Below are 140,586 nucleotides of genomic sequence, written 5' to 3'. Positions count from 1 at the left end.
GCAGAGCAGCACCTCGCTCAATGGTACCGGACCTCATGTGAATGCGACAAATGAAGAGAATGAAAAAGGACGCGGGTTAATCAGGCAACACCCTCAATTCAGACGTTGGAAATCTCAGAGCGGACCAGACACACTGAGGTAAAGAGCACACATGGGATCCCTGCACACAGGACCCAGATCCGCGTGCGTGCAGTGAGACCCACACAATCCCCAGACCCTGCACCTGGGGTCACACGTCCACAGTCTCCAGGGTGACACCCCTCCCAGATCCTGTACCTGGGGTGGCAAGACCCTTGCTTAGGACACCAGGTCTCTGCTGGTTGGGCCCCTACGTGGAGACGAGTGAGTTCCTGTAACCTCTTGGCTGGGTAGAGAGACATGTCAGGTCAGTCTCCTTCCCTCGCATGTGTCCCAGAGAAGCCCTCCTCTTTTCCCTGCAGTTCTGTGTGATGTCAACTGCTTCCACAGCTGTCATAATAACGCTGAACACACTGCCTTGGTGACGGCAGTCTCGGGCTTTTGCGGTCCTGCAGAGCTGCTGCAAAAACACACCCGCCGGACTCTGGGCTGGAAGACAAGCGCAGCTCTGGTCTCCGCTGAGTGTGGACGGTCTGCTGGAAGGAGAGCTCAGCGGCAGCCTCGCCTGCTGCCCATTGGCTTTTTGCCTGATCCACGTGCCCTGCAATCAATTGCCCAGGTAGCCACTGAACAACGGCAACAATGCACACAAGCATGCTCTGCGGCAGCATTTAAACAGCTGAGACCTGGAAGTAACCGAAATGTACATGGACAGGTGAATGAATTAAGACGTCATTTATGCATAGAATGGAACATGGGTCAGCCACGGAAAGAAATAATGCCATTTTCAGGGATAACCTAGAACAATCATAGATTAATCTAGAACAATCATAGTAAGTGAAGTACTTCAGAAGGAGAAACTGATACCAATGAGCTATTTCATAAAAGCAAAATACACACACAGTCTTAGGAAACAAGCATGGTTACCAAAGGGAAGTTGCGGGTGAAAGGGGTAAATTAGGAGGTTGGGACTCATTTATCCTCACAAATACATATAGAATATAGAGTCGACACAGACCTACTTTAGAAAGGGTGGTGTACTGCACACTCTATAATAACGCGTATGTGAAAAATACAAAGATGAATCAGTATGTGTATGGCGATAACTGATGAAGAATCTCTCCACCTACAAACACAGCACTGTAAGTCAGCTATCCTCCAAAAGAAGTAAAAATGAAGTTTAAAAAAAAAAAGAAGGATTAATAAGCCACAGGCTTGTGGCATGTGCCAGAAGAAACCACGGACTAGGAGTCACCCTAAGGCTCTGGTTACTGTGGTAACAGGAGTAGGACATGAAGAAATCCTATCTCCTTGTGGCCATTTCCCACAACAGAAACTTTAAAGCTATTGCTTATGCTGCAGTTAAATAAGAAAACATTTTTACTCCTTGGCCTATTGATTCCTTCTCTACTTTAGCTGTTCCTGATCTACAGTCTGCATTGATAACTAAGTTTCCTTCTTTTCAGAAGAAGGACCTATTGACTGTTTTGAAACAACACAAAAAGTAACAAAAATACAGGAACTTTATACCTTTGTGGAAAAAAATGTTTTCTGGGGGATATAGAAAGATGGCTTTAATCCCCAAGCTGGCAGAGGAGAGAATACACTAGGCTTGTGCCTCAAGAGCTGTGTCTCCCCCGATAGGGAATCAAGGGGATCACATAGCTGGGGCTCATAGTCGGAGGCTGGAGATAAAGAGCAAACATGTAAGGATCCTGTATTCTTTCTTTTTGCATTGTTTCAAAACAGCAGGCTGGCGTCAGGGACCCCAGTAGCTTGGGTCCAGCAGGCAGCCCCAGGGGTTGGGGCCGTTGCCTTTTGCAGATTGCACTGAGGCTTTCCTTACATCATGCAAAAAGAGGGACAAGCAGACAACAAGGGGAGGTCTGCAGAGAGAGTAACGTGAAGTTAAGCATCACTTAACTTAATGATGGGGCTAGCCTGAAATTAAAAGATGATAGATGCAAAGTATGGCTCATGCAGAGTTAGAAGGCGATAGGCGCAGGATATCCCTGGAGAAAGCATGGCAACCCACTCCGATATTCTTACCTGGAGAATGTCATGGACAGAGGAGCCTGGCGAGCTACAGTCCATAGGATCACAAAGAGTCAGACAGACTGAGCGACTAACACACAAACACACACACACAGACACACACACACACAGGTGCAGGATAGAGCTTACATAACAGGCTGGTCTTCTGAAAAGAAGGAAATTAGTTATCATTGCAGACTGTAGATCAGGAACAGTTAAAGGAGAGGAGGACTCAAATGGCAAAAGAGAAAAAGAAAACTTTCTCACTTCACTGCCACACTTATGAACACTTCATATTCACAAGGACTGCTGGACTCTAAATGATACCGGCACTTTAAAAAGGTCCATGGGTAATTAACTGAAAATGAATAAAAACTGGGCAGACTGTGAAGAAGAAAATTTCCCCAGTCAATTCCACACACACTAGTTAAAATCAAAGTCCATGAAAACGTGCTGCACACCAGGAATTGTAGAGACGTGCAAATGAAACCACAGCAAGGGAACACTGCAGCCGTGTGAAAGGCCACCCTCAGTCTACAGAGGAAAGTGGTGGGAAAGACGGGAAGGAAAGGGAACACTCACGGTGCTGAAAGGAAAGTGGTGGGAAAGACGGGAAGGAAAGGGAACACTCACGGTGCTGATGAGACGTAAACGCGGACAGTCACTGTGGAGAGGAGGATGGAACTGTCTTTTTTTAAAATTTTTAGTAAGACAAACATATTGATTCCAGCCCAGCTCACAGGAAGACTGGCCACATGTCCTGCTCAGCGCTCCCTCATCGTCAGCACCAACAAGGGCAGAAGTTGCCTGAACAGCAGCTCAGCCTGAAGCCGGCAGACAGCCTAGGTGAGGGACACATCAGTCAAGTCTGCCTCCTCACGCAGTTAACGAGGCTCCCCGCCCCTCACAGCAAAGGGCTCCTTAACTCCAAATTCATCTTGCCAGAGAAGAGAAAAGAATCAGACATAAACTGTAAACTAAATCAGGTATCTTTATTTTTAGATTTAAATATAAAAAATGAAGGTTAAAGCAGTAAAAAATACACTTTAAGTGAATAAATTACAAAGTAAATCAACGATATATTCTGACACTTATAAAACAGAGGAGGAGGAGGGAAGCCGCACAAACTACCTTGAGTGAGGGCCCTTCACTGGTGGGTACCACCCGGGGTCTCTAGTCGACTCCGCCGCCAGACCCGGCTGCTGACGCCGGCGGGAACCAGAGCTGCTCTGCCCGTCAACCCAGGAGGAGCCCTTGCGGCTGGGGAGCGAAGAGCATCCAAGTCTGTGCCTTCAGGCGCCTCTTCTGCCAGGCAACACGCAGAAGGCTCAGCCTGAGCCGTGCTCTTCATCCTCTCCTGCAGGTTAATGGTGTAAAATGAGGTGAAGAAAGTGCCGAGACGACGGGCACCTCCCCTTTCTGCAGTTGTTTTATTTTCTTCTCCTTCTGTAAGGGACTTTTTTGAATCAAAAGAGAAAGGGCGCATTTCCATGGTTCTCCTCACCGGGATTTTGGGCTTCAAAGGTGCTCCGGCATGGGGCCATTGTTGGGCTCTTATCACTACTGACTGCGCCTCTTCCTCATCTTATTGGGTGGGTGTTGGGTCCTTTTCTTCCCAACAAAGGCAGGAGTCCTGAGGTCAGTGAGTGGACTTTCTTTCTTTTCAGGAACACCTAACTAGATACAAGAAGGGTAAGGTTTCACATAAATTCAAAGTGTTTATCCTCCAATACCCTCTCTGCTTCTCACTGTTTGATTCTTTTCTCCATTTCAAAATCAAAGCAAATAGACCTGGTGGGTGGCTTCTCAGGCAGTTTCTTAGGGGAAATGTGCCCAATGTAAAGAATTCCGGGATCCAGTTTCCAGGCTTTAAACTTGTAGAGCCCTGCTTCTACAGGATTACATATCTTGGATTTTGCATTTGTTTGCACCACCTCTTGCTGCATTTTTGTTCTCCTCTGACTCTTGCTTCTCAGTACTTTTTAGGATCTTCTTTATATGGGAAGAAGAACCTGAAAAAGAATAGATATGTGTTTATGCATGACTGAATTAAGTTCCTGTACACCTTATACAAACACAACATTGAAAATCAACTCTATTCCAGTATAAAATAAAAATGAAATTGCACAGAAAGAAAAAGAAAGAAGAAATGGCATGAAAAATGCTGCTGCCTTGTGGCCATTTTCCATAACAACGAAGCTATGCTGATGGACACAATATTCAGACGGCCCATGGAGTTGTGAGTGAAGAACACCCGCCTTCAAGGAATGCTCTAGGAGTGTTTATCAAAACAAGGGCAGACGTTCAAGAGTCAGTTGCAAGATGTTTCACTCATACTCTTTAAAAAAAATCACAGGAAACGATGTCAACATTGCTAAATATTAGAGAAATCCAAATCAATACTACAATGAGGTATCACCTCACACCGGTCAGAATGGCCGTTGTCAAACACTCTACAAAGAACCAAGGATGGAGAGGGTGGGCAGAAATGAGGACCCTCCTGCACTGATGCTGGAACATCCATTGGACAGAGCCACTATGGAGACAGCGTGTGTGCATGCTAAGTCACTTCAGTTGTGTTCGACTCTTTTCAACCCTGTGGACTGTAACCTGCCAGGCTTCTCTGTCCATGGGATTCTCCAGACAAGTTTACTGGAGTGGGTTGCCATTCCCTCCTCCAGGGGATCTTCCCAACCCAGGGATCGAACCTGCATCTCTTACGTTTCCTACATTGGCAGGTGGGTTATTTACCATTAGCACCATCTGGGAAGCCCCATAGTTGCTATATAAGGGGGGGGGGGGGGAGCTCACAACATTGTAAATCACCTACATGTGGTAGTGGTTTACTCACAAAGCTATTTCTCACTCTTGCAATGGAATGTAGCCCAGCAGGTTCTTCTGTCCATGGGATTTCCCAGGAAAGAATACTGGAGTGGGTGGTCATTTCCTTCTCCAGGGAGTCTTCCTACCCTGGGTTCAAACCCACGTCTCCTGGCTTTGCAGATGGACTCTTTACTAATGAGCCACCAGGGATGCCCTCAAATTACATATATACTACAATTCAGATTATATTTTTTAACAATGCTGTGTACAGAAACTATAAGACAATGATACTAGAAATCAAAGACAACATAAACAGATGGAGAGATATTCCATGTTCCTGGGTTGGAAGAATCAATAGTGTAAAAATTAGTATATTATCAAATGCAATCTACAGATTCAATGTAATCCCTATCAAATTACCAATGGCATTTTTCACAGAACTAGAAAAAACATTTTCACAATTCATATGAAAACACAATAGACCCCAAATAGCCAAGCAATCTTGAGAAAGAAGAATGAAGCTGGAGGAATCAACCCTCCAGACTGGCACAAAAACAGAAATATAGACCGATGGAACAAGCTCAAAAGCCTAGAGATTAGCCCATGCAGCACCCATGGGCACCTTATTCTTGACAAAGGAGGCAAGAATAAACAATGGGGCAAAGATAGTCTCTTCAATAAGTGATGATGGGAAAACTGGAAAGCTACATGTAAAAGAATGAAATGAGAACACTTCTTAACACCATACACAAAGATAAACTCAGAATGGATTAAAGATCTAATTGTAAGACCAGAAACTATAAAACTCTTAGAGGAAAACATAGGCAGAACACTCTGACATAAATCACAGCAAGAGCCTCTATGACCCACCTCCTAGAATAATGAAAATTTTTAAAAAAATGAATAAACAAGTGGGACCTAATTAAACTTAAAAACTTTTGCACAGCAAAGGAAACTATAAACAAGGAGAAAAGACAACCCTCAGAATGGGAGAAAATAATAGCAAATGAAACGACTGACAAAGGACTACTTCCCAAGTATACAAACAGCTTATGCAACTCAATGTCAGAAAAATAACCCAATCAAAAAGTGGTACAAGGGGATACTATTTTGCCCCCTTCTGATGCCTATGTCAGAAGCTTTCTCTATCTCCTTTATACTTTAATAAAACTTTATTACACAAAAGCTCTGAGCGATCCAGCCTCGTCTCTGTCCCCGTATTGAATTCATCTCCTCTGGAGGCCAAGAATCCCGCGTCTCATCGTTCAGCAACAACCTTTCATCTTCGGGGCTCGTCCGGGATCCTTCAGGACAAGATGGGAGCTAACAATTCCAGTCTCACTCCTTTGAACTGTATCCTGAAAAACTGGGATAGATTTGATCTCCAGGGTTTAAAGAAGAAACACCTGGTCTTCCTATGTGATACTGCATGGCCGTGGTACCCACTGGAGGATGGCGAACGGTGGCCAGTTGGAGGGTCTCTTAAATGGGCCTGATAATCTATGTGAGCCTACTTCTGCTGACTCCAGAAATCCTGAGTCTACCATTTGATCCTCAAGACAATGCCTTCCTGTCCTGGGCTCACTCCTATGCTGCATTCCACAGTCTAACTGCTGGGTCTGTGGACCACTCCCTTCTTCATCCGTGAAAGGCATCCCATGGTGGACATCTCCACTTCAAGGAAAGGACTTTCTCCAAGTCTGCAAATACCTTCAACAATCACATGTGATGCCTCTTCTTAAACTGATGCTATCTAACAACCTTAAGATAGACTGATGTAACTATGGACATAATGTGACTTTTGATTTTAACTTGGTTTAATGACTATTTTGCCTTACATCTATAACTGTATAATGGGGTTTTCTAACCGTCTAAAAGCTTTGAATTTACAAATAGTTGTCCGAGCTCCTATGAGTGCCACAGCCTCCTCCAACTATTACTTGGGGCCCCTGGATCAGACATCCTCACTATGAGGATTAGGAGAATATGTTGCCTCACCAATTTAGGGACAACACCCCTTGTCAGCTCGGAAGCAGTTATGGAATGAGAATGATGCCTCTTTTCCCTAGGCAACATAATTCTCCTAAAAGAAAAGGGGGGAATGAGAGTCATTTCCTAGACAGGTTGATAAGAAGTCTAGGGGTCCCCAAGGACAGAGAGGTCTGGGATATTCAAGGAGGAAGAATGACAAACTTTTTTACTTTTTTTCCTCTACATTCCTTAGGATTATATAACAATAATGTATCCTGCCTGAGGACAGTCTTTGGATTAAACCCTCTGGCTAATTCTGTTATCTTAAAATGTAAATTATGGGAGTAGGTCTGGTCTTTACAAGGATGTATCCTGACTGAAGACAATCTTTGGATTAAACCTTCTGGCCAAGTCTGTTATCTTAAAATGTAAATTATGGGAGTAGGTCTGGTGAGGTCTTTACAACCTCCAGATATTCTTTGGATTCATTGGAGAGTATATAACTCCATTGCTAACACTTGCAAACGGGGTAATCTTTTGCCCCCTTCTGATGCCTATGTCAGAAGCTTTCTCTATCTCCTTTATACTTTAATAAAACTTTATTACACACACACACACACACACAAAAAAAAAAGTGGTAGAAGACCTAAAGAGACATTTCTCCAAAGAAGACATACAGATGGCTAAGAAACATATGAAAAGATGCTCAACACCACTCATTATTAGAGAAATGAAATCAAAACTACAATGAGATATCACCTCTCACCAGTCAGAATGGCCATCAACAAAAAATCTACAAACAATAAATGCTGGAGAGGGTATGGAGAAAAGGGAACACTCTTGCACTGTTGGTGGGAATGTAAATTGAGACAGCCACTATAGAAGACAGTATGGAGATTCCTTTAAAAACTAGGAATAAAACTACCACATGACCCAGCAATCCCGCTACTGGGCATATACCCTGAGAAAACCACAACTGAAAAAGACACACGTTTCCCAATGTTCACTGAAGCACTATTTGCAATAGCTAGGATGTGGAAGCAACCTAGATGTCCATTGACAGATGAATGGATAAAGAAGTTGTGGTACACATATACAATGGAATATTACTCAACCATAAAAGGAACACCTTTGAGTCAGTGCTAATGATGTGGATGGAAACAGAACCTGTTATGCAGAGTGAAGTACGTCAGAAAGAGAAACATAAATATCGTGTATTAATGCATGTATGTGGAATCTAGAAAGACGGTACTGATGAACCTATTTGCAGGGCAGCAATGGAGATGAAGGCATAGAGAATTATGGACACGGGGGGCAGGAAGGAGAGGGTGGGACTGAGGGAGACAGTAGCATGGAAACAGACACTAACGTCTGTAACAGAGACAGTGGGGATTCGCTGTATGACTCAGGGGACTGAAACCAGGGCTCCGTGACAATCTAGAGGGATGGGGTGGGCGCGAGGCGGGAGGGAGGCCCACGAGGGAAGGGGCAATGCACACCTTTGACTGGTCCATGTTGATGTGTGGCAGAAACCAGCTCAATATTGCAATTATCCTTCAATAAAAAATAAAATTTAAAAATTGTCTCTTAAAAAAGTGGAAAAGAAATGCTGACTCTATTTCCCTCGGGTGTGGTTCCCAGTGCTGAGGTAACACCCCTGGAGCCTGAGTAGGTTTGGGTCCCAAGGCTGCAGTGTCCTGTGTCTGAGCAAGTCCCCTGGGCGCCAAGTCCCTGGTGGCGAAGTCCTACCTCCAGCCTCCTTCCTGACAGGTTGCCCCACCCACGGATGACACCACCTTCCACAGAGTGTTGTTGCAGGAATTGGGCTATGTCCAGGGGATAAAAGGTAAGGAGGAAGATGTTATGAAACACAAGAAGCCTTAGGTGTTTCTTCTGGAACGTTCAGCTCCAAGCGACAATCCAAGAGAACGGCTTTCTCACAGGCTCTGGTTGCCTAAGTAACCGGAGTTGGGCAGGAAGAAATGCTGCCGCCTTGTGGCCACATCCCATAACAACAACTTTAAAACCTGTGCTGATGGCCTCTGAATATTCACAAGGCCTGCAGCTGGGAGAGAAAAAAAAAACACCTGACCACAAGTAATCTCAAGGGGTGAACCATAGAAACAGAATTCAAAACAGGACCGATGTTCAAGAAGTCAGTTTCAACAGGTAAACTGTACTCGCACTGTATAAGATCACAAAGCACATGGAAACATACTCCACATGACTAATTATCAAATCAATGCAAATCAAAATAACACTGAGGAATCATCTCACCATGGTCAGAATGACCATCATCAGAAAGATCTACAAGGAATAAACGCTGCGGAGGTCGGAGACAAAGGGGGTCTTCCCACACTCTCGGTGGGGGTGTAAATGGGTGCAGCCCCTGTGGAAAACAGCACGGAGGTTCCTTAAAAATCCAACACACAGGTACCGTGTGACCCCACAACCCCCACCCCTAGGTCAAAACTGAAGAAAGTAAAAATGTGAGATGACTTACGCATCCCCATTTTCAGAGCAGCACTATTTACTAGAGCCAAGACGACAATCAACCAGCATGTACAGAGACTGACAAAGGAAAATTAAGCGAGATCCAAGACCCTGGACTACCCAGCCATAAAGCAAAATAAAATAATGCCACTGGCAGAAGAACAGATGAACCAAGACATTGTCATATGCAGTGAAGTAAATCAGAGAGACAAATATATCATAAGATATCACTTAAAGGTGGAATCTATCAATCTATACAAATGAACTATACAAAATAGAAACAGACTCACAAACTTCAAAACCCAAAGATTTCTATGCTTATCAAAAAAAGTTAGGAAGAGTGATAAATTAAGACTCTTGCACTAACACATATACACTAACATATATCCAATAGATAATCAGAAAAGATATACTTAGTTGCACAGGGAATCCTATTCAACTCCCTGTAATAACCTATATGGGAAAAAGAACACAGAGCAAGAATAGATACACGTCTATGTATATCTGAAGTAGTTCCCAGATATCTAAAACAAAGACAACATTGGAAATCCATGCTACCACAATATATAATAAAAATGAAAATACAACAAAAAAAAGTAGGGCATGAAGAAAGCTGTAGGCTTGTAGCCATTGTCTATAACAACAACTTGAAAGCTGTGCTGATGGGCATTTAGGGCTTCCCCTGGTGGCTCAGCTGGTAAAGAATCCACCTGCAATGCAGGAGACCTGGGTTCCATCCCTGGGTTGGGAAGATCCCCTGGAGAAGGGAAAGGCTACCCACTCCAGTATTCTGGCCTGGAGAATTCCATGGACTGTTTAACATTCACAAGGCCTGTGGGGCTATCAGTAAAAAAAACTCTTGCCTTCAAGAAATGTCCTAGGCATGGTCATCAAAAAAGGATTCAAAACAGGGAGATGGTCAAGAAGCATGTTTTACTCAAATCCATTTAAAAAATGACATGAAAAATTGTATCAATAAATATAGAGAACTACAATCTAAACTACACCGAGGTATCACCACACACTGCTCAGAATGGCCATTGGTAAAATCTCTACAACTGATAAGTGGAGAACGTGTGGAGAAAAGGGAACCCTCCTACCCTGATGCTGGCAATGTAAACTGAGAACAGCCACTCTGGAGAACAGTGTGGAGCTTCCTTAAACAATGAAAAGGACAATGAAATTAGAATACTCCCTAACACCATACACAAAAATAAATTCCAAACAGATCTGAACAAAAGGACAGGTACTACATGACTCTTGAGGCAAACACAGGCAGAACATGCTTTGACAGAAATCTCAGCAAGTTGTTTTTCATCCACCACTTATGTTAATGAAAAATAAAACAAAAATAAACAAATGGGACCTAATTAACCTTAACAGCATTTGCACAGCAAAGGAAATCCTAATGGAAAGAAAAAGACAACCTTCCAAATGGGATTTCACTCCAAAATGTAGAAATAGCTCGTGCAGCTCAATATAAAAAACACACACATAAATAATTTTAAAAATTGAACCAAAGATCTCAATGGACATTTCTCTGAATAAGGCAGACACAGGGCCATAAAACACATGAAAAGATGCTCAGCTCAGTTCAGTCACTCAGTCGTGCATGACTCTTTGTGACCCCATGGACTGCAGCACACCTGGCTTCCCTGTTCATCAGCAACTCCCAGAGCATGCTCAGACTCATGTCCATTGAGTCGGTGATGCCATCCAACCATCTCATCCTCCGTCATCCCCTTCTCCTCCTGCCTTCAATCTTTCCCAGCATCAGGGTGTTTTCAAATGAGTCAGCTCTTTGCATCAGTTGGCCAAAGTATTGGAGGTTCAGCTTCAGCACCAGTCCTTCCAATGAATATTCAGGACTGATTTCCTTTAGGATGGACGTCTTTGATCTCCTTGCAAGATGCTTAGCATCACTAATTATAAGAGAAAGTCCAAAGTGATATCACCTCACACCAGTCAGAATGAGTTAGGAGACAGATGGGCTCTGGTTAGACATTTACAGCTGGCCTCTTGCTTACATTCCATGGGGTAGGAAGAAGTGGGCTGCAGGCTGAATACTCACAACTGTTAACATTTCCTAAGACAAGAGACAGGGAGGCTCCAGTTAAGGCATTAACAGCAGCCTCCTGTTTGCCCTCCGAAATGGAAGTAACAACAGAAACAGGGTGAACAGCCAGGGTTTGTCTTTTGTAAACACGTTAAGGTAATAGTCATGGCAGTAGTCAAGGCAAGGACAAAGAGGGGTCAAAACCCGGTATGAGTAAAGGATTAAGGGATCTCCCTTCCCCCACTTTTTGGACAAGGGAGACACTACACATGTGCAGAAAGTATCTTTGTGGCTCAAAGGTCAAGGAATAATGCCAGGCCATAAGGAGTGGCTTCTCCCAGAAGACTTCACTTCGAGACCCATCATGGCTGAGGGGTGCATGCACACCCGGGGGAGGGTCCCAGGTTAGGTCAGGTGTGGAAAAAGAAACAAGATAATTGACCTGAAGGAAGACAAAGACCTGGAAGAACTGCCCTACATAAATGTCTTGACCGCCTCTGTACTGAACTCCTCACAAGGGAGGATGCCCACACCCTTTCTTTCTGGGTGTGCAGCTCTGCCTTGCTTCTGTCTTGATGAAACAAACTGATTCTGTGTGTGCTCTCCCACTTGTTGTGCTAATGTCTAACGATAAACTCTGTACCTGCATTCACAGTTTCTGCCTCTGTGACAGATGCATTTTTCACTGAGGGCAAAGATCCAGGAAAATAGAGCTTCTAGCCTCTAGCCCTTGCTGGCCTGGTGGTTAGGATTCCTGGTTCTCATCCAGGCTTCCCAGGTTCAATTCCTGGGCAGGGAATTAAGATCTCACTTCACGCCACTAATCCCTGCTGCCTCGCTGAGATCAGAAGGGCCATCTCAAAAATCTCCAACAATAAATCCTAAAGTGGGTGTGGAGAGAGGGGAGCTCTCGCACAGTGTTGTTGAAAATGTAAATCAGAACATCCACTAGGGAGAATAGTGTGAAGGTTCTTTAAAGAACTAAACGTGTAAGTTCATGGACCCAGCCATCCTATGCCCGGTCCTGGGTCCTGAGGACACCAGAGTTTTAAGGACACCTGCACCCTGCAGTCACGGCTGCACTGGGCACAGTAGCCAAGGCACGGAGCAGCCCAAGAGTGAAAGGAGAGACGATCGGAAAAGAAACGAGGTACGCGGACTCAACGCAATACTGCTCAACCACCAGGATGGATCAGATAATGCCATTTTCAGTCACAAAGGAGAAAATAAAGGTGATCATGTTAAGTGAAGTAGAAAGACAGGAAAAGACCAGGATTATATGATATCCCTTCTAGGTGGAATCTAAAAATGGATAAAAATGACATCTTTTTCAAAGAGAAACAGCCTCACATAGAAAAGAAACATGGTTACCAAGAAGGAAAGGGGGTGAGAAGTTAGCTGGTTCATATACACACTCCTAATTATGAAATAATCCAGAAGGACCCACTGTATAGCATGTGGAACCCTAGTCAACACTCTGCAATAAACTATATGGGAAAAGCACACGAAAGGAACATATAGATGTCTATACATAAGTGAATAAGTGAAAGTCGCTCAGTCGTATCCAACTCTTTGTGATCCCATGGACTGCAGCCTGCCAGCCTCCTCTGTCCATGGAATTCTCCAGGCAAGAATACTGGAGTGGGTTGCCATTTCCTTCTCCAATAAGTGAATAAAGTTGCTGTCTGTTGGGGGAAAAAATCCACAACATTGTAAGTCACTTATATTCCCCAATTCAAATGATACAATAAAAAAAAAAGAAAGAAAGAAATGGAAATGCTGGCTCTAGGCCCCTCAGACATGGTGGCCTAGGCTGGTGTCACAACCCTGGAGACTGAGCAGACTTGGGTCCCAAGGCTGGAGTGTCTTGGATCTGAGTGGTCTAGGAGGAAATGCCTGGCAATGAGCCCTCTACCGAAGGAACTGGGGGATCTCCAGCTCTGGGAGTGGGGGGAGGTCCTCCTGCAGCCAAGCCAAGCCTACTGCACCCAAAGGCTACTGCAACTTCTGGGATGGGAGAGCTTTGAAAAGTCCCCTGGTCTCCAAGACTCCTGGTAGTGGGGATCCCAATTCCAGCCTCCTTCCTTGGGGTTAACCCCACTACAGACGACATCACCCTCGGCAGAGTGGAGATGCAGGAATTAGCATGTGTCAGGTAAATAAAAGTTAAGGGGGAAGAAATCAAGCGACACAACAGGCCCTGGCTCTTTGTTACTTCTGCCCCGTGCTGCTGAAATGGACAATCCAGGAGCAAGGCTTTCCCCCAGGCTCTGGTTGCCTGAGTAACCAGAGTTGGGCAGGAAGAAATGCTGCCGCTTTGTGGCCATTTCTCAGAACAACAACTTTAAAACAAAGGGCTTCCCTGGTGGCTCAGAGGTTAAAGCGTCTGCCTGCAATGCAGGAGACTCGGGTTCGATCCCTGAGTCGGGAAGATCCCCTGGCGAAGGAAATGGCAACCCACTCCAGTATTCTTGCCTGGAGAATCCCATGGAGGGAGGAGCCTGGTAGGCTACAGTCCATGCGGTCGCAAAGAGTCAGACACGACTGAGCAACTTCACTCACTCACTCAATGATCTCAATATTCACAAGGCATGCAGGGCTGGAAAGGACAAAGGCCCTCAAGTAAAGCCCTTAGGGTAAAGCACCAAAAAAAGAATTCAAAACCGGGTCAATGTTCAAGAGGCCAATTTCAACAGGTAAACTATACTCACACTGTATAAGATCAAAAAGCACGTGAAAACACACTCCACATGGCTAATTATCAAATCAACGCAAATCAAAACAACACTGAGCAATCACCTCACCATGGCCAGAACGCCCATCATCAGAAACAGCCACAAAGATTAAACGCTGCGGAGGTCGGAGACAAAGTGGGTCTTCCCACACTCTCGGTGGGGGCGTAAATGGGTGCAGCCCCTGTGGGAAACAGCACGGAGGTTCCTTAAAAATTCAACACACAGGTACCCTAGGACCCAGCAATCCCAGTCTTGGGCTCAAACATGGAGAAAAAAATCATAATTTGAAATGCCTCGTGCACCCGTATATTCAGAGTAGCATTTTTACTAGAGCTGAGATAAAGAATCAACCAACAGGGCCAGAGAGTGAAAAATGAAGACTAAGTGAGACAGCTAGATACTGGAATACTCCTCACATGTAAAGCAGGATTAACTAAATAAATAATGTCACGGAGCAGCAGAGACAGACCAAGACATGACCATGCGCAGTGAAGTCAATCAGAGACAGAGAGAGAGAAATATCATCAGGTATCACCTACATGTGGAATCTATCAATTTATACCAAAGAATTACTATACAAAACAGAAACAGACCTACAAACTTCAAAAACCAACTTACGATTACCAAAAAAAAAAAAAAAATAGGAAGAAGGATAAATTAAGACTTGCATTATCACATACACACTAATATGCATCCAATAGATCATCAGAAAGGACATACAGAGTTGCACAGAGAACCCTACTGAACACACTTTTCAGAGCAAAGAATAGATATACATCTATATATCTGAATCAAGTTCCTGTACACCTAAAAAAAACTACATCAGAAATCCGTGCTATTCCAATATATAATAAAGAAAGTCAATGCCAAAGAATGTTCAAACTGCTGTACAATTGCACTCATTTCACATGCTAGCAAGGTAATGCTCAAAATCCTTCAAGTTAGGCTTCAACAGGACATGAGCTGATATCTTCCAGATGTACATGCTGGGTTTAGAAAAGGCAGAGGAACCAGAGATCAAACTGCCAACATCCATTGGATCATAGAAAAAGAAAGGGAATTCCAGAAAAACATCTACTTCTTCACTGACTACACTAAAGCTTTTGACTATGTGGATCACAAAAAACTATGGAAAATTTTTAAAGAGATGGGAATACCAGACCACCTTACCTGCCTCCTGAGAAACCTGTATACATGTCAAGAAGCAACGGTTAGAACTCGACATGGAACAACAGACTGGTTCAAAATTGGGAAAGGAGTATGTCAAGGCTGTATACTGTCACCCTACTTATTTAACTTATATGCAGAGTACATCATGAGAAACGCTGGACTGGATGAAGCAGAAGTTGGAATCAAGATTGCTGGGAGAAATATCAGTCACCTCAGATATGCAGATGACACCACCTTTATGGCAGAAAGTGAAGAAGAACTAAAAAGCCTCTTGATGAAAGTGAAAGAGGAGAGTGAAAAAGTTGACTTAAAACTCAACATTCATAAAACAACAATCATGGCATCCAGTCCCATCACTTCATGGCAAATAGATGGGGAAACAGTGACAGACTTTATTTTCTTGGACTCCAAAATCGCTGCAGATAACGACTGCAACCACAAAATTAAAAGATGCTTGCTCCTTGGAAGAAATATGATGACAAACCTAAATAGCGTATTAAAAAGCAGAGACATCAGTTTGTTGACAAAGGTCAGTCTAGTCAAACTATGGTTTTTCCAGTAGTCATGTATGGATGTGACAGTTGGACCATAAAGAAGCCTGAGCAGTGAAGAACTTATGCTTTCACTGGAGAAGACTCTTGAGAGTCCCTTGGACAGCAAGGAGATCCACCAGTCCATCCTAAAGGAGATCAGTCCTGAATATTCACTGGAAGGGCTGGTGCTGAAGCTGAAGCCCCAGTATTGTAGCCACCTGGTGTGAAGAGCTGACTCCTTGGAAAAGACCCTGATGCTGGGGAAAGACTGAAGGTGGGCAGAGACCCTGACGCTGGGAAAGACTGAAGGCGGGCAGAGACCCTGACGCTGGGGAAGACTGAAGGCGGGCAGAGACCCTGACGCTGGGAAAGACTGAAGGCGGGCAGAGACCCTGACGCTGGGGAAGACTGAAGGCGGGCAGAGACCCTGACGCTGGGGAAGACTGAAGGCGGGCAGAGACCCTGACGCTGGGGAAAGACTGAAGGCGGGCAGAGACCCTGACGCTGGGGAAAGACTGAAGGCGGGCAGAGACCCTGACGCTGGGGAAGACTGAAGGCGGGCAGAGACCCTGACGCTGGGGAAGACTGAAGGCCGGCAGAGAAGGGGACGACAGGGGACAAGATGGTTGGACGGCACCACTGACTCCACGGGCGTGAGTTTGAACAGGCCCCAGCAGTTGGTGATGGACAGGGAAGCCTGGCATGCTGCAGTCCATGGGGTCACAGAGTCAGATATAACTGAGCAACTGAACTGAACTGACTTCTTTGGGATTGGAATGAAAACTGACCTTTACCAGTCCTGTGCCACAGCTGACTTTTCCAGATTTACTAGCATATTGAGTGCGGCACTTTCACAGCATCATCTTTTAGGATTTGAAAGAGCTCAACTGTAATTGAGCTCCAGTTGCTTTGTTCCACTAGCTTTGTTTGTAGTGATGCTTCCTAAGACCCACTTGACTTTGCATTCCAGGATGTCTGGCTCTAGGTGAGTGATCACACTATTGTGGTTATCTGGGTCATTAAGGTCTTTTTTATATAGTTCTGTTTATTTTTGCCACCTCTTCTTAATATCTTCTGCTTCTGTTAGGTTCATACTGTTTCTGTCCTTTATTGTGCCCATCTTTGCATGAAATGTTCTCTTGGTATCTCTAATTTTCTTGAAGAGATCTCTAATCTTTTCCATTATATTGTTCTTGGTTCCTCTATTTCTTTGCATTGATCACTGAGGAAGGCTTTCTTATCTCTCCTTGCTATTCTTCGGAACTCTACATTCAGATGAATATATCTTTCCTTTTCTCCTTTGCCTTGCACTTCTTTTCTCAGCTATTTGTAAGGCCTCTTCAGACAATCATTTTGCCTTTTTGCATTTCTTTTTCTTGGGGATGGTTTTGATCACCGCCTCCTGTACAATGTCATGAACCTCCATCCAAAGTTCTATCAGATCTAGTCCCTTTAATCTATTTGTCACTTCCACTGTATAATCATAAGGGATTTGACTTAGGTCATAACTGAATGGTCTAGTGATTTTCTCTACTTTTTTCAATTTAAGTCTGAATTTGGCAATAAGGAGTTCATGATTTGAGCCACAGTCAGTTCTTGGTCTTCTTGTTGCTGACTCTATAGAGTTTCTCCATCTTTGGCTGCAAAGCATATAATCAACCTGATTTTGGTATTGACCATCTGGTGATGTCCATGTGTGGAGTCATCTCTTGTGTTGTTGGAAGAAGGTGTTTGCTATGACCAGTATGTTCTCTTGGCAAAACTCTGTAATGAATTATTACAGATATGCAAATCAAAACCACAACAAGGTATCACTCTGCACCAGTGTGACCAGTGTGAAAGGTCATCATGAAAAAAACCTACAAACAATAATTGGTTAAAAAGGCATGGAGAAAGGGAATCCTTTTATGGTGATGATGGCACATAAATGGTAAGAGTCACTATAGAAAGGGTGTGGAACAGCATTTAAAAGATAAAAAGAGCCACCCTGAGATCCTGTGGACTCACTCCAAAGAGTGTTTTAGGAGAATACCCGATTGTGAAAAAGCGCATGCAGCCAAGTGTGCACTGGACTACAATTTCCAACAGGCAACAAATGGCTAATCCCATCAACACTAAAAAAAAAACAAAACAAAACTAAGAAATAGTTGTGAAGTTCACAGTCCAAAAGCATAAACTCACTAAACACTGAGACCTAATCATAGAATCACAGCATGTGTCCTCCCCAACACAGTTCACCAGCACATCACTTATTTCACTTGTCTGCAGGTGAAATAAGATGTACTTTTCAGGAAAATGAAGGATGTTCTCTTGGTTCTCAAAGACTCCCAAAGACTGTATGCTTCTGGAGGCTGCTGAAGGCTCCAGTCTTTGAGGGCAGTGATGAGAAGGGACCTGGCTCAAAACCATCCAGCACTCACTCCTTGAGGTGCTGAGGGTGACCCGTGTCCACCCAATGGGTGCCATGGGGCCTGAAGCCCCCTTATCACCTGTGCTGGGAGGGACCCCACAGGCACCCAGGACCCCACAGGCACTGGACCAGCAGGGGCTTTGTGGGCGGGCTACAGACTTCATCAGGTACATGATTTACAAATATATTGTGCCATTTTGGATGGTGGATTATTTTTTTCCTTGCTCCTTTTATGCACAGAAGTTTATCGTATTGAGGAAGTCCACTTCATCTATTTTGTCTTCTGTTGCTTGTGCTTTTGATAGCAGATCAAAAAATCATGGCCAAATCCAAGGTCATGAGGACTCACTTTCATGTTTTATTCCAGGAGATTTATAATTTTGGTTCTTACATCTAGGGCTCTGATCCATTTTGAATTGATTTTGTATTCGGGGGAAGCAAGGGTCCAGCTTTTTTCTTTTGCATATGAGGCACCTATACTAATTTTGGGGAGAAAAAAATTGCAAATGATGTGACCAAAAATGATCTAATATCCAAAATATACAAACAGTTTATACAACTTTTAAAGAAATCAAAAAATAGGCAGAAGGTCTAAATAGACATTTCTCCAAAGAAGACATACAGATGGCCAGTATGCCCATGAAAAAATGCTCCACATTGCTAATTATTAGAGCAATGCAAATCAGAACTCACCTGATAGTGGTCAGAATGGCCATCATTAAAGAGTCTACAAATAACAAATGCTAGAGGGCGTGTGAGGAAAAGGAAAGCCTCCCACCCTGTTAGGGAGAATGTAGTGCAGCCACCATGGAAAGCAGTATGGAGGTTCCTCAAAAAACTAAAAAGAGAGTTGCCAGATAAACCAGCAATCCCACTCCTGGGCACCAACAGATCACCTTCGTATGAGTATTTGGAGGAACCAAATATTGCACATAAAACAGGTCTTCAGTGACTGGCATCCCTTCCAGTTAACAGGCAGTGAGCACAGGTGGGGTCTGGCTTCAACTCCAACCCCAGATCAGATCTCTATCTGTGTGTGGTTGGACTGCTCTAGAATGCTGTGTGCACGTGGTCCAGCCAGCAGGAAAGGTGATGGGCCATCTGAGAGTTCCCATCAAAACTTGTCCTTGTGTGGGATTCCCCCTTGCTCTCCAGAGGCCACAGCTCCCCTAATTTCATCTTCTCGTTCTCTTGGTGAAGACCCAGTTTTCCCAGGAGCACTGTCCACACACCCCAGACTGGAAGCCACAGAACACTCTTCAAACAGCCCTTCATCTAGAACCTGTCTGCAGCGGCTGCTCACCCCCTGATGCCTTCAAGCAGCTCCTTTGTGCATTTTGTGCAGATTTTCTAGTTGTTTTCTGTGAGGGGGTGAATGTACGTGATCTTACAAAGTCATCACAGGAAGGAGAACCGGCAATTACCCATCCACTTTTAGAACTGCCTGGTCACAAACCTCACATGCTTTGAGTCACACTCGGAAAAAGCATACATTTCATCTATGTCAAAGGTCACGATGGTTTCACTGCAAGGGACTGGAAAAACAGAGCACTGTCTTAACAGAGGGCACAACTGGAGTCCAGCAGGGAAGCTGCAGAGCCCTGGGGTTTGCCAGCAGAGAAGAGGGGGAGGGAGGGGGGGGACCTCCTGCAAGACCTCCGTTCCCAGACTCCCACTCTCCGCACAGCAATCTGCTCTTTTCCACCAGCTGTCTCCTCTCCTTTCTTCCAGGTCTTCAGGAAAAATGAAGCAAGCCTTTTCTCCCCACAAACCTTCATCATGTGAAGAGGCTCTCCCTTGACTTGACTTGCCTTCCTTCTCCATGTATTTCCTTGACTTGCCCAGCCCACCTTCTCCGTGGCTACTCCCTGGCCCTGCCCCTGCTCTCAGAGAGCCCCTGTGGCCAGCTCCTAGTGGGCTCTCCAGTGGGAGTTCCCCATTAAATCAGAGGAGACTCTGCTGGACACCCAACCACTTCCACTATGTGCCCACCGGCCCCGCCCACCCCCACTCTGCGCCCACTGGCCCCACTCACCCCCACTCTGCGCCCACCGGCCCCACTCACCCCCACTCTGTGCCCACCTGCCCCGCCCATCTCCACTCTGCGCCCACCGGCCCCACTCACTCCCACTCTGCGCCCACCGACCCCACTCACCCCCACTCTGTGCCCACCTGACCCCACTCCACTCCCACTCTGCGCCCACCTGCCCCCCCCACCCCCACTCTGCGCCCACCGGCCCCACTCACCACCACTCTGCGCCCACCGGCCCCCACTCACCCCACTCTGTGCCCACCTGCCCCGCCCATCTCCACTCTGCGCCCACCGGCCCCACTCACCTCCACTCTGCGCCCACCTGCCCCACTCACCCCCACTCTGCGCCCACCTGCCCCGCCCATCTCCACTCTGCGCCCACCGGCCCCGCCCACCCCCACTCTGCGCCCACCGACCCCACTCACCCCCACTCTGCGCCCACCGGCCCCCCCCACCCCCACTCTGCGCCCACCGCCCCACTCACCCCCACTCTGCGCCCACCTGCCCCGCCCATCTCCACTCTGTGCCCACCTGCCCCGCCCATCTCCACTCTGCGCCCACCGGCCCCACTCACCTCCACTCTGCGCCCACCTGCCCCACTCACCCCCACTCTGTGCCCACCGGCCCCGCCCATCTCCACTCTGCGCCCACCGGCCCCACTCACCCCCACTCTGCGCCCACCGGCCCCGCCCACCACCACTCTGCGCCCCACCGGCCCCGCCCAACCCCACTCTGTGCCCACCGGCCCCCGCCCACCCCCACTCTGCGCCCACCGGCCCCACTCACCCCCACTCTGCGCCCACCGGCCCCACTCACCCCCACTCTGCGCCCACCGGCCCCGCCCATCTCCACTCTGCGCCCACCGGCCCCGCCCACCACCACTCTGTGCCCACCGGCCCCGCTCACCCCCACTCTGCGCCCCACCGGCCCCGCTCACCCCCCACTCTGCGCCCCACCGGCCCCACTCACCCCCACTCTGCGCCCACCGGCCCCACTCACCCCCACTCTGCGCCCACCGACCCCACTCACCCCCCACTCTGTGCCCACCTGCCCCGCCCATCTCCACTCTGCGCCCACCGGCCCCACTCACCTCCACTCTGCGCCCACCGGCCCCACTCACCCCCACTCTGTGCCCACCGGCCCCGCCCATCTCCACTCTGTGCCCACGCAGCCCCACTCACCCCAACTCTGCGCCCACCCGGCCCCCCCCCCCCCCCACTCTGCGCCCACCTGCCCCGCCCACCCCCACTCTGCGCCCACTGGCCCCGCCCATCTCCACTCTGTGCCCACGCAGCCCCACTCACCCCAACTCTGCGCCCACCTGCCCCGCCCACCCCCACTCTGCGCCCACCGGCCCCGCCCACCCCCACTCTGCGCCCCACCTGCCCCGCCCACCCCCACTCTGCGCCCACCTGCCCCGCCCACCCCCACTCTGTGCCCACTGGCCCCGCCCATCTCCACTCTGTGCCCACGCAGCCCCACTCACCCCAACTCTGCGCCCACCGGCCTCGCCCCACCCCCACTCTGCGCCCACCGGCCCCGCCCACCCCCACTCTGCGCCCACCGGCCCCGCCCACCCCCACTCTGCGCCCACCGGCCCCGCCCACCCCCACTCTGTGCCCACCCCGCCCCCCCCACCCCACCACGGCGCCCACCGGCCCCCCCCACCCCCACTCTGCGCCCACCGGCCCCGCCCACCCCCCACTCTGCGCCCACCGGCCCCTCTCACCCCCACTCTGCGCCCACCGGCCCCACTCACCCCCACTCTGCGCCCACCTGCCCCGCCCATCTCCACTCTGCGCCCACCGGCCCCACTCACCCCCACTCTGCGCCCACCGGCCCCACTCACCCCCACTCTGTGCCCACCTGCCCCGCCCATCTCCACTCTGCGCCCACCGGCCCCACTCACCCCCACTCTGCGCCCACCTGCCCCCACTCACCCCCACTCTGTGCCCACCTGCCCCGCCCATCTCCACTCTGCGCCCACCGGCCCCACTCACCCCCACTCTGTGCCCACGCAGCCCCACACACCCCAACTATGCGCCCACCCGCCCCGCCCACCCCCACTCTGCGCCCACCTGCCCCGCCCACCCCCACTCTGTGCCCACTGGCCCCGCCCATCTCCACTCTGTGCCCACGCAGCCCCACTCACCCCAACTCTGCGCCCACCGGCCTCGCCCACCCCCCACTCTGCGCCCACCGGCCCCGCCCACCCCCACTCTGCGCCCACCTGCCCCGCCCACCCCCACTCTGCGCCCACCGGCCCCGCCCACCCCCACTCTGCGCCCACCGGCCCCGCCCACCACCACTCGGTGCCCACCGGCCCCCCCCACCACCACTCTGTGCCCACCGGCCCCGCCCACCACCACTCTGCGCCCACCGGCCCCGCCCATCTCCACTCTGCGCCCACCGGCCCCCCCCACCCCAACTCTGCGCCCAGCTGCCCCGCCCACCCCCATTCTGTGCCCACCGGCCCCGCCCATCTCCACTCGGTGCCCACCCAGCCACGCCCATTTCCCTCCTGCCCACCTTCGGGAGTCTTCCTATTTCCTCCAGCCCCATGCGCCTCATGGAGTCACACCAAGGTCTCTGCATTCCTGTAAGTCAGGCTGCCCCAGGCCTTACCCACCCCTTTGCCTCTGCGTACAGCCACCTCATCCATCTGGCCCTCCTTCAGCTCAAGGCCCATCTCCGTGTCTGCTCCCCAGAAAGGCTCTCTGGCCCCAGGATGAGTTGGGGGCCCTCCTCCTGCTCCGGGTGTTCCCTCCGGGTTTTAGCTCTGGCCACCACAACCAAACGCCGCATCTGGTGGCTGGCAAACAGCGCACATGGACTGCTTACAGTCTGCAGGCAGGGAGCCCGGACCAGCGTGCTGGTGAGCCTGCCTGTTTCATGACAGCTGCTTCCCACTGTGCACCCACCCGGTGGGAGCAGGGAGGGAGCGCCGAAGGGCCTCATCAGGGGCCCAGATCCTTGTTGAGAGTCCCTCCCCCAACGGTGCCCCGCTGAGCCCCACCCACAACAGTGCCACTCTGGGTGCTGGGACTTAACAGGTGAACCTGGGAGACACAGACATGCAGAGACAGCAGCCTTTGACATTCACTTATCACTGCTCCTTCCACTTTTAATTAGGGATCAGTGGTTTCCTTGACAATAAAACCTCTTCCAAAAACACTCAGTTCCTCGTGGTAGGAGCCCAGGCATTCATCCTCCGGACACCAGGCTGGGGTGGCCTGTGCCTGGAGGTAGGACAGCTGTCGTCACACACCCAGGCTTGGGTGCCACCCAGAGCTGGAGTGGAGTCCTGCCTCCTGCCCTTCCTCACTGTGACCTCGAGGGAGGTGCCGGCGTCCATTTATCCATCTGTGTAACGCCCCGTGTGTTGGCTGCTCACAGCTGGGTGTGTTCATTTCCACACCCAAGTGGGCACACACACACACACATACACGCCAGACCCCAGGGATCCACAGAACAGGGTCATCAAGAAGAGAAGGTGTGGCGCTAAATGACCACAGGGCCAGGAGCACAGTTCTGACCTTCAAGGGATGGAGAAGCTGTGCTCTGGGCGTTGGGAGCAGAGATCCGATTCCTGCAGCTGAAGGTGCTGCTGTGAACAGCTGCTGTCACAGCCAGCTGTGAGGTGCACTTTGTCTCTGCAGATGGGGGGTGGTGTCATCGGGAACTCAGTGCGGCTGGAGAGGAATGTTCCAGTGCTGACCCCAAACTTCTGCTAGAATTCCCTGGTATCCAAGGAAACTCTCAGGAACAGAAAATCTGGCCCCTTCTCGCCAGGTCAGCAGGAAGCATGAGGGCGGGTTCAGCCGACAGAGTCTCGTGAGGGGTGGTGAGGGAAGGTCCGGGACTGAGGGAGGCGGGGATCCAGGGGGCGGTAGACGGGTCTGAGGAGGCCGGCCCGACGCCGCCCCGCCCTGCGTGCCTCTCCCGGGAGGCCAGGCCTGCAGCGGCCGCGGCGGACCGGCTCCTCGGCTGGACCCTCTCACTCACTGCCTGTGACCCGCTCGGAAAGGACCCTCCAGGCCCTGGGTCAGCTCTTGGTCCCTGAGCTTCTTCCTAGAGTCGCCGCGGAGTCACCTAAACAGTCCAGACTGACTTGGCCCATCTTTTAAATATGTTTTGAGTAGAGCAGAGCTGATTTAAATAACATAAATCATGTCTGTTTTGCCCAAAGACAGTGATTTATACAAGTTTGAAAAATAAATGTTTAATCAAAATAACACCGCTGCAATGAGAGCAGGGTTGAGGCCCATCTGAGCCTGGAGGGGTGCGTGGGGGGGGGGGACCAGCTGGGGCGAACACCTGCCTGGGGCCCCTAGGCTGAGGCCCCCGCGGCTGCAATGGGCCCACAGAAGCAGTGACCTGGGTTTCACAGTGGACAACAGACCTACAAATGGAGAAGCTTAGGAATAACTGCTCCTTCACTAGCTCAACGTGCAGCAAATTTGAGGACCTCTTCTGGACTCACATTGGGCCACAGTAACTATTTTACCCTGGGATGTGGTCCCTGGAGCCCCAGGCTGGGGTGGAGTATCACGCTCACCACGGGAGATTTCAGGGCAAACTGTGCTGTGACCTGGGGCCCTGGTGAGTCTCCAGTGGTCAAGATGAGGCACCCCCTTTGTCTCCTAGTTTATATTCATGTTCTCAGTGGCTCCAGGGAGACTCTAAGGCACAGGCAGGTCTGGGCACATGGAGGCCCAGGCCCACATGCCTGCCTCTGAGTGGCCTTTCGGTGACAGAGCCAGGCAGACAAGCAGCAGAATGGAGCTGGGGCAGGAGCCACCAGCGGGGGCGGCCTGGGCCGCAGGTCAGCGCACCAAGCCAGAGGGAGCCCTGGTTAGAGATCATCACCACACTGAGCTTTACAGGCACATCTGCCCATGGGCAGGTGGGGAAGAACGTCAGTAAATGGCACAGGCTTCTCTCTGGGGTGATGAAAATGCCCCACAATGGACTGAGTGATGGCTGCTCTTGTCCATGGATAAACCAAGACCGTCGAGGTGACCCTTTAAGTGGGTGCATGGTGTAGTCTGTGAATTAAAACTCAATGAAGCTGTTTAAAATGAATGAACAAATAAAGGGATGAAAAAACATCAAATACAATAAAAGTGAGGAAAGGAAAGAATCTGTGAGCACCTAGCACGTGATGCTGGAGGTTGCCGTGGCACCGGAATCAGGCGCCTGAGCCAGCGGCCTCCGTTCACTCTCCTGTGGAAGGAGGTGTACCAGCTGGCTCCCAGTGTGGGGGTTTGAAGGCTGCTGTCTTCAGCACAGTCTGATACAGAGGGCATTCAACCGTCACTGTTTTCTCAAGCCAAGTGCTAGTAAATGACTGAGATTTTCTGAACTACTATGATAACAAGTTTCAGCGGTGCCCAGAGGGCCCTTCATGCGGCAGGGAGGGGTCCGAGAAGGACTCACATGGCCCTGAGCTGGCGCCCCCAGGGCCCCCATGAGCACCAGCCGGGGCAGCCACAGGGCTGGGGGATGGCCTCCCCCAACCCCCGCCCACCACGTGGAGGCCCTTCCCCCTCTGTCCCTTCCAGATGGAAGAAGTGTGACCAGGCCCCAGCTGGTTCTGGGTGAGCTGAGCAAAGTGAGTCAGCAAGCAATTTCCCAACCCTGAGCCCCGCGGCAGGGGCCACAGGAGCCACGTGGTCAAGGTCGGTATGTACGTGCCTGTGGGCAGGATTCAGGCCTCCCCAGCTGTGTGCAACTTCCTGCTCTAGCTGGGAAAACTGAGGCCCAGGCAGGATGGGCCAGCCCAGGCCTGCAGGCATCTCATGCAGGCCAGGACTGCAGCCCCTCGGTCAGGGCACTTTGGTTTCTCGAGTGTCACACTTACAGAGCAAAGCACAGATATGCTGAGAGCACAGCTTTATAAACTGAGAACGTTTGCCGTCCACACCCAGACCAACATGTACAAAGTTCCAGCACCTGAGAAGTCTAAACGCCTTTCAGTTGCCATCCCCAAGAGTAACTACCTCCCCCACTCCCACCATCATGGGCCTGCTTGCCTGTCAAGGTCATGCTGTGGGCACTCTGCTTCCGCCACGGGACTGACATTTGGGAGGTGTACTCACCGTGTGTGCGTGTTCACTCTGCTCTCGAGGGGCCTCCGACTCCTGAAGTCACTGGTCCTGGGGTGGGTGTGCACTTGCTTTAGGAGATAGCTGAGCGTTTGCCCAGAAGAGCTCCAGCTTTTCCAAGTGTCCCCCCCTCACCCACAGGAAGAGAGGGCTCCAGGTGCCCCACATGCTGTCCAACTATAGGAGACGCAGGTGGCTCCCCTGTGAATCTCCTGTCTGGAGGCTGCCGGGTCTGCCCTCCACTGAGCGCCTGGAGATCACTCAGATCCACCATCAGACACATACCGACCCCACTGCTGGACTCAGGGGTCCAAGGGAGGGGAAACATCTTGTTTTAGGGACCCGAGTTCCCCCATCCTTGCTCCCAGATGGGGCTCAGGGAACAGCATCAAGGTGAGCAGTCGAGGGCTAGGCCCCATCTCTGCCCTGCATGGGCCAGCCCACCCTCAGCTGCAGATGCGCGGGGGACAGTCCAGACCCCCTCCCCTGGGGACGGGGGGACAGACACAGCAAGAGGGGCATGGGTACACAGGGCAGGCCATGCCGACCGGGTCCACGGGGCCCTGCCCACTGCCCGTCCTTTAAAGTGACCAGCGGGAGTAGCTGTCACTCATGGGCAACGGCACGGCTCTGGGCCAGTCCTCCACCAGCCCTGCAGGGGACCCCAGGCCACCAGGGGCAGCCAGCGGCCTGCTGCTGCCATGAGGATGAAGGCTGGTCTTCACAGCAAGCTGACACTCTGTTCCAGGTGTTCCTGCATGTGTTAGCTGCTGCTGTCTCCCAACAGGTCTACAGAACAGATGCTGTTATCACACCCACTTCAGAGATGGAGAAACCGAGGCACTGAGAGGTTGAGTGACTAGCAGGGTCTGACTCCAGGCCCATGGGTGCCACTGGCTGTGGCCAGACATGTGCGTGGGGCTCCTCCTCCTGCAACTAAGGTCACCATCAGGTCCCCTACACACACACACACACACACACACACACACACACATACACACACAGGGTCCAGACACCCCCCCCCACACACACACACAGGGTCCAGAGACCACACACATACACATACACAGGGTCTAGACACCCCCCCCACACACACACACAGGGTCCAGAGACCACACACACACACACACACACACACACACATATACAGGGTCCAGACACCCCCCCCACACACACACACAGGGTCCAGAGACCACACACACACACATACACAGGGTCCAGACACCCCCCCCCCACACACACACAGGGTCCAGAGACCACACACACACACACACATACACAGGGTCCAGACACCCCCCCACACACACACAGGGTCAGAGACCACACACACACACACACACACACACACACACACATATACAGTCCAGACACCCCCCACACATACACAGGGTCAGAGACCACACACACACACACACACACACAGGGTCCAGACACCCCCCCCACACACACACACAGGGTCCAGAGACCACACACACAGTCCAGACACCCCCCACACACATACACAGGGTCAGAGACCACACACACACACACACACACACACACACACACACACCTGGGTCCTCCATCAGGTCCCCTCCACACACACAGTCCAGACTACACACACCCACACCCACACAGTCCAGAGACACGCCCTCCCCCCACAGGGTCCAGAGCCCACACACACACACATGCAGTACAGAGAGACCCCCCAACGGGGTCCAGAGACCCCAAGCAGAAGCACCACAGCCCCCAAAGCGGGCTAACCTCCAGGTTAAGTAGGGTCACTTGCTCAGCTGTGTCCAACTCTTTGCAACCCCACAGACTGTAGCCTCCAGGCTCCTCTGACCATGGAGCAGGCTTCAGTTACAAACCTTCACAAGAGTCCCTGGGGCCAGAACACAACGGAGGTGACAGCTGCTGTCTCATCGCAGAACCTCTGCGTCTCCAGCTCCCAGCCGAGAGGCAGGCGCAGGCGGGGTCCACAAGCAGGGCGAGTGGCATGGACCCAGCAGGGTGGGCACCGCCAGCCACGGGGACCCGCGCTCGAGCCACCACCTTAGACCTGCCCTGGCTGACAGCGGGCCTCCCTGTGGATGGACCTCCTTCCCAGACGGAGCCCGCGGCGGCCACGTGTTGGGCCTGCTCCGAGGCTGCCATGACCTCGCTTCCACAGGGTACAAGGCTCCCACTCAGGACAGGAGGGCAATGGAGGGGCCTGGGGAGAGTGACTGTCCTTTCCCGGGGGCTACGTGGGCAAGGAGCCGCAGTCCAGCCCGGCAAACTGCCCTGAGTGCCCAGCTACCCTGGGGATGTAGGGACCACAGCCAGGAAGGCCTATCTCCTTTCACGCCCTGGAACCTGCCAGGCTTGGGCCAGCTTCAGGATCCCAAGGCCACTGGGCTCCTGACCTTGACCTATTCCTGGGGCCGGTGTCCGAAGGGAAGGCCAAGCCACAGGCAGGAGTGTCAGGAAGCGGCTAAAGGGCGGGCAGGGTCCCATTTCCCACCAGCGTCCCCCTGGTTTGCTGGGACCCCTCCTCCCTCCCTCGACCTCCTCACACAGAGTCAGCCTGCTTTCCTAAACCTCCGACTTCCAGGGCTTTCTGTGCATTTTCTTGAGCTGTAAGATTTTTCTGTACCTACTATTCTTTAAACTTACCCCAGTGATTATCATACCTCGGACATATTCCACAAACACGACTCAAAATGGAATGATTTCATCACCATGTCTCCTGACTGATAGGAACTTACGTTGTTTCTAATGTTTTATACAGAATTACCCATCTTTCCACTGGCGTCACTCATTATTTCTGATGACAGACTCCCAAAGTAGAACTGCTGGGCCAAAAAGTCTGTCTTACTTCAAAGGCTGTTGAGTGACGATCTCAAACCCACGGACCACAGTGAGGTGTCCTAGCTGCTGTGACAGCGCATGGCTGGTCGGAAGGCCCCACAGCCCCACATTTTCTCTGCAAACCGAGACACCGCCGGGTCAGCAGGTCAGGAGGCAGCAGGGCTGCCCCGCTGACCTCAGCACCCTGCAGTCCACGCCAGAGCCCCCACAGGACCATGAGCCACTGATCCCCCAGAGTCAGCTCATCCCTGTTTGGATGCCCACAGCTGGGCATGTTTGATGGTGTAATATTCGATAAAGAGTCTCTGTCCTTGACATTCTTCTGGTAAAACGCTGTGGTTCTGGGACTTTCCTGTGGGTCCCGTGGCTAAAGGTCCACAATCCCAACCCAGGGAGCCTGAGTTCGATCCCTGGTCAGAGAACTAGTAGCAGATCCTGCGTGTCACAACTAAGACCAGGCATAGCCAAATTAAGCTTAAAAATGAATATTTTTAAAAGTGCCATAGTTCCTCCTCTTGCACCTATCTTTCCAGATGAGCTTCTGAATCATACTAGTAGGTGGCGGGCTGCCCCCTGCAAGACCTGTCCTTGCCCAGTTTCAAGATGAGAGAGAGAGCCCAGAGTGAGCAGCAGACATCGGGGCTTCATGGAGGCAGACCTGGAGGGTCTAAAGCAAGGTCCTGGAGTGACGCCCCACTGCCACGGGGCAGGACATGAGGACTGCTTTCCCTCTGGAGGGAGGGGGAGTTGTGGGGGCACTGACGTCAGGTCAGCTCATCTGTCGGGAATCAGTGGAGGAGCACAGCCCCAACTATCCCTGTGATAAGCTATCAAGGCGGAGACGTGCAGATCTAAAGATTCAGTTCACTTCAGTTGCTCAGTTGTATCCAACTCTCTGTGACCCCATGGACTGTTGCATGCCAGGCTTCCCTGTCCGTCACCAATTCCTGCAGCTTACTCAAACTCACATCCATCAAGTCAGTGATGCCATCCAACCATCTCATCCTCTGTTGTCCCCTTCTCCTCCTGCCTTCAATCTTTCCCAGCATCAGGGTCTTTTCCAATGAGTCAGTTCTTTGCATCAGGTGGCCAAAGTATTGGAGCTTCAGCTTCAACATCAGTCCTTCCAATGAACTTTCAGGACTGAGTTCCTTTAGGATGGACTGGTTGGATCTCCTTGCAGTCCAAGGGACTCTCAAGAGTCTTCTCCAACACCACAGTTCAAAAGCATCAATTCTTTGGCACTCAGTTTTGTTTTTTTTTTAATAGTCCATCTCTCACATCCATACGTGACAACTGGAAAAATCATAGCTTGACTAGATGGACCTTTGTCAGCAAAGTAATGTCTCTGCTTTCTAATATGCTGTCTAGGTTTGTCATAGCTTTTCTTACAAAGAGCAAGTGTCTTTTAATTTCATGGCTGCAGCCACCAACTGCACTGATTTTGGATCTAAAGATTAGAACACTTGTTAGCTGGGGGGCAGAGGGCAAGCAGGAAGGTTTTCACTGACTAGGCTCTAGGATGAAGAGGGAAGGTCAGTCATGCAAGTGGGTGTGGGTAAGGCAGGGACTGGATGACCAGAGAGCAAGGAAACAGCTGGTTTGGGGGAGTCTGACCACATAGTGGGTTTAGAAATATCCAGATACAGTTTTGCTTGGACTCATCCTGAGTCCTTAGAACCCAGGAGAATCAATCTGCTCTCCTATCCTTGCCCAGCATCCAGACCAGAGCCCAGAGTCAGTGGCTGCCTCTCCCTCTCACACTGTTTCTGTAACCTCAGTGACACTGAGTCACCTCACAGGAAGCCTCTGCCTTCCTGGATGAGTTTGTTCTGAGCTTGTCCCATTCAGGTCAGGTCTGTCTGTCCCTGTTCCATTTTCAAGTCACCACTGACTTTCTACAGGAAACACGTTCACTCCACATTTGTGTTTTGTTCTCTCCATGTCCTCTAGCCTCACCGCCCAGCCCCCTCACTGTCTCCCCTCAGGTCTGCACATGCAGGGGTCTGGGTGGGAAGGACGCTCTTGCATTTCCAACCGCACCCACACTCGCCCACAGTCCTTCTGCCCTGGGCTCAGCGGAAATATCCCTGTGGTCTCAGTGATTACACACCACATTCCCAGCTTCCTGTGCTGTGGGTGACTTGTGTCTCATTTACTTTGTTTGTCCTTTCTGTATTTCTTAACTTTCCACAGAGCCCTGGTGAGAAGGAAGGGCATGGAGCTGCACTGTACCCCCGGCCTGTGGCCACCTCCGCCTGCTCAGCTCCCACTGTTCCTGGGGGAGCCTGAGACACAGCCAGGACAGAGTGTCAGTGGCACTGGCTCACACACGGGGCAAACATGCCTCAAGAAACAAAGGTCCAGCACAAAGCCCGACCCCCCTTCCTTTGCAAGAGGGGGTCAGAGGCTGGTCCGATGCTGAGCCTGGAGGCCTGGCTCTCTCACAGGCAGCCAGTGACCACGGGGCAGCACACCTCCCCTTATAGAAAAGGCCGTGCCAAGACCCGGGCCGGGGCTGCAAGGTCCCAGAGCCCTGTGAGAGCTGATCTTCGAGGTTGCTTGCAAGTCCATCCCTTAGCCATGTGTGTTGATGAAAGGTTTCCCTTCTTCCTGGAGCTGTTTCTTGAAGATGTGGATGAAAAGCGGAGGAACTCTTGGTGAAATCTGTATCATGTCTTTTCCTCCAAGGATTGCTCCTAAGACATTTTAAAAATACATGTGGAAAAAATCCAGGTTTTCCAAAACAGAAAATGTTATGAAATAACACTGCCTATTTCCTCTTTTCTAGATAAAACAGAAAACATGTTTCCCATCTCCACTGGGAATGGGTGTAGCGTGTGCCAATGTGCACACAGAAAGGGCCCTTTTTATCAGACGCCCTGCAAGGATGGTGCCATCGCCAAGGACACAGGCAAGCACAGCACTGCCCTCCCAGTGGGGATGCCCTCCCGTGGGGGTGCCCTCCTGGTGGGGATGCCCTCCCCTGTGGATGCCCTCCCGGTGGGGATGCCCAGCAAACAGGGAAGGCACAGATGCCTGGAGCACCTCCTCTTATGCAGAGAGAACCCAGCTCAGGCCCTAAACCCCCAGACTCAGTCTCCTCATGGGTAAGACCAGGAAAGTGAAGGTTTATGATGAGATTTTAATAAAAACTGTGTCCCAAGTGCTTCACCCACTACCCAATACACCCAGCAAATGGCCACTATTACCATTACTGCCACCTTCATCCTTCGACTCTGCCATATATGTAGGAAAGCCCCTCTCCTGGGATCGGCGATTTGCATGACTTCTTCCACAACTTCTTCACCTGCAAACAGGTTGCTGAAAAGAAGGCCAGCCTTGAGGATTTCATGGAGTAAACATCAAGGAGTCTGAAAGAGCTCTTAATGGCCAAAGCTGGAATGATCTGAGGAAAAAATAATCTTTACTTTTAATGTAATGAGTGTGCCAGTACTGACTAACCTCCCATAGACCCTTACATCTGGGTCCTCATGATAAAAACATTCAATAAAAGAAATATGGAAGGAGCAGTGTTCTCCTACAGAAAAGTCCTATTAATAAGTGAGGAAAGAGGGACTTCCCTGGCAGTCCAGAAGTTAAGACTGTGTTCCCAAGGAACGGGGGCATGAGCTCAATCCCTGGTTGGAGAACTGAGATCCTGCATATCCCACATACCACCAGGTGCAGCCAAAAATAAATAAATAAGGAATGAGAGAAACAAGAGTATCACCATTAGGCAAACAGTCTTGTAATTGTTTCCAGCAACTAGGCAAAAACTTGAAAAGAAACTGGATGCTGCATAGCCTCAAAGCAACTGTCTCACAACATGCATCAATTACCCTGGGGATGACAGGATGAGATGGTTGGATGACACCACCAATTCAATGGATATGAGTTTGACAAACTCTAGGAGACAGCCAAGGACAGGGAAGCCTGGCATGCTGCAATCCACCAGGTTGCAAAGAGTTGGACACAACTTAGCGACTGAACAACAACAACCCTGGGGAGGTGGCAAGAAATGGTGGTCTAGGGCATATTTTTAGATCAGAACTTCTCAAAAGCACTCTGCTTGCATTCCCTCCCCATCCAGTTTGAGACTCTGCTGAAATATTAACTGCAGAGTACTTCTGATTTAGAACAAACTACAACCCTTGAAACGACTTACAAAAACCATAGGCTTGAAATGACGGTTAAAAGACATAAAGCTAACACACGCGGCTTAGTATTTCAACGTTTATTTTGCACAAATGCCCAGTCTTCACCACTCCTCCCACTCACTGTCCCATGGCCCATGCAGGAAGGCCCATGCACCTTCCTCTGGGTGAACGCGGTCACGGGTGCCTAGAGAACAGGAAGAAGTCGGAGAGGCTAAATCTACACAGTACTGTCTGAGATGGAAGACCTTAGCTAGGAGGGGCTGCGAGAACACAGGCGAGGGCAGACGCCAGGCACACACCCTCCCCAACCCTCTTTCCAGGACCCCAGTTCTCTGACAGCACACCTAGGACCGAGCCCCAGGGAGGTGGGTCATCCTGGGTGGTCTCCTTGCTGGCCAGGAACGTCACTCAACAGTGGGGAAGATACACTAAATGTAAATGTGAAAGCGTAAAACACTTATCTATTTGAAAGAGACAAATTCACCCGCGCCTGTTACAACCAGAACGTGGCCTGATAGCGGACAGTCTGCAGGGAGGCCCTTCCTTCACTCCTTGCTCCCTCTCCTCCTACTCCGCTTCTTATCCTTCCCCATGGGCCTCAGAAACAGATCAGAGAGGCCCACTTTGCAGTCAGAGAAGGTAACCAAGGACGGGACACGGAGAGACGGCGGGGAAGGGGTTCGGGGACCGAGCATTGGGCACAGGGCCACGCGGCACCGGCGCTTCCGGTCGCCTTCCGATGGCGTCAGCGGCGCTCGCAGCCTGGGAGGACAGAGCGCGCCGAAAGTAGGCCGAGCCCGAGCTGCGCCGCGTGAACGGCACGGCCGGCTCCCAGCAGAGGCTCCTGAATGGCAGCGGCTGCAGACCACAAACGACCCTGAGCAGAGCGGGGCAGGCGACAGCGGGCCCCTTCAACCCGCCCGGAGCCCGCGAGCGTCCAACCCGCGCGCGCCGGGGCCGCCGCCGCCTCCCGCGCCTGCGCAGTCTCCGCCTCCCCGTCGACGCGCGCTCCCGGCCGCTTCGGTCGAGGCCGTCTGGTACTGCCTAGTTCGGAGGCAGACGCTCTACCTGGGATTTCAGCCGGCACAGCGCCCGCCCCCCAGCTCTCCTGACAGTCATCTTGGCCCTTCTCCCCAAAGTGTCCGCCGCCATCCCTCCTCTCTCGACCCCCTCACCTCGCCTATCAGCGGAGACTGGCGCTGCGCCAGCGTTCAGCTCTGCGCATGCGCGGGACCTCCGTCCCGTCTCTGGTCGGCAGTCAGCTCTGCGCGTGCGCGGGGCCTCCGCGCCGTACCTGGCAGGAGCTTGCTGGCGGTTCCTCCCGCGCGGCCACAGGGGGCGCGGGCCTCGGCCTTTAGGCTTAAGCTTCACAGTGCAGTTTACCTTCAACAGGGATACAAGATACTTGCAGTGTTTAATCTTCAGTGTCAGGTTTTCTCTAACAGGAACTCCCAATGAATTACGGTTTTCTAAGTGAATACTAATGACGAAGAAGGGATCGTCATCATCTAATATGTCCCAGTGGCTTCCGGCTGTCCTGGTGGCTCAGCTGGTGAGGAATCCGCCTGCAATGCGGGCGACCTGAGGTCGATCCCTGGATTGGAGAGATCCCCTGGAGAAGGAAAAGGCTACCCACTCCAGTATTCTGGCCTGGAGAAGCGAAAGGCTACCCACTCCAGTATTCTGGCCTGGAGAAGCGAAAGGCTACCCACTCCAGTATTCTGGCCTGGAGAAGGGAAAGGCTACCCACTCCAGTACTCTGGCCTGGAGAATTCCATGGATTGTATAGTCCGTGGGTGGCAGAGTCGGAGAAGACTGAGCGGCTTTCACTTTCAGTGGCCTCCATACTGCTGTTTATCTTAGCTCCATTTAGGTTCAAAAGGCCTGCAGCCAACTAAAGTCTTCACTTCCTTGTTAGAACCTTTTTTGTTTTGTTGGGAGGTGGGCCCACTTGTTTCTCTGTAAGGATCTTGGATGCCAGGACTCTGAAGTTTGTCCTGCCACCCAGGGACAAGGGGGGAGAGTGGGGGTGGGGGGTGGGGTCAAGGGGAGTGTGCTGTCAGGATACCAGGGAAGAGTTTGGGGAAAGGAAATCTTGGGAAATGGACACAGACACACACACACTCCGCCGCCCCCCCCCCCCCCCACCTTAGGGCCGGGAATGGGTGGCCCAGACTGAGACAGTATTGGCCCCACAGGGGATTGCAGGGTCATTTCCACTTTCAGGTGGGGTCCTCCTTTCCACATGAAGTTAACCTACCCAATAATGGGGAGAGAAGGACTGCCATTCCAAATGTGCTCCATGCAGTCTGGGCTAAGGGTCAGAGTAATGCCTCATTTCCCCTTTGTGTGGGAGGTGGGCCAGGTGGTTACACAGGCCTTACCTATTCAGGTTTTGCCCACCTGGGAGGTGCCACAGCACCCAGACAGCACACCCACTCAGCTCTCCCCACTCCCTCTGAGTTATGTTTCTTGAGAATTGGGGGCTGTGGCCTGTGAGGTGCATGAGTATTGGGATGGGGGGTGAAAGGTGTGTCTTGTCCTAAACTCTTATAGGCAAGAGTGGTGTATTCCTCAAAGGCAATGAAAACAAAGGTCAAGGAAGGAATACCAGCTTGGCCTTCAGTCCAGTGTTTGAAATGAATATGATTGGCTGGGTCCAAGCAGGAACATGGGATATCTGGGTCGCAGAGAGTCAGAGATGACTGAGCAACTAAACTGAACTGACTAAGGCAGAAATATAGTCTGGGAGGAAGCCCGCCAGGAAGGAAAGGGGACGACATGACACTCCCAGGGTGTGGAGGTGATAGAGACAGAAGTGACAAAGTAGATGATTAAATAGTTAATCCCGCTGGAGGATTATAAGTAGAAACCGATAGGAGAGACCCCTGTAAGTTAATGATTACTCAAGGAAGCAGATTTGCTTAACTGCAAAACTAAGCAAGCTTGCTCAGTGACAAAACCAGGTTGCAGAAGCATCAGACAGGCCCTCAAAGAAGGAAACAATGACAGCATGGGACCCACATACTGCCCAGTGAGTTCAATAAGTCAATGCTCCCTCGGACACGATCTCTGACCAGAAAACAGTAACTTGTGGACCTAGCTTGACTACGTGGAGACAAGCAAAGTCCTTGCTCAACCTAGAGGAGGACCTGATGATGGAAGCATGACATCTTCTCAAGAAAGACAAGTTCTCCCTCTCCCCACTTTTCCTTTGATTATAAAACTGTAGCCCATCTCTGGTGGCTCACTGTTGAAGAATCCTCCTGCCAATGGAGGAGACATGGGTTCCATCCCTGGTCCAGGAAGATCTCACATGCATGGAACCACTGAGCCTGTGCGCCGCTACTATTGAGCCTGGGCTCTACTGAGCCCATATGCCACAGCTACTGAAGCCCACATGCCCCAGAGCCTGTGCCCTGCAACAAGAGAAGCTGCTGCGATGAGAAACCCACACACCACAACTAGACAGTAGCCCCCGCTTGGCACAACTCGAGACAAGCCCATGCAGCAAGGAAGACCCAGCACAGACAAGAATGGATAGCTTAATTAATTAATTAAAAAAAAACTGTAGCCCAGTAAGTTCTGGGGCACAGCATTTCTCACCCACCTGTTTGTAAACCTCACAAACATCCTGTTCTAATAGATCACTTCTTATCTGTCACTTTGTTTCACTAAATTCTTTTCTACACTGAGACAAAAAGAACTATGGTAACAGAGCTCTTTGTCACCCCCTGAAACAACACCAAATGGTGTCAAAGGGGTGAGGGGACTTGGGCCTGGCAGGACAGAGGAAGGGAGTGGCCAGGCAAAACATGGTTCCCATGGGCAAATTTTATTCCAGGTGAGAGCAGTGCTAAACCAATCCCAGAATGTTGCCTGAAATTTATATCACAATCTGGTTTTAGATTGTATTTCTACTCGATCTGTCACTCTCTTAAAAATAGAATACGGCATGGCAATTCTGACTATTTCAGTTCTGGTTAATCAAGATTTTAGTGTACTAAGATTTTATTGGCTAATTAGAATTAATTATAATTTGGAGATATTTAACCATGCTATCAAGCAAATTTCACCGTTGCAAATGGAGAATGAAATCAAGAACCCATGACTCTAAGCGATCTGTTCATTTTCACTGACTTGAACGGGGTTAAGTAGCCCGATCAGTTGTGCTGCCTCTGCAGTTCTTCCAGAACCACTACCTGAATTCTGGGAGAGAAAGGCTTTCAGAGGTCAAGGGAAGAATGAAAGACAAAGGAACAGCTACCAGGACTCTGCAGTACAGGTTTTTCCAGCGATATGAGCAGTAATATCCACCCCAGGTGGCTGGGTCCAAGCCCCCTCAGGGCCAGTATACCTTTTGTCCTGGTTTATTTGAATTTAAGCAGAAAAGTGTTTTCCCTGACTGAGAAAGCCTGTTTATGTGAACATTTTTTTATAGACAACTCCCTTCTGTTTTTTTTCTCATCTACTCTTGAGTAATTCCTGGAAATAACATAAAGAGACATAAGTGACCTTCACCTGGACACAGGTCCAGTGTTCCCTCTGATGCGCTTTACTAAAATAAGGTGAGAGCAGAGGCTGGTATATTTTTAGATGAAATTTCATTGGGAAATAGTTTTGATTTTATCTATAATCCTGTGGCTAGTGTTTAAAACCAGTATTTATAATGCTGCCTAAGAACTTTGGAGTAAATGGATTTTAATCAAGAAAAGCTCTTTTAGAGTTCTTTATTGTAAGAGAGGCTCAGCAAGTAAGAGGAGTGGAGAGGAGACTAACAGAGGAGGAGATCCTGCAGGACCCAGAGGTAGCAGCAAGGAACCAGATAAAAGTGAACCCAGGGCAGCAGACAGCTGAGCCCACGCCTGGGCCTCCCAGGAACAGAGAACTCAGCAACTCAGCAGCAGCCTCAAGTATGCGCTGGCCTGTTTACAGTCCTGCAACGTGAGCACTGCCCACGCCTCTGCCTCTTCCTTCCGCTTTCATCTCCCAGCTCCTCTCAGACGTTCACCCTTCCTTTGTGAGGCTGATGCATATGCCTTTTGTTCTGTAGCCATAATTCATCACTGGTCTTGGTGTCAGGTGGCAGCATACGTGCCTCAGTCCTCCTGTGTCTCCTTTTTCCTAGTTCTATCCATAGTGGCCGCCGACCATCGCTCCCGCTCTGTCAGTCCTGTGAGGTGTGGCTTGAACAGGGTCTGAGCAGGAGTGTTTACACCCCACCTGTATTGCTTTCTGGAGAGTCTCAACTCAGTAAAAGGGGAGAGAAAACGCTAATGTGCTGATTATGCTCAATACTGTGTTGAAGCCAATATACCCAACAGCACAAGAATATGGAGGAAATACTCTTTTACTATTAGAAAACTAAGATCCAGTTCAGGAAAGAAGTCGCTGACAAGCAAGAAAAGATCAGATTGAGTTTTGTGGCTTCACTTTTGTCTTATCCATTAAGGCAAAAAAAAAGAAAGAAAGAAATCCACTAACGTGTGGAAAGGACCCTTGCTGGTCAGCTACAAGCACAGGTTACCGACAGATATAAGAGTTCTCCAAAAATCAACAGAAGTATCCTGTGAGAGTCGACTGGTTGTCTGGAACTTACAATGAAGAGTATTGTGTGTTTTTTAAATTACGGTTAAACTATGTTTTCCAGACTCTCTACCAGAATGTGCGATAGGCTTGTGTACACATGTGCATGTACGCGTTGTTTTTGAGTTCTGGCTGTTAGACTGCAAAGTCCAGATGCAAGGAGATCGACTTACTGCATGATGCACCCATTTTTGTATAGATTTTTGGTGATTTTCAGCGATTCTATTTGACTCATTATAATTGTGGCAAGCTGTGCATTTACTCCACAAATGCCCCGTGGTCCATGCTGAGTACATCATTGCCACGGATGCTGTTTACTGGTCCTTGGGAGGTCAGACCCGGGTGGGACCCTGTGAGGGTCACCGCAGATTCACAAGTACTTGTGGAAAACCAAGAGCCACTAGACGGCCTCCTTCTCCTCAGCAGCATCTCAGAGACTGGTCGCCAGTGACGCATCCCTCCTTGCTCAGCGTCCAAGCTCTCCAGGCTGCTGTGGCAGCCACCATGGCCGAGCCCTCTGCCTCTGGCCTTGGACCCACTCTGCTCCACGCCTGGCCTTGTTCAGGAGCCGAGCGGGCCCTGCAGCTGCCCTCAGGGGTCTGGTGCTTCCACAGACAGTTGGGGCTGTCTGGGCTGGGGGAACATGGGCTCATGGGCACTCCTGAGGGCGCGGAGGGCTGACCCTGGGGACAGGTGATTCGTGTCTGCCCGGACACACTGTGGGTGGGTGGCTAGCCAGGGCTGGTCGGGCTGCCTCCCGGAGCATGGCTGGAGGACCTGGAGGATTTTGCCCGGGACTGTTTGTCCAAGCTGCTTCTGAATGGAATCTCCTCACATAGGACACAACGGGTGTGTCTGTGACAATGAGTCTAAGTGACATCCTAGAGACATCAAACAGGGGTGGCAGTGTGGTGGGAAGATTGTGCAGCCACATGCCGCATTCCTGTGGCCAGCGTCCTCTCAGCATCGGCCTGTGGTGTGCGTGTGGGCCAGATGGAACAAGACTACAGGTTTCAGATCATGTTTGGATCTCCCTTGGAATAAAGAGGGCACCAGTGTGGCCTCCCATTCAGCTCCCTTCACAAGCCCTCCCTAACTGTCCTCCATCCAAACAGAGAGTGCTGCTCTCCAGACATAATTAAATAAAAATAAACATTGATGGGAACATTACAGGACATACCCTTGCTGCCCTCTTTCTGAAGCTGGAACCATGATGGATGACGCATCGTTGGATTATTACAAAAGGTGGATCAGCTTATCAATTTCAGTAGAATCTAAAATATCATCAGTGAGCACAGTCAGCTTAATGGTTCATAAACTGACAGCTTGATTGCTGACATGAAGGTCTAGAAGGAGGGCCTGGCCTTTCCAAGCAACCTTGGCCTAAGAACATGAATTTTCTCAGGAGCCTTTGTTTCTTCCTGTCCCACCCCTGGAGTTCTGGGGCCTCCAGAATCTGCATTCTATACAGGACCTGTTTGTCTCAGACAGCAACGTGGCTGCATTTTGGGAACAAACTTAAGATGACCAGGGTGGCTCAGCTGCTCCTACGCAGGACTCAGGCCTCCTGGGCAGGTGACACACTCCCTCAGCAGTGCAGATGTTTCAGGTGCTGGGGAATTAACACCTGAACACAGGATGTACATGGTTTACATCACAGCCTGTTCACACAGAGCAGATGTTAAGACAACAGGTTAGGTTTGGACAGACCTTCAGCACACCTGCTGCGTAAACTTGGATGGTCACCTCCCTTGCATCCCCAGAGCTGGGGTGTCACCTTGTACTACAGAGAGCATCAAGAGGCACAACATAAGGAGATAACAATCCTCCTTGAGCCAGCCCAAGGGCAGGTGGTCACTGCAAGTATCCCTCCCAGGCCCCTCTGGAGACTTTCTGCCTCCCTGTTGTGTTTCTGTTTGTGTCTCAGCCCAGAAGCTGTGATGGAGGGTGTGGTCTGCAGGGCAGAAGACCTGGGTCCAGGAGTTCTTAGCTGGTGACAAGATCAGAAAGGTGAGACTTCACGTTAACTGGTGGGAGAGGGGCTGTGGTGCGAGGTGGACACTGAGGCAGAGCTGCAGATGGTGCGGTGGGTTTCCCAGTACATGCAAAAGCTGCCTCCTGAGGAGGGTCGAAGTGGTCAGCTCTTCTTAGCATCCTGGGGACTGAGGGCTACCATGAGAACAGGGACATGGCAGAGATGCTGATGAAGGCCCTGTGTGTTCCGGTAGCAGCAGCTGCCTTGGAATAGTCACAGATGTGGCCAGTGTTGCTTGTTATTCCCATGATTAGGTTCAGCTGTGTAAACAGAAACCCAAAATAACAGTGGCTAAAATAAGTCAGAAGTGTATTTTATTTCATGTACAGGAAGCATGGAGGTTGGCATTGCCAGGTCACATGAATTCATATTAGGATCACTAATGACCAAGAATGCCTCTACCTTGCTGCTCATGACTTCCCTTTTCTCTCCCAAAGTGGCTGCTGGAGCTCCAACCTTCACATCTGACCACTCCCCAACTTCAAGGAGATTTCCAGAAGCTCTCAGACACTACTCCTGCTTACACATCTTCATCTCCAACTTACCTGCTGACCTGCAGCAGAGTCTGGACAATGCATCCATGGTTCAGGTGACTGGGACTTCCCCGGCAGTCCAGTGGCTAAGATTGTACTCCCAATGAATTCAGGGAGCCCAGGTTTGATCCCTGGTCAAGGAACTAAATCCCACATGCTGAGACTAAAGATCCTGCATGCCACAACTAAGACCTGGTATAGCCAAATAAAATAAATTAATTTCCAAAAACTTAAAAAAAGAAACAGGTCAGGTGGCCATGTGCACACCTGAAAGTCAGGCAGTTGTATATAGGTCACACCCTTTACTATAATAAAGCAGTAAACATAAGGAGTGTTTGCCTGAGTTTTGTGAGTCACTTTAGCAGATCACTGAACACTTCTATGACAAACCTAGACAGTGTATTAAAAAGTAAAGACATTACCTTGCTGACAAAGGTCTCTCTAGTCAAAGCTCTGATTTTTCCAGTAGTCATGTATGGACGTGAGAGTTGGACTATAAAGAAAGCTGAGCGCCAAAGAATTGATGTTTTTGAACTGTGGTGTTGGAGAAGACTCTTGAGAGTCCCTTGGACTGCAAGGAGATCCAACCAGTCCATCCTAAAGGAACTCAGTCCTGAATGTTCATTGGAAGGACTGATGTTGAAGCTGAAGCTCCAATACTTTGGCCAACTGATGCGAAGAGCTGACTCATTGGAAAAGACCCTGATGCTGGGAAAGATGGAAGGCGGGAGGGAAGGGGACAACAGAGGATGAGATGGTTGGATGGCTTCACCGACTTGATAGACATGAGTTTGAGCAAGCTCTGGGAGTTGGTGATGGACAGGGTATCCTGATGTGCTGCGGTCCATGGGGTCACAAAGAGTCGGGCAAAACGACTGAGCGACTGAACAACAAAGATGTGGTCTGCGCCAGGATCACCTGGGACTTTGTGGAAAATGCAGATTGTGGAAAGTGGGACCTGCAGAACAGGATCTGTGGTGGGGCCCTGCTGTCTGCATTTAACAAGCTTCCTTGGTGAACCCCATGCTCATGGGAGCTTGAGAAGCAAAGGCATTTGCTGGTGATAAGAGCCATGGGAGCCGAGAGGCTGCCCCTGTTCCCAGCCAGGCGACCCTGGGCACCTCCCTGCCCATCTGTCCAGGCCCTTCTGGCTGCCAGACCAAAGATGCCACAGACTAGTCTTTACTGGTCACAGTTCTGGGTCTAAGACCAGGGCACCAGCAGGGTCGAGGGAGGGCCCCCTCCCTGGTTCAGAGGTGGCCATCTCCTTGCCTTGTCCTCGCTTGGCGGAAGGGCATGGGGGACCCAGTCTCTTCTTACAAGGGCACTAGTCCCCTTGGTGAGGGCTCTGCCCCCGTGACCTAGTCGCCTCCTGAAGGCCAGCCTAGACAGCATGCCACAGGGGTTAGGACTTCACCATATGAATGCTGGGGGGGCTTGAACATTCAGCTCACTGCATCACCTGAGTCTCACTTCTCTCTTACAGACGGAAGTAGCATCTCTCTAAGGTCCTTTTGGTTTGAAATAAGAGAAGTCAAAGCCAAACTAAATCAGACAAAAAGTAAACATAATTTTATTAGCTCCTGGCATTGAAAGCTTCCAGGAGTTGGACTCTGGCAGACAGATGGATGCTCAGCCCAGGGCTGTCACACTGGAAGTACCAGGGTCTCACACTGCCCAGCCTCAGCCAGGCCCCTGCCCACCAGATCCCACCAGGTCCCGCCAGATTCGCCAGGCCCCTCCAGGTCCCACCAGATGCCACCAGATCCAGGAAGAGACCAGGCAGCTCCCCAGAAGACCTCATCTGAGGCTTCGGACAAAGCCCACCTCTGGCCTCACACAGGGAGGAGTTGGTGAGCTTGTGCCTGTGAAGGACCCAGCCTGCGCCTCTCAGAGCGAGGGCTCTCCCAGTCCAGCTCGGAGCGGTCGTGTCGTGTGTCATGTTCACGGTTCTGCATGGCCCTGGCTACTTCTAGGACCCAGAACCTGAGCATATGGTGCCAGAACAAAAGCAGGGCAGTTCTCTTACCTCACACCCACGTCTTGTACCAGTCATCCCGGCTCCACAGGCGGACATCCAGGCCCTGCTGGACCAGGGGGTGGGCATCGCCCCACGCGCACAAGGATACCATGCTGGGTATACTGGGCAGACCTCCCCAAGTAACCTTCTATTCTGTAAAATAGAAACAAAAGCTCCTGGTCACTGTTTGCCAGAAGACAAAGAAATTGTCACCAAAATCTCGGCTTCCAGCCCACCAGTGCTGAACAGAAATATGGAGACAGAGTTTGGAAGAAACAGAGTGGTCTTATTCCTTTTGCTGGAGGAAGAACATGGCAGGCTAGCACCTCAAGAACTGTGCCCCCTCCCAGGGGATAGTAAGGAGTCTTACAGGTGGAACTCGTAGTCCAGGGTAAGTGATAAGGATCAAAGAGGTGAAGTGGTTTTGCATCCTCCTCCTTGCATTATTTTAAAAGTCTCCACTGACGTCAGGCAGCCTGGTAGTTGGGTCTGGCAGCCAGATAGTTGAATCCGTTCGTCTCTGGGTTATCGACCTGGGACATTTTTTCCGCAAATGCAAACAGCTCTAAGGGGTGATTTGCTATAAGATAGTGCAGGTGGAGCAAATACCAGGTGCAGGATGTAGTTTACACAGTGTTAGGGGGTGACAGGCTAGCTTCATGAAGGAAAAATCTGGTTATGGACACTACAGATTAGTAAAGTTAAAATAAAACTAAGGCTGAGGACCTCTTCACAACCACCCAGGAGTGTGGGTGGGTCTTGGGTCAGGGGCTTGGGTGAACATCCGGGGCCACAGCAGCTCCAGAGGACCAGCCAGGGCTTCTCAGATCATGCACGGAGCAGACTCACGTCGCAGGGCTTTGTCTTAGCAGTCTACACCGGCTGAGTCAAGCCTGCAGGTCCGCCCTTGCACCTGGCCAGCACACTGACCTGCTTTGCCTCAGAAACATGCGCAGTGAAGTCCTCAGGCTGCCAGTGAACATGCAGCCGCGGTGACGGCACCGCATGCCCAGCTTTCTTCTTAAAACCAGAGGCCCACGTGTCCCCCAGAGGGCACCAGCATGGGGCGGGGGATGGGGGCTGCACAGCATCTCCATGGAGGCGGCCGTCTGGCCTCAGCTGCGCTGCTGACATGAGCGGGCTGATCACTCCCGCCCCAGTGGTCAGAGCCGTGGAGGCCAGACTGCGGGGTCCCCGTGTGTCTTTCTCCTGGCCTGCGGGGCAGGCAGAGGCGGCTCGGCCTCTGATGGGGGCACAGAGCGAGCACCCACAAGAGAAACAGGTCCTGGAGGGCCTCTCCGTGGCTGTGGCGGTCGCCCACCCGCTCCGTGCCAGGGTCCCTCATCCACCACCCCAGCTGTCTCCATGGTTCAGTGGTCTCTCAGGCAGCACAGTCCTCTTGGTCATGGAGACCATGCTTCTGTCCAGACCAACCTGCCTCCCAAACTGGAGTCTGCTTGTGGGGAGCCCCTGCTTTGGGGCCCCCTGTGTGGTCTGGCTGGCTACTCCCAATCTAAAGGGCCCAGGGTCTCCCCAGGGCCCCTCAGATCCTGCAAAGCTGTAGGGGTGTCCCTGGGCCCTTGAAAATCAGGGTCGAGAGATTCCAGGGTCCCCATCCCTTTGCAGTTCCTTCAGCAACTCCATTTTGATGTTTTATCCACTTTTATTTACATACATTTTTAGTTATCTATTCATCCAATCAATCTTTCAGGGTTGAACTTTAATTTTTTTTAATTTTTACTTTATACTGGAGAGTGGTAAAAGAACCCACCTGCTGATGCAGGAGATGTAAGAGATGCCGGTTCAGTCCCTGGCCTGGGAAGATCCCTGGAGAAGGGCATGGCAAGCCCCATGAACAGAGGGGCCTGGCAGGCTGTGGTCCACAGGGCCGCAAAGAGTCGGACACGACTGAAGTGACTGGACCAGCACACAATTGGTTAACAGTGTGTGCTAGTTTCAGATGTGCAGCAGTGACTCACTCTTGCATACATGTCTATTCTTTTTCGAATGCTTTTCCCATTTAGGTTATTAGAAAATATTGAGCAGCATTCCATGGAGAGCCCTGTTGGTTATCTGTGTTGAATACAGCAGTGTGTGCATGTCGGTCCCAAACTCACTAATGATCCATCCCACTCTCCTCTCCCCAGCGGTAACCACAAATGCGTTCCCTAAGTCTGCGAGTCCCTTTCTGTTTTGTAAGTAAGTTCGTTTGTATCCTTTTTTTGGTTCCACATATAAATAATATCATATGATATCTGTCTTCCTCTGGTTCCTATTAAATCTTTGAATGTGACTTGGGTTAAAAAAGGCTTATGAAGTCAGGGCTACTCCTGTCCTGATGCCCGGGACAGGGGTGTGTCTGTTCCTCGGAGTATCCAGCCGCCCCCACCCCTGTCCCCATGCATGAGGCCGCCCTGCAGTTTCCTCGCTGTGTGGGCTCCAGTCTGGCCCTAGACGTGCCCACAGGACGGCAGGAGGAGGAAATGGGCCCCTGACTCTGTGCCTAGTCATGCCCACAGGACTGCAGGAGGAGGAAATGGGCTCCCGACTCTGTGCAGATAAGGATTCCCTGAGTGTTCCCTCTGACGTTTGGTCAGTCCAGCCTCTTTAGCAGTGCATAAGTTCAAGCTCTCCTCAAGGTCAAAGCAGGACTGGGCGTCTGCTGTGTCTGCTTAACGAGCCATGAAATGAGCCAGGTGGGCAGTTGCTTCTCACCGCCCAGCCTCAGTTTGAATGAGGGCCTGAACATTGGGGGAAGGAAGCTTCTTGTCACAACAGCCCAGGCACTGCCTTCTGTGACCACCACTTACTAAAGGATGAACATATATACACACACCCCATTTCCCATTATCTTAAATTTTTCCAGTAATTAGTTCCTCCATCATCATTTTGGGAGAATGTTAGCATCATTGATCTTCGTTTCTTCAGTTACGAGGAGCCTGGATGGGAGGCCCCCAGAGTTGGGGCTCCCTCACTCAGACGCTCTCCCGACCTCCCCCCTGCAGACCCCCTGCTCCACTCCACAAGCCCCTGTGCCCCGAGCCCCCAGGCCCTTCTAGCTCAACGAGGACCCCCAGCCCTGAGCTCTCATCTCCTCTGTTAGCAAAGCCTGGATCTTTCTGTTGGAGAGAAATCTGAGGAAACACCACCTGTAATCCTGTTACTTTAACAAATCCTTTTCCACATTTCAGCACTAATGTGGACATTCATGTGACTGCTATCTCAGTGCACATACCATTGTTCTAAAACGTACTTGACACTGTTTCTCAAGATCTAAGTCATGTTGAAACCTGTCGTAACTGCATCATATTTATTCCAATAACTTCATCCGCTGTGATTTACCTCCCGTCCTCCAACGCTGAAATGTTCTCTTCCTCCATGTGTGCATTTTACACATTTTGTTTGTTTGTTTGCTTGCTTGTTTAGTTGCTAAGTCGTGTCCGACTCTTTTGTGACCCTGTGGACTGTAGCCCACCAGGCTCCTCTGTCCCTGGACTTCTCTAGGCAGGAGTCCTGGACTGGGAGTCATTTCCTCCTCCAGGGGATCTTCTCAACCCAGCAATCGATCTCCTGTCTTCTGCATTGCAGGCAAGTTTTTTTACCGCTGAGCCACTGGGGAAGCCATTTTACATGATTCACCACAAATATCTTTAGGAATGGAGGCCTTGTTGTTGCTGCTATTATGTTTTTATTTGTTTTTCAGCTGGGTAGTTTCCTTCTGGGGTCGATGGGATGGATAGCTTTAAGAGTCTTGACTTTCAAAAAGGCTGACTGACAGACTGCTGGGCTGCGACACTTGTCTTTTGGGGGGACCCGGGTGGGTGCTCAGGATGGTAGGTGGTCACTTGGGACAGAGGACAGGCCTGGCTCTGGGGTCCCCCGAACGTGTCACATCTAGGCATCATCATCCCCAACCAGAGGCACCCTCCTGCAGGCCCCCCACCGCATGCATGTCCAGGACCCTGGTCTAGGTTCTGCAGGATGGTGCATGATGGAGGCCTCCTCAGAGCTCAAGTGATCCGGCTCTGACCGCCCCCCCCCCCCCACCTCCCTCCCTCTCTCTCCCTCTCTGTCTCTCTCTTTCGATTCTGCTGTGAGCAGAAGGAGGCAGAGAGGCCCGTGTGACCTGGACTAGGAGAATCCCTACCCCACCTCACGACAGCCCTCAAGGCTGGAGACTTGCCAGGCCACCAGACCCCCTGACCACGGAAAACATGAGAGGCCATACGCTGTCATATTATGATGCTGAGTCTTGGGCGATGTGGGAAGCAGCGCCCACTTTGGACCAGTTCGCAGGTCTGTGCCTTTCCCCCTGTCAGGGGTCCACACCACCATCCACCTTGGCCAGCCTGCTTTGCAGCTGCCCCCATGGGGCAAGGCCACGCTGGCCCAGGGCTGTCTGCGGAATGGGGCCCTGGTGTAGGAAGCGGCCTCCATCCTGAGAGGGTATCGTGGGGCCTCCGAGAAAGTGATTCTGGGGCCCCCACCCACCCTGGAGAAGGAGCGAGGCGCCGTTGGCCTGGCTGTGAGTGGAGCCCTGGGTGGCGTCTGGGAGCCCCGTACCTCTCAGTTCTGGATGCAGCCTCGCTCAAGGGCTGAGGGCGCGCCCGGCTCCCTGTGGGCACTGTGCCACTCATGCTCAGTTAACAGAGGGTTAATCAAGGTGTGTAAAAGTGCAGGCCCCCTCAACCCCAGGGGTCCTTTCCAGGGAGCCACGGCCAGCCAGGGCAGGGGGAGGTGGGCGGACCGGGGCCGCCGAGGGCCCGCGGGAGGACTGGGCAGGTGGCCATCCTGCTGCCCCTACTTGCTGCCCAGGGCTCCTGAATGGCTCCGGGATGGAGCAGATGCCGCCTCCCAGGCGGAGACAAGAGCAGAGAGGGGAGTGTGGCCCTGGGGCATCAGTGGAGCGTTACCCCTCCAGACCCGCAGGGTCCGGGGGACTTGGACCCGCTCGGGTGATTCTAGCACTCGGTACAGCAGGGCCTGTGGCCCCGTGGGTCACTCACCTCCAGGCAGCTGCTCCAGGATGGGGCTGATACCCAGCCTCCTGAAGAGGGAGGAGCAGGGGCTTCCTGACCTCTGGGCCCGGAACAGGGAGCTGCACACACTTGGTAGTTCAGCTGGTAAAGAATCCATCTGCACAAAAACCACTACAACACTGTAAAGTAATTAGCCTCCAATTAAAATAAATTAATCAATTGAAAAAAAAAAAGAATCTGCCTGCAATGTTCGATCCCCTGGTGAAGGGATAGGCTGCCCACTCCAGGATTCTTGCCTGAAGAATCCCATGGACAGAGGTGTCTGGCAGGCTACAGTCCATGGAGTTGCAGAGTCGGACACGACTGACCGACTGAGCACAGCACATGTGTACACATAGTGACACGCACAAGTGCGCACACGTACTTCAATGCACCAGCACACATACACGTGCACCAACACACGTGTGCACACACGAATATGTGCACACACATGCACACTTACCCACATCTGTGTGTGCACAGATAAGCCCCTTGTCCCTCAGCTCCTCCCAAAGGTGCAGGTCGGCCTGAGTGTCCAGCGTCTGAGCCCTCGGGCGCTGCTCAGGAAGGCCCTCCCCACGGTCAGAGCCCTGTGCGTGGCCGCCCTGTTCGCGTGGCTGCCCTGCCATCGGGACCAAGACCTGGGCCTTCTGGCCACCGGGGCCTGTGTTTCAGAGGGACCAGTACCCGTGGCTCCAGGACCTCACTCTCAGGCCAAACTTGGTGTGCCCGCCTCAGTTTACCCACTTGGGCAGTGAGCTGGGGGACCACCAACCCTGGTAGGGAACAACACAGTGCCATTCGCCTAGATCCTGGCCAGTTTTTCCTGCATCCCTGCAGTTTCCTGACAAAGGGGAGCATGTTAGTGTTTGAAGTGTTCTCACCTCTTGCTATTTTTGCAAGAGGCCTGAGCACAATGGTTAAAAATAGAAATAATGAGGGAAAGCAGAAGCTCTGACCTTGAGTCCCGAGGCCGGGACAGTCCCCAGTCCCCTCTCTGGCCTGAGATGATAAACGATCATTGTGTTGTGCTTGCCCTTAGATAATTTATCCTTGGCCTAAAGAGAAAGTTTCTGCCTTTTTTTCTTTTGGGGGCAGGAGCTGGAATGATGCTCAGGCCTCACCTCTGACTCCGGTCTTCTGAGGGGTCCTCTGCCTGGAACTGCTGTGGGGACCCCATTCCAGGGCCCCCAGGAGCCTCACACCCCCTACACTGGCTGAAAACCAGCGTGTCCCTACCAGACGTCCGAGGATATACAGGAAATCACCCTCCACCCCCTACCCCTGAGCTGCACGTAAACCCTGCAAAAGGATGGAGAAGACGGGGACCCTCCTGCACTCACCTCAGCGGGGCCAGAGCATCATGCCTGCTGTCCTCCGGGGCTTGTTTGGAGTGGGCTGGAGATCTGATATGTGGGGCGCACTGACCCTTCCAAGCTCTCCGGAGGCCCCAGCGGGCTCCTGAGTCAGGAGGACTTGTGGGAGGACCCAGGTAGAGGTGTGGGTCTCTTTTCCAGTTCCCACACCTGCGTAAGGCTGTGTGCTGGCCCCCAGGCCAGGACCTGAGTCTCTGAAGTGTACACACAGCTCTGTACAAGCTCCAGAGCAAGCGGAGTCTGACCCAGAGAACTGATGCTTCTGACTCTCATGAGGAGCCTGGGCCGCCACCTGCCTCCCTCGGCTGGTGGCCACCCCTTAGCCTTGGGGTGGCTGGGAGGGTCCCAGCATGTGGGGTCCTTTGGGCAGAAGGAGCTGCAGAGGGTGGGTGGGGTGGCCGGCCCGTGTGGTCTGATACATGTGAGCTGGGGGCTGCATTGTCTCAGGAGCTGCCCCCCACCAAGGCTCTGGGACAGGTGGCCTGAGGCCCAGAAGTCTAGGAAGGAATCTCCAAATTCTGCAGCAAGTGTGGTCCTAGAGTAACATAGCTGTCTTTTAAAAAAATGTGCATAAACAGAAACTTTATACAATATTCTGGTATATAAAGTTAAGCAAACCAAAGTCTCTTTAAGAAGAGCCATCTGAGGCCAGAGCAGAATACTGAAGTTCTGGAATCCTGTTCTGCTTCCATCTTCACTTACCAGCAAACTGAAATGATCTTTGTATATATAAGTGGTAGGGAACAAACATAAAGAAGACTCTTTCTTGATGTGCAAATCATATGAAATTGAAGTTCAGGTATCCATGGTAAAGTTTTGTTGGGCCCCAGCCTCCCACCAGTGACACCGGCAGAGGCCAAGTCACCCCAGAGTCCCTGATCTCCTGCGTTGGGCTTGATGACGGGCTGGGGCAGAGCCAAGGAGGCCGGTGACCCAGGCATCCTGGCTGCCCAGCTCTTCTTGGCAGAGGAGAAATGCTGGATCTCAGGAACTGGGAATAACTTGCCCAGAGGCTGATGGATCGTGGCTGGAGCAGCCACTGCTTTGAGCGCCGATGCCTGGAGGCCAGCCGGGCCCACCCGCCTGCACCCGCGTGGACACAGAAACGGCAGGTCTGCAGGTGGTGTGGGGCAGAGGGTGATCAGGCCCCAGGGGAGCAGGGGCTGGGTTGGCAGCTGGGCCGGCAGGGGCCCCAGGGAAGCCCCTCAGAGCCTCTCTGCTAGGAGAGGAGCTCAGTGACCTCCCCCTCCCCTTCCAGCTCTCTTCCCGGGCCACATGCTATCCACCGGGTGCTGGTCTGAAATCTGGGCGCTTCCCACTCTGTTCCGTTGTTCACGCTTCCCAGGTGGCTCAGGGGTAAAGAATCTGCCTGCCAATGCAGGAGACGCCTGGGTCAGTAAGATCCCCTGCAGGAGGGCATGGCAACCCACCCCAGTATTCTTGCCTGGATAGCCCCATGGACAGAGGAGCCTGGTGGTCTCCTGTCCACAGAGTCAAGAAAGAGTCATACATGACTGAGCATGCGATACTCACTCCCTCACTCACCCTGCTGTTGAGAAGGTGGGCAGGCGGGATGGCGGCTGGTCCAAGCAGGGGTCAGTCTCCTTCTGTCTCACTGATGTACCAGGGCTCTGGGATGAGACGAGATCCAGGCGGCTCTGCACCACTTCTACTGCAGGCTGAGCATTTGGGTCCCTGACACATTTGGGTATTGAGACCTAACACCCAACGTGACTGTATCAGGAGGTGGCTTTTGTGGGGGGGGGGTCGGGTGAGGGCCAGGGGGCGCAGGCCTCGTGAACGGGATCAGTGCCCTCGTGAGAGGAGACCCTAGGAAGCTCTTCTCCCCTTCAGCCAGGAGGACTCAGTGAGAAGGCAGCTGGCTGGTGACCAGGAAGGGAGACCTCACCCGACGCCAAACGTGCCGACACCAAGACCTAGACATCCAGCCTCCAGCGGGGAAATCAGCATTTCTGTTAAAGTCCCCTGACTGCCCTGTGAGACCCGCGGGACCACAGGAGCTGAAGGCATGTAGACACGGGCTCCCTGCACCCTGCCGCTGCAGACACGTGACGGAGGCGGGACTGGAACCCGGAGGGGAGGGGACCAAATATTCTGCTGCTTTCAAGCTCAGTAGTTTCAGAAAATGGTTTTGTTTTTAGATCAGCTTGCCTCATAGGTATTTAAAACAACATCAGCCACACCCCAAATACTTCACTTTGTTCGTGGTCCAAAGACACTGAATTGGGGTCACAGCTGAGGCTCCAGACCCTGGGGGTCTCCTCAGACTTTTGGGAGCCCGGTGACTTTGTCCAAGGGGTCCTTCCCAGGTATTCAGGATGGAGTAATGCCCCCCAATCACACCTGGGCCCCTGCTGCCCGTCACTGCTGGCTGTATGCCCAGAATCCAAGGGAGCGATTCCAGGTCCCTGTGATCTACGGAGGCCACACCCCTGTGGGCAATGCAGAGCCTTGGGAGCCTCTGAGGGAAACCAAATCCTGGGGTCTCCCCTCGCCCATCCTGCAGCACAAAGGGTACGGGTCCAGCAGGGGACCCCAGCCCTGGGGCAGGAAGCCCCGTGACTACAGGGCGGAATTTCTGGAAAGTTCCCATTCCTTTGCGTCATTGTGGGCACCAGTGCGTGTCCAGCCTTCCACTCCTGCTTCTCCACTTCTCATTAACCCTATTTTTACTCCAAAGTGCTGAGGCCTCTGAAAACATCATTCAGATCTTCACACCTGCCTTCAGAAGTGAGAGGGCAGGCTGAACGTCAGATGTGACGGGGGAGAACAGACCTTCGCCAAGACTGTGTCCCAGGAAGGGTCCTCTCCCCAGCAGGTCTCCTGCGGCCTGGGGCAGGGCGCTTTCTAAGGAGAACTTGCTGCCCCCGCAGCCTCTCAGAGGCCTCCCCTGGCTCCTCAGAGAAAATCAAGACGGCTCTGAGCAGCCCCAGTGTGGACCACGGTCAGACCCTGTCTGCAGGGCACACCCTGGGGCAGGCTCTGTTCAGAGGGATGGGTGGGGATGGTGGTCCAGGAGGCTCGGGGCCCCTGCTGTGTTGACTCAGGTCACAAAAGAGCTTGGGAGAAGTGAGTCCGCTTGGCGCCCAGCTCTCCTCCTGCCTGGAGCTGGTGACGTGGGTTTGGGCCATTAGGACCCCCGAGATAAGGGTCTGGACCCCTCCTGTCTTGGCCAGCCTCAGTCCCTCTGCCCCAGCCTGGGATTGGTCCCCACCAGGGGCCCACCCTGCCGCTCCTGCCCTGGGTGCCGCACCCAGCCTTTCTCCGACCACTCCTCCTGTGGCTCAGCTGGTTCCCAGGAGCTGGCCCAGCTCTGATGGGCCCACGTTTTCCGTTCATCTTTGGAGAGAGTGCAGACGAGGAACCAAAGCTTTGGGAGGATATTGAAGCCACGGGTTCTTTGGGCCGAACACAGTGATTTCCCTGGAGCGCGCTCAACCCTGACCTAATTCTGCTGCAGCACCAGCGAGGCTGGGGCAGGTTGGGCCTCAGTCACAGGAGCCCCGGGCAGGCGGGGGTCTGTCGACCTTGCATCTCGCAGAGCATGCAGAGGAGGGGGCCTTTGGCCTTCACCCCTTGGTGAGGGCCTGGGGTGGAGAGGCTCAGACAAAAGAGGAGGAGCTGCTTGCGTTGTCTTCTCATAAAGAGGATGGGGTTTGGCCAAGGAGGTTCCTGCAGGTGTCTGCAGAACAAAGAGGCCAGAGGCCTCCCTGGGGCCCGGAGTGAGTGCCGTCCCTGCAAGACTGGTCTGGGCCAGGCCGTGCCCATGGGCGGGGCATAGACGTTGTCCTTGTTGTAAATGCTCCACCGGCAGGGAAGCTGGAGTGGGGGAGCACACCTGGTCAGGCGTCACCTGAGGGCCCCGCTCAAGGCTCGGTCTGCAGGCCTGCAGCCCCTCGGTGCCCCGTCCCAGGCAGCGCACCGCCTGTCCCCACAGCAACGGCACAGAGGTGTGATGAAAGCCATCTGCCGTCCTAAAGCACGACATCGCTTTTCTGCAAAGCCAAGCCCAGGGCTCAGCCAAGAAACGGCCTATAAAATCCCAAATAATGACCTCATGGCATACTTTCTGATGTAAAGACCATTCTGGGCAGCTGTTTCCAGATTCTTAGGTGCAGCCACTTTACACCCTGGCTTTTACCATGTTCGCCATCTGACCCTACCAAATGCTGCCCCGTGAGCCGTCTTGGGACGCAGGCCCCATCCCTCTGGGTGACACATGGCAGGGCTGTGCTCCTGAGCCGTTTGACGCCAGATGCCCCGGCAGGCTGGGCCAGAAGCGCCCTCGGCCTCCACCGTCTCCAGTGTGCCAGGAAGGAAGCGCCAGGCTCTGTCCTGTATCTGTTTCCATGGTAACAAAGAGAACACAGGTTTTGTCTGGTCTGAACATGAGGCCCTAATTCAGGGGGTTGCCCCTGGAGAGGGCTGTGGGGGTCCCCTCTGGCCAGGTCCCCCTGACTCTAGAGGATTCATGGAAACTTCTCGAGCTGGATGGGGTTCTCAAACATGGCTCGTCACTGGAAGCATGGCTGTGGCAGCCGGGGGGATGCTGGATGGTGCCGTGGGGGTGGACCTGAAGCTGGAGAGGTGTCAGGGGGGCCCCACAGCAGGCTGCTCCCCTGGGAGGACCTGACGTCCCACCATGTGGCAGGTCAGCATGAGGTGTTTGCTCTAGATCCAGATATTTGACAGCTCTGATTAAAAATTTTTGCTGTAATTTATTCTCTCACTTGAATCTTGCATTTGCCTTTAAATATCAAATCTTATTTGTTTGATATTTGCATTTTCATTCTAATCAGTAAGCATGTAAATTACACTCATGCATAAAATAATGATGTTTGGTGAACGCCTTTTTACAAAATGCCTGCTTCTAAAATTATTCCCCTACATGCAGGAAAACACAGAACAGTGTCACTGGTAACTTGGAGACAAAATTATTTAGTCAGTCTTCTCAATTTTGGTTTTTGACATTCAGGTTAGCAGTGGACAACCAGTAATGTCCCTTGGTCATCACAGGGAAAGAGATGACTGAATGAAGAATGTCTTTAATTACCGGGTCCTCCTCCTGCCAGGACCTCCCAAACTGGGGGCCACGGCCTGGATGACCCGTGGCCTCAAAGCAGCACCCTGGTACTCGAGCATGCCTTTCCGTTTGGATCTGGAGGCGCCTCCACTGTGGCGCCTGGTTGTTCACAGGACGGAGCACTTTGGTGCTGCTGGTGCTGCAGCTGGCCGACCCAGCAAGCAGTGTCCAGCCCCAGACCCACAAACCAGCACTGGAGCTCCTGGGAGAGTGGGGCCACGGAAGCCTCACGAGCTGTCTCTGCCCCGGGCGCCCAGACGCTCCGGCAGACCCTTGTCCTGGTCCTCCACCTGCAGATCTCCGCCCTTGGCCCCGGGGGACACCGCCCCGCCATGGAGATCTCACACAATTCTGACACCCTGCCCTCCCCCGAAGACCAGAGCCCGTGCCCATAGCCACACCCGCTTATCCCAGAGGCCTGGCTTTCTCCTCTTTTCCGCCAGATTTCTCAGCGTTTTCCCTCTTCCACTGGTCTTTTCAGAGAAATACCTTCTTGTCTTACAATATTCACCGTCTCCACTGTGTTGTTTGTTTTCTATGGCATTTGGTTTTGGCTTGTTCTGTAGGAATCATTCCTTCTTTATTTGGGCTTGTTTTATTGTTCTTTTCCTAGTTTCTTTAGCTGAAAGTTTAGTTCATTTAGTCATCACCATTTCCTAACAAACGCAGTTATCACTCCAGGTTTCCTCTGAGAGCCCCTTTGGTAGCACTCCATAGGTTTTCATAGGTACTATTCTCATTTGTGTTCATTTTCAAATAGTCTAATTTGCCTTTTGGTTTCCTTCACAAACCCCAAATTATTTATAGCAGTGTTTTTATTCATGGTATTAATTTCCAGGTAGAAATATTTTTAAAGCTTAACTTTTTAAAAAATGAAACTGCATTGTGTTCAGTGAACAGACTGTAAATGATACACGCAAGTGTATCTGTATACATGTATGTGGGTATATATACAAACAGACTCCATGAACCAACCATAGATTATATATGCTTATGTACGTGTACGTGTGCACACACACACATACACACACACTCAGTGAGCAGACTATAATTTTCTTCCTTTGAAATTTCTTGACAATTTTCCTGATATGGTCAGTTTTTGGTGGCTATATCATATGTGATAGAAAATAATATAAATTATGTATTTGAGTGATATAAAAGGTACAAAATAAAGTCAAGCTTTTTTATTGTTTGATTCGCTATTTTTTTTTTTTTTGGCTTTTGATCTGTCGTTTTTTAGTTAGCACAAAGGGGCTCTGTTTCCCAGGGGCCCCTCAGGCTGTGGCTGCAGGTGGGAGAGTGAATGGGCCAGAGTCCCCGCAGGAGGTGCCTGATGGGCCGCTGCCAGGGTCAGGGGGCCAGGTTCATCAACAGGACACTTCCCCCGGCGCAGATGGCACTGGTCTTCTTGTCCCCCTCCTGCTAGTAGTCAGAGTAAACCCCCTGCGGAGGCCCATCACCCCCCAGCCCCCGGTCCAGGCAGGCGGGGAGGGCAGGGGTTTCCCCATGCTCTCTCGCCCCCCAAACCCTGGGATGCCTGGGCAGGCACATATGGATGCCCTGTGCAGACCAGGACCCCGCCCCCCACCCGGAGGCCAGCGTTCTGGCCAGGCCAGCCACCCCCACCTCCAGCTCCCAGAATAGCCTGTGGCCAGGGCAGGCCTGTGGTAAACAGCCCAGGAGCCTCCCCGGTGGGTCTCAGATGAGTCATCCTTTGAAAACACAGGGCTGTGGATGCCGGCCCGAGGTGGCGGGCGGGCCCCTGCGGGCCTCCTTCCTGCTCAGCAGGCTAGACAGAGGCTGGGCGGGGGGCAGGGGCTGTGGGGGGCGGGCCAGGTGACCCACAGGGAAGGGTGAGCCAATGGGCAGGCTGCGCTGCTCTCCTTTGTCCCTCGGGAAGGAGGGTCCTGGCCCCCCCGGAATGTCCCCCAGGCACTGAGGCAGGACCCCGGTCACCCTGCGCGGGGTGGCCCCACCCCCCCCCACACACGCCCACATCAGGGCACAGGGCTCCTCCCAGCCTGGCCCAGTCTCCTGGGCACCCCTTCCCAGGAGACACTGGATTAGGCTCCAGGGCTGGTCCCACTGCCTCACACGACACCCACGAGGTGCTCACAGCTCCTCTTCAGCACAAAGGCTGCGACTTCCCTGCCCTTCCCTGTCCAGGCACCAGCTTTCCTGCTTGAAAAGACTAACGGTGCCCTCTGGCAGGACGGCGGGGGCTCCCTGCACCCCCGGGAGGTTGGCACACTGCAAGGTTCACCTCCCTGAGGATGACGGTCTCACCGAGGCAGGACTCGAGGAGCATCTGGCAGGTGGGGAGCCAGGGGCCCTAAACGGGGAAGATGCAGGGGCCTCACCCCTGGATCAATCCCCGGGACCTCACCTCTCTCCACCTGAAGCACTCCCGCTCGCTGGGACCGCCCTTGTCCTCTGCCCAGCACCTGCTTCCCGGGGTGCACCCAGCCTTGCAGCCAGCACCTCCTCCAGTCCTTGCAGGGCAGCCGCGGGGCCTGGGGCAGATTGCCTTCAAGAAGCCCAGGGGGAAGTGGTCCAACGGAGAAAGGGGCTCCGGACCAGGATCCTCAACAGACACAGAGCCGGGCTGGGCCTGCCCAAGACGCCAGCCCCCCAGACCTCCAAGCTGCTGCTTACTCCACGGCAGGTTTCTACGCAAATGTCGTTTTCTCAGGGGCTGTCCCTGCTAAGTAGCAATCTCCTCACCCGGAGTGTGCGTCATTCCCTCTGTGGTACCAGCCTGATCTTTCCATGTAATTCCTGGCACTGCTTGACTTGGTTAACACCGATGTATTGCAGCACCAGTCTTTGGGAGAAAGAAGTCCCCATAACTGCCCCCTGGTCTCAGATTAAGACATTTAACCTTCCTGTGCCCTTCGTGAAGCAGCTCGCCTGGCCTGGTCTCTGCCCAGGGACAGGAGAACAGAGGCCTAAGGGAGCTTCAACCCTGCGTGTTTGTGTGCATGTGAGCTTCACCAACTACACTAGAGCCCTTGACCGTGTGAATCACAACAAGCTGTGGAAAATTCTTAAAGAGATGAGAATACCAGACCACCTGACCTGCCTCCTGAGAAATCTGTATGCAGGTCAGGAAGCAACAGTTAGAACTGGACATGGAATGACAGACTGGTTCCAAATCGGGAAAGGAGTACGTCAAGGCTATATACTGTCCCCTGCTTATTTAACTTCTATGCAGAGTACATCATGGGAAATGCCAGGCTGGATGAGGCGCAAGCTGGAATCAAGATTGCTGGGAGAAATATCAATGATCTCAGGTACGCACATGGCCTCACCTTAACTGTAGAAAGCAAAGAGGAACTAAAGAACCTCTTGAAAAAGGTGAAAAAGGAGAGTGAAAAAGCTGGCTTAAACCTCAACATTCAAAAAACTAAGACCATTGGCATCTGGTCCCATCACTTCATGGCAAATATATGGGGAAACAATGGAAACAGTGACAGACTTTATTTTCTTGGGCTCCAAAATCACTGTGGGTGGTGACTGCAGCCATGAAATTAAAAGATACTTGCTCTTTGGAAGGAAAGCTATGAACAACCTAGGCAGCATATTAAAAATCAGAGACATCATTTTACCAATAAAAGTCCATATAGTCAAAGTTATAGTTTTCCAGTAGTCATGTGCAGATGTGGGAGTTGGACCATAAAGAAGGCTGAGCACTGAATAACTGATGTTTTTGAATTGTGGTGCCAGAGAAGACTCTTGAGAGTCCCTTGCATAGCAAGGAGATCATACCAGTCAATCCTAAAGGAAATCTACCCTGAATATTCATTGGAAGGACTGATGCTGAAGCTGAAGCTCCAATACTTTGGCCACCTGATGAGAAGAGTCAACTCACTGAAAGACCCTGGTGCTCAGCAAAGTTGAGGGCAGGAGGAGAAGGAGACGACAGAGGGTGAGATGGTTCGATGACATCACTAACTCAATGGACATGAGTTTGAACAAATTCAGGGAGACAGTGAGGGACAGGGAGGCCTGGTGTGCCCAAGTCCATGGGGTTGCAAAGAGTCAGACATGACTAAGTGACTGAACAACAGCAAAGTGCATACCCATTTGTGTGTCTGAGTGTGTGTGCATGTCTGTCTGTGGCTGTGCCTCTGTGTGTGTGTGTCTGTGCATGTCTGTGTATGTATGTCTATGTCTCCTTTTTGTGATTTCCTAGGATGAGTCCATTAAACCAAACCAAATTACTTCTCAGAGCAAAATATGAAGGAACCAGGCAGAAAGATTCAGCCAGGAGTTTCCATTCTCTGACCCCTGCGGTGGTGGTGGTAGTTTAGTCGCAAAGTCATGTCCAACTCTTGCGACCCCCATAGACTATAGCCCACCAGTCTCCTCTGTCCATGGGATTCTCCAGGCAAGAATACTGCAGTGGGTCGCCAGGGATAGAAACCAGGTCTTCTGCACCGCAAGCAGACTCTTTACTGACTGAGCAACAAGAGAAGTCCCCTGACCTCCTGCAGTGAATGCTCTGTTTTCAAAGGCTTCTGTCATCTTTGCCTGTTGACACCGGACCCCAAGTTGGATAGTAGCTCATGGTTCCTTCCTTGACACATCATGCCCTGCACGTGCCCGGGGCAAGGGTGTAAAGAAGGCACTGATCTTAGTGGAGCATGTGTGTTCTGAGGGGCAGAAACCATAAAAGAAAACAGAAGATGGTTTGGTATCATGATGGTGTCAGTAGGAAAATAATTTGAGTGGCAGGTCGAGAAGGTGGGTGGGGCTAGTGAGACAAGGCTTTAACCAGATGATAGTTGAAATAGAGGGAGAGCGGTGTGTGGGAGCCGTCATATCTCCCAAGAGCAAGGTGGCTGTGGGGAGAGGTCACCAAAGTCACAGAGAGCCCCAGCGAGGCCCCCAGCCCTGATGTCCACCCTTCCTGGGGTCTTCCCACCCATGGCCACTGAAGGACACTGAGTGTGGGAGGCCTGGGTTGTGGGGCTGGAGCCTACAGAACCCCAGGGCCAAGGGAGATGCTCTGATGATCTCAGACCTAAGCACCTTCCTGCCTGGTTCCCCTCCCCAGATGGGGGGCTGCTTCTCAACCTCCATCGCAGTTTGCATCACCTCCTTGGTCTCTGAGTAACCCTGTGCAGAGTTACCTTATCTGCGCACAAATGGCACTGTCAGTGTGAGAGGGAGGGAGGGAGGGATTCCATATCTGGGGGATGAATGCCCCCAAACCTCCATCTCCAGTCAAGCCCACCTCACCCTTTGTTCCCCGCCCACCCTCAGCCCTGGCCCCAACACATCACCCACACCAGCTCCAGGAGAGCCCAGCCTTCACAGGCTTCAGATGGCCTCAGAAACATCTCTTTTGTTGACTTGCTGGGCTGGGACTCCCTTCCTTCACTCAAGTATCTAATGGGCACCTTCTGACTGTCAGGCACTTCGCCATGCACGGAGATTCAGTGCTGAGTCTCAGGGAAAGTGGACCCTGAATTCACCCTAGAGGAAACACTGGTCTGGAGAAAGCAATACAGTGAGTCAGTGGGAGAATAGGGGTCCTACCCAGGGTCCACACCAGAGACTGGCCTCCCCTCAGTCTTGCCGGAGAGGCGTCATCTACCTGCTCTGGAAACTTGCAGGGCCAAAGGGCAGGGGGCAGGGAGACTGGTGGTAGGTGTGTTTGTGATGTCTCCCTTGGCGAGGTTCACCTACCGTCCCAACTATGATTTCAGGCCAAAATGCACATTAATATTTCCTACTGGGGGTCCAGAAGCTGCCTGGGCCCAGGGGTACCACCCCTCTAGCTGTAGGTGGCTGATTCTGCTAATGTGGCGAAGTCAATACACACACACACACACTGATCACACACACACACACTCTGTCCACACACACACACACACTCTGTCCACACACACACACACACACACACACACACACTGTCCACACACACACACAGTCCACACACACACACACAGTCCACACACACACACTCTGTCCACACACACACACACAGCTCTGTCCACATACACACAGTCCGCACACATACACTCTGTCCGCACACACACACACAGTCCACACACACACACTCTGTCCACACACACACACACAGTCCACACACACACACACTGTCCACACACACACACACAGTCCACACACACACTCTGTCCACACACACACACACAGTCCACACACACTCTGTCCACACACACACACAGTCTACACACACACTCTGTCCACACACACACACACTGTCCACACACACACACAGAGTCCACACACACACACACAGTCCACACACACACATAGTCCACACACACACACTCTGTCCACACACACAGTCCACACACACACACTCTGTCCACACACACACACACAGTCCACACACACACACTCTGTCCCCACACACACACACTCTGTCCACACACACACTCTGTCCACACACACACACACTCTGTCCACACACACACACACAGTCCACACACATACACACAGTCCACACACACACACAGTCCAGACACACACAGTCTGTCCACACACACACACACAGTCCACACACACACACTGTCCACACACACACACACAGTCCACACACACACACTGTCCACACACACACACACAGTCCACACACACACTCTGTCCACACACACACACTCTGTCCACACACACACACTGTCCACACACACACACACACACACACACTGTCCACACACACACACAGTCCACACACACACATTGTCCACACACACACACAGTCCACACACACACACTCTGTCCACACACACACACACTCTGTCCACACACACACACTCTGTCCACACACACACACACACACTCTGTCCACACACACACAGTCCACACACACACACTCTGTCCACACACACACACTCTGTCCACACACACACAGTCCACACACACACAGTCCACACACACACACACACACAGTCCACACACACTCTGTCCACACACACACACACACTGTCCACACACACACACAGAGTCCACACACACACACACAGTCCACACACACACATAGTCCACACACACACACTCTGTCCACACACACAGTCCACACACACACACTCTGTCCACACACACACACACAGTCCACACACACACACTCTGTCCCCACACACACACACTCTGTCCACACACACACTCTGTCCACACATACACACACTCTGTCCACACACACACACACAGTCCACACACATACACACAGTCCACACACACACACAGTCCACACACACACAGTCTGTCCACACACACACACACAGTCCACACACACACACTGTCCACACACACACACACAGTCCACACACACACACTGTCCACACACACACACACAGTCCACACACACACTCTGTCCACACACACACACTCTGTCCACACACACACACTGTCCACACACACACACACACACACACACTGTCCACACACACACACAGTCCACACACACACATTGTCCACACACACACACAGTCCACACACACACACTCTGTCCACACACACACACACTCTGTCCACACACACACACTCTGTCCACACACACACACACACACTCTGTCCACACACACACAGTCCACACACACACACTCTGTCCACACACACACACTCTGTCCACACACACACAGTCCACACACACACAGTCCACACACACACACACACACAGTCCACACACACACACACACACACACAGTCCACACACACTCTGTCCACACACACACACACACACTCTGTCCACACACACACACACACACACACACACACACACACTGTCCTGCCCAAAGCCAGGGAGGTTCCGAACACCCAGGCCCCTCTCTCCCTGCCAGGCGGATTCTAACCGGGGCGCCGGCGGGGCCAGAGTTGAGGAGCATGCTGGTCCCCTGGCGGTGAAGTGGCCCCGCACGCAGCATCCCCGAAGCTGCGCAGGCCTCCCCTCCGGGTTTGGGCCGAACACCCCGCCCCCATCATCTTCTCCAGGGGCGGCGGCCATAGCCCCATAGCCCGTCCCCGCCGGCTGCCGGGGGCGCGGGACCCGCCCGAGGCGGGGGCGTGAGGCACAAGGTCGCCGCCTGGGGGGAGCTCGTTCGGCGGCGCAGACGCCCAGCGGTCTCAGGGAGGGACTTGGCCCGGGTTTCGGCCCTCGGCTCTTCCGGGAGAGCCGGGAGGCTGAAGCGGGCCGAGGTCGGGGCGCCGGGGCCCTCTCGGCAGAGCCTGCTCAGCGCGGCCCCCGCGCCCTCCGCCTGGCTCTCCGCGCTCCCTCGGCACACCGCGGGGAGGAGGCGCCCTCTCCGTAGCGGACCCGGGGCTGCAGAGCATCGCGGGGCGCGGCCGAGGGGAGGAGAAAGGAGACAGCGGAGTAGGCCCGGGCTCCCGGGATGCCAGCTCCGCCAATCTGCGGGCGCTGACGCGGGGGGCGGCTCCGCGGCGCTCGGATATCTGCCCGCCCGCCGGGGCGCCGGGCGGCGAGAGGTTGGGCCGCGAGGGCGCCGCGCTCGGGGAACGGCCGCTGCACCTGCCCGGGACCTCGCCGGCCTCTCCGCGCGCCCTGCCCCCGCCGGCCCCGCTCCCGCCCTCTCCTCGGTCCCAGCGGCCCCGCGCCCTGGTTCCCCACCAGGTCCTCACCTGCGGGCCGCAGCGCGCGCGCGCGAGAGAGCGCCGAGCCCTACCCGGGGAGCCGCCCCTTCGCCTGGCCCGCCGGGCACCCAGCGCGGCCCGCGAAGCCGTGGAGACTGCGCCGAGCCTCGGATCGGACAGCGCCGCGCGGTTGCCACCGCCACCTCCGGGCCGCCGCGCCTGGGCCGGGATGGGCCTAAGTGTCCGGTCCCTGCGCGCCTGATGAGCGCGGCCGCGGCCCCGGAGACCCAAGCGGGCCGCTACGTTCGCGGGGCCTCACCAGGCTGCGCCCCTAGCTCCGCGGACCAGGGCCGCTGGGCCGGGCCGGCCGAGGGCGCCGCCGCTCCGGAGAGGCGAGAGGGAACTGCCTCGACATGGCCGGGCAAGCGGGCGCTTTGGCGTCGGGCGCCCTCCGCGTGGGACAGCTCCAGGGCTGGTAGCCGGTCGACGCCAGATGGACCTTGACCCGCGCCGCGGCACCGCGTTCGTGCCGAATCAAGGCTAGAGGGGCACTGGCGGGCGGCGCTCCGGGGGCGCCAGGAGGTCCAGGCCGCACTCGTCTGGGACCATGAAAATGATTCTGGTGCGCAGGTTCCGCGTGCTCATCCTGATGGCCTTCCTGGCGGCTTGCGCGCTGCACCTCGTGCTGGATCTGCTGCCCAAGCTGGAGCGGAGCGCCGCGCGGCCCTCGGGGGAGCCCGGCTGCTCCTGCGCGCAGCCCGCGGCGGAGGCGGTGGCCCCCGGATGGGCCCAGGCGCGCGGACACCCCGGAGGGGAGCTGGCGGCTGCAGCCTCCGCCGCCGGCGACGCGGGCTGGCCCAACAAGCACACGCTGCGCATCCTGCAGGACTTCAGCTCTGACCCTTCCTCCAACCTCACGTCCCACTCGCTTGAGAAACTGCCCCCCGCAGCCGAACCGGCCGAGGGCGCTCCGCCGGGGCAGGATCCCGGCGTCCCGCGCCCCCCAGATCCGGCTCACCGGCCGCTACTCCCGGACTCCGGCCCGCGTGGACCTGTGCCGCCCCCTGGCCTGAGCCGGGACGGCTCCCTCCTAGCCAGGCTGTTCCAGCACCCGCTGTACCAGGTCCCCATTCCACCTCTAACAGAGGGCGATGTCCTCTTCAACGTGAACAGTGACATCAGGTTCAACCCCAAGGCAGCCACGGGAGAGAACCCAGACTGGTGAGTGGGGCGGTGGTCGTTGAGGTGGGTGCTGGAAGGCTGGACTCCAGAGGCAGCCAGGAGCCTTCTGAGAATAAGGAGCCACCCAGGGCCGCTTCCCGGGAGGCGCCCTTGCACATCCGAGGGGCTGTGTAAAGAGCCTCAGGGTCAGGGACTCCCCGGGGCGTGGACCTTGCAGTAGGAGCCCCAGAAAGGGGAGTTTGGGGGCACACAGCAGGCAGACTCCAGGCACTGCCTTTGTCTCCAGAATGACCGCCTCCCTGAGGAGGACTGCTGGGCAGCTGGGAGCTCTTCCCTGTGGCCACTGGCCTGGAAGGCAGGCGGGGCAGGCGGGAGCCGGGAAGAGTCGGCTCTGCACTTATGGGAAAGCAGGGCTGGCTTGCAGGGCCTGGTCTCTGGAGCGAAAGCACTTCCTTGGGAAGCGACTGGCTGCCGGCTTCCAGGGACTTGGCAACGCTGCTCTGGTGGACACGTCAGGAAGGTCTGGAGCGGCCTAAGGAGCTTTGTAAACCACTCCCTGAGAACAAAATTAGTGAGGGGCGTGCTGACCCCCTGAGGCATTACTGAGAGGCTCTCCCAGCCAGGGTGCCAACCATGCCAGCTGCAGACAGCAGCAGCTCCCTAAAAGGCAAGTGGTGTCCCCAGGGGCATCCCTTTAACCGCTTTAAACCCCTGCCCCCAAGGCCCTTAGCCACACAGACCAAAGTAAGCAGATGCTGCAGCCCAGGGTGATGAAATATTAACCAGCAAGGCCAACATAAATAACTACCTGCGAAAGGTTACCCAAGCAGCTGAGGGGAAAGGCCAGCTTTCCAAAACATCTCATAAAAGACTTTCTCCTTTGCATTTGGACCAGGCCCAGGGTTTTCAGTCTAAACACACCAAGGTGTTTGGTAGCCTCTGAGCTTTATCTGCTGGCCAGGTTCACCGGAATGCTCAGCAATTTGAGAGGCAGAGCCATGAGCCAGGCCTCAGCCTCTTTGTAGGAGAGAGAGAGAGTCCGGAGCAGCAGTCAGTGATGGGACTCCTAGGCAGCTTCTTGTGACCTGTCATGTCCATTGTGGGGCAGCATTTGGCTGAAAAGGCCTCACTTGCAGGTGAATTAGCACTTAGGTTCCGCTGTTGCCTCTGGCAGCAAACAGAGTCTGTCCTCCCTCCGACTGGCCCCTTGACTCCAGAGACAAGGACGGGCCACGTGGGCAGCAGGTCCTCGATTTGCGCTTGGGCTGGAGTGAGCACCACTTTCCTCTCTCCCCACCCAAGGCTGCTTCCTGAAAATCAAATTTAGCCTCTTGCATCACTGCTGCCCTGAAGCAGAACACCCAGCGAAGGCTTCAGCCAGACTGGGCTCGTCTGCCCCCAGGAAGGCAGCAGCCCCTCATACCCCAGGCTGGCAACATGCTGGCCAGGCTGTTTCAGAGACCCCAGGACAGACCCGGCGGGGCCTAGCGCTGACAGCTGGGGTTTGGTCTCCTTTAGTTATAGCTGTCTGTGGCGTCTCTCGAGGATAAGTGAGAATTACAGGCCTTCAGATATGTTATTAGTCGGTTGAACAACAGCCACAGAAAAAGTGCGGACGTCGCAGGGTCCTGTTTGAGCAGAGGCTCCTCTAAATAAACCCACGTTTGTTTGGATCCACAGTGAAAACCTTGGCGTCGGTGCCAACTCCCCCGTCCGTCCCGAGGCTTTGCTGTTTGTCCTTTCCCTGCTGACCTGGGTCACCTTCATTTGTGCAGGCCACATGAAGGTCCTGAGGATGGATTCCTGCCCACTGGGGAGGCGGCCGTGGACTCCTATCCCAACTGGCTCAAATTCCACATCGGCATCAACCGATATGAGTTGTACTCTCGACACAACCCAGCAGTGGAGGCCCTGCTCCGTGACCTGGGCACCCAGAAGATCACCAGTGTGGGTAGGTTCCCTTGTGCCTGGCCGGCTCCTTGTTGAAGCATCACCTCCTGGGCGAGTTATACCAGCAGCCTTCCTGGAGGAGGCGCCCACAGGCCTTCAATGCTGTCTGTAGTTGAGGGGGGATGGTGGAGAGGGAAGGGCTGCCTTCTGCTGCAAAACAAGCAAGGTAGGACAAGATGCCACCCAGCCCATCCTATTATTCTGCTGGGCAGGGGGGTTGGGGCCAACCCTGCAGGTGAGGAAAGGTCAGCCCTGGCAGCCGCAGGGAGACACCGCAGAGAGGCCAGAGTCTCCTGAAGCTCACATCAGCTCCTGGATTCGGGGCGGACGGGGAGTGACCATGGCTCCACTCTGCCCGGGGCAGAGCCCCATGCACCGAGTAGTTTGGAGGTGACATCTCCGAGGACTTTGGGATCTGCTAAAACAGAGGATTCAGTGCACCCAGTTACTGATTTCAAGAAAATGTGTCAGCAGTGGTCTCTAGGTGTGGAGGTTTGGTGCCTTTGTTCTCAGGCCTGTAGGTGATTGTTTGTGAAGGTCCCGGGTTAGTCACCAGTGGCTCCCAGAGCAGAGGGGGCGGGCAGAGGCCCTGGGTAGGAAGAGCAGTCCTGGGGGGCCCAGAGGGTGGAGGAGGACTCGGGAGCACGGCACTGGGAGCAGGGGACTCCAGGCAACGTCTTCCTGACGTCTGGACTGTCCTGTGCTTAAAGGGCTCTGCTAACCAGGTTCTGTCTGTCGCCAGCGCCAGGGAGCTGGGTGTTGCTTGCGAAGCTGGCAGCTGGGGGTTTCCAGAGCTTCTTAGAGGCTATGTTGGGTGTCTCAGCCCGGCGCTGAGCTATTTCTGTCACCCGCCCTCCTCCTCGCATGTGGCTGTTCACCCTGAGAACACGATGAACACCCTCCTGGCCAGGGCAAGCTGGTGGTCTCCCCTCCTTGACGCCGCCCAGGAGGAATCTGAGCGCCTCCAGCCTCCCCCTGTGCTGAAAGGCGGTCTGTGCGGCCGGCGGGGACTGCTGGGGAGAGGCCGCAGCTGGCGCATTCCCTGCCCTCCTGAACAGATGAGGCTGTTAGAGAAACACCCAGTGTGGTGACCACTCATCGTCTGTCCCACAGGCTCTCCTGAGCACTTCCATGTCTCAGGGTTCCATCTGGGCAAGCAGTTGGGGTAAGCCCGACCCCGGCAGACTTCTGCTACATACTGACTTGCTTGTTTCCGGGGGCCCAGAAATGCATACATGATGGGCAGAGAAATTCCAGGGCGATAAGCGAGGAGGGGACCTCCACCCTGCAGGACCGGGTCCTAGATGGGGCAAAGGCTTTCATGGTGGAAGCTGGCAGGGAACACAGGACTTTGGGGGGAAACTACACCAGCATTTGAAAATTAGGGTTTAGGGAAGTGCAGCGTTCAAGCTTGCAGGCCACTGTCCACCATGGTCTCCCATCTGTCCAGTAGGCTCAGGCACGTTGCATCTTATTCCGGGAAGCTGGCCTGTGCACCAGGCGTGTGCTGTATTGACTCGGGCCCTGAGCAGGGCCTTGGGTAGAGGCAGGGCTGGGAGGGCCCCATGGGCTGGCCAGGCTCCCTGTAGCCCTCAGGGCACAGCCGGCCGCCCGCCCCACTCTCAACGGACATTGCTCTGCACCCAGGGGCCTGCGAGCCACTGGAGGAAGAGGACGGGCCTCTTCCGTGCCCTGGGGACTGACCTTGGGCCACCCCCATCGGGTCCAACTGTCCCGGGCTTGGTGCCCAGGCTGCCTGACATCCCAGTGGCCAGGACCCCACCCCAGAGTTCTGGCTTGCTCTGTGCCCAGCGGTGGGACCTGGACTGAGGGCCTTCCCAGCTGTGTCCTGCGGGCTGTTGGAGCTGCTCTCATTGCTGGATGACCCTGGCCAGCTGGCCCTAATCCATCACGTTCCTTGGGGCCATGGGCTGGTCAGAACCCAGGCTGTCACTCACAGGTGCCTGATGAGCATGGGAAGACTGGTGATGGCCCTGGGCGGCATTCCCCGTGGTGAATGGCGGTCCCGGGGTGTCCCGGTTCCCCCATCATGGGCCGGAGTGGCTCTGGGCAGACAAATCCAGCTCTGTGGGCCTCCTGGAGTCTCTGTGGATCACAGAGGTGGTCATAACCTCGACCCTGTAATCTCTAGCTTGCAAGTCCAAAATCATAACCCATTTAACAGCAAAGCCCGACCCAACATGAACGGACATGGAGGCAAAAGCTAAAATGAGAGGCTGTTTCTGAATCTTCGTTTTTCTCGCTTGGAGTGAACGTTCTCACATTCCTCTGTGGACACAGCAGTGTGTTTAAGTCCCAGGCTCTGCCCCCAACCCGCCCCGGCTGCAGGTCCTCTGAAATGGATGCCCCTGCGCCTCTTGTCACCTGAACACTTCTGCTCCCAGAGATCTTGAAGGAGGGTGTGTGTCTGAAGCCTGCCTCAGGGGCTGCTGAGGGGTGGGAGCAGAGGCTGTGGCACCTCTGTGCGGGGCAGCGGCGCTGGGCAAGCCGGGGTCCAGTGAGGGCCTTGGCTGGATGCTCAGCCCCACTCCGCGTGGCCTTGGGCCCGGAGGGCTCCCACGGACTCACACTTGGGAGGAGACCCTCTTCCTGGAGAAGCAGAGCATCACACTGGGAGTGGGGCTGGTCTGGCCAGATGCAGGCCTCCCCTGGAGAATGGACACTTTCCCTGGGTGGGTGCGGGGGTGGGGATGGGGGTGGGGGTGGGGTGGTGGCCCTCCCATCCAGCTGGACATTTTGATTAAAAACCCCACTGCTGAGACAGTGGTTTCTGACTGGGCCCTTGGCCTCACAGAGCCACAGGGTGGATTTAGAGACAGGGGTCCCTGGACAAGAGCTGTCTGCTGCCGGGGGCCCTGCCCCTAGCACTACTGTGACCTGGGGGTGGGTGCAGCCCTCAGAGGCCCTGTGGGAGTCTGGGGTGCAGCACTTCATGGGAGCCTGGAACCAACCTTGGAAGTCAGGGTTCAGCAGCGCTGTCCTTTTGAGCTTAAAATAGAAGAAGAGCTAGAAATCCAGCCCATCTCCCAAGTCCTGTCCTTCAAATAAGGGAACAGGCCTCCAAGAAGGTGGGCTTGCCCGTGGTCAGCTCATTCCTGCCCCTAGCTCCTGACTTGCTCCTGCCCTGAGCCGTCTCTTCAGTCTTGGAACGTGAGAGAAGGTGTGGCAAAGAGGGGGGCTCCTTCCAGACTCCCAGAGAGATTTCTTTATCGCTGGGCTCCTGGCTGCGTGGTAATGACCCTTGGCTGCCTTTAGAGAGTTCAGATGTTATCTGCCTCCATTCAGCTTGAAGCCAGGCCTGTGGAGGCCTGGGCCTTGCTGGTGACGATGGTGACGATTAAATCAATATCATGGACAATTACGCGTACAGAGTAAATGACCCAATTGACTACTCTGTGCTCTGAGTCATTTAAAAAGAAGTCACATAGCAGGAGAGGATTCCGGCAGCCTCTGACCTGAAGCGCAGGCCCTGCAGTTGTTCATCCAGGTCAGGATGGAGCCGTGGGTGGAGCTGAGCAGAGGTGATGGCTCCACTGGACAGATGCCCCAGACACTCACTGGCCTGCTCAGGCAGCCGCCCTGGGGGCCTGGAGGCCGCGAGGCCACCCTGCCTAATGAGCAGGCCCCTCAGGAGGGCAGCTCCGGCCCCAGGAAAGCCACAGTCCCGTGCCCACCCAGAGACACCGCCGCTTTGGGCCCTAGTGCCTCCAGCTCTTCCAATTCATCGGCGGGGAACCGAAAGTGCCCTGTAAGCCGGATGCCCAGCCCGGGGCCAGAAGGCCTCTGTCATCCCGGAGGAAGGACCCAGGCACCTCAGGGCTCCAGGGGCAGGCGGCGAACAGCTGCGTCCTGTCTCCGTTCTCTCCGCTGTCGGGCGGAAGCTGAAGGACAGAGCACCCGTGGTGCTGACCCAGCGCCCATGGTGCTGACCCAGCGCCCGCTCCGTCCACCCTGAGCCAACGCGGCTGTGTCCCTGGACTCCAGCGGACGGCTTTCTGAGTGGGTTCAGTCCGAGCCCCAGGAGCGAGCTGCTTTCCACAGGTGGTACTGTGGTTTCCCTTTCCTGCGAGTGGGTCTCATCCCTGCCCCAGCCCCATGGGGGCGCTGGGCCAGGGTGTGGAGCCCCCTTCGAGAGAGGCGGCTGCGGTCGGGGGAGCGGAAGAGCGGTCTAGGGCGCCAGCAGGGTGGGGAGCAGCACCCCGCCCCCACTGTGCGGCCCTCCGATCCCTCCGCCGTCGTCCCGGTTCCCAGGCCCGGCTGCCCTCCTGCTACGGCTCCTCCAGCCCAGGCGGCCCTTCCTGACCCTGAACGCTCCGCCTGTCTCAGGCCTCCGTCCCAGACCCTCGCTCACCACCGCGCCCCCGCGCCCTCACATTGCGCCCACACCGCGGCCTGTGCCCGGGTCTCGGGCCCCCCTCTCTCCCATGCATCCGCACTCACAGGCCTCCGCGGGCAGCAGCTGACCGTGCTCTTTCCTTCCCACTGCAGCCATGAAGTCGGGCGGCACACAGCTCAAGCTCATCATGACTTTCCAGAACTACGGGCAGGCGCTGTTCAAACCCATGAAGTAAGTGCCCGGCCAGCGGGTGGGGAGGGGGCGAGGGCCGTGAGGTCGCATCTCAGCTGCTCAGCCGTGGTCTTCTCACCAGAAGACAGCCAGGCTTTATGTGCATGGGCAGACCTGTGCCCATGAAGCTTTATTTCTGAAGCTAGTAGGTCAGCTGATTTGACCCCTGATCCCTATTCCATATAAAATAGAAACTGTGCTCCCCCAAATCAAAAGGAAGCACTCAGTGGCATCTGAAAATCGTGGGGAAGGTGGCGAAGGGACGTTTGGAAGGCAGACAGCCCCAGAGACTCACCACGCGCGTCTGTGGCATGTGATGTCCACTCTGGCGGTCCTGGGGCTTGGGTGTCTCCCATGGGCCGTTCGGTTAGTTTCACACGGGGCCGTCTCTGCCCTGACGAGAGGGTTCATCATGTTTAAAGCACGGGCTGCACCCCCAAGGGTCCGTGAGGCCACTCAGTGTCAGTGTGTGGAGGAAGTTCACATCTCCTTGTGGACTAGGGAAGACAACTGGCCAACCCCTGCTTTGTGACCGTACCGACCACCCAGGTGCACACGCCCACAGCGTTCGGGGGGTGTGATGCGGGCTGCACGTGGGCTCCGTGGGCCCTGTAGGAGACGGGATCCCCTGGCACCACAGGCCCCTGCACGCCCTCTCAGGCTGGAGCTTGAGTAGAGGGGCCCCTTCAGGCCCCTGATATCCCGGCGATGTGCTGGGGAGGAGGGTGGTCCAGGCGGGGTTGGGCTCCAACTCTCACTGCTGGCCCTCCCTGGCGGTCACAGAAATCCAGGACAAGCGCCAAAACCCACCACGTCCTTGTCACTCCCTCAGCCGCACTCTGGGGCACAGGCCTCCCGTCTCCGGGGTGCGTCGAACACAGTCCAGCAGACTGACCCCGGGTGTGTGCAGAGCCGCAGGTGGGCCCATGCCTGGCCCTAGGGGGTGGGAGCCGAGTGGCGCGGGCAGGGCAGCCTCTGCTGGGGCCCCAGGGCTCGGGGCTTTGTGCTGCTGGGACTCGGACAGGCCCGCGGGGGCAGCGGCTCTGGGCTCCGCGCCTTGGCTTGGGGTGGGGGGGGGCTCTCGGGGGACTCTCCTGGGTCAGTCCTCTCCTTGGGCATCCAGCCATGCTGTGTGTGCAGGTGCCCTGGGGCTACACCCACGTTGAGGGCTTGCACAGCATGTGGTTTAGTGCACAAGCACCTCTGTGGGGTGGAAGTGTCATTGTTGTTATTATTCTGCCAGGTAAAGATGCGGGAATCAGGGCTTGGTGAGGCGGCAGACCACACAAGGCTGACCAGACTCTGGAGCCTCCCAAGGCCAGGGCGCCCAGCCTCTAGCCCCCCTCAGCCTCCCCAGCCTCCCCCTACCGCGGGGTGACGTCACCTCCATGGTCACAGGAGGCAGGAGTGGCAGCTGCTGTGGTCTGGCAGACCTGGGCAGCCAGGCTTTGGAGGCCGCTTGGAAAGGCCGCAGAGTTCACATCTGCCCCCTTCTGCCCTAAACTCTCTGCCCTCAGCCTGTGTGCGCCAGAAAGGACGCCAGGGTTCCTGTCCAAAGGCCGCACACGGAGGGTCAGCCTAGGGCGCCGCTCATGTCCCATGGGCTGAGGCTGAGGCTGGGCTGAAGCCATGAAAAGTGTGGGGAATCCCCTGGTGGCCAGGGAAGCTGAGGCCGGGAGGACGGTGCGTATGCACAGCCAGCCTCCCTGCACGCTGCGCTCCGGGAAGGGGGCCCTGGCCGCAAGGCAGGCTCTGCTGGGCTCACGCTGCTGACCTCACACCCTGGCCAGCCCTCCCGCCACTCCTGCTGTCCCGGCCCACGCCCGTCCTGGCTCCGGGCTCTGACCTGCCCCAAGTTCGGCATCTGCTGAGGTCTGGTCGCTGGCAGCCGCCACCCTCCTGATGACCCCGGGGCACACCATTCCTGCCCCACAGCCATGGTCCGAGCAGGAAAGCAGCTGTGGTTCCTGACCACAGCACTAAGAAAATAAATATATGATTAATAATTCCCTTAAAAAAAACAAAGCTCTCTTCGGTGAGCCCATAATGTCTTCGTAAGCTGAGCGTTCTGAACTAATCTGGTGGGCGTCTTCTCCGAGGTCCTGAAGGGCTGTGCTGAGAGGGCCCAGGCGGACTCGGTCCTGGGGTAGGAGCGGGGCCCAGCGGGGCGCAGGGTGCGATCCCGTGGTGTGAGGGGGCCGCTCACAGTCTAATGGGTATATTTTACTAGACGTTGAAAAATGTATAACTAGCACATTAGCCTGTCAGTTGCTGGATTGTCTTGCTTTTAGTGTTAGAGCAAGATGTTTTAGCACCTTTATCCAGATACAATTCACATAGACCACATCCAGGGCCACTTGGATCTTCTTGGAGAAACGTCTGTTCAGATCTTTTGCCGCTTGCCGTTGCGTTGGTCGTCTTTCTGTTAGTGAGCTGTGAGAATTCTTCATGTGTTGGGTCCAGATCCTCATCACACACATGGTGTCTTTGGAGGCACAAGGTTCTCATCTGGGGGGTGTTGGGTTCCACTGTCGTGCTGTTGCTTGTGCTTTGGTGCAGTATTTAAATTTTAACATTAGGAAAAGTCCATGCTAGCTCACAGTGGTACCAGTGCTGTGTGTGCCTGGATGGAAGCCTTGGTGTGTCCACAGAGACAGGAGGCCTGACAAGGCCATTCGTGTGTGACCTCCAGTAAGTTCCTTCCTTCCCTGGCACTCAGTTTACCCATCTGTCAACAAGGGCGTCTAAACTCTACTGGACTGGCTTTAGGAGACAGGGCACCACGTTTATGGAAGGAAGCCGGGAGGGGTTGGCGGTTTGGCGAGGCGGAGTGAGACAGCACAGATAAGCCAGAGTGTGCATCAGATTCCACCGTGCTCCTTAGAAGGGAAGCTTCCAGCCTGCTCATGACGCTGGCTGTGACCACCTCCTGGTAGAAACGTGCATTCAGCCACCGCACTCACAGTGAGCCTAGCCTGCCCTCCTGCCTCTGAGGGCCTTGACCCTGGGGCACGGGGCCTTGTGCTCAGGCCTGGTCTGCAGGACAGACAGGGGAAGGAGGGCTGAGCACGAGTGTGAACGTCAAGTGGGCATCACGCCAGGCCAGGAGTCCAGCCTGGAGGAGGCGACACATTCTAGGACTGGGTGGCCTCTGAAGGCTGGCGGCCCAGGGCCACTGTGTAGAGGACTACACAGAGGCTTTCTAAACTGAGATTAATTTAAATGAGATGAAGTTGTGGCCTAGTCTTTCTCCACACCTGGGCATCAGGGGTTGCATGTGGCTGGTGGTGCCATGTTGGACATGCCCAGAGTCACAGAAAGTGCCCTGGGACAGAACTGGTGGGGAGATGAGGCCAGGCAGCTGGAGACGGGCAGGGGCCAGGCCCTGGCAGGCATCTGGACCTGGATGTGATCTTTTCCCCCTCTGTACAGGGACAGGGCTGTGAGGGTGGGAGGGCTCACCGGGAACCAGAGGTGAGGTGTGGGGTGAGGACGGGGACAAGCCTGGGTCCCAGAGACACGTGGAGGGAGGCAGACGCCCTGGGCATGGGGACGGACTTGCTGGGGCGAGAGAGTGAAGGCTTCCAGCCTGGGGGACTGTGGCCAGGGGGCCCTGCGGGGGGTGTCCAGGCAGGCCAGGAGCACAAGGCAGGGCCGCGTTGTGGAGGGCATCCTTGCTGTGAGGCCTTGCAGCCCCCGTGCCATCTCTGGGCCACAGTTGCCTTCTGCTGCTTGAGGCTGGACAACAGGAAGCTTTGGGTCCCGGCCCTTCTGGCACCTCTGTGTCTTCAACCAGTAAGGCCATGGGTTCGTACTGGTGGGGGTCTAGCCACTGCAGCTCCCTCCCCAGCTCCATCCTTGCTAATTGTCTGGGTGTCCTGGGGTTTGCAGTTTTGACTTGTAGGCGTTAGAGGGATGACAAATATTGAGTGCGCTGTTTAGGGTGCACAGCTGAATGCAGGCTGCAGACCGAGCCGCAACTGTGCTTCTGCTCAGGTCACTGGCCAGCAGAGACTCATCACTCCCCACAGCCTGCTGAGGCTGCTTTGAAGTCCCCATCTCCACCAAAACAGCCGGGTCACCACCTGAGAGTTTGGAACCCAGAGCTACAATGCCCTCTGTGCCGCGTGTGGTTTGGGATCCAAAGCATGTTCAGGCACGGGGAGGGAAGGAAAGCACCCCTGCCCCCGGGTTGCTGTGAGGGGAAAATAACTCTAACAGCAAGACGACATCCCCGGGACATACAGGCCTGCCGCTGGAACTCCACAGGCCCAGCCTTGCTTGCAAACCAGAGGAGAAAGAGAAAAACCCCGTGGGCCAGGCTCAGCGAATCTGAAATGGGTCATTTCGAGTCTGGCTTAACGAGCACCTGTTGTGCAAGGCTCGGGAGCTGGGGGGACCATGGGAGGTGCCCCCAAGGAAGGCCCCAACCTGGCCTGGAGGCAGTTGGGGCTGAGGTCATAGGTGCAGGAAAGGGCACCACGCCAGGCCTCGTGGGCCAGACAGAGAGGCCATGTTAGCCTGTAGACCTGGTTGTAGACAGGGAGGCTGAAGCTCAGAGTGGCAGGGGACGTGCCCGAGGGCACCGGCCAGCAAGAGGTAGAGCTGGAGAGACCACTGAAAGTGGAAGTGAGCGTCACTCAGTCGTGTCCGACTCTTTACGACCCCATGGACTATACAGTCCGTGGGATTCTCCAGGCCAGAATACTGGAGTGGGCAGCTGTTCCCTTCTCCAGGGGATCTTCCCAACCCAGGGATGGAACCCACGTCTCCCGCATTGAGGGCAGATTCTTTACCAGCTGAGCCACCAGGGAAACCACTGTGTGACGGAGTGGCCACTGCATGGTCCCTATTCAGATCTCAGAGCAGTGGCCACTGTGATCTTCAACATCAGGAACACGTAGGTTCCTTCCTGGCTCCTTAAGTTGTAGTTCAGTTCAATTGTAACCCCGCGTGTCCACACCGTGTGGGCGTCTGGGCTGCCGTGGGGAAGCATTACTGCCCAGGCCACTTAGGGCCTCAGGAAGCTCTTCTCTCTCCAGAGTCCGGAGTCGGACACCATGATGTCACAGGACTGCCTCCCCGAAGGCTCCAGAGGGTCCCTCCCGCCTTTTCCCTCCCGAGCGTGGCGTCGAGTCTTGGCTCTGTGCCTGTGGCCACATCACTCCCGTTTCCACTTCCATTGTCACGCGGCCTCTCCCATGTGTCTCAGTCCAAATCACCCTCTTCTTATGAGGACGTCGGGCACTGAACTCAGGACCAGCCTGATCCACCGGGATCCCATCTGCCATGTCCCTATTTCCAAACAAGGCCACGGTCACAGGTTGGGTTAGGACTTGGGAAGACGACGCAGCCCTCTTCCACGTCCCCATGTCCGGGTGAGACTGAGCTCTGCGTGTCCCCACACTGCTTCCCAAGACCTGGTGGCGAACGCAGGAAAGTGTTTCCATCTTCGCTGTGGATGGGTTCACCGGCTGCCTGCCTTGGTTTCCTCTGTATGGTGGACAAGGGGGCGGGGGGGGGTTGGTTAGATCAGGGGCAAATGTTATCAGTGCTGGTAAAACCCAGCACAGCTTTAGCTTTAGCAACACTTCGAGTTCCCCACTTTCCCACCTTCTTAAAATATACATTTGCATTGACTGCAGCATTCATACAGAAATGCACACGGATGGTAAGCAGATCTTTGCAGCACAGGCGAGTAACCAGGTGCCCAAATCAGGAACAGCAGGCAGCCCCCAGGCTCTGGTAACCCCTGCAATTTCCACCTCCCAGGGTGACCCCCTGCCCTCCCGTTCCTGACACGGGAATCCTCACTTCCTTGCCCCCACCCCTTGCTGCCGGTGTGTCTGTGAGATGCCTCCCTCAGTGCCCAGGCTGGGTGCCAGTGCCCGTGATGGCGGTACACGCAGAGCCTGGACTGCTCACAGGCTGCGAACGCCCTGCCCCCTGGACCAGGCCAAGCCTAACCCCTGTGTCTGGCCCGTGGGGCTCACTCCCTGCGTTTGCAGGCAGCAGCTCCCCTCTGTCCTGCCGTGGGCGCCGTTGGTCTGGAGGAAGCCCTGTAGAGGCGCGTTGCTGCCGGCCCTGCAGGGACTCAGGCCCGCCGCTGCCCACCACATGCTTCTTGTTTGTGCTGCATCCTGGTCTCCCCGAGGCTGCTGCGCTGAGCCAGGGTTTCCCGCTCCAGGGGGCCACACCCTTCTCGTCTGAGCTCATCAGGATTCTACAGCCTCCACTCCGACTGGCAGAGGCAGGACCTTGTCACTGATGTGTCAGGTTGTTTTATTTTTATCACCAGCTCTGCTTCAAGGAGGAGGAAATTGAGGCTCCAAGGTCTAAATGTGATTTAGGAGTGGGCGGCTGGCCAGGGCTTGCTAGGGCCCAAGGGTCTCGGACGTCTGGTCCCGGCCTGTTGGGCACAGCTGACCGGGGATCCCCGGACCCGGGGTCTCTGCTGGGGATGGGGGGGCACCCACACCACCTGCTTCTCTCAGAGGCACCGCACAAGAAGAGACTCTAAGTACGCAGGCTCCTGTTGTGGAGGAGAGGGGGTGTGTGTGTGTGTGTGCGCGCGAGCGCAGGAGTATGCGCGCAGGAGCCTCTCCCAGGGAATCCGGCCCTGAGCAGCTGTCCGGAGGCCCCGGAATTCCTCGGGGCCAAGGGGCACACGCAGGCAGCAGCAGAAGCGCTGCAGGCGGGAGGCCACCTCTCGCTGGAGCTCAGCCTCACCCCCGCCGTGGCTGCGCCGCGCTGCTGGCCTGGCCTCCCCCCCTCAGCGGGCCGCTGGCACCCAGCTGCCCTCCCTGCACTCACCCCAGGGAGGGCCCACCGCAGCCCTGTGTGCTGGGCTTCCCAGAGCCCTGCGGTTTGTCCGTAGCCTCGTTTGACCCCCACTGAGTCCTGGGTGCAGTGCTGTGGGGCTGCTATGTGACCCATCCAGTGTCCCCGGGAATCAAAGGCCAAGAGAAGGGCCCGTCTCGGGCCGCCCCACGGGTCCTTGTGGCCGGCCCAGCCCTTGTGCTGGGCCACTGCCGTCCGCAGGCTCGAGGGCCCGGGGCGCCATCACTCCAGCTCCACAAATGCCCTGCTGGCTTGCCGTGGGCCCAGACTGCATAATTCAGGTGACCACAGGAGTCCACTGTCTTCTCCTATTCCCACTGGGAATTTGGAGTGATTAGTAATTCTGTAACCGTTGCAGGGAGGTTGGCAGGGAAGTAGGTACACAGTAGAAGCTTCGTACAACCTGCCGCGAGCGTAGTTCTGGCCCAGCCCCGCGTTGCCCCCGTCAAGCAAGTGGGGGCTGTGCAGTCTCCCAGGCCCTGCAGCTTCCTCGGGACACCCTCCCTGGCGGGCCATGGCATGTTTCCTTGGGAGCTTCTGGGAAAGATTATCCCCTCTGTTCAAGTCAAAGCGAGCAAGTCGTTCTTTCCGTAAACGCCCTCCTGCACAACAGCGCGGAGGGTCTCTTTGTGCTTCTGTCTGCTGTTCGGGTCTCTGGGCACTGCTCCCTGGGGGTTGTCGCTGTGCTGTCGTGAAAGGGGCAGAAGATGAAAAGGAGGGAGGAAACTCTGCCCATAGTTCCCTCGTGCTGGGAAAGAGGCCACGTTGGGGGGGGGGGGGGTCTCAAGAGTAGTTTGATCAGCTGGTTGTTTTTTATGTCCCAACAGAAAATATTGCGTACCTGAGCTCTTAAAAAGCCTTAAGAATGAGCCTGAATCTATCCCCTATGCTGGGGAAGAAAAACAGCATCACAGTAGTCACCTTGGTGCTAAATATTTACTCCACAGTGCCGTAGGCTAGGGGCAGCTTTTCTTTCCTTGAATAAAAAGGTGAGAAACAGGGGCTTAAATACAGAAAGAAAAGAACTGGGGGCCTGTGTACACGGTCACCGTGCACTCATTTCCACTCTAATTCTATTCCTTAGTCATGTTCTCAAACCCCAGACGAGCTGGCAGAACAGTATTTAGAACAGAGTAGATCTTCCACTTTCAAATAGATCTACCCCCCCCCCCCCACCGCATACCCGCCTCTGTGTCTTGGAAAGCGAGTGTCACTACAGTTCCTTTTAATGGAAGCAATGTCAGACTTGCTTTACAGTTAACAGATCTTTGAATTGTTTTCAGATTGGTTTGCATGAAATCCACCTTAAGACACTTGAGTGTCTTCTGAGTTATTTTACCCAATCATAAGTGAGCAACTTGTCCCCATGTCCCACTTTGAAGGCCTGTCTGTTGGAGACCCTGGGGGGGGGTGGGATTGGCGGGGGTGAAAGCCCCTGGGACCCCCTGATGGCGGCCAGTGAGAGCTGGGCGCTGATGCGCTGGGCCCTGACGCGCTGGGCCATGGCCTGCAAGGGGCGGCCCACTCTGTGCCTGAGTCCCGTCCTTGGGTTGGTCATCCTGAGGCCCATGGCCTTCAGGAAAGTCCTCCTCGACAGAAAGATAGGACGGTAGGAGTGGACTGCAGGTGCCCGAGGTTCTGAGTAAGACAAGTAAGTGCCTTCTCTCAAACAGATCCCCACCCCCACAGGGGCCAGAATTAGCAGAGCTACTGACGGATCGGCCGGCCCGCCCTGAACATCTGCCACTGAAAACCTGATATTAAACAGCTTAATATATCTCCTTAATGACAAGGCGGCTGCCTTCTGCTGTGCGAGTGGCAGGGAGACTCGGGACAGGAAGGCTGGCTTCTGCTCGCTCGCCCACCTGGTGTATCTGGCAAGAACCTACGTCTTCCTGTGGGCTCGGCCCCCATCGGGAGCCTCCACCCCAGGATACCACCTGGTCAGCATCAGGGTCTTCACAGAAGTGGCGGGGTCAGGGCCCGAGGACGGGGCGGTCACCTGGACGCCTGAGCAGACCTGATGCGCAATCCTGTGTGTCCTCGGTTTGGATTTGAGAAACCGGAGGAGAGATGTGGTGATGGAGGCAGACCTAGGACCCAAGAAAGCCGGGCGAGGCCAAAGCGGTCCGCGCCCCCGAGAGAGCGGGACAGGGCTGGAGTGAGCCGCAGCCCAGTCCCTGGGGGGGGTGTGACCTACCCAGGCCCTGATTTTGGGTCCTGGTCCCCAGAACTGCAGGACAACCCCCCCCCCCCACTGTAGTCCCAGTGCTTGGAAGGAGAGGGCCTCCCCAGAGGCGGTGGGGAGACAGGAGCTGCTGGCCTCTGCGGTCTGCAGACTCCCCCCACCCTGCCCTCTCACCTGGGAGGGGGTCCAGTCAGACTGCCTGCCCCCTGAACCCTGACCGTGGGAGCCCATGTGGGTGCAGCTCTGGCAGCAGCGCTGGGCACTGGAGAGTTCTGCGGAGGCTGTGCTGTCATCTGCACAAGGACCACAGAAGAGGCTCGGGGACCCGGGGGAGGCCCTCGGGAGCCCCACGCTATCTATGGGGACCTGCAGGGACACCTCCCCACCCGCTGCCACCTCACCAGCCCTGGGATGCTCCCATTCCCGCCCGATGCGCAGCAGGCCCCTCTGTCTGGGCCTCAGCTTCCGTCCTGAGCTGGGGCACCTCGGGGCCCTCAGCACAGGCGGGGACACAGGAAAGACGTGTGACAGCTGTGTGTGCCCTGAGCACAGTTGCTCTTTTTCCAGAGTTTGACCTGAGATTAGCTGCCCTCTCTCTTGCTCACCGCGTGGGAGTGCGTGGCCCCGTTCCCCTCTGCACAGGCTGGCAGGGTGGGGCGGGGTGCGCGGGGCTCTGCTCCCCCCTGCAGGTGTCCCCCCTCTCAAGCCATTGTGCCTGCCACACTTCACAGAGGGCATCAGGGGCGCACCCGCTCCATCCCCCTGGCAAGGGTGGCAGCCAGGGCGGGCCTGGGTGGGCAGAGCTTCCCCACCAGTGTTCACCCCAGACGTCCAGTGCAGAGGGGCCGCCACCCGCCCGGTGCACCCCCAGCCTCGCATCTCAGTCCGGGGTCCCCATGGGCTGAAGCGGGGCCTTGGAGCCCAGCGCTGGGCCCTGCACTGGGGCCCCTCTGTTTGCGAGCTGGACCCCCTCACTGGCTGCGTCGTTGCCTACATGGCGGGAGACACTCTGCGTCACAACCCAGGGAGTGTGCACACAGAAAGCGCTCAGCAGGGCACTCTGCTCGGAGGAAGAGCCAGTTAAATGTTGGCTTTTGTTCCTTCACAGATTTTGGTCATAAGCTGCCAGTTTACTCTATTTTTAACCAAAGCAAAAGTCCTCTGTTTTCCCACAAGTTGAGGAAGGCTGAGATGCTGACGGTAACAGTGGGAACAGCCGGGGGGCTGCTCCTCTGCGGAGGGGACGGTGGTCCGGCAGCGGCTCCGGGGGGCACCATGCTGAAGCCCTGTGGGAGCTGGGGCAGCACTTGGCAGGAACTAGATGCACCTCCCGGGGGCACGTCCTGCCCAGGAGCCAGGACCTTTCTTGGGGACACGGGGATGGTTTTTGCTGCCGAACCTCTGGGGCTGTGGCCCCTTCTCCCCTGTGAGCTCAGATGCCTGACCAGGTGGCTGGGGGCCAGCACCTTCGACCCTCACTGTGCCTGGAGGTGGTTCTGATCCCTGAGGAAATGCAGATTTTCAGGCCCCACAACTGGAGCCATGTCTGACTTTGGGAGCCCAGAAGAAAGAGCCTCGGATACCCAGTTCCTGACCAGGGCCTGCCATTTCCAGCTGTGTGTTTTTGCAGACCACTTGTGTCATTAAAACAAAAACAGGGGACTTCCCTGGCAGTCCAGTGGTTAGGACTCCATGCTCCCAGCTAAGGGGCTTCAATCCCCGCTTGGGGAACTGCGATCCCACCTGCCTCGCAGCGAAAAATGAAAAATAACCAAAAAACAGGGACAACGGTCAGAGCCTTGAGAGGCTGCCCAAGGATGAATCGTGCAGCCCAAGGAGGGCCCACGAGGCTTCTGTGGAAACAGAGGCACCTTCTCTCAAAACCTTCTGCGTCATTTCTTAGAAGTGTGGTGGTTTCAGCATGACCAGCTCTGGAGGAAACAGACCGAATGTCACAACCTTCCCAGGTTGCCAAACCCTGTGTCCTTGGTGCTGCTGTGCTGTCGCCAAAGATTCCATATTCATTTCCTGATGCTGCTCTAAGACATGATCACAAGTGGAGTGGCTTAGCGCCACACAGCCCTAGTCTCTTATGGTTCTGGAGGTCTGAATCTAAAATGAATCTGTGGGCTGTGGGCTTCCAGAGACTCTGTAGGGAGTTGGCTTTCTGCTGAGGGACGCTGGAGAAGGAAACAGATCCCTTCCCACAGCCTCTATCTTCAAAGCCGTCAATGTTGCCTCTCCTGCCTTCAAGTCTCCCTGCGCCTCCCTCTTTTAAGGACACTTTTGATGATGTTGGGCCCATGGAGATAATCCAGGATAATCTCTGCATCTCAGGATCCTTAAGTAGATCACATTTGCAGAGTTCCTCTTTCCATTTAAGGTAGCACGTTCATAGGTTCTGGGGATTTAGATTACAGATTTCCTGGGAGAGGTCAGCATAGTAGTCAGTCTCACTTTAGTCTGAACAAGCACAATCAGGTATTATTGTGCTTTCTTCTGAGCTCAAGGAAGTCCTTCTAAAGGGAAGGGCTTGGTCGTGGTCCTCTGGAGAGGCAGGAGAGAAGGACACGCACAAGGCCCAGAGCACTGGCAGGGTTTCACGGGTCTGGGGTTTGAAGGTATTGGGGTGCCCTGCAGAGCCTGCTCTCTGGCGGGCTCTCTGAGCCAGGAGGCGTGTGATGTTCTGAGGCCTCCTCGTTTCCACCAGCTTCTGCCTGTCTGCCCCTTCTCACCCTGTCACCACTGCCAGGGCCCTCTTTCACTCCAGCGGCCACCTAACCCATGGTTTGCCTTATTCCTCAGTTGCTGTTTTACCAGGAAGTCAGCCTTAAGGCTTTTCATTTCTCTGTCGTGCAGGCCCCAGGCGGGGGTGCTGGGCTGGCCTCTGAGGCAGTGTGGGGACTCCAGGTGCTGCCTGCTCTCCGTGGGGGTGGGCCCCAGGAGGCTCCTCCTCCCAGGAGGTCCCAGTTGCGGGTGGGGGGCACTGCTGTCAGCCCCAGTCCTTCCCAGTGAGCAGAGGAGGACCGCACACCTGAGCTCTAGGGAACACTGATCTCCACTCCCCCGGACCCCTCCCCCACCCACTCAGGGTGAGCCCCAGGTGCCCAGCCAGCCCCAACTCCAACAGCACCTCCTGTTCACATCCGCATGCCCCCCTTCCCAGGAAAAGGCCTGTGACGGGCCTCACCCCATGCCTCCCCTCCCACACCTGAGCACACCTTCTGCCAGGGCACCTGAAGGAAGAAGAGGCTTCCAGGTGACCTGTTTCAACCGAGTCCACTCTCCTGCCTGGTGTGTTGGGTTCAGTACTTTTCCAAAGTACCTTCTCCTCCCCAGTGCAACCCAGAAAGTGGCAGAAAAGTGGGCAGACAGGCAAGGAAAGAAGCCCTAGTCTCCCCAGAGGAGTCAGTGCCCTGGCCCCCGGCTTCCCACGGACGCTCCCAGGTTGTGCCAGGTTCAGCAGCTGGGCCCTGGACACGCCAGCATCCACCACCCACCCCCCTCCCCACACACTCACAGCCCTGAACCCCGCGGTCTCCTCTCAGGCCTGGGCTGCTGGAAGGGCATCCGGCAGTGGGTAAGCAGAGCTGCCTTCCCGTGAATGGCCCAGGGACGAAGGTCACTGGGAAACCCCGAGGTGGGAGACGGGAAGGAGCAAGGAACTGTTCTGGAACCTGGTCACAGAGCCTCCAGGAAGTGTCTGGTCTTCTCCCAGAGCCGTGGGCTCAGAGCCACCTGCATTCCAGGTGACCTCACTGGGGTGAGCCAAGGTCAAGGCAAGGGACAAAGGCCAAAGCGATGGTGGTGGTGGTGACTGAGGACGGAGGTCCTGCTGAACCACGCCGGGCTGGGGAGGGCAGTGCAGGCCACGCCCAGCAGACTTGGTGACCGGAGCCTTGGGGTGGGGTGGGGAGCCCCAGGCAGGGTCTGAGGGCCCATTGCACCGCACTTTTTAAAGGGCTGTGTTTGGAGGGCTCTGCGCCACAGGCTGGCAGTGAGTTCTGACATACTTTCCAACAAAAATAATTCTTAATTCCACAACAGACTGAAAAAATAAAAGGCCAGGGACGTGTGGGGTGGGGTTTGCAGGCGACTGGAAGATGCCTCTTGGACGGCGCTGTCCTGAGGTCTGCATGCTCCAGGCGCACAGAGGGTCTGCAGAAGAGAAACCTGCTGAAATCTGCACCACCCCTTTTCCAGTTAAACTCTGGAGAACCAGCGCTGTGTAGACAGCGCTCGGCTCAATCAGGGACTTGGGTCAGCAGCTGCTTTCAACCTCAGAAATGCCCAGCCCACCAGCAGCTGCAGACACAGGGCCGTGGGCCACTTCCAGTGAAGGAGCTGCACTTATTTGGTTTGAACCACAGCGTCTTCTTAAAAAACTGACTTGCCAGCATTTAAAATCAGGATATTCCACCAAGAAACCCAGACTCGGTCTCCATGAAGTCTCAGAACCTTTGCTAGTGTGGCCTTCCCTTCTGCTGGGTGCCCTGCAGCCCCCTGTGTGCCAGCCCCCTCCAGGGTCTGTGAAGGAGAAACCCACGCCTGGGGACGAGGTGGCCTGTACCTGGGCCATGAGCAGCCGTATGTGTAACCCTGTGAGTCTCACAGAGGGCCCGGGGCAAGGCCAGGCTGCCCCAGCCAGAGTCCTGCCCTGGCCAGTGTTTCCCCTGCTGGAACTGTGAGCAGTGGTCTGTTGCCAGTCACAAGCTGGTTCCTGGAAAAGCTGATTCAGGTGACATTCAGGGAAGCGTGGAGGAGGGTGTGTCCTGTCAAATGCTCTAAAAGCACAGGGAGTGAGGGGCCCACCAGTGGACGTGCAACTTGCTGGCCTGAGCCTCACATCCCGAGGGTGGCCGTGTGGTCCCAGCACCTGCGCGCATGTGGCTGGCGGTGCTGGTGGGCGGCTCCAGGGGCTCTGGCCGAGCCTTGCTGCGTACCGGGGAGGAAGGCCTCAGACTGGGGAGCAGGCTGGGGAGCGTCACCTGGAAAATGGGCTGCATCTCCTGGGCTGGTGCGTTCCAGCCTGGCCTCGGCCTCCGCCCTGAGGGGAGGTGTGGGCCAGGCCGCAGGAGGCTGGATCTGTGTTCCCAGCTTGGGGAAAGGTTGTGACCTTTGCAGATTCTTGTAGCTTGAGGGCTGCACTTCCTCCCGGTGGTGCCTTCTGGAGAGAGGGTCCCGGCGGTGGAGGCGGGCCCGAAGCAGACCTGGATCTCATCCAGGGAGTTTGTTCGCTCCCGCTCAGCCTCGGATGGAGGCAGGTGTCCCCATGTGTGAGGTTAAACACCGGCTGTCACTGTGTTTGCAGGGTGACTGACTTTCGCAGGGTGATGTCCACCCTTCAGCACTGTCCTGCACGTGGCTGGGTGGGAGGGCTGTCTGCTGCTCACGGGGGTGCCCAGGACATCAGAGCTGTGGGCTCCTGGACCTCCTCAGTCCTCCTGTCTCGGGGGGATGTGGGGCCCCGGCAGGGCCAGGCTGTGCTCCCCTCACCACACGCGCACACGGAGATGGGGCAGCCAGCCCAGCGGGGCTTCCTGGGGGCCCAGGATGCGAGGGACGGGATGGCCATACTCACTGTGGGCCAGGGGAGGCTTGGGAAGGAGCCACCTCTGAGGAAGAGGCAACAGATTGTAGTGAGAGCTTAGCCGGCAGGTCTCACACGTGCAGAACACGGTGCCTGCAGTGAAGCCCGTGGGCCAGGCTGCAGGCCTTGTCAGAGCTTTCAGGGTGCTCACGTGCGCACCATAGGACCTTTATCCAAACTCCGAATTCCTCTGACTGAGGACTGAATTCCTTGGACTGAGGACCCCTTTTACGCTGGGAGCTGCAGGCTGGTGGGGAGGGGAAGCTGACTGAGCTTGGGGAGACTCCAGGAAGGCGTGAGACCTCCGCCTCAAGCAGAGCAGAGGCCTCGGAGCAGGGCCCTCCCTGTGACTATGTTTAACACGTGCTCCCAGGATCCCTGGGAGTCTGATAGTCAGCTTCTCGGAGCTGCACGAGCTACGCCCCTTTCCACTGGGAGGATTCAGCCATGAAACCTCCTTCTGTCTTGTCATGTTCTCTCCAGGCAAACAAGGGAGCAGGAGACACCTCCCGACTTCTTCTACTTTTCTGACTACGAGAGGCACAATGCGGAGATCGCTGCCTTCCACCTGGACAGGTGAGCCCTCCCACAGGCACCCTGTGTCACTGGCACCACGCAGGTGCAGGCTGCTGTGAGCTGGCTGTCAGGAATAAGGGCCAGAAGACCCGGGGTGTCTGCTTCTCTGGAGAGACCCAAGGTCGCAAGTCCCACAGAACGGCCCTTCCCTTGGTGGCCCCGGGTCTGGGGTCACTCTGCGGAAGAGGACAGACTTCTTTTGGGCTCGGCGGGGCCCCTGGCTGCTGGGGAGGAGGGGAGGTTGGGGCCTGACAGAGGAGGGCAAGTCCATTCAGATCCGGTGGAGCAGACAGAGAGCACGAGGTGAGGACGCCTCTCCCGGTCCTTCCGCCAGGATCCTGGATTTCCGCCGGGTCCCTCCCGTGGCCGGCAGGCTGGTCAACATGACCAAGGAGATCCGAGACATCACGAGGGACAAGAAGCTGTGGAGAACCTTCTTCATCTCCCCAGGTGACCCCTCCCCAATGAGCTCCCTCTCCGGGTGACCCCCTCCCCAGGTGACCTCCTGCCCAATGAGCTCCCTCCCCGGGTGACCTCAGCTCCCTCCCCGGGTGACCTCTTTCCCCTGGTGACCAGGACCACCCCTACCCCATGAGCGGCCTGGCTTGGCGGCTGTGTGCGCGTCATCCTGGTTCGGCTGTCGTGCGTCACCCTGGATTGGCTGTCGTGCATCACCCTGGCCTGGTGGCTGTGTGCGCGTCACCCTGGTTCAGCTGTCGTCACCCTGGTTCGTGTCGTGCGTCACCCTGGCCCAGCGCCTGTGTGTGCATCACCCTGGTTCGGCTGTGTGCGCATCACCCTGGTTTCGGCTGTCGTGTGTCACCGTGGCCTGGCGCCTGTGTGCGCATCACCCTGGCCCAGCGGCTGTGTGCGCATCACCCTGGCCCGGTGGCTATGTGTGCATCACCCTGGTTCGGCTGTCATGCGTCACCCTGGTTCGGTTGTTGCGCATCACCCTGGCGAGGCGTCTGTGTGCGCGTCACCCTGTTTTCGGCTGTTGCGTGTCACCCTGGTTCGGCTGTCGTGCGTCACCCTGGCCAGGCGCCTGTGTGCACGTCACCCTGCACCACGAGCCCTTAGTCTCAGAGCTGCCAGGTGGTCTCACTGTTCCCAATGCCACCCTTGGGCTGGGGTAGATGTTGCTACCAAAGGCTGAGGCGAACTCCCAGCCTCCTGGGAAGTCTTCTCCAGGTGGTGCAGCCAGAGTGGACCTCCGTCTTCTGGATGCCCCCAGATTAAAAACACCCCGTTAAAACCCTGCCGTGGCTCAGGGCTCTGTGGGCAGGGCAGCCTCACTGTTCCTTGGAGGGTTGGCACTGCCCTGCCCTTGGGCCTGCCCACTCGAGGTGCACGAGGCCCCGACTCCATGGTGTCACCCTTCAGCGCATACACGGAGTTGTCTGCCCGCTTGTGTCAGATCTGACCCTTGGGGCTCCCTTTCTGACCACCCCCTTTTGGCCAGGTGTCACCTCCCGAGGCTGGACCACGAGGAACCCCTCCTACATCCTGGGGCTTTTGTCGCTTGTATTTCGTCTTGGAACATTTTGCATTGTCCCAGTGATGCTGGCACAGCGGAGTGGAGTGACCCAGCTGGGCCACCAAGACCCCACAGGGTGTGGCCCTGTTCCCCGACCCCCCAGGGACGCCTCAGCTGTGCCAGGCGCCTGCCCAGCCAGTTCACACAGACAGAATCCACACGAGGCCCTGCACTCGCCGAGTCTAAAGAATCGCTGGCCCAGAAGCCCCTTCCTTGTAGGTCAGCACACTTCTCGGCCTTGTGATGAGCTGGTCAGAACTCAGCCCTAGTTCCGTCAGGGGACGTCTTTGTCACCCACTGCTCAGGGTTCCTCCTTTCCGAGCCCATGGAGAGGAGAGCAGGATGGGATCCCCGAGGCAAGAGGGCTCCATCCCCTTTGAACGAGTGTCTGGCCCACGTGATGAAATCGAGGGCCAGGACGAGAGTGTTGTTGGGAGGGTCTCTGAGGTCCTCCCGTCCACCCTGCCTGGGCCCCGCCGGCCTGTGGGGGTGTGTGCCCACCTTGCTCACATCCAGGGGACACAGCCTCACCCAGTCCCCAGTGGCCACCCGTCTCCAGACCCCAGCTTTAAATGGTTTAGTTGCCACTTGGAATCTGAGTGGTGTCGCTACACCTGGCACGTCCTCACAGCAAAGGTGACCGGTCCACCCCTTGGGTCCCCTCCCAGCCCTGCGCCCTCCATACGGCCATAGCCCGCCTTCCGACCGGAAGGGGCTGCTTCCACTGGTCTCTCACCGGGGGGCGGGAGCACTGGGCTCTGTCTCTCCCGCCGTGGCATGACCCTTAGTCTCCAGTTCTGCAACCTGTCCAGTGTTTTCTCTTTCGTTTCTGAACCAGTTGATGAGCCCGAGCAGAAGGGACAAAATAACTTGTCGCAAGGAAGGGGAAGGACTGAAGTCTGAAATCTCAAGAAGTGGTCACGAATCAAGGAGTTTCTCTGCTGGATTTCCCTTCCTCTGGGGCCAGGGGCCCTAGCTGCGCCCCTGCCATGTTCCTAGAGCTGTGTTGTCTTACTGAGGTTTGTAAAGGAGCAAGGGCTCCTTTCCGCGGTCAGCAGACAGTCAGTTGTTAGTCTAGGCGGGTGATCTGAGATGCTGGCGTCCCGCCCCACCCTCGCCCCCGGGCGCACCCGGGCCCCGGTCTCCCTGGTCTCCTGAGCACCAGCAAATGCCGGCGTCCGCGGGCGCTGACACACCACCACCCCGCCCCGAGCCGCACCATCGCTCAGCCTGGTCAGTCCCAGAGGCAGGACTGTGGGGGCCCCAGCTCCCGGCCGCTCTCCTGGGCCTGTGGGTCCCTGCTTGGCGTCTGGGCCCCGCCTGGATGAGCTCCTGCACCCTGTCCTCGGAGCTGCCGGCTTCCGGCTCTGCTCCGCCTGCTGCCTCCGACACCCGCCCTCTCCGCCCAGACTGTTTCTATTCCCACCGCCTCTGCTCCGTCAGCCAGATTTCTCCCCGAGAGCCTTGGGAAGCGTTTGGTTTTCTCTTAAGCAGCAGCAGGCTAACAGGAACCAGCTTTGATCTCACTGTAGAAAATGAGGCCTGTTCAGATTCCGTTTGGAGCGTTTCTGCTTTGCTGGCGTTTCTGCGCCCGTCGGGGGTGTAGAAGCACAGTGGGAAGGCCGCAGAGGCAGTTTGCGGGAGGCCAGGCCACACCACCGCCTCCAGCCTCAGGGCCCTGAGTAGCCCTGCTCCGGGGTCCGTCAAGATCAGGGAGACGTGTGCAGCCCGCGGAAACTGGGGTGTCCGATGGGCTGAGAGGTGGGGGTGGCCGGCCAGCCGGGGGCAGCATCGGCGGGGGACAGTGTCAGGCGGGGGCAGCCGAGTGCCCGTCACCGCAGGACTGAGCGGGGCCCGCGGCTGAGCCTCTGGCTGCCGTGCGACACCTTTCTCCTGCTTTCCTGGAGACTCCGTCGCCACGTCTCTTATCCCGAGATCAGCCCGCATCCTCCTGCGCAGCTGTAGGCCATGGGTGGCGGGGTGCGCGGGGTGGGGGGGAGGCCGGTGAGGGGGTGCGGCAGATGGGGAGAGGGCGGTCGTGCACCCCCCAGCCTCTCCTGCCCCTCCCCGCCACTCAGCCACCTTTAAACCGGCTCTTCCCACGCTGGCCAGGGACCAGTGGGGTGGTCCCTGAGCCTCTGTCACTCTGCGGTTAGTGTCCAGACTCCCGCCGGGGGCCAGAGGGGTTCCCAGAGCTGACAGACCCCTCCCCAGCACCCCCGCCCCTTGTGACACCCCCCACACACCAACGGGGCGTCGGAGATGGGCAAGGACTCACCCCTCCCTCCAGCGAAGCCCCGAAGCATTCAGAGAGGTACCGGCCTGGATTCTCTGGGACCCTCAGGCTGGCAGGCTGGGACCCCCGATCCTCAGAGACCAGGGCCCTTCCCAGGGAGCCCTTCCCGTCTGAGTCCTCGGGTCCTCCCCACCGTCTGGCCTACTGCCCTGAGCTGCCCTGGGCGTCACAGTCAAGGGGAACGGGCACTGCCTCCCCAAGCCCAGCCTCTCCACACGCCGAGGCGGGCTGTGGGCCGCCCCCCTCTGCTCCCCCAGTCTGGAGCTGCACGGCGCCGTGTTCAGAGGCCGAGGCTCAGAGGAGTGAAGGCCCTGGCCCCGCACAGGGCTGCGGAGCCCCACCGTGACGGCCCGGTACAGGGTTTGGGTTTCTGACTCGGGAAAGGCTGTGGGCCCAGGAAATGCCTGTCTCTTCACATGACTCCGTCTAAAGCCAGCTTAGGCTTAGAGGTTACAGATACGAATTCCAGGGCTCGGAGAGGATTTTCCTCCTGAAAACGGGGCTGAGATTGAATCGTGTCGACACAAGAGACCTCAGGCTGAGCGGTCTTTGATCTGCCGGGTCTGTAGCAGTGGCTGCAGGATCCTGAGGTGCAGGGTGGGGCAGTCTTTGCTGTTGGCGGGGTGGGGGCTGGTGCGGAGGGGCCATGGGCTCAGGGCTTGTTTCCCCCTCAAACAAAGGCAGTGATGGTTCCGTAGGAAAACGCATGCACAGACATGCCTGCCGCCCAGCACAGGGGCGCTTCTCGAATCTCTCTCCTGTGGGGATACGACCCACACGTCTTAAGTCCAGTGTTTGAAGTTTGCAGTTCAGTGGTTTTTAGTGCATTCTCTGTGTTGTGCAACAGTCCCCACTGATTCCAGGATATTTGCTCACCCTGAAAGAAACCATCACTGTTCAAAGTCACCCCACCCTCCCCTCCCCTCTGCTCTGAGAGCCTGCAGCTTCTGTGTAGGTTTGTTCCCAGGGTCTCAAGTGCACAGTGTCTGGCTCTGTCTGTAATGTTCATGGTTCGTCCATGCGGTGTTCCGCTTCATTCCTTTTGTGGTAAATGCTGTTCCATGTTTCAGACGAGCCACGCTGACTCGGGACGGTCTGCTGGGAACATCTGTGTCTAGTGTCTGTGTGGGTGTGTGCCCGGGAGCTGGATGCCCGGGTCACTGGTTCTGTATCCAACTTTCTGACTGTTTTTCATAGCAGCTGCACCATTTGACATTCCCACCACGGCTGTATCAGGGTGCAGCCAATTTCTCCACACCCTCAACAACACTGGTTATTATCTGTTCTTTTGATCAAAACTGTCCTAGTGGGTGAGAAATTGTGAATTTGATTTGCATTTCCCTGATGACTCACGGTGCCCAGCATCTTTCCCTGTCCTTGTTGGCCATTTCTGTATTTTCTTTTGAGAAGCATCCTTGAACTGCTTTGCCCATTTACAGATTGGGTTATCTTTTTATTACTGAGACAGAAGGGTTCTTGTGCAAGTACTGGGCGCTTATTTGGTCACGATTGCAAGCATCTCCCCCACACTGCCTCACTTTGGAATGAGGGCCTTTTGCAAATGACTGAACAGAACCTCCACAGACCCCAGGCTTACTTTGGAGGGTGATGAGGAAGAACCCAGATTCCAATCTGAGCTCTGTGTCCCGAGCCATGTGGCCCTGTGGTCTGCAACACAGGGCTCGGGCAGGTGGCTGAAGTCCAGGGTGAGACCGCGGGAGGGCCCCGCCCGAGGAGGGATGAGTCGGACACAGTGCCGACTCGCAGACCCCACCCGAGGGCCCCAGCTGACTGCCCCCTCCACCCACAGCCAACAACATCTGCTTCTATGGGGAGTGCTCGTATTACTGCTCTACGGAGCACGCCCTGTGCGGGAAGCCGGACCAGATCGAGGGCTCGCTGGCCGCCTTCCTGCCCGACCTGTCCCTGGCCAAGAGGAAGACCTGGCGGAACCCCTGGCGACGCTCATACCACAAGCGCAAGAAGGCAGAGTGCGTTGGGGGCGCGCTGGGCCGGGGCCTCTGGAGTCCCACCTCCCCAGGGTCTCGGGAGGGCTGGCTTCTGCCCGACCTGCAGCAGAGAACGAGCCTGGGGTTAGCCGTCCATGCCAGACAGTGTGAGTGGCAACAGCTAGTGTGAGGCCGCCAATAATCAGAAAGGGCCCCTCACGCAGGAACTGGGGGCCAACTGCCCCCTGGGGTCTCTCCACAATTGGACGAGGCTTCAGATCCCTTCCCTTCTTGAGAGAGACACTGTTCCTCCAGCTATGGAGACATCCTTGCGAGTGTGCTGTCCCGGCCTGTCCACACACATGGCCTTCCGGTGGTGTGGCTCAGTCACCTTCTGGCCCCATGCTCCTATTGATGCAGACTCAGCCCACCGCGGGCAGCTGTCACTTACAGAGACTTCGCTCAGGGGTGACAGCTTTTCTCACTTGGGCCCCCTGGCTGCCCCGTGGATCCGCTGTGCTGAGCCGAGCAGCCCCAGGGGGTGGCTTGGGCCTCCTTGTCGTACAGAGGAGCCTGCCCTTCTGATGCCGGCTCCCCTGCAGGTGGGAAGTGGACCCTGACTACTGCGAGGAGGTGAAACAGACACCTCCCTACGACAGCAGCCACCGCATCTTGGATGTCATGGACATGACCATCTTCGACTTCCTCATGGGTACGTCCAGGGCCCCCAGCCTGCCCGGCGAATGCCCAGCTCAGGTCCAGCCACCGCGGTCTTGCTCGTACTCGGTGCTCCCCATGCAGAGGCCAGACGGGGAGGGAGGGCTCGCCTCCGAGCCTCACGCAGGCTCCCAGCAGGCCCGTCCCCACAGGAAACATGGACCGCCATCACTACGAGACCTTCGAGAAGTTCGGGAATGAGACATTTATCATCCACTTGGACAACGGGAGAGGGTGAGTCCTACCAGGCACCACGAGGGGCCGGCTGTCCCCTGGCCCAGACACACCCGGGGGGCAGGTGCTCCGTGGGAGAGATGGCCCGGCCTCTAAAGGCCCCTCGGGGTGACCCAGGGCCCTGGCCAGGGCTCCTGTGAGCTGTGGGACGGCCTCCAGAGCAGGCGTGTGTGCAGGGCTCAGGCCCCTCCGGCGGTCAGAGCTGCAGGTGCCCAGACGCCTCGGGGGAATCGGCTCTGGGCACCTGGGCACTCACTCCACCACTCCACCCCTGTGGCCGGAGCTGAGGCCGCCCTGCCCTCGGCCTTGTCCACCCAGCCAGGCCGCGACCTGTCGCCGTCGAGCGTCTGCTTGGTCCAGCGGCCAGATGGCTTCTGTGCACCTGCCTCACCCCAGGCCCTGCATCTGGGGCTGGGGACAGCAGGATCCGGGCCCCCCACCCAGCCCAGGGGTCCTCGCGGCCTGGCAGCTCTGCGCACGTGTCCCCCGCCCACCCCCGAGCTCTGCCCTTCTTCCATCAGGTTTGGGAAGCACTCTCACGACGAGCTGTCCATCCTGGTGCCTCTACAGCAGTGCTGCAGGTACGGCCCTGCCCCTGCAGATGCCCCGGCCCAGCCCTCCCGCAGCCACAGGCCAGACTGAGCCTTCCCACCCCACCAGGTGGTGCCCCTCCCAGGACTCAGCTCCCTGTCCCCACAACGGCCCGCCCTCCATGCAGAAGCCGACACCGAGGCCCCCACTCTCCCCCCGAAACCAGCCCCTCCTTTTAACAACCAGGGAGACAGGCCGTAGGGCCCAGCCTCCTGCTTCGCGTCCCCCTGGCCCAGAGACTGAGCCGAGCCGTGGCTGCCTCCCGCCCCGCTCCTGCTGGAAAGGATGGAGCCTGCCGGACTCCACTGCAGGCAGGACCCTCCCCAGCGCCCCCGAGGCCCATCCGGAGCAGGGGTGAGGGCACAGGCAGGCTGCTCCTCCGGCGCCAGCCTGATCTCCGTCTCCGGCAGGATCCGGAGGTCCACGTACCTGCGGCTGCAGCTCCTGGCCAAGGAGGAGCACCGGCTGAGCCTGCTGATGGCCGAGTCCCTGCGCGCGGACCGCGTAGCCCCCGTGCTGTTCCAGCCGCACCTGGAGGCGCTGGACCGGCGGCTGCGCATCGTGCTACGGGCGGTCAGGGACTGCGTGGAGAAGGACGGGCTGCACAGCGTCATGGAGGACGACCTGGGCCCCGAGCACAGAGCCGCAGCCGGAAGGTAGTGAACGCGGGCCGCAGCCAGGCCAGCCGCCCGGGACGTGAGCCTGCGTGGGCAGACGGCTGCCGGGACACGTGCCTCACTTCAGACCCGATCTGCCAGGGGCGCACGCAGACAGAGGCAGCCTGGTGGCGGGCCAGCACCCTTTTGTACGGAAAGGAAGCCTTTACTTACGATTTTGTATTTATACCTGGTGTAAATGTACATACATAGAGATGTTATCTGTACAGACCCTGACCACCCCACAGGTCACACATGGGGGCCACCTGGCCAGTCTAGATGGTCCTGAGAAGGGCTCCCACTCTGGACTGAGCTCGCAGTAGAAACTCTCCTCCCTTCCCGGGGCTATGGGAGGCTCCCGAGGCCCTCACAGACTCGCGTCAAGGGATGAACACCGCGTGGGTTTCGAAGTGAAGGACCAGCCGTCCCCCAGCTGCCGCGCTGACCTCACGGCACTGTCTGGAGCCGGTGCACATGTGACCGGTCATGAGGCTGGATACCTTCAAGGCATTTTCGTGGAATAGTTTGCAATGTGGTAAAAGTGCAATAAAGATTCAGCAAGTATGAGCTAGGGCCTCACTGGCATCTGCGTCCCTCAATTCCTGCTGCCCAGCAGCCTGTCCACCCTTGAGCATGGCCAGTGTCTGTCTTGGAAGAAGGGGCTGCCTGTCCCACACCTGGTGTGGTTGCTTCCAGGGAACTGAGTGCAGCTCCCCGAGTCTCTCCAGGGCTGGCATCACGTGGGCGCCGTGTTCACCCACAGGAGCTGGCATGCACTGGGGCTGAGCCGGGGTGGCCGGAGAAACCCAGCCCCCCAGGGCCCCACTGATGGATACAGGGGGTCAAAGCACCTCCTGCAGGCAGACCGGGCCCTGGAGGAGCCTGCCCACCGATGACTCACCTGAACCTCATGTTCTTCGAGCAGAGAAATCTCAGGCCCTGTGCCTTCACCAGCGTTTCCCCCCACCCCCCACCCCGTCCCCTAACTGTCCGGGCACACAGGTGGGGGCCACGAGGGGACTCAGGGAGGAGACGGCCACCCGCAAGCCGGGAGAGAGGACCCACCAGAAACCTGGCCTGGTCTCCAGCTCCCAGAACACAGAGAAGAGCCTGCGTCTAGACGCCCCGTCTGCGGTGTTCCGGTGCAGCGGCCTTTGAGCCCCGGTCCCGACCCAGAGCTTCCCCATCCACCAGAACTCCCTGAGCTGAAGACAGAAGGAGAAGGGAGCAGGGGAAGCCTGCTCTGGGGGTGGCAAGGGGGAGCAGGGACAAGGCTGTGGTGGTTACGTGTGTTTAAGTTCGTGCTCTCCCCAGTAAGAGTCTCTCCAGATCCAGAGTCACCCCTGCTTTGGGCGGAGAGGAACACTCGCAGAGAAAGATTCTCTCAGCCATGGAACGTCCCTTCCCAAAGGGCAATGTCCGCTCCGTTGTTCCTCAAAGTGATGGCCACGTCAAAGGGGCACACTTGGGGGACATGTCCTCCCCCCCAGAGGGGACGCAGCCTCAGAAAGGAGGCCCTGAGCTCCGCGGAGCTGCACCAGGGGCTCAGAGCTGGGCAGCAGGTAAGCCCTGGAGATAGCTTTGCTCAGCCTCAGTGCAGCTGGGACAAAGGGCCTCAGTCTGGGACTGGCTGGGAGCCCAGCACAGCCGGAGGTGGAGCTGGCCGGCCAAGGGGCAGGTTGGGGGCGGGTGGAAAATCACTCGGTCGGGAGCTCCCGGTGAAGGCGGGCTGGGGGTCTCCGGTCCACCTGAGTTAACAGGATTCTTGTGAAGAGTGGGTGCTGCACAGTCAGACCCTAGAGAAGCCTCACTGCAAGGGGCTCCCGAGGAGTCTGACGGACACCCATCCAGTAGGACAGTGTCTCGTCCCCTCACCACAGGGGGCACGGTCAGAGGCTCAGAGCTTGGGCAGGCCCATGAGGCCACCCCCCGGAAGCTGGGAAGTGAGACAGGACAGAGGACATGCAGTGAACTGACTGTGCACACACACCCTGAGGGCCCGCAGATGCTGCTTGGTGGGCTGGGGTGGGGAGGAAGTCAGGAAAAGGGGAACGGCAGCGGGGCCTGGCCCCCGGTGTGACGGTGAAAGGCACAGAGCGAGCTCAGGCCCAGGAAAAGCAGGACGGAGGAGCCCTCGTCAAAGTGAAGACAGGCCTAGGGACGGGTGACGTCTGGTGACGGTCACGCCAGGAAGGAAAGACAACAGGACAGTCCGCTCAGCCGTGATGAGCTTCCCAGGCACGGCCACGTCAGCGCTCGGCGCTCTCTCCCTCAAAAGGAGAATGTGATGCAGCTGAACTGAAAGGCACTGGGGAGACCCAAGGCCTCTCTCAGACAGGAAGATGGGAGGTTAAAAAACAAACAAAAAAAAAGGGATGTAAAACTTGCAAAATAAAATGTTTGCCATTTAGAAACGTGGAGACAACGTGCAAACAAGACATGACAGCCCAGCACACCTGGGGAGACGAACACAAAGTGATCTCTCTGGGTCTTTGCTTCAGGAACCAGGGTGATGTGGGCAGGGGTCCATTCTTTTCCATGATCTGATCGATGTTATTTGACTTTCGAAACTGGATCCGTCTATTCTGTCACTTAGTTCTTAGGTCTTTCAGTCGTGTCCGACTCTTTGTGACCCCATGGACTGCAGCATGCCAGGCCTCCCTGTCCATCATAAAGTCCTGGGGTTTACTCAAACTCATATCCATTGAGTTGGTGATGCCATCCAACCATTTCATCCCTCTGTCATCCCCTTCTCCTCCCACCTTCAATCTTTCCCAGCATCAGGGTCTTTTCTAATGAGTCAGTTCTTCGTATCAGGTGGCCAAAGTGTTGGAGTTTCAGCTTCAGCATCAGTCCTCCAATGAATATTCCAATGATCTCCTTTAGGATGGACTGGTTTGATCTTGCAGTCCAAGGGACTCTCAAGAGTCTTCTCCAACACCACAGTTCAAAAGCATCAGTTCTTCAGCGCTCAGCTTTCTTTATGATCCAACTCTCACATCCACACATGACTCAGTAGTCATGGTTTTTCCAGTGAAAAACCATAGCTTTGACTAGACAGACGTTTGTTGGCAAATTAATGTCTCTGCTTTTTAATATGCTGTCTAGGTTGGTCATAGCTTTCCTTCCAAGGAGCAAGTGTCTTTTAATTTCATGGCTGCGGTCACTATCTGCAGTGATTTTGGAGCTCAAAAAATAAAGTTCCTCACTGTTTCCATCGTTTCCCCATCTATTTGCCATGAAGTGATGGGACTGGATGCCATGATCTTAGTTTTTGAATGTTGAGTTTTAAGCCAGCTTTTTCACTCTCCTTTTTCACTTTCATCAAGAGGCTCTTTAGTTCCTCTTTGCTTTCTGCCATAAGGGTGGTGTCATCTGCATATCTGAGGTTATTGATATTCCTCCCAGCAATCTTGATTCCAGCTTGTGCTTCATCCAGCCTGGCATTTCACATGATGTACTGTGCATATAAGTTAAATAAGCAGAGTGACAATATACAGCCTTGACCAATATACTCCTTTCCCAATTTGGAACCAGTCCGTTGTTCCATGTCTGGTTCTAACTATTGCTTCTTGACCTGCATACAGATTTCTCAAGAGGCAGGTAAGGTGGCGGTATTCCCATCTCTTTAAGAATTTTCCACAGATTGTGATCCACACAGTCAAAGGTTTTAGCATAGTCAATGAAGCAGAAATAGATGTTTTTCTGGAATTCTTTTGCTTTTTCTGTGATTCAAGGCATGTTGGCAATTTGATCTCTGGTTCCTCTGCCTTTTCTAAAACCAGCTTGAACATCTGGAAGTTCACAGTTCACATATTGAAGCCTGGCTTGGAGAATTTTGAGCATTACTTTGCTAGTGTGTGAGATGAGTGCAATTGTGCAGTAGTTTGAACATTCCTTGGCATTGCCTTTCTTTGGGATTGAAATGAAAACTGACCTTTTCCAGTCTTGTGAGTTTTCCAAATTTGTTGGCATACTGAGTGCAGCACTTTAACACCATCATCTTTTAGGATTTGAAATAGCTCATCTGGAATTCCATCACCTCCACTAGCTTTGTTTGTAGTGATGCCTAAGGCCCGCTTGACTGCATTCCAGGATGTCTGGCTCTAGGTGAGTGATCATACCATCACGGTTATCCAGGTCATTAAAATATTTTTTGTGAAGTTCTGTGTATTCTTGCCCCCTCTTCTTAGTATCTTCTGCTTCTGTTAGGTCCACCCCATTTCTGTCCTTTATTGGGCCCATCTTTGTTTTCCTCTATTTCTTTGCATTGATCGCTGAGGAAGGCTTTCTTATCTCTCCCTGCTATTTTGTGGAACTCTGCATTCAAATGGATATATCTTTCCTTTTCTCCTTTGCCTTTCGCTTCTCTTCTTTTCTCAGCTATTTGTAAGGCCTCCTCAGACAGCCATTTTGCCTTTTTGCATTTCTTTTTCTTAGGGATGGTCTTGATCACCATCTCCTGTACAATGTTATGAACCTCTGTCCATAGTTCATCAGGCACTCTGTCTATCAGATCTAATCCCTCAAATCTATTTGTCACTTCCACTGTATAATCATAAGGGATAAGATTTAGGTCATCCCTGAATGGTCTAGTGATTTTCCCTACTTTCTTCAACTTAAGTCTGAATTTGGCAATAAGGGGTTCATGATCTGAGCCACAGTCTGTCTATTACTTTGATACAGATTCAAAAGCAGATAAAGCTGCTGGACGGGAGGAGAGGTGGGGGCAGGGCTGAGCCGTGAGCCGGGTGAGGGCCCCCTGCCTGGTCCTGGATGCGTCTCAGCGCGGCTGTGTGGGAACCTGAATTCCGATGTGCCCAGTTCACCATCTGAACCGGTGCCCAGCCGGGCGAGGGGACTTTCCCTAATTATCGCGGGAGTGCCTGGTGCCTGGGACTCAGACTGCTGTGGGGGGCCAGGGTGGCGGAGGACACGAACAGGCTGGGAGAGGCTTCCAGTTAAATCCCTCCCTGGGAAGCTGGCTTCCCCTCAAGATTTGGGCTGCGTGCTTGGTCACAAGTGTTACAGGACAGCGCCTGCCACAGGGCCACAGAGAAAGTGGCAAGAAGTAAAGCACGATTGAAAAAACAAATGGGGGGAAATCCAAACAAAAGCCCTCCTTGGTCAGCCTAAGAGCTGGTTATGTAGAATCAGGGGGCAGGAGCTGGAGGCCGTCTGAGGGCAGAGAGCACTTCCTGAATTAAGCAGGTGAGTGGACAAGTCAGCCAGTGCCTGGGTGGGAGGCACGCGCAGCCCCTGCCCCCTGGGTCTGAGGGATGCAGGGTGTCAGTGCGGCTGCAGAGATGCAGGTGGGGGACTCAGCATCTCTCCCAGCCCCCACCCACAAGCCCGAGACAGACAGAGGACAAGGAGGCCCCTGGTGGACCCCGGCCCTGCCCAGAGCCTCCCCACCTGGGAGCAGGTCAAGTGTGCAATTCTTGGGACCAGCCCCCAAAGGCCACACCCAGAGGTGCAGGCTGCTGGATTAAGGGGCCCCCAGGCTCCCCTCCCAGGGTCCTGCACAGTCCCCCCGAGAAACTCTCCCTCAACCCACTGCCCCAGCCCTCACCCAGACAGAACGGGACAGAAGCAGAGGCGCCCAGAGGCCTGGGAGCAGGAAGGGCTTGGACGAACCCCACCTTGGTCAGGAGAGCCCATGCTGGGGGTTCCCACATGCACAGAGGGGTCTTTCTTACCCACACCTGGGTCTTTCTTAGTCTGCTTGGAGCTGGCGTTCAGGAGCAGGGGTTTGCAGGCTGGCCGGGGGCTGGGAACCATGTTCACCCCCAGGAGGGGGCGACTCCCAGCCTGCAGCTTGAGTGATAAGAGGGGGGCCGGCAGCGGCAGGGGGCCTGTGGGGCCACAGTGGGCCGCCCAGGTCCAGAGCAGCCCCGCTGGGCTGTGGGGGCTCTGATCGGCCACCACTCCCCCCGAGGCCTGAGTGCTGTCCCGCCCTGCTCCAGGTTGCAGCTCCCCAGCTACACTCGGTGGGACGTGCCCTGTGGTCAGTGTCATCCTGGGGGAGCCTGGGAGGCCGCGGCGGACACGCTGTGGCTGGCTCCCTTGCACCATCTAGAGGGGACCCTGAGAAAGGCAAGACCAGCCTCCTCGGGCAGAGGCGACCCGAGTCTGGCCTGGGAAGCGTTGCCCGGATCCCTGCGTTCACGATCAGAATTCAAGGCCTCAGAAGCAGCGACCCGCAGCTGCTGGCCCAATGGGCCCCTCGGCCCGCTGAGCTATCAGCAAGCCCTGCCTGCCATGGGTTCCAGAGCAAGCTGGCTGCCCATTCAGTGACAAGGCTCAGGCCCCGCCAGCCCCCAGGGCAGGCCCGGAGCCAGGGGAGGTGACCTTGCCACCCTTTTGGACAGGACGCAGTGCAGCGCCTGGGCCCAACGACACCCATGGGTTCAGTGGGTCAGTGTTCAGAGAGTGTTCAACAGGAGTTCTGTGCACTGGTAAATATTTCAGCACCGAAGAAGTAGAGGACGGAATTTATCTGGAGGGTTGACGGGCACCCATGGGCCGCAGCCCCGCCTTCCACACTGCTGTGGGCCCCACCCCACCCTTACTTTGTTCTGACCCCAGGCGCCGCTCAAAAGCCTCATCCTGGAAGGTCTCCTGGCCTCCAGCCTGGGTGACTTCAGTGTGTTCTCCCACGCCCCCCTCCCATGGCAAATCACGTGTTTTGGACGTCGGGTCCACTTCCCACCGGACAGCGGGGCCGTGTGAGGACTAGGGGTGTGGCCAGCACCCCAGCAGCTCCGCCCGCTCAGCGCCCCCGTTCAGCAGCCCTGGCTGCCCCCAACCCTGAACTCACTGCTTCTGCAGGGGCACCTGCCCCCCAGCCCCGAGCCCAGGCCTTTGCAATCCTCGCCCGAGCCCATGCAGACCCCACGGCCGGGCTCAAGGGTTCCCACTCCCCTGTGCATGGCCCCCGGTGGTCTCGCTTCCTGGGATTCAGGCCTGGCGAGCCCCTTCCCGAGAGGAGTCCAGATTGATGAGGCTGAAAGGACCGCAGAGGGGCAGACGGTCACCGCCACAGCAGAGCAACAGGGCACGTCGGGTCCTCTCTCCACCTTTGCGGAGGGGGACAGCTTCTGTCGGTGAGATTTTCTATTTTCAGCCTTTCTGTCCTTTATGAACCTTCTGTAACAAACACAACTTTTAATTACAAAATACAGAAGTGTGTGAGTAAGGGCTACCAAGACCCGACAGAGGTCATATGAAGTCCCCTGTCTTCCTCCTCTTCTCTGGGGTCGTCTGTGCCACTTCTATGTCGGACGTGCTGGGGGAGGGCTGCGGGGGCTCAGGGCTGCCCTCCTGCCCAGCTGGCGCCCCGTCTTCACACAGACCCCCCTGTGCCCAGGCCTGTGAGCACCCACAGGCTGCCCGACCCTGGAACTGCAGCCGCATCCTCCCCTGAAGGGCCTGGGTCCCACACGGGTGACCTGACTCCAGTGAGCTGGTCACCCTCCTGGCCCATGGAGGGGACCGCACGGTCTGCCTGGCTCACGGGGCTGTCCTGAGAAGTGAGTCAGCACAGAAAGGCAGAGGCTCTCAGGTCGCTGCCGGCCTCCTGCTGATGCCTGGGCTGCCATTCTCAGCGGTGTCTTGAGGACGTTTCCAGCTTACAGAACGGAGAAGCTGTTCTTCCCCTTGTCAGGCCCCAAATAATGACCCAAATAATAACTCATTTTCAGAAGGAAGCCAAGCAAGGTTCAGATGCCTAAGAAACCAAAACACGTTGGGAAGGTTTTCTAACCGATCAGCCTTCATGTTCGATTCAATTAAACAAGTGAACAGATTGAAGCGCCTCTCCCACCATCCACTCTCTTAGGCGGCAGAAGCTCTTCCGGAGACCTTGTCTCTGGAGCGGCCACATCCTGGGAACAAGACCCCCCACTGGCTGGCCCTCCCCGGGCCGACGCAGATGGGTTCGGGGGGCGCTGTGCAAATCTGCACCCCCAAGTCTGGCCTTTCTAGACCGCTCCCTGCATCCTCTCCTCCTCTCCCAGGTGCAGCGAGGCCCACGGGAGGGCCGGCCCTGCGCCCGCCCGTCCTGTGGGGCTCTGCGCTCCTACGGCAGGCACGGGCTTTCAGGACTGCTCTCCTCTGATGGCCCTGGTCCCCTCGGTTTCAGTTGTTGCCCTGAAACCTGAGCTCTCTGACAGAGTCAAGAAAAGTCTTGAGTGTGCAGATCGCTGGTTTTCTTGCTGTTATGAGGAGGGTTCTGCTTGTCTCACTGTGTCGGGCGGGGGGGCTTTTGGATCAGCTGCCGGACCTCGATGCCGTGGTGGTGCCTGGAGTGTGGCTGGACCAACAGCCTCCTTGTTGACGGACATCTGGGCTGATTCCAATTTGGGGAAAAGAGGAATAAAATCATTCTGAACATGTGTCACAAGTGCTTGTGTAAAGTTCTGTCTTCACTTGGGATAAACACCCAAGAGTGCCACTGCCGGGTCACATGGTAGCAGCACATTTATTTTTTTATTTTTTGAAACAAAATAATTTTTATTTCCTAACCCATGGCAAATATATACATCCAATATGTACTTATCTTGCATACTCAGTCACAGATGACTTCCAAGCTACAACCACCTTGATATTTAAGCAGGAACTAAAAGTTACCTTAGTTGACATGACAAATGCTCTTAGATGGATAACGTATGAATATATTGGATTGGTGACAACAGAGTCTGACTGATTAGTTCTATAAATTTAAAGCTTGGAAAAGCTACTACTTTGACATCTAACACTTTCCGACAAGCAGGATGCAGCAATATCAGCTTGTATTCCAGAGAAATTTCCTTAGTTTTTCTGGTGATGGAACCACGTATCCACATCTGCTGGCATTGTGCAGGCAGACTCACATGGTGGTGGTAAAGCATCCACCATGGCTTTGGCAGCATCAGGATCACACTGGAAGGGGCTCTCAGATACCGTGGTGTTCATGCAGCTGATTCCTTTTCCATCAGTTTTCTTAGTCACTAATGCTCTCCAGTAGTCATGAGTGCTTTCAATAATGTCAATTGCAAAGTTCTTATCTTTACATTCTGCATTGAAAGCAAACTCATTCTCAGGTTTCCATCTGGAACCTTGTACCTCCTAAACCAATCCACAGTAGCTTCCAGGTAGCCAGGTTTCAGCTGCTTGATCTCATTAATATCATTATAATTGGCTGCATCAGGATCTTCCACATTAATGGCAATGACTTTCCAGTCAGTTTCCCCTTCGTCAATCATAGCCAGAATGCCCAGAACTTTCACTCTGATAATTTCCCCTCGTGCACACACCTTGCTTCCAATTCACACACATCAATCGGGTCATTGTCACCACAACAGCTAGTGTGTTTGTCATTGTGTGCTGGGTCTTCCCAAGTCTGAGGGATGGCACTGTAGTTCCAGACATATCCTTTATAAGGGAACAGATTTGCAACATAACGGAGTTTTCCTTTCTTCACATCTCCCTTAATTGGGCTTAAAGGGTGCTTTGTAGCAATCTCCATTTTTGCATTCGACCAGCGTGGCACTTCAACCACCATGTGAAACACTTCCTTATCTGCATAAATTGGAATATCATGAAATGGAGAGATATATTGTCCTTTTTCATTTTTGAGAAAGACTCGATACTCGAGGGTGAAGGGCGCCGTGCGCTCCTCGCTGCTGAAGCCGCTCATCCTGCCGGAGGCCAGCTGCCGCCACAGCTACTGCTACAGAGCCACAGGTCCGCACGCAGCACCAAATGACAAGGAGTGAGCTCCGGGCCTGCGCACTGTGGAGACTGGCACGGCCACGTTTAGTTTTTAAAGAAACAACCAAAATGTTTTCCTGAGGGGCTGTACCGTCTGACATTCCCACATCCCAGCATTTTTCATTTTGACACCTGGTAGAGACGATGCTGCGGAGCCCCTGACTGTGTCTGAGCCCGAGTGCACCTCAGATCCCACTGCAGGAGTCGGAGCCGGGAGGAAGCTGGCACAGCGGCCCTGGGTCCTGGGCGCCCACATCAGCAGGCCGGCCATCATCCCCTGCTGGGGCAACAGGCTGGACGGAGCACAGGTCATTTCAGAGCTGCAGGTGCAGCTTCGAAGGTAGAATCTTCTGGAAGAAGACTATTCAGGTGTCCTGGCCTTGGGCAGATGCACTGACAGGGCTCATGGCCAGAATTTTGCAGACTATTCGTGGACATGCCTTTTGCTGGTATGGCCACCTTGAATCAAAGGGCCCTCCTTAGGATCCCACCTCACTTCTTGCTAAAACGTCCTCCCCCTGTCTTTTCTCCCCAGGCACCCACCAGTGACCCCCAGAAGGGACCAGTGAAGCAGAGGCTTGGCTGAGGAGGAAGTTACAGAGCAGGGGGCCACTGGGCTCGGAGCTCCACAAAAGGCCCCCCAAGGAGGATACAAGGGAGACGGCACAGCAGGGATAGAGCGCGCCAGGGTGGGCTGGACCCTGTGTCTGGCTCTGGTCCAGGGTGCAGGCGGCACACACCCTGGACCACCGTTGCACTGGGGCTGAAGGCAGAGGGGCAGAACCTGGTGGGGAAGGGGCGACGCCCCCTCCCTCTCTGTGGTCCGGCTCCTGGCAGCTCAGGAGTGCTCTCTGGGGAGCCAGAAGCCAGGGAAGGACCTCTGAGTCTTGGGGTGTGCGCAGGCTTGGGGGACCCAGGGAGCTCCGCCCTGAAGTCTGGGGCAGCACAGGGAGCGCGAGGCGCACTCTGCGGGAGCGGGAGGTGGTGGCCCCCCCACCCCACCCCGCCCCGCCCCCGCGGTCTGTCGGACCACCCAGAGCGTGGCTCCTTCCTCCCTCCGCTAGCCAGGGGGTCACCACGAGCCCTCTCCGCTCCCCGCCGCTTTACCGGCAACAGGGGCCTCCCCCGCTCCGGGATTGGATGCGAGAGGACGGGTGGGGGCGGGCGGGAGGACCCCAGGAGCCCAGGTTCCCCGCTCTGGCGGAGAGCAGCCGGCAGCTCAGACGCCACTGGTCCGAGCCTGGAAGAACCTCCGCGCCGACCTGGAGCGCTCCGGCGGGCGGCGCGGAGGAGGCGGCAGCATTGGCGGCCCGCAGGCGGCAGGCGCACCGCGATGTTTGACAGCTCGCAGTATCCCTACAATTGTTTCAATTACGACGCCGACGACTACCCAGCGGGCAGCTCGGACGAGGAGAAGCGGCTCACGCGGCCGGCGTACAGGTGACCGCGGGGACGGGCCAGGGCCGCAGGGGTCGGGGGCTCTCCTCCGACCGGCTCGCGCGCGGGAGGACTCACTTCTCATTCGCACGTTAGGAGGTAACCGAGAAGGTTCTCCAGCCTCCCCGGGGAAGCCCCAGGTGTGACGGTGAGCTTCCCGGGTCTGCGCAGAGCTGCGCTGGGAGCTCCAGGGGGCCCCACTCCAACAACCACCCCCGACCCCAGCTCCCCAGCGCCCCGGGGAAGCAGCGCGGAGTGGTCCCCGCGCGGGCACGGCCGGCAGGAGACTCCAGACGCAGACGCGCTCCGGGGTCCCTCTCCCTCTCCGGCCCAGCCTGAGCGCCCCTGTTTGCAGCTACATCGCGCTGATCGCCATGGCCATTCAGCAGAGCCCGACGGGCAGGGTAACCCTGTCTGGAATCTACGACTTCATCATGCGCAGGTTCCCATACTACCGCGCCAACCAGCGCGCCTGGCAGAACTCCATCCGCCACAACCTGTCCCTCAACAGCTGCTTTGTCAAGGTGAGCCCCGCCCTGGGCGGCCCCTGAGTGCCCCAGGCACCCCTGATTGGGCGGTGGGGGTGCATTTTGCAGCTGCGTGCGCTGGAAAGTTCACGGGTAGCCTTCGCCAGCTCCCCAGCGACTCGCCCACCCCCAGGGCGGGGCATCCTTCCGGGGCCGCCAGGGGCTCCCCGAGTGAGCGCGGTGGGCGGGCCCCCCGGGAGCACGCCGGGCGCTGAGCCCCTCGCCCGCACAGGTGCCACGGACCGACGGCCACGAGAAGGGCAAGGGCAACTACTGGACCTTCGCCGGCGGCTGCGAGTCACTGTTGGACCTTTTCGAGAACGGCAACTTCCGCCGGCGGCGGCGCCGGCGCGGCCCCAAGGGCGCGGAGGCGAGGGGCGCGTGCGGGACAGATGCGGGGGCGCCCCCAGGCCCCCCTAACCCGGCCAGCGCACCGGCGACCCCAATCCCCCCCCGCGAACCCCCGACCCCGGCCAGCCCTGCCGTCCTGGGGAGGGAGGCGCACAGGGACATCAAGTTCAGCATTGACTACATCCTCTCCACCCCTGACCCCTTTCCTGGATGCAGGTCACCCCACGTGCAAGAGGGCAGACACCCCCCGCTGGAGGCCCGCCAGGTGAACCTCCACCTTTGGACCATGTGAGAGGCACTGAGGCGGCTCCCCCTCCAGGGCTGGCACCCGGTCAGTCTGGGGTCTTCGGGGTGATTTCAGTCCACCTGAAGCAAAGAAATGAGGTTCTGCCACACTCCACAAAGTTCACAGACTCAGGCTCAGTGCTGAAACCAGCCTGGGTTGGAGGGAAAGAGGTGACAGGCTGAAAGGCGCTCATTTCCCTGTTGCCCCATTACCCCTTCAGATAAAACCCACCAGTTCCCGTTGGAGGACTTAAGGGTTTGCTCTTGACTCACCCAGGGATTTTGCTTGAGGGCTAAGAGCTCACCGTCAGGGTCACGATCACTTAGAGTCAAGGTAATGATGGAGAGGTCACTTCCTAGACTGCTGCGGGTGAGCTGAGTGTCTGGGGTGAAGTTGGTGGGTGTTTTCTCTGGCTGAAAACAATAAAAACGAAGTGCAGATGGTCAAGTCAGCTATTAATTGATCCTGTGAACGTTGCCCAAGGTTTTTTGACTGTGTCCCTGTCATGAATGATGTGACTGGAAGTGACAAGTGCGTCTCGTGTTGTGGGCTGAATATTTGATGGTTGTTTAAAAAATTCTGTGCACTTTTTTTATACAGGAAAGAAGGAAGGAAGTGGGGGGAGGAAGGCGGGGGGGGGGGGGTGAAGAGCGGAGGCCTTTGGGGCAGCACGGGGGCAAAGCACACTTGATTCTCCTGAGCAGCGAGGAAGCCCTATTCTGGCACATTCCAAGCAAACATTCCAGAGCAGACGGTGACAAATTTCTGCTGCACTGTGAGGTGTACGGTTAGGAAGTGCACAATTACAAGCATTGGAGGTGGGTGCATCCATTTGAAATGTAAATGATATAACTACTGGGTAGAGACGGGCAATTAAAAAACACAATTATGCACAGTGAAACTATTTGACCAACCTTATCATTTTTCACCAGCCCATTTTTCGCAGAGTTAATTGTTTTCCGTGACTTAATTTGAACATTAGTATGGATTACACCTAATCTGATTCACTAGGTGACGATGATTGGCTAATTTTGTAAACGGCAAAAACACACCCAAGGAGACTTGCTGTCTCGACTCGGAATTACTGTCTTGCTTTATCGGACTCAGAGAAGCTGGGGCTGGGGTAGATGAAGGAGGCAGGCACGCGGGACTGAATCGGTCAGGAGACACAGTTGCACCCTGATTCAGAAGGTTGGGCATTTCATTAAGTCACAGTATCCCGATTTCATCCGCCCTGTGAATAGAAACACCTTGGGGTCCTTTCATGGTTTTGAGAAGGCGTGTCTGGCCCTGACTCCAGAGGTGGTCGCTGGTAGTGATGCCCACTCACGTCACCGATGTGCTCTCAGCCGGCTCAGGCCATCAACAGGTCAACTGGAGAGGACTGAGGTCACCGTGCCCTCGCAGACACCCACCGGCAGAACTCTCTCCTGGGGGAGCAGCCAGTGTCGGTGGGCTCTCGGGTCGGCCGGGCATGGTGCCGAGCCTCCCCGCGGGCCAGCACCCCAGCCCTGATGCCCTCGCTCCACACAGATCAGAGACCTGCAGCACAGTGGCCCAGGCCTGGGACTCAACTGTAATTCTGGGGTCAGGCTTCCTCCGTGCCGTGGTCACACGCGAATGTGTGCATGCGTGTGCATGCGTGTGCCTGGTGGGCCTGTGTTGTGTCTGTCTCATTCCTGTTACTTACAGTCTATTGTCAGTTGTGCTGACATCATTTTAAATTATACCAGATATAATTCAGATGGTGATAGGACACAGCTGTTTGCACACACAAGTATACGACATACAGACTATCTGAGGGTATATTTTTCTGCTTCCATCTGAGCAAATAAAGTTTCGTTTCATCTTTCAACTTCTCTTCCTGAGTTTCATTCCAGTGATCAAGTGGCTGGAGCCAAGGGGCGGCACCAGGCTTTGAGATCTGGGTACTGTAGCATTTGTTTTGCAAAGGGTATCAATCATGTTTTTCGAAGCGATGGGACATTTTCAATTTGCAAGCATGTGACACCCTTCGACTGCAGAAAGGCCCGCAGCCCTCAGAGTGAGTGGCATTTAATCCCCAACAACACAGCAGGATGAGGGCTGGTCTGACCTATTCAAACGTCGCCTCCACCACGCACACCCGCCTAACACAGTTATAATTAAATACCTTATGCCTCTCTTGCAAATCCACTGATTGATCACCAATACGTACATCACCAGCACATTACCCTGAGCAGATGTCTGCCACACGTGCCACGGATCACCGAGTTTCCATTAGCCGGAGCCAGGGCTGCGCGTGGGAGCCGTGATCGAGCTGCCGTCGTGCGAAGCGCGCTCCCGGGGTGCGGCACCAGCTCGCAGACTGTCGGTGTCGTAGCTCCAAGCAGCCGCCTGGCGAGGGGCCTCCACCAGCGCTGGTGCTACAAGGCGAGGCCCGACAGGGCCCAGACAGCCGAGGTGAGGGTGGGCGCCCCGAGACAACAGCGGGTGCTGGACGGCAGCCCCCCATCTCCAGGGCCCCTATGGCCAAGCCCACATGAGCACACGGATGGCCTCGTCCTGCAGCTCCAGCAGCCCCATGAGCAGAGACGAGCAGACACCTGACTCCGTGAAGCAGGAACAGATAAGGAAACAGTCTCAGCGGGGCCCACCTTCCCCACTGCGGGGGGGCCCAGGCTGCCCGTCTGAGGCGGGATGGCGCCCTCTGGCCAGAAGGATGGAGGCATCACACTCCCGGCCCCCCGCCCACTCGAGGCATTCACTAGCATGCGAGCCCTCGGGGCGGGACCTGACCCCCGCCTCCCTGCCCCCAGCAGCCCTGCCTCCCGCCCTCCAAGTCAGGAGGGTCCGCACTGCTCCCTGCCCCGGGTCTCAGCCTGGGGTGCAGCCCCCAGTATCACTTCAAGAGGAGCTCAGGAACGACACAGTCCATTACCAGTAACGTGGGTTTGTATTCAGCCAAGTTAACAATCCATAAACACTGGCAAAATTGCTTGCTTTTATCCCATTAAAAACACCAAGTTCGTCTGATGTAAATGGACCTTGCTGTTCTGGAGAAACCAGTTCCCCAGAACCAAAGGCACAGTTGTCGGGCGGCCACTAAGGACAAATTAACTGTCTTCGCGTCCAGGAAATTACGCTTCCCCAGCTTTAGGCAACTTCAGGCCCAGAGTCCAAACAAGATGTAAACTCACTCAGCTGAAACTCGCAGGATTAGATTTATAATAGGCTGAGGGAGATCTCACGGCTGTGCCATTTTTAACAAGTAGAAACCGGGCAGGAGCACTGGGGGCCCACCGGGCCTGCTCTTCTCCGTGCTGGGCTTGGGCGTGGGGATGGGGGGGTGTTCCTCCCGGAGTCCTGCTGGGCCCTCACACTCGCCCGTCAGGGGGTGGTTCCGGTCCACACCGTTTGCCCAGGAGCCCGGTGCCTCTGGGACGACCAGTGGGTCCCCACTGCCCACCAAGCCCAGCAATCACGCTGCTCGTCCCTGAAGAGGGTTCAGAACCGCTGTCTCTGCAGATGCTCACGGGGCGCTCCAGCTGGTGAGGGGCTCCATGTCCATTGGTGCCTTTTGTTGCTTCATACCGGTCTCCGTCCATCCACATGGAGGCAGTGAGCCACGGACCACGCGTCCTGGGACCTCGCGGTGCGGGAGACAAGGTGGGAGCAGTGAGCCCCAGCACCTGAAAGGCCGGCCCAAGGCTGACGGTCCGGCTCTCAACCCTCTGTGTGCAGGTACCCTGGACAGCTGTGCTGCACTCGGGTGACTGGGACAGGCGGGCCCGCTCCCCCAAGAGGGAACCCCGCTAGTTCTGGGGCACAGGGCCCCCACTTCACCCATATGCATCTCAGCCAGAGGAGCGACTCAGGGGGGCTGGGGCAACGCCTGTCACCCTCCTTGACATAGGTCCAGACAGAGGGCACCAGCGCTGGGACTGCTGTGCCCACCAGGCGCCACAGGAAGTCCTGTCCTCCCTGGGCCCTGAGCATCAGGAGCAGAGAGGGTTCCCCACACGGGGGTGCTCTGCGTGAGTCTGAACGCTAGGCATGCACAGGCGTGCCTGTTGGCCAAGTGTGCATCTGCGAGCCCTGCTGAGTGTGCATGCGTGGGTGTGAATAGTGTGCACTGTGTGTGCACAAGTGTGAGCCGAGCATACACCTGTGAGTACGTGTACTCGGGCAGGTGTGCACCACGAGTGTGCACACACACCAGTGTACCTGTGTGAGAGTGCATCACAGCAACACATTGCTTCCAGTCCTTTTTGTGCCAAGAAATCTGTGTGAAAGCAAAGGAACCTGGGAGCCCCCAGGTCTGCTGAACAGCTCATCTGCGGAGTGGCTGGTGGGCATCCCACAGGGCCTCTAGTGAGACCCACCTCCAGGAGCCACTCAGCAGGATGCGGTGAGAAGCGCTCTCAGAGGAGGAGTGACTTTAGCTGAAGAACGGGACCAGAGTCCCTGGACGTGAAAGTTAGGACATAAATCAAAGGCAAATGTCAAATGCCTTCTAACACCAATTGAGGCGTAACTTGGGGTGGGGCCGCGCGCCAGGCACTTGCTCGTGGAGGCTCAGAGAAATTATATCCGTAATCACCTCTAGATTGCTGGCGCCTCGCTGCAGACCTAAGCCTCTGTGGCCTCCGAGGTGGGAATGTGTGTCCAGAACTCAGGCCCCACATCCACGGATGCTGAGGACGCCCAGGATGCGGCACAGACACAGGGTCAGACCATGGGAACTTTCCAAACGTCCCCTAGAGAGCGCACACCCTGGGAGCATCTCTGAGGGGCCAGACAGAACACTCAGCAGGCACCGTCCTCCCCAAGCCCTCTAGGCACCTGCTTCCTGCCCTGCCCCGCCCAGGCCTTGGTGCCTCCTGCCCGCCTGTGGCTGCAGCCTCAAGCAGGGCACTCCAAACGGGGCAAACACCCTCCCCCAGGCCGCCCGGCAGCCTCTGAGAGCCAAGATAGGGCCCAGGCCCCGAGCGCCAGGCTGCTGGGCCTCCAGCCCTCACAGCTGCAGAGGATGGCAGGAGGTACACCGTCTATATCATCTCCAAACGAGACAATGCTCACAGTCTGTGTCAAATACTGTTAAACGTAAGCCTTAAAACTACTCTTAGAAGTCACAGCCCTGTTTGGCCAGTTATTCTTCATTTCTTAGCATATCTACAACTGCAGAAAAGAAGGACCTCTTCCCTGTCTCTGCCTCCAGAGACCCTGACTACGTCCTGCTCCCCACCCAGACTGGGAGCCACCAGCTCTCCGAGCTGAGCATGCCTGCCTGCCTGGCTTTCTGCTCTCTGTACAGAACCAAACAGCAGGGCCCCACTGCTCTCTGTACAGAACCAAACAGCAGGGCCCCACTTGGGCACCTTCCCGTCTTAGCTTTGCTAACACATGTTTGTCCTCTAAGATGCAGTGCTCAGGCTGCCTCCTCCAGAAAGCCTTCTCTGACTGCCTTTCCTGTAACCCCTAAGTTACAAACGTCTTATGTTACACTTTAGTCTGGAAGCTCGCAGTTTTATACTTTACATTGAGTTATAGGCTCCATCTTGAATGAAGCTCTGGGTACAGCATCAGGAACACGTTACAGCTGTTTCGGCACCATTAACTCCCTCTCCCCAGGGGACTGTATTGATGTCTTTGTAGGGAATCTGTTGTCCATGTGTAGGTGTATTTCTAAACTCTCGCTGTGGTCCATGGATTTACTCGTCTGTTTGGCACCAACAGCCAACTCATTGGAAAAGACCCTGATGCTGGGAAAGGTTGAGGACAAAGGAGAAGGAGGCAGCAGAGGGTGAGATGGTTAGATAGCACTGCTGACTCAATGGACATGAATTTGAGCAAACTCCAGGAGCCACTGGAGGCCAGCGGAGCCTGGCGTGTTGCAGTCTCCAAGACTCAGACATGACTTTGTGACTGGACAGCTGCACTGTATCTACAGCACTAGCCTCACATCACATGGAAAGTGGGGTGTGTTAGCCGCATAAATTTGCTTTTCTTTTTCAAAGTTGGGTGGGCTATTCTAGAGCCTTTGAAATGCCAAATAAATGTGAGAATCGGCTTGTGAATTTCCATGAGAAACCTGTTGGGATGGTTTGGGAGTGTGTTGAAGCATAAATCAATTGGGGGAAAACTGACATCTTCACATGTACCTCATGTTTCTGATACTACTATGAACTGTATTTTTAAATTTTAAATCATTGTTTGGGAAGTTTACAGAAATACAGTTAATTTTGTATATGGGTCTTATATTCCAAAACCTTGCTAAACTCACTTATTCATTTTTTGTAGTTTCCATCAGATTTTCAACATAGATGACTATGTCCTCTGTGAATAAATTCTGAGTCTTATCTCCTAATTCCCAATCCTTTATTTTCTTGCTTTTTTGCACTGGCTAGAAGCTCCATGCAACGTTGAATAGAAATGGCAAGAGTGGGCATCCATGCCTTGTTCTGATCCCGAGAGGAAAGAATTCCATCTTCCACTATGAAGCATGAACCCAGTGTGTGTGCGTGCGCGCTAAGCTGCTTCAGTCATGTCTGACTCTGTGTGACCCAATGGACCGTAGCCCACCAGGCTTCTCTGTTCTTGAGATTCCCCAGGCGAGAATACTGGGGTGGATTGCCCTGTCCTCCTCTAGGGGATCTTCGTGATCAAACCCACGTCTCTTACATCTAAGCTGCATTAGCAGGCAGGTTCTTGACCTCTGGCGCCACCTGGGAAGCCCTTAATTTCCCCCTTGAAACTGAAGTGAGAGTGAAGTCGCTCGGTCGTGTCTGACTCTCTGCGACCCCCTGGACCGTGGCCCCCAGGCTCCTCCCTCCACGGGATTCTCCAGGCAAGATACTGGAGTGGGTTACCATCTCCTTCTCCAGGAGATCTTCCCGGCCCAGGGCCTGAACCCGGGTCTCCCGCATTGCAGGCAGACCCTTCACCTTCTGAGCCCCCAGGGAAGCCCGATATCCCCCTTAGTATCGTCTGAATAATCATAGACTGCAGTGGTGTCACTTCTGTCACTCCCAACATCATCCCATTCCCTGATCTGTCCACTTAGAGACAGCAGAGAAGGGCCAGTGCCCTGGTTTCCAGGCTTGACTTCTCACCTGGAGGCAGCAGGCGCCCCACTTGGAGGTGGGGCATCTTTCGGCTCTCAGCACTGAGGAGAAATCCAAAGCAACCCCAGTCACTCCCCACATATAACTGATTAAGGACAAGGATTATTTGCCAAAACAGACCCACCAAACGAGAAAAACCCTGACTCCCCCTGTCCAGACCCATCACTTCCGAACTGGCATCCCAGGCCAATGACCAGCTGGGGTGGCCAGTCTCAGCCCAAGCAGCTCCCAGAACAGTCAGGGGTCCCCAGGCAGAGGCATGGGCCCAGCTGGATGTACATTGACCCCACCAGTCTGCAGGTCTCTACACGCCGCCACTTTTTATTCTAAACTACATCAAATCTGCTTAAAATGTTTGGGGCTAGAGTAAAAAGTGGCCCCTCCCCCCGCCCCCTTGTGTCTGTTCGCTCCTGGTGACGCTTGCTGAGAAACCGCCACCCAGGGGCTCAGGGTTAGGGTTAGGGTTAGGGTTCTCAGGCGCAGAGTAGGCTGGGCGGGCGGGGCTGAGCCCGGGAGGCGGGGGGGGGGGGGGGTGGGGGGGGCAGGGGGAGGCCGGGGCCAGGGCTGCTCAGTGCGCTGTTTCTGCAGCTCAGACCCCCGGCCGGAAGCTCCTTCCGTGATGTGGCCGCTGGAAGGGTGCAGGAGGGCAGGCCATCTGTGAGAGCTCTGCAGGTACCAGGTCCACGGACACCCCGCGTCCACAGCCGGTCACAGGGCCGTGCCCCAAGACACGGCCAGGAAGGGCCGGTCCCGTGGGAGAAGACAGTGGGAGTTTCTGACAATCGCTTCAGCTCTACCTCTCTCCGCAGTCCCAGACCCCAAAGGCCACCGCCCTGAGCTACATCATGCACCGCACCACACACTCCTTTCTCTGGAGACCCAGAGGGGTAATTCTACCCCACCTTTGCTGGGCTTCCCTGGTGACTCAGAGGGTAAAGCATCTGCCTGCAATGCGGGAGACCCAGTTTCGATCCCTGGGTCAGGAAGAACCCCTGGAGAAGGGAATGGCAACCCACTCCAGTACTCTTGCCTGGAGAATCCCATGGACAGAGGAGCCTGGTAGGCTACAGTCCATGGGGTCTCAAAGAGTCGGACACAACTGAGTGACTTCACGTTTGCTGAACAAATTGGGTCCTGCTGTGCTCACTCCAGGGAGCCATGGTCAGTGTCAGCCAGGCTCAGGGAGGTCCCAGCAGGGTCAGACACACAGCCTCAGACCTGCACCCACATTCCCCGGGCAGTGTGATGGGCCTCCTGCAAAGAGTCTGAGGACTTTGTGGCCACAGGCCCCTCCGTCCAGGTTCTCACACCGTCCCAGTCCTGCTCCCTGCCTGCTCTCGGGGAGCCCCGCGCCAGGCCCCTGCTCCCCACCCCAGGGAGGGCACACAAGGCCAAGAGGCATTTGAAGGTCACGGGGCCCGGGTCACCGCCCTCTCCTGCCTGCATTACGTGCCAGGGGCTGACGCCCTCCTGCCTCCAGGACATCTGAGCGGGGAGTCCCTCCGGGAGAAGGCTGACGCCCCAGGGGCCCGGGTGACAAAGGTCGGGGAGCCCTGGGAGAGGACACAGGTGTGGCAGGGCGGGCAGCCGGGCCACACTGAGAGCTGCGGGAAGGGGAGCCCCTGCCCACATGGCTGCCCCTTGGGGACCTCCGGCGGCCTCACCGACCAGACCGCTGGTCTCTGCGGGAGACCACTGTGCGCCAAGCACCCCGTAATCTGACGAAAGCCCAGCTAAGTTCAGCCAGACAGTAGAGGCAGTGGGATTTAAAATCCGACCTAAGACTCTACAATAAAAGCACAAATAATTCAATTAAGAAACAGACCGAGGATCTGGACATTTTTTCAAAGGAGATCTATGAATGGCCAAGAAATTAATGAAAGCATGCTCGACTCCTAGGAACAGACCCAAAGGATGGAAAACAAAGTCTCAGACAGATACCTGTGCACAGACGGTCACAGCAGCGCGACCCACGCATTCCAAAAGTGGAAATCGCCCGCACCTCCACCAGTGCACGAGCTGGAGGAGCACACTGTGCTTCATTCACACAGCGGAACGTTATCGGCCCTGGAAAGCGATGCCACAACATGTGTGAACACACACCAGGAGAAAGAAGCCACAGGCTGTGTCTTGGATGATTCCAGAACAGGCAGATCCACAGCCACAGACAGCAAACTGGTGGTTGCCGCGGAAGGAAGGAGGGGAGTGTGGAGGTGACGCTTTCTTTTCAAGGTGATGAAAATGTTCTGGAGTTAGATTGTGCTGATGTTTGTTCAATATCGTGAATGTGCTAAAAAACCACTGAATTGTACCCTTTAAAACACTGATTTTTTTTTTTGTCATGTGGATTATATCTTAATTTTAGAATTGCACACACACACCCCCTAAGCTGGGTGAGATCCCTGCTCAGCACCCCAGGCCACAGGAACCGCGAGCGTGTCCCTGGCTGAGCACTAGCTTCCTTGTGCCTGAGACTGGGGTCATAATCCTGACTCACGGGGTTGTTGTGCCAACCCAGTGTGATAAGGCACGGAGTGCCTGGGTCATTGTGTAAACGGGTGAGATAATGCATGAGAGGCGACACGAGCCCCGGCCTGCGGGGCTCACAGAACGCGTCACCTGGCCCCGCGCCCGGCACACCTGCAGCGACTCGGCCCTCACACCTGGGAGGCGGCCTTGAGCCGACCTGCCACCGCCCGCAGCAGCACCGCCAGCCTCTGAGCCGACCCTGGCTCCTCCAGGTGGCCTTCCCCCGTGCCCCCCTTCCACCCGCTCTGCTCCCGTGAAGGCAGCAAGCGCCCCCCAGCTACCTGACCAGTCCAGCCACCATCCAGCCTGCAGCCGGAGCGGGCCCCCAAAATCACACCAGGCCCCCCTTTCCCAGCCCCCCGGCCCCGCCCGGCTCTCCTGAGCCCAGTGTGAAGCTGAGGCCGGGCCCTCAGCCTCTCTCTCTGCCCAACCCTCTGCGCTCAGGCCACAGGCCCCTCGGCCACTCCTGCCCAGGGCTTTCGGACCTCCGTCCGCAGGCCTGGGACGATCCCCACTTCTTGTCCCACCCTGTCTCCACTCAGAGTCCTGTCCAGGGGCCTTCCTGGCCACGTCCAAGCCCGCAGCTGCCCAGTGCTGTTTCTCCCTGCACTCCCAGCAGCGCTGTGATGTGCCGTACTCATTACCTTACAGCCGTTTGGCTTCATCCGAACCTCCAGCTAGAACACAGAGCCTACGGAGCAGACCCCGGCCATGCCCCCCAGACCCCAGGACAGCGACCCCGGCTCTTGACAGGAGCCCAGGGAACACATGGCCCGTCTTCCCAGCCGTCCAACGAGGGGTGGCCGGCGGGTGCCCAGCTTCCCTCAGCCCTCCAGGCGCAGCACAGGTGAGCCCGCGGCGCAGGGAGCGGTGTGCCTGTCAGGGACCCCTCCGGGCTCGGAAGCTGAGCCTGGCTAGACTTTGTGGGGAGGGCGAACCCTCTCCACACCGACATCCTGCTAATCGGCCTCAACGTGCCTGAAAATTTGACATCCGCATCCCACGCGAAGGGCGCCCAAGTCTTCCAGACCAGGCGCCGCGGGGGATGCCGGCGCCTCGCCACCAGGGGGCAGCGGAGGGCCAGGGATGGGCCGGCCCGTGGCCCCGGGGGCCGGGGCGGGGCAGGGACGCGGGGTGGGGGACTCCCAGGTCCAGACCCCGCCCCGTGGCCCCGCCCCGCCCCGCCCCGCCGCGCCCCGCCGAAAGGTGCCTGGGTTTGGAGTCCACGGTCTTCCAGGACCGATTCCCGAACAGGAACCGGGGCGGCGATGATGGTGCCCAGGATCGGGGGCGGCGGATGGGCTCTGCGGTCCCGCGGGCCGTCCTGCCTGATGCTCTTGTTCTCCGGACACAGAGAGCCATCTCACCGGGATGGCTGGGGAACAGAGTGGAGTGATCTGATCCAGGCCGGGGCGACCCTCCCCTTCCTCCCAGGACACCCCTGCACCCCTGATCTGACCGGACGGGGAGGGGGGGGTCCTATCGGGCAGCTGCCCATACATACAACGCCCAGGGGACCACCCTGAGAAGCAGGCTGAGGTCCAAGCGTCCAGCCCATGGGCCCCCCTGCCCCTCCACTCGGCCTTCCCCCGATGCTCTTTCAGGGCCTCTGTGTGAACCTGAAGCCCGACCACTCTCCTGTCTGAGGGCGGTTCTTGCTCAGACCTATGGCCAGGGCTGTCAGCCATGGGGAGGAGGGGCCCCCTCGAAAGGTGGTACCGAGAGCCTCCTTGGAGGGAGTCATAGAGTTTGGAAGTTGGCCCGACTCTTACCTGTCCCACTTGTGTTTTGTACAAAAACAAACATAGATGCCCCCTGGCACAGAACGCAGAATTTCCATGAAATCCTGTTCAAAAAACAGGAATGTGGGAGAAATTTTGAAACTGGGTGGAACTGTTGGAAGGTGTGGCCCCAGATCCCGGCACAGTTCTGGTGTTCTCTGCTTTTAGAGGTGTGCCCATAAATGTTAGAGTCCACGGAAAGTCGCCAGCCACTCACACTGTAATAAGAGTGAGTGAGAGTGAACTGGCTGGGAGTCTGCAGGGTCCCAGCAGCCGCAGGGCCCCGGCGCACGGCTGTCCCAGCAGTGCCGCGCAAGCCCCAGCTGAGGGGAGGGCCCCATGTCAGGAGGGGGATGCAGGCAGCATCTCATCCATCTGTCCCGGAGCCCTCCCTGCTCCTGAGCTCTGGACTCTACCTCAGATGACCAGGGGGCATTACAGGATCATTTTGAAAAGCTGAAACTGTGACTATCATACAAGTGGAAAATGTATCAGAGGTTTTATTGAATGCACTAATTAATGAGGAAACCCGTAACATGTTAGAACCAGCTCTCAGAATTCAAAACACGGCATTATACGGGAAATAAGGAATATTGAGGGAATTCAGAAGTGATGAAGCAAGTCCACCCCCAGGGCCATCAGCAGTGGCATTCCGCCAGACAAAGTTAACTTGATTTCTATGGGCAGGAGTTGCCTGTATGACTGTCAGTTTTCTGTGGAGAAGCTCACACAGGAGGCAGAGATAACCCAGCCGGGGCCCTTCCCCCCGCCTTTCAGGAAGGTGCCCACGTGGGCCGGGCAGTGGGCCTCCTCCCGCTGCCTTAGGAGCAAAGGCTAGAAGCCAGGCTGGCCCGCGCTGTGGCCCAGGACCTCCCTCCCAAGCCACTGTCCACCCCCATTACCTCCACAAGCAGCCTCAGTCTGATCTTCAACCCTCCTCCCGGGGAGAGGCTGCCTATCTGTACGGTCAGGCTGCAGAGTCTGGCAGACCGAGGTCTGAGTCCTGAGTACCCTGTACTGGCAGCGTGATCTCAGAAAGCACCCGTTCCAGGCCTGAGTCCCATCGTCTACAGAATGAGTGGCAGATGCACACCCCCCCCCCACCCCCACCAGCTGGCTGCGGGGATAGAACGCAGTGCGCAGGGAGGCCCAGCCGGAGCCAGCTGGGCATCTGGTTAGTAGAAAAATGCCCCCCCCAGCCCTCTTCCTGTGCCCCCACCTCCTCCACACACAGGCCAGACCCGGCCTCTGGGGCCTCTGGGGCCTCAGCTCTGGCAGGAGCCACCCCCGAGGTGAGCTCAGGGACACTGGCCTGCATGGGCCTCCCTCCCGTCCCCAAGGCATTTCTGGTTCCCAGGTTTCTCGGAAATAAAACCCAAAAGCCCTTGCACAGCCTGCATGCTCCCCTCGACTGGTGTGACGGTGTAGACACAGCTCCACCCGCACCTTCCTGAGCGTTCCAGTTGCCCACCCAGCATCCATCCACCCTCCCCACCCCCAGTGCCCACAGCCCATGTCCTTGGAGCCAAGCTGCCCATACCCTCCTCTTCCAAGCAGGGCCATGGTTCATTTGTATCCATCACACATTCCTGCCGCTTGTACCTGTTGAAGGATGGACATGTAATCTAAGGGGTCCAGTCAGGGTGATTCCCTGTGTGGATTCCTGCCACCTTCCCTCTCCTTCTGGGCAGGATGGTGTTTGAATGTGAAGTCTGGAACTGAAGCAACTATTTTGTGCTCATGAGGCTGAACTGGATTTTGAATGAGGTTGACTCTGCAGAAGGCAGAGCTGGAAAGAAATCGGGGCACTGACTGCATTGTTGAGCCGCTGGAGGCCCCTGGAAGCCAGCCTGCTTGGAGACCTCCAGTGCCAAGAGCCAGCCCACCTCTCAGATAAGGCAGTTCCAGCTGGGGTCTGTTTCCTGTGGCCCAGTGCATCCTAACTGACATACTTCCCCTTGGCTGCAGCGCCAGCTTACCTGCCTTCTGGGTGCTTCGGGCGTTGGGCAGCTATCTGTCTTGTGTGTTTTGTATCATCAGTTCGTCCAGTCACTCTCTGCCCACCAGCTAGTGACGCATATGGCCAAGCCTCCAAAGACCCCAGAAGTGGTCACTGACCAGAAACAAGGCTTGGTCCAGGCACAATCCAAACAGAGGCTCGCACTCATTCCTGTGCAGGTGGGAGCTGCTCTCAGGGCCCCAGGACCCAGCACCAGTGCAGTTGCCTGGCTGTCATCATGGCCCCTTTGTGGAGGACAGGGTGGATTGGCACAGACGGCAGGGGCCCGAGGGTCCCCCCTGGCTTTGGAGTCTCTGGAGTTTTCTCCTTTCCGAGTCCTCTAGAGCCTACCAGCTAAAACCTCCATCTCTCGGTAGGAGACACAGGAGGCTCAAGCTGGAGGTTTACGGAGCAGCAGAGCCACTGGTGGTGCCCTGGTTCCATGTCGTGAGTTCACAGGAGCTTTCCTCCCACAGCTGTCTTGTCCCCAGCCCAGGAGTGCTGGGCAGGCACTTGTGAAATACCCTGAAATGCACTTCATGGTTCTGGAAGCTTCGGTTGGTCTGCAATCACAAGTGGCGCTTATTAAAAATCTGTGCAGCCTCCCACATCAAACAAAATTAATCAGTAACAAGCAAGGTGCTATTAAGCCGTTTCCCAACACGGTAACTCGGGGGAAGCTCTATCTGATTGGCCAGTCTGGGCAGCCTCTGGAATTCTCGCCGTTTATCTGTGTGCGGTGAGCTTGACACGAGGTGTTTGTCTGTGGCTGAGTCACGAGTGGTCTCGCTCCACCGGGCGTACCTCTCTGACCCAGCGGGCGTGCCGTGGGCCCCAGGCCCCGCCCTGAGCAGCAGCTCCTCTGCCCCGGCCCCTTCTTGCTCCGTATCACCTTTCCCAGGGGGACACCTCTCAGCCCAAAGGCTGAGCTCCCACGTCTGTGGCTGCACACAGGCTTCTGCACCGTTATTCACCACACTGTTGCTGTTCCCTTCTCCAGGGGATGTTCCCACCCCAGGGATTGAACCCAGGTCTCCCGCATGGCAGACAGATTCTTTACCAGCTGAGCCACCAGCGAAGACTTATAATGACCTAAAAGCCCATTCATAGGGAATTGTTAGATAATAATAATAGGCCCATAAAATGAAATATGATTTTTAAAAGGAATGAAGAGTCTAGGCTTGGCTTTGATCAACCTTCCCAGGTTGGAGGACATTATTTGTCAGAAGACATCAGCGTTGCCTTGGCGGCTGGGACAAGGGTGGCAGAGAAGTGGGGGGGGGGGCCCCTCCACAGACCCCTCCTCAGCAAGGCTCCACCTAGTGTCCAGGGCTGCCCACAGTGGGGTCCTCGCCACAGGAACCCCCAGAGACCTGCTCTGGGCGGGCTGCTGGCCTGTGGTGCTGGGGACAGGGCTGGAGCTGGTGCACCAACGGGCCCAGGACATCTCCCCAGCCCTGACTCGTTTGTCCCGCAGACAGAGTCAGGACGCACCTGGGCCCGAGCCCCATTGCTCTCGCATGGCCCTGCCTCATGCCCCATCAGCCCCGCTCAGTCCTCCTCCCGGGCACGGCTGCCCCCCTTCAGCTTCACCTTCAGGAGGCTCGGGGTCCGACCACTGATCCCCACTGGCTGCAGCTGGGCCTGCTCCTCCCTGGGTTAGCCCAGCACCTCAGCCTCCCCAGAGACCCAGCCAGAGCCAGACCCAGACACTGGCCCCTGTGGCAACCCCCATCCAACTCCTCTGCAAATTAACCTTTATTTTAGCATGTTTTTAGATTTACAGAAAAATTCTGAAGATGTTACAGAGAGTTCCTGAACACCCAGCACAGCCTCCCTGTTACGAACACCTCGAGAGTGTTTCTGCCACAAACAATGAACTGATACCCCACACTGTTTTCTGATTTCATCAGTTTTCCTGCTGGGCTCCTTGCTGTTGCCAAACCTGCCTGGAGTGTAGGACCAGTCACTGTATCACCTGTTAATTCAATTATTTAATTTCTTTTTTAAGCATGTCCCAACCCCACTCTGGCCAGGCCAGGCAGCCTCAGGTGTGAGCTCTGAGGTCACGGCTTGCTTCCACGCTTGGCGCAGAGGACAGGGACACTCTGCTTTGGGGCTTGTCTGAGCCCCAGTCTGAGGCAGCTCGACTCAGCCAGCCTGACTTTGGTCCTTCCAGCAGATGAGGTGGGGACAAGGTTTGGGCTGGAGCCCCAGGAACAGCCAGGTGTTTCTACCAGGCTGCCCGAGCACGCTTTGTGGGCCAGGTGACCGACAGCATTTGCCTCTTGACCTCTGGGCACAGGCCTGCTGCTGCTCACCGGGACTCTCCAGGGGAAACACCGCAAAGTGTGAAGTCAGCCATTCATGTGTGCGAAGTCACCTGAGTTGGGTGGGGAGGGGGCCCCAGGCTTACCCCAGTCCTGCCCTGGAATAATCATTTCCCAGGGAAGAAAGCAGGGTGCTCCTGAGGGTGCTGATGGCCCCAGGGGCAGGAAGAAGCAGCCTGCCTCCTAGGGAGGACGCTGGGCTCTGCATGGGCCCTGAGCCCGACCCCAAGCCCGGACGCCTGTGGAAAACAGTGCAGGCGGAGGGTCCCCAGGACAGCACCCATCTGAGGGCCCCGAGGGGCGGCCTGCCGCCCCGTAGGCTGGAACGTGTGTCTGCACCAATGGACAAGCCAGTGGTGCGTCTACGGGCCTGAGTCTGCCCACAGTGTGGCCCCGACTTTGGGGAGGTGCCGCCTGCAGAGGCGCCCGGGCAGCCTGCCCTGCCTCCAGCTCCTCCTCCAGAGCAGGGGTCCTGCTCCAGCCTGGGTCTCACCTGACAGGGGGACAGCAGTTGTTGGTTGCCTCAGGGGGTTCCCTCCCAGCAGGTTCCCGACTCTTGGGGGTGGAGCCAGAGCGAGCACGGCCCTGGGGAGCGAGCAGAGGCCGGGGCTCCCGCCACCCACGCCTCCCACGCAGCGGGCCCATGGGGCTTTGTCCTGAGGGCCCCCCGCAGCCTCGGCCTGGCGGCCCCCTCACCACCGCCAGGCCTCTGAAAGGCCTTTTCATTCCTGTGTGGACAGCACCACTGGCCTCATCAAAGAGCTTCTATGGAAAGTCATATTTTTCCCCAAACCAGAAAAGTTCAGGCTCAGAGCACAAACATTCAGCTCATTATTTAGAAATAACAAGTCCTCTGGGTCCTGGTATCAGATCAAAGCTCAGAAATTAAATTCTCCAGAAGAGGAGGAGGCTTGGGGTCAGCAGATTTGTGTTTGCTTATTTTTTTTCATTCGGCAGCTAAAAAAAGGGCCTCGAAATCTGCCTCGCGGTTTAGAAGTCTGGCTGGGGTTTCCGAGCAGCGAGGAGACGGCGTGCTCCTGGGCGTGGAGCTGGAAACACTCGGTGACAATGGAGACAACTTGGGAGCGGGTTATGTGTGGGTCTCCAGGAGCGCCCTGGGCCCGTGCCACCCCCGTCACACATGCGTGCCAGACATGTGTGTGCACACGGGTGTCCACCTGCCTGCAGGAGCTAATGGGCACCCGGGCATCTGCACACAGGATGCACGCAGACCATGTCCTCATGTGTGTGCACACGGGGGCCCTCCGACGGGACGCACACACGCTCAGAGCAACCGCCATGGAGAGTCCAAGGCTGGGCTCTGTGCTATCCGCAGGGGGCGGGGCTGGGGTGGCCTGAAACACCCACAGGCTGGGGAAAGCGGCGCTGTGACTCCTCTCCACACCCGCACTCAACGGGAGGGGCTGAGAGTAGGCAGGGCCACTCAGAGACCACGGCTCCAGCCCCAGACCTGCTGGTGGCCGTGCGGGTCCCCAGGGGCGGGGGAGGCAGCCAGAGGACCGTCTGTGTTTGTGGTCAGGTCTGGGCTCTCTTTCCTTGCTGGCTGAGGGTCACGTCACCAGCGCTGATGGCCCAGCCCTGCGGGGATCCTGGCCTCACCACTCAGCAACCCCCAGGATGGAGCTCCCCGCAGGGCACTGATGAAGAGATCCTGTAGGTGGACTCTGCCTGTGTCGGGAGCTTGGCACGGAATGGGACCAGACACAGGCACCCAGGGAGCTAACACTCGTCCACCAGCAAGGGTTTGTAGAAGGGGACACGGCGTCCAGTCTGATGCGAAAACTAGGGCTGGTGTCCCTTTAATGTTCTCCCAGAATCCCATCTCCAAGTTTAGCTCCAAACAGCAAGTAAAGGGGAAGAAATGGGAAACAGCTGGAAAGGCTGAAAACGTGACTCCCTTTTCCCCTCAAAATACGACAAAAATAGTGACATAGACAAGTTTGTTTTCTAGGCAATGTTATTTTAGGCAGCGTGTATTAATGGCATGAGAATTAGTGCAAATTAAGTAATTAGGCTCAGGCTGGCAGCTGGGCTGACAGGCACAGTGCTCCCGGGCGCCTGGAATGGCCAGAAGGTTGGGGGCGCTGGTCCCATCTGGGCGGGCTGTGCGGACCTGTGGTCCCCTGAGCATCGCCAGAGAAGGCCCCAAGACTGGCCGGACACCAGGCGGACCTGCAAGGCCAGGAGCCCCGGGGCCTGCGCCTCCCAGAGCCTGCTCCCCTCGAGGTGTCCCGGGGTCACCTGCTGGACAGGAGACGGCCCCCACCCTGCAGAGGCGACCAGCTGGGGAGCCCAGTTCCTGGAGATCGTCGGCTCCCGTCACGGACAAGGAAACTGAGGCTCAGAGGGGGAAGCTGAGTCCTGAGCCGCCGAACCAGGCCCACCCCATCTGCCTGCACACCTTCCCAGGTCTCAGGAGGGCAGGCCTTGGTGGGACCTACCCCCCCACCAAGAGGCAAGAGTGGCGGCTTCTGAGCGCGTGCTGGCTGTTTGCAGCCTCTCCTGGGGTCCTTGGGGCACTCCCAGCTGCACGCAGCCCCGTCTCTGTGAGGCCATGGGGCCCAGGGCCAGCCCCTCCGCAGCTTGCTCCATGCAGTGGACACGACTCGCAGGACGGGCTGGGGGACTTCAGAAGGGAAACGAGCTGTCAGGCACCTTTGGGTGACGCGCCTGGTAGCAGCCGTCATAGCAGCCAGCGTGCTGAGCCTCTGTGTCCCACTGTCACTCAGCCCTCTGCCCCCACCTGTGACCCCTGACTCTCCTCGAGGTCAAAAGTCTCTCCTCCCTGCTTCCCACTGCACCCCAGCTGAGCTGAGCAAACAGTGGGTGCTCAGAGGGCACATGTGGCCTAGGCTGACCTAGGGATGCCTCTCCCTCTCTGCTCCCTGCCACCCCCAGCCCCCATCTTCCTGGGAGCCTCAAGGCGGCCTGACCGAAATCCGCCACCCCGGGGGGGGGGGCATAGGAAGCCCTCCCCCAGCACAGGGTCTCCGCCCACCTCAGCGGTCTCGCCCTGGGCTTGCCCCCGCGCTCCCAGGGGCTTCGGGAAGCATCTTGGGTAGCACAGGGGAGCACAGTCAGAGGGCGTGGGTGACCCTGAGAGCCGCGGTCAGCCCTCAGCCCATCCACATCCGCAGGGGGACGGGACCTCGAGATGGCCATTCTGGACCCCGGCCTGTCACTGCCTGGAGGCTGCCCTGCAGGGTCACCAGCACCTATGGGTGCTCCAAGGGATAAGCTCGGGGGTGAGGAGACAGAACACAGGTGTTAGTGGGGGCTGGTGCATGAGGTTGTAGGCAATCTTGAAGGTGAGACAAGGGGCTGTGTGGTAGGACCTCAGCAACATTTGTTAAAGCAACAAACTCCACCATGGACAAAGGGCACCTTCTTCCCAGCTCCCGATACCTGCCTGCACCCCTATACCTGCCTGCACCCCTATGCCTGTCTGCACCCCTATACCTGCTGCAGCCCCATACCTGCTTGCACCCCATACCTGCCTGCACCCCTATACCTGTCTGCACTCCTATACCTGCTGCAGCCCCATACCTGCTTGCACCCCATACCTGCCTGCACCCCCTATACCTGCCTGTACCCCCATACCTGCCTGCACCCCTATACCTGCCTGTACCCCCATACCTGCCTACACGCCTATACCTGCTGCAGCCCCATACCTGCTTGCACCCCATACCTGCCCGCACCCCTATACCTGCCTGTACCCCCATACCTGCCTGCACCCCTATGCCTGTCTGCACTCCTATACCTGCTGCAGCCCCATACCTGCTTGCACCCCATACCTGCCCACACCCCTATACCTGCCTGTACCCCCATACCTGCCTGCACCCCTATACCTGTCTGCACTCCTATACCTGCTGCAGCCCCATACCTGCTTGCACCCCATACCTGCCTGCACCCCTATACCTGTCTGCACCCATACCTGTCTGCACCCGCATACCTGCCAGCGCCCGTATACCTGTCTGTACCCCATGCCTGTCTGTCCCTCATATCTGTCTCCACCCCTGTACCTGGCACACAGGACGGGCTTAGCAAGGGTGTTAAATGAAGGCGGTACGGCAGCATGCTCCAAGCTGTAGGACCAGGTGGCCCCAAGAGGCTCCAGGTTAGGGTTTTACAGAGGCCCAGGCTCCCGGGGCGTTGGCACACTGGGTGCCTAAGCAGCAGATGTTTATTCAGAGGCCGGAGGTCGCGGTGCGGGAGGAGCCAGCTCCCTCTGAGGCTGGAGGCAGCCTCTGGTCCAGGCCTGGCTCCTGTCCTGGCGACTGTGGCGTCTCAGGGCCCCCGCACGCGCGTCACGGGACTTCTGCTCCTTCGTCGTGTGGCCCCTGCCCAAGTCCCTTTTCTGAGAAGGACACCCGTCATGTGACGCAAGGCCAACTCCGCACCCAGGAAGACTTCACCCTGAGGTCCACAGCCACATCTCTGTGCGAAGACCCTATTTCTGAAGAAGGTCACGGCTGTAGACTGAAGGTTTGTTTCCCCCCATTCACGTGTTAACTCCAACCGCCCAGTGTGACGGTGCTGGGGCACTGCTCTGGTGCGATGAGGTCATGAGTGTGGGGCCCTCTGGATGAGATGAGTGCCCTCATACGAGGAGGCCCCAGAGAGCCCCTCGGGCCTTCGTCCACATAAGGACACGGCAAGGAAAAGCCATCCACGACCCAGGATGCAGGGCCTCAGCAGAGTGGATGCTGCTGGCGCCTTGCCGGAGGTCCAGCTTCCAGACTGAGAAACACACATGCTGTTGGTAACGGCCCAGCCAGCAGTGTCCTGTCACAGGTAGACTAAGACAGTCACACTCCGAGTGCCAGGTGGACACTGCCCAGCCCAGTCAGGGGTCTCCACTGACAGTGCTGGGGGCGTTGCTGCACTCACGCTAAGAGGCCTCACAGGCCACAGCGAAGAGAACAGGGCCCTGAGGTCTAGGACACCTGCTGCCTGCGGGCAGCCCAGGGCACCAACCCTCCAGCCTCGGAGCTGCTGCTCGCTGCTGGCCCAGCGCCTTCCCGGCTGTTCCTCCTGCCTCAGCCCCTCACAGCGGTGTCCCGCAGCATCCTGGCCTCCTTGGAGGTGAGCAAACACCCCTAACATAGAGCCCATGACTCCAGAAGTGATCCTCGCCTTGGTCTTCTTCAGCCTGGCTACTCTGCGTCCAGAAGCTCGTGGGGAGAAAGGATCCCCGCTCCACCCGCCTCCCTAAGCAGAAGCTGTGTTTAGAGACCCCAGGTATGTCGAAGTCTGCACCACGCTGGCCCAGAGGCCAGGCAAGTGGACAGCCTGTCCTGCCTGTCTCACCACTCCCAAGCAGCACGCAGCAGCAGGACAAGGCAGTGGAAACTGTCAGGACCATTCTGCCCCCTCCCATGGAACCCCGCGGAAGTGAGGCCATGGTGCACCCGCCCTCAGGCTCCAGGGACACTGACTGGGTCCCCACTGCTCACGCTCACCCTCCCTGATCAGCAAGAGTTTCATTCTAGAAACCTGTTGCCGACGGGGGAGACTGGGTCACCTGCAGCCGTGGTGTGCAACTCCCTGGCCCCCGCCTGCCCCACCTCAACACTTGCTCTGGGTGCTTCTCACTAAGGGCTCCCCTGGCACCCGGCTCCCTGGCCCGGTCAGCCTTGACCAGTGGGAGAAACAGGCCTGGCAGTCGGGGGCGAGCCCGTCCCTGGCCCCAGCTGTGGAGCAGCTGAGCTCATTGGAAGCAGGCTGTGGCCTGAATGCCGCCCTTGTCTCCAGACTCGTCAATAGCCTCCAGAACCACCCGGTCTCCTATTGACTCAAGATAAGTTCCGGGAGGCCCAGAGCTGCCTTGTTTGGCCCTGTGTCCGCCGGACAGGCCAGCTGGGCTTGGCTAGTCCCTGCAGCCGGGACCCAGCTCCGCACACCCCCGGGCCAGGTCCTGTCCTCGTCCCGCCCCCTGCCCCCATGAGCACACCTGTGTCTCCCCACAGCGCTGGTGCGGACACACCAGCGTCCACGGAGCTCTGTCCAGAAACAGGTGCTTGAGGTGACATCACGTCTCAGGGCAGAGGGCACCTAAGTCCGCTGGCTCTATCAGTGTTTACATTTCCAGCTCCACGCAGATCTAATCAGACTTCCGATGACACCTGCTGGTTTCTGGCCCTCTGCGATCCCGGCCGTGGGTGGTGGCCCCACTGGTCTGGGAGTGCACCCTCCCCGTGGCCCGGGCAGCTGACAGGTGGGGATCCAGGCTCCAAGATGGGGCGGAATCAGGTCTGGAGACAGGGCCCCCGAGCGCGGGGGGTGGGGGTCCGTGCAGGCCCCAGTCCAGTGGGGGTGGGGGTCTCCCCTCAGTCTGGGCTTTGGACTCGTCCCCCTCCCCAGCCTCACCACACACATTCAGGAGCTCACCCAGCAGGAAAAGTGCAGGAGCTCTTTCCAGAACATTCTTATGGGGGAAAAAAACCAGCTTGGCAGTCCAACACCCAGGCAGCAAGTACCGTATAAATCAGGCCCGTGGGCAAGTCCCAGCTCTGCTGGCGAGGGCCCTGACCCCTGGGGCCCGCCAGGTCACCAGGGCAAGCGGGGCTTCATCCTGCTGCTGCTGCGGAAGCCCCGCTCCGTGTCAGTCACCTGCGCCCTTAAACAAAGCAGCAGCCCCAGAGGCTCCTCAGGCCCGCTGTGGCTTCTGAAGAAAGAGGGTCCTCCACTCTGTGCGGGGTGCCCTTACCCCCAGTGCCGCACCCCAGAGGCCAGACCTCAGAGAGGCGTCCCTGCAGCGTCCCGGCTTTATTGATGCATGAAGAGCAGGAGATAAATGCACCCAATGTCAGGACAAACAGACTGAAACCAGAGGGCCTGAGAGATAAGACAGGCCCAGAGGGGCTGTGAGTGGGAGAGACTGTACTCCCCCGAAGTCCACCCCCAACCCCAGGAGCAAAGGGCGGGGGGCGGGAGCTAATCATCCCTAGCCGGCCTGTCCCAGATCAGACCAAGGCTCCACAAGGTCCCTCTCCAGTGACACCAGGGCCGGCCCAGGGCCCAAACAGACCCTCATCCTGACCTTTGGACACACCCATCCAGAAGAGGTGCGTTTGCTAGGATGCCCACACGGCTGGCAGACAGTGGCCCGGGGCCATGGGCCCATGTCGGATGGTGGCAGATCCCTGGGGATGAGGTGTCGGTCTGCAGAGCCCCTGCGCCCAGGCTGAGCTGCATCGCTATCTTGTGGTTGCGCAGAGGGGAGGGTATGTTGACCCCTCCCTCAAGTGAAGTCTCCCCAGTTCCTCCGCTGGGCGCTGGGCCAGCTGACAGCAGGAGACATGTACCCTGCAGGACCCCGGATCACTCCCAGCCCCGACAGAGGGCACGTGGCAGGTGGGGCTGGTGGGGTGAAACCCACCGACCACCACAGCTGACCTGGGGTCTGACCTCGGGGTCCAGGCCATCCTGTCTGGGCTGGAAGAGGCCTAGCCGTCAGAGGGAGGCAGGCCGGGGTCCTCCCCTGGGGTCGCTGGGGCAGGAGAGCCCCCACTGCAGAGCAGACTGGGAGTGGACAGCCCACAGGCCCTGGGGAGGGGCGCTGGGGTCCGGGCTGGGGAGCCAGAGGGGGGCTAGGCTGCCAGGCGGGTGCCTCACGCCAGGATCCAGCACCTCACAGGTATCATTTTCATGCCTTATGCTAATTAATTATATTTTTATAATATTATATATTGATAGCAATGATATGGTTGTATTTTTTGCCAAGAAAATGGTAACTCTTGATGGAAGGGACAAATAGCCAGGAAAAATGGCTTACCAGGTTTCCACAGGGGGCAGGGAAGAATAGTGCCAAGGGCTCGGAACTCATCCAACCCCCAAAGGACAGAGGTCAGAGCAGTGAAGGCAGCCTAGACCCTGAGGCCTGGCTCATCCCTTGATTGAGGGACACATCAGTGAGAGAGGGAGGGCTGGGCCCTCCTGGGACGGGGCTTGTGTGTGTGTATGTGTGCACCATGTGTGTGCACCATGTGTGTACACTGTGTGTGTACCGTGTGTGTGCACTATGTGCACCATGTGTGCACCATGTGTGTACCATGTGTGTACCATGTGTGTGCACTGTGTGAGCCATGTGTGTACCATGTGTGTGCACTGTGTGAGCCATGTGTGTACCATGTGTGCACTGTGTGTGTACATGTGTGTGCACTGTGTGAACCATGTATGCACCGTGTGTGTACCACGTGTGCACCGTGTGTATACCATGTGTGTGCACTGTGTGAGCCATGTGTGCACTGTGTGTGCACCATGTGTGTGCACTGTGTGTGTACCATGTGTGTGCACCATGTGTGCACTGTGTGTACCATGTGTGCACCATGTGTGCACCATGTGTGCACCGTGTGTGTACTGTGTGTGCACCATGTGTGTGTACCATGTGTGCACTGTGTGTACCATGTGTGTGTACTGTGTGCACCATGTGTGCACCGTGTGTGTGCACCGTGTGTGTACCATGTGTGTGCACTGTGTGTGTACTGTGTGCACCATGTGTGCACCGTGTGTGCACCGTGTGTGTACCGTGTGTGCACCATGTGTGCACCGTGTGTGTGCACCGTGTGTGTACCATGTGTGTGCACTGTGTGTGTACTGTGTGCACTGTGTGTGTGTACCATGTGTGCACCATGTGTGTGCACTTTGTGAACCATGTGTGCACCATGTGTGTGCACCATGTGTGTACCATGTGTGCACTGTGTGTGTGCACTGTGTGCACCATGTGTGCACCATGTGTGCACCGTGTGTGCACCATGTGTGTACACCATGTGTGTACCATGTGTGCCGTGTGTGTGCCATGTGTGTGCACTGTGTGTACCATTTGTGCACCATATGAGTGCACAGTGTGTGTACCATGTGTGCACCATGTGAGTGCACTGTGTGTGTACCATGTGCACCGTGTGTGTACCATGTGTGTGCACCGTGTGTGCCATGTGTGCACCGTGTGTGCACTGTGTGTGTACCATGTGTGTACATGTGTGTGCACCATGCGTGTACCATGTATGTGCACTGTGTGTACCATGTGTGTGCACTGTGTGGACCATGTGTGCACCATGTATGTACCATGTGTGCACTGTGTGTGCCATGTGTGCACCGTGTGTGTACACCGTGTGTGTACATGTGTGCACTGTGTGTGTACCATGTGTGTGCACTGTGTGCACCATGTGTGTACCATGTGTGTGCACCGTGTGCGTACCATGTGTGCACTGTGTGTGTGCCATGTGTGTGCACCATGTGTGCGCCGTGTGTGTACACCATGTGTGTACCATGTGTGCACCATGTGTGTACCATGTGTGTGCACTGTGTGCACCATGTGTGTACCATGTGTGTGCACCATGTGTGTACTGTATGTGCACCATGTGTGTACCATGTGTGTGCACCGTGTGTGTACCATATGTGTGCACTGTGTGTGCACCATATGTGCAGTGTGTGTGCCATGTGTGTGCACTGTGTGCACCATGTGTGCACCGTGTGTGTACACCGTTGTGTGTACCATGTGTGTGCACTGTGTGAACCATGTGTGCACCATGTGTGCACTGTGTGTGTACCATGTGTGCACCATTATTGTGCACCGTGTGTGCACCATGTGTGTACCATGTGTGCACCATGTGTGCACCATGTGTGTACCATGTGTGCACCATGTGTGTCTACTGTGTGCACCGTGTGTGTACCATGTGTGCACTGTGTGTGTACCGTGTGTGTACCATGTGTGCACTGTGTGTGTACACTGTGTGTGCACCATGTGTGTGCACCGTGTGTGTGCCATGTGTGTGCACTGTGTGTGTACTGTGTGTGTACTGTGTGAACCATGTGTGCACTGTGTGTGTACTGTGTGTGTACTGTGTGCACCATGTGTGCACTGTGTGTGTACCATGTGTGAACCATGTGTGTGCACTGTGTGAACCATGTGTGCACTGTGTGTGCACCATGTGTGTACCATGTGTGCACTGTGTGTACCATGTGTGTGTCCTGTGTGTGTCCTGTGTGTGTACTGTGTGAACCATGTGTGCACTGTGTGTGTGCACCATGTGTGCACCATGTGTGTGCACCGTGTGTGTGCCATGTGTGTGCACTGTGTGTGTACTGTGTGTGTACTGTGTGAACCATGTGTGCACCATGTGTGTGCACCGTGTGTGTGCCATGTGTGTGCACTGTGTGTGTACTGTGTGTGTACTGTGTGAACCATGTGTGTACCATGTGTGCACTGTGTGAACCATGTGTGCACCGTGTGTGCACCATGTGTGTACCATGTGTGCACTGTGTGTACCATGTGTGTGTCCTGTGTGTGTCCTGTGTGTGTACTGTGTGAACCATGTGTGCACTGTGTGTGTGCACCATGTGTGCACCATGTGTGTGCACCGTGTGTGTGCCATGTGTGTGCACTGTGTGTGTACTGTGTGTGTACTGTGTGAACCATGTGTGTACCATGTGTGCACTGTGTGAACCATGTGTGCACCGTGTGTGCACCATGTGTGTACCATGTGTGCACTGTGTGTACCATGTGTGTGTACTGTGTGCACCATGTGTGCACCATGTGTGTGCACTGTGTGTGTACCATGTGTGCCGTGTGTGTACCATGTGTGCACTGTGTGTACCATGTGTGTGTGCCATGTATGTACCATGTGTGTGCAGAGAGTGAATCTGTGTGCACCTCAGTGACATCTGAATATAAAAATTGTTACTATAATATTGCCTTCCTGGATTAATGTTCAATAAAAAAGCACTTTTCTAGGGCAAATTCTATTAATCCACTGTATTTAATCCTTGTCAATCAGCTGAACTTGAAATCAAACAGCTTCCAATTACCTTTTCTTTTCATTTCACTAAAATTCTATTCATAGAAATAAATTTTTTTCCATTTCAATTTTACCAAAAAATTATGATTTATTCATTGTTAATTGTTCATATCAGTTTTATGATTAGAACTTCTCGTGTGGGATCTATGGGGATCAGGAGAGACACCCAAGGGTGAGAGGCTTGCCCCCTTCCCAGCCTCAGAAAAAATATCCTCTTTTCCTGGGTCACAGTTTGCATGATTTACTCTTAACTTAGAGTCCAAAGCCAAATTTACCACAGGCAGTTTAGTTTGTACAAATTTTATTTTGTGTGGACAACTTCTACCATTCTGATTTAAAAGAATTGTATTCTTTCGTTTTTTAGCTAATCCAGGAGGAAACTGTGAGGAACTGTCTGTCTGTGAGAAAGAGAAGCTGGGGGGGTGTGCAGGAGGGCAGAGGCAGGTGGGGGGGGTGGTCTGGGGGGCGAGAAGGGGTGGAAGGTGTCGTGATGACAGGCGGCACATTCTCTGGGTCAGTGCGGATGGTCGCCTCCTTGCTTAGAGATGACCTTGACTCAGGGCTCAGGGTGGGAATCCAGGGCTAGACACTGACGCTTCTTGCCTGTGAGGGGTGAGGGGCTGCCGGGGTCAGGGGGGCATGGGAGGTGGACAGTGACCACAGGAGACCCCAGCCCGGACGCCCCAGCAGCTGAAGTCCGAGCAGCCGCTCTGAGGGGCTCCTGGACACCCTCCGCCCCCGGCCTGGAGGTTTCTGCTGTGGCAGCTCAGTGGCCCCATCCCCAGGCCCTTCCCGAGTGCAGCGACTCGGATTCTAAGTCCATCAGCAGAGGGTCATGGAGCCCGCGCCCAGGGGGCCCCTCCCCTGCCTCCTGTGTGGCTGAGGTCCTGCTGATCGGGAGCAGAGGAACCTTCCAATCCCTGTGCCATGGACGCGGTCCTGAGGCATCCAGCCACACCTCTGCAGACCCGAGCCTCGTGGCAGCCCTTGAGATGGAGCAAAGCTGGAGGCACACAGGGCCCAGGCTGCCAGGAGGGAGCCCCCAGGACAGCAGGGTCCAGGCGAGAGGGCTTCCATTTAGGCTGCACAAGAAGCTTTGAGAGGTGGGAAGAGAAAGACATGGGTTCCGGGTCAGGGGACACACAGCCACAGGTGCCAGTCACCACCCAACGCGGACGGCCTCCAGCCAGTGTTCCAGCTCCCGGCCTGGCTGAGAAGAAGCTCACGTAGGGCCACTCTTCTGCCTCTATCCCCTGCCCTCTGCCCCCTGCCCTCTGTCCTCTGGCCCCTGCCCCTCCCTGACCTCTGCCCTCTGCCCCTGCCCGCTGGCCCCTGCCCCCTGCCCTTGCCCTCTGCCCCCTGCCCCTCTGCCCCTCCCCTGCCCTCTGCCCTCTGGCCCCTGCTCCTCCCCTGCCCCTCGCCCCTCCCCGGCCCCCTGCCCTGTTCTCTGTGCTGCCCCCGTTTTGGAAGAATCTGGGTGACTCTGAACTGCACAAGGGCAGAAGGAGGCAAGGAGGGACCCAGGACATTTGGCTGACGGCTCAGCTGCTCAGGACTAGAGACTCACTAGGGGTACGGGCACGGCGCCCACAGGAGGAACACGAGATGCCAGCGAGCTCCTGAACATCCCTCCTGGGTGGACGTGAGATGCCAGGAGTGATGCCAGGAGGGAGGAAAGGCCGCATTGGTCTCTGCGGCGTGTGTCTCCATGTGCCACGCACTCCCCAGGCCCTCCAAGCCCTGATGACCAGCCAGCCTGGGAGCTGGAGACGGAGGCCTGGGGCAAAGGGCCACGGCGAGTCCCATGTCTCCCCTCTGGACTGTGGAGGCCACAGGGGCCCCTCAGTGACCTGGAGGAGGGTCCCCTCGGGCCATCACCACCAGGCCCGTCACCTTCAGCAGCACCGTGACCACCTTCAGCCCGGAGCCTGAGTGGGCAGACTTCCTGAGGCTCTGCCGTCTCTTCAGGCCCGGCTGGGCGCCCAGCCCTCCGCCCGCCTGTTTGCTCGGACCCTGGCCACCTGCTCATGGGATCCGGCAGCAGCTGCATCACCAGGAAAACCTCTGTGGGGTGGGGATGGGGGTGACACCTGATCTGCTGCAGGAAACAGCTGCGAGGCCGCGGGGACCGTGGTCGAAAGGGGCTTGAAGCAGATCAGTTCCTTTCTGTCTTGAAGTTCAGTTTTCCCAAACTTGTGAAACGAATCCTGCTCAGGGCAGATTGGGGGAAGGAGTCAGACCCCACGTGCAGCTTGCTGCTGGGAAGCCCACGCGTGCCCCCAGGTGAAGACACGGGCGAGCCTCACCCCTTGGCTTCCGGCCCTGGGCTTCACGACAGGGCCTGCCTTGCTCTTCTGTGTCCCTTTATCTTGAGTGCACTCGCTCTGCTGGGTCTTGATTTCTCATCAGCGGCCTCTGGCCCTCGTGTCCCGGGACGCAGCCCCTCCGAGCTGAGTCCCTCCCAGCACCTGGGGCAGGGTGGGCTCTGCTGTGCAAACAGCTCACACGCTGTTCATGCCTGAGTGTTACATTTGGGCTGTTTCCAGGTTTTTGTTTTTTTTTTGCTTTATAAATAATACTGCTGTGGACATTCCTTCAAAACCCCCACGTCCTCGGCTCGGGGATTTCTCCGGGGCTGATGACGGGGCGGAAGGGCCATCCGGGGTGTGCTCACTGGGCTTTCCCAAGATACTGGTGCCAAGTGACCCCTGCCTGGCAGGGCGTGAGGGTTCCCGCACCCTCGCGGCCGCTGGTCCGGCCACTGCTTAAACGCTTGCCAAGCTGCCGGGTGAGTCAGGATCTCGCATTGTGATCTTAACTCGCGTTTCCTGACTCCTGACGAGCTCCGATCTATCTGGGCTCATCCTGCTGAGCTGCCGGCTGCCACGTTGGGTCAGGCACTCAGTTCCGCTGACTCCTGCTCGAGTTGGTGTTCCGTAGCCCGGCCTCCTTTTTTGGTTGAATGTACACAGGTCTCCTCCCACTCTGTGGTTTGTCTCTTCACTCCTTTTATGGGGCCTTTCGGTGAGACAAAATTTCTTAATTGGGTTAGAATTGATCAGTCTTTGCCTTTCCAGCTATTGTTTTGTAAATTGTACGAGAAGTCCACCCACAGACAAAAGTTGCAACGATGTCTCTCAATATCCTCTGAAACGCTCTCGTTTTGCATCATATTTAGGAATTTGTCTACCAGGGTCATTTTTTAGTGTGAAACAGATCCTCGCCCCCCACATAACTCGGGGTTCATCTCTGTGTTCAGTGACCACTGGTCTCTGCAATCTTGGGGGAGAGGTCAGCCCTGTGACCTCCCCTTGTGGACCTGAGAAGGAAGGCTGACGTTGGGTCTGCTCAGCGCCTTCCTTGTGAGGACAGGGTGGCGGTTTCCGGCTCTGTGATTGCAGAACCAGAAGCTGGGCTCCGCTGTCCAGCGCCGGGGCTGCGTGCGTGGCCTGTTTCTGAGCTCCCTGCTCGGCCGCCCGTTCTGCTCTGTCCCTGCAGAGGGGCCACCAGTCCATGAAGACGGAGCTCCACTCAGCTCGCTGTCAGAACCACTCTGCCCCTTGTCCTTCAGGGGGCAGAGGTGTTCTCAGCTCTTTGCATCTCAGCATAGATTTTTGAATAAATTTGCAATGATCCACCAAAAGTAAAAGAAGAGATTTAGGTTGGTATCATACAAAATCTGCAGATTCCTCTGGGGAGAACCGACTCTCAATTCATGACTGCAGTGTTCCATTAGTCTAATTACTCAGGTCTTGTACATCTCTCAATTTTTTTAGATCAATTTCCTCTGCAAGAATCCTACCCATGTTTTTTTTTCTTATGCATTTCATACTTTTGTGTGAGGTGCTTTGTACATGAGGTGCTTTCTAAATCTCAGTCTGTCACTGGCCTCTAGAGAAGCAGCTAAGTTTTACATGTTGATTTTGAATGTAGCAAACTTCCTGGGTCTCTTACCAATTTTGAAAATTTATCTCCTTGTTCCTCTGCACTTGCTCCACACATGATCATGTCCTCTGAGAGCAGTGGAGGTTTTCTATTCTCCTAGCCGATCCTTATGCCTCTTATGTATTTTTCACACCCTGCAGCTTTTGTGGGGCCTCCATTCAGATGCTGCTGAGCGAAACGGGAGGTAAGAAATTCCACCTCCTTCCCAGGCTCAGAGTGAAAGCTATAAGGTTTCTTATGCATACAATTAAGGTTAAGGAACTTTCCTCTGTTCCTAATGGAAGTGTTTTTTTGGGAATGGATATTGAACAATATCAAACATTTTTCTTCATCTGTTGATGTGATCTTCCTCTTATATCTGTTGAGACAGAAGATTATATTGATTGGTATTGTAGTATTAAACCACTATTTTATTTCTGGGATAAACACAATTTGGTCACAGTGTATTATCCCATTGCTCCATTGATTTCTTCAGGGCCTGTAATCTTTTCTTGGACTGCTCCTCATGAGTTTTGTTATCGAGAGTCTAATTGCTTCTGAAAGTGAGTCGAGGGTGTTTCCTTCTTTGCTGGGCTTGGAACAGTTGAGTGGCCTATTTGTTTCTTGAATATTTTTGCTAAAAATCATCAGTGAAGCCATTTGAAGCTGGAATTTCCTAAGTAAAAGAACTTTTGATTTTAAATGCTTGAGAGTAATAGATGAAGGTTCTCAAACATTGCTTGTGAGGGTGCAAATTGATAACAGTACTTCGAATAACAGTTCAGCAAGACAATCACACCCATTGAGACCAGCTCCAGAGCACACACACCTACCCAGACAAGTGTGAATCATGCCCACTTTACCCTGAGAGCCCGGTGCTAGAAACCGCCCACTGAGCCATCCACGGGGCTGTGGTTTATCCCCGGGATGGAATCGTGCACCAGCAAAGCAGACACATAACAGACTCACATGACATGAGTGGGTGTCACAGGCACGGAGCGGGGTGATGGGAGCAGACGCTGTGATCTCTCCCATGGGGGCTCAGGAGGGAGCAAAGCCAAGCGACGGAGTGGACGCCCACGGGGCCGGGCCTGGGGCAGGCGTCAGGTGCCACCCACGGGTCCCCCTGGCCCATGATCCTCCCAGAGCACCAGCCTGGAAGCCAGAGCTGTGGTCATTCAGAGGCAGTGGTCCTGGGTGATGCTCCAGGCAGCTCTTGGGGGGTCTGGAAACACGAATGTCCCTGAAAATTCAACAGTGGGGACTTCACACTGATCCACTTTGCATCATCCCCTGGTGAGGGAGTGGATGCCAGGGGTCCTCTGGGTTGTCCCTGGGCTGCCCCTCAGCATGGGAAGGAGGCATTCTGGGCCTCATCTCACAGGTGGCCAGGGACACCTAGGCCCAGAAAGGAAAGCTGCCCAGGGCAGTGGTCGGGTTGGACATCAAGGTGAGGGACGTGGGTCTCACAGCTCACAGTCAGATCAGAGTCTCTTGGGCAAGACTCCCAGTCATAGAGACACAGGGGACCCTGGCATCTGGGCCTGCAGAAAGAGAGCCTCTTGTCTGGCCCAGGGGCCACCTGCGGGCTCCCCACCCAGTCCCTTCTCTGCGTGTTCAGCAGAGCTTTGCCTCGTCCCTCAGCGGGCTCACGGGTGGGCTGCAACCAGCACCCTGGATGTCATTGGAGGCCAGGACAGGCAGAAGGACCCATCGGCCCCCAGCAGACTCCTGCCGTGGCCTCGGATGGCCCTGAGGGCATCAAAACTGGAGCGCCACCCCAGCCTCTGCGGCTGCCTCTGGGATCTCCATGCACACCTGTGGCTCGGGGTCCAGATTCTCCTGGCACCACTTGTACTGGGCCAGCTGGCCTTTACTTTCATGCAGCCACCACTCAGTCAGCTGGCTGTTTGTTCAATGGGGACGCGGTTTCAGGACCCACAGGCACGGCCTCCTGCAAACTCTGAGCCTGGATTCACCCCAGGGAGCACCCTGAAATCCTCTCCCTCTTCTGTGGGTGACGCTAGCCTCTGCACACTTGGGTCTGTGGCTGGGACGTGTCCTCCCAGAGAGCAGAGGCGGGATGGTGGTGGAGGGGGCTGGCGGGCAGGCACTGGGGAGGGGGACATTCCTCGACAAGAGCAGGCACGGCGGCCCTGTGGAATTCCGGACGCGGCTGCGGCGCAAGCCTGGTCTTGTGGGGACAGGCTGCCCCTCCCGGGGGCTGACAACCTCTCTGGGCGGCAGGTGGCCTCTTAGAGACGGGGGATCGGCCCTGCGGCCTGGGAGATTGATGGCATTCCTAGGGGCCCACCCCGCGCCCCGCTCGGACGCAGCCCCAGATCCGGGGGCCAGCCCGCAAGCCTCGCGGAGCCGCGGACCACGGTGAGATGAGCCAGCCCTGGCTCCGGGCCGCAGAGATAAGACACCTACACAAACAAGGGCACAAAGACTGCTCTCACGGCCGCACCAGCTGCGTGCCAAGCCCTCAGAGGGCACTTTATGGCATGTTATCTGCTCTGCGCCCCACAACAGCCCTGCCAGGTGGGATTTTTGCTCCCATTAAACAGATAAGGAGACAGGGTTCCAAGAGGCGCGGGGGTGGCCAAGGTCATGAAGGTTATAAAGTAGCTGTGCCTGGATCCCACCCAGGCCCACCTGGACAGAGCCCACCCCGCTTTGCCAGAGTAATAAGCAGACCTTGTGTTCTGAAGCACCTAATCTGGAAAGCAGAGCTGTTTCCAGGGAAGGAGCAGGGGTGGACACACCTCGCCTCCTCCATCCGAGCCACCCGCAGAGGCAGGAGCCCGGGGCGGTGGGGAGAGCCCACGGGACGGAGGCCCCGGGTGCTGTGCATTCCAAGGGAGGCAAGCGGGGTGTGCCCAGGTGAGCCCCGCGTCGGTGCGCCCAGGACCCTCATCGCCAACCAGCAGGACTCGGAGCTTTGTTAGACGACCTGGTCTCTGATGACAGAGAAGCTGAGAGCTGGGACCCACAAGATACACAGGAATCGGGGCAAGTGACACCAGGGCAGCAGCACCTTCACCTCCAGCAGGAGGGTCTTCCCGGAAAACTGCACCACCCAGAGGACGTGGCTCTGGATGCTGAGCACCTGCCACGGTCCCCAGGCTGCAGCGGGGAAACAGGGCCCAAAACAAACCCAGAGAAGCGGTCCGAGCAGAGG

The 140,586-nt window shown here is 56.0% G+C and overlaps 3 protein-coding genes, 4 long non-coding RNA genes and 1 pseudogene across 7 annotated transcripts; 4 read left to right on the top strand and 4 right to left on the bottom strand.

The window, feature by feature from the left end:
- The first annotated feature begins 20,285 nt into the window (after positions 1-20,285).
- On the top strand, positions 20,286-24,069 carry LOC139032772 (uncharacterized). The gene is made up of 3 exons (XM_070460686.1): positions 20,286-22,920; positions 23,113-23,210; positions 23,995-24,069. Exons 1-3 carry the CDS (start codon positions 20,286-20,288, stop codon positions 24,067-24,069), a joined length of 2,808 nt encoding a protein of 935 aa, XP_070316787.1.
- A 5,088-nt stretch (positions 24,070-29,157) lies between these two features.
- On the bottom strand, positions 29,158-32,777 carry LOC139032828 (uncharacterized). The gene is made up of 2 exons (XR_011485450.1): positions 32,487-32,777; positions 29,158-31,973 (listed from the first exon to the last, which is right to left on the bottom strand). It is a non-coding gene; the product is annotated as an uncharacterized lncRNA (long non-coding RNA).
- Positions 32,778-33,496: 719 nt separating this feature from the next.
- LOC139032759 (uncharacterized) lies at positions 33,497-34,750 on the bottom strand. The gene is made up of 2 exons (XR_011485363.1): positions 34,503-34,750; positions 33,497-34,292 (listed from the first exon to the last, which is right to left on the bottom strand). It is a non-coding gene; the product is annotated as an uncharacterized lncRNA (long non-coding RNA).
- Positions 34,751-34,904: 154 nt separating this feature from the next.
- On the top strand, positions 34,905-41,916 carry LOC110130404 (uncharacterized). Its single transcript, XR_011485362.1, has 2 exons — positions 34,905-41,030; positions 41,493-41,916. It is a non-coding gene; the product is annotated as an uncharacterized lncRNA (long non-coding RNA).
- Positions 41,917-43,134: 1,218 nt separating this feature from the next.
- On the bottom strand, positions 43,135-52,194 carry LOC139032827 (uncharacterized). The gene is made up of 2 exons (XR_011485449.1): positions 48,615-52,194; positions 43,135-43,761 (listed from the first exon to the last, which is right to left on the bottom strand). It is a non-coding gene; the product is annotated as an uncharacterized lncRNA (long non-coding RNA).
- A 10,870-nt stretch (positions 52,195-63,064) lies between these two features.
- Positions 63,065-95,126, top strand: FAM20C (FAM20C golgi associated secretory pathway kinase). The gene is made up of 10 exons (XM_020882357.2): positions 63,065-64,886; positions 66,623-66,798; positions 71,307-71,385; positions 86,487-86,579; positions 86,914-87,029; positions 92,223-92,403; positions 92,964-93,073; positions 93,231-93,312; positions 93,834-93,893; positions 94,314-95,126. Exons 1-10 carry the CDS (start codon positions 64,273-64,275, stop codon positions 94,561-94,563), a joined length of 1,761 nt encoding a protein of 586 aa, XP_020738016.1. The 5' UTR covers positions 63,065-64,272; the 3' UTR covers positions 94,564-95,126.
- Positions 95,127-103,040: 7,914 nt separating this feature from the next.
- On the bottom strand, positions 103,041-104,279 carry LOC110130397 (inorganic pyrophosphatase pseudogene; annotated as a pseudogene).
- Positions 104,280-105,640: 1,361 nt separating this feature from the next.
- On the top strand, positions 105,641-107,385 carry FOXL3 (forkhead box L3). Its single transcript, XM_020882334.2, has 3 exons — positions 105,641-105,752; positions 106,105-106,273; positions 106,509-107,385. Exons 1-3 carry the CDS (start codon positions 105,646-105,648, stop codon positions 106,917-106,919), a joined length of 687 nt encoding a protein of 228 aa, XP_020737993.2. The 5' UTR covers positions 105,641-105,645; the 3' UTR covers positions 106,920-107,385.
- The last annotated feature ends 33,201 nt before the right edge of the window (positions 107,386-140,586 follow it).

Source organism: Odocoileus virginianus, chromosome 33 (genome assembly GCF_023699985.2).
Source record: "Odocoileus virginianus isolate 20LAN1187 ecotype Illinois chromosome 33, Ovbor_1.2, whole genome shotgun sequence".
NCBI classification, from domain to species: domain Eukaryota; kingdom Metazoa; phylum Chordata; class Mammalia; order Artiodactyla; family Cervidae; genus Odocoileus; species Odocoileus virginianus.
The sequence above is the reverse complement of the archived record's forward strand: the minus strand, read 5'-3'. Positions and strand labels throughout refer to the sequence as shown.

Excerpts from the sequence above, each read along its gene's own strand:
- LOC139032772 (XM_070460686.1), top strand. The coding sequence starts at position 20,286 with ATGTGCCCACCGGCCCCGCCCACCCCCACTCTGCGCCCACTGGCCCCA. Across the intron at positions 22,921-23,112 it reads CCTCATGGAGTCACACCAAG|CTCTGGCCACCACAACCAAA; the intron begins GTCTCTGCATTC and ends TCCGGGTTTTAG. Across the intron at positions 23,211-23,994 it reads GAGCCCGGACCAGCGTGCTG|ATGGGGGGTGGTGTCATCGG; the intron begins GTGAGCCTGCCT and ends TTGTCTCTGCAG.
- FAM20C (XM_020882357.2), top strand. The coding sequence starts at position 64,273 with ATGAAAATGATTCTGGTGCGCAGGTTCCGCGTGCTCATCCTGATGGCC. Across the intron at positions 71,386-86,486 it reads GCGCTGTTCAAACCCATGAA|GCAAACAAGGGAGCAGGAGA; the intron begins GTAAGTGCCCGG and ends TGTTCTCTCCAG. Across the intron at positions 92,404-92,963 it reads CACAAGCGCAAGAAGGCAGA|GTGGGAAGTGGACCCTGACT; the intron begins GTGCGTTGGGGG and ends GCTCCCCTGCAG.
- FOXL3 (XM_020882334.2), top strand. The coding sequence starts at position 105,646 with ATGTTTGACAGCTCGCAGTATCCCTACAATTGTTTCAATTACGACGCC. Across the intron at positions 105,753-106,104 it reads CTCACGCGGCCGGCGTACAG|CTACATCGCGCTGATCGCCA; the intron begins GTGACCGCGGGG and ends CCCTGTTTGCAG. Across the intron at positions 106,274-106,508 it reads TCAACAGCTGCTTTGTCAAG|GTGCCACGGACCGACGGCCA; the intron begins GTGAGCCCCGCC and ends TCGCCCGCACAG.